Consider the following 144,179-nt stretch of genomic DNA (forward strand, 5'->3'; position numbering starts at 1 on the left):
TCTTTATAAATTTCATGTGGCTCCTGAGAATGTAATCTGCTGCTTATTAACAGCAGCAGTGTGGGCTTCTTTTCCTGTGTTCCTGGAAGCAAAATTTCTAGACCATGGCTCCTTATTGGAAAGAACTCACTCTCTCTTCCTTAACCCCTCCCCAGCCTCACTTGTTTGTCTGATAGCTCTTTGTTAGAGAGACTTCTCAAAAACATTGATAGGTAGTGAATATGGAAGGACATACATTAGTCTTATATGTTTAGATCATATCAGTTTCTGTTTGTATTTTCAGGTGAGTGAGGTTAGAAGGGACAGCCACACAATGGAATAATCCAGTAGAAGGCATTCAACATGAGCAGGGACAAAAACAAAACAAAAAAACAATAAAAAAACCAACAATACTTTTCTAGAATAGCTCACATTTGTAAACTAAATTCAGACCTGCACTACACTTTGCTTTCCAGAACAACATTCAGTACCTAAAGATCACAGAGTGAGAGCTAGAAGCAGACTTTGACATCATCTAGTCGCACCTCTTTCATTCTAAATATGAGCAAGTTGAGAACAAAGGCTTTTGTCCTGAGTAGGATATGAAAGAAGGTCACAGAAACATGGGTTCAAGTTGAATGCTCCAATATATCAATATTTCTACTACATCATGTCATCTAAAAGAGTTGATTCAGGTATCATTTCCTCCATTTTATAAATGAAGAAATGGAGATTCAGAAGATGATGATATATCTTATCCATTATAATGAAGATTGCAAAGATGAGAGCTATCAGTTGATTCTGGATTTTGTGGACTACATTTACAATACACTTTCACTATATCAGGAGGAAAATCCTGGGAATTAAAAATGTTTCACCTCTAGAAGAGAAGACATGGGGAATTGTAGTAGCAAATAACTACCTGTAACTATTTGAAGAGATGCAAGGTAACAAAAATTATTTACTTTGCTTTGTTTTTTTTTTTTCTATTTGACTCCATAAGGCAGAAGTAGGACAAAGCAAGGAAGTTACAAGTAAGGAATCATTGGGTCCAAAACCAGAAAGACTTTAAAAATACTAGTTCAGTAGTGGAATAAACTCCATGGAAAGTAAGACATTCCTTTCCTTTGGAGGTATTCAAGTTGACTCTGGACAATGAATATTTTTAAGAGTATTGATAAAGGGTTCCTTTATCAATATGGGGATTAAATGACTTCATTCCTTGTCTAGTAATGTGAGATCACCATTAGGAGTTGGTTATTTCACTGGAACTCTGTTTGACATAATGAGAAGTAGGAAATTCATTATCCTTTGTGATGCCTGATGTCCACTGGCAAGGATTTCACTTGTTTTCTTGGAATACTGCCAAATGTATGGTTCACAAAACATGTAATCTAATTCTGGGATTACTTTTGCCTGTTTGTGCAAAACCAGTACTTAAAGCCATGTCTTGGACATAGGAGATGTTTTAAAATATTTATTTATTTTTCCTGTTCTTCTCTTTTCTTTTTTCTCCTTTTCTCTTTTTCTCTTCTTTAATTTTCAATTTATATGAAGTTTCATAAGGCCTTTGAATAGTTTTGAGTGGTTGAAATAAATCTATCCTGACACATATCCATCAGATCTTCTATTATTTGTCAGGAATGCCCATCCCCTCTAAATTCTGTTGGTCGGTCTTGAGTAACTATGCTCAGGAAAGTAGGGAATGACATGCTTAATTTTGTGAAGGAGACATCCAATATCCATAGGGAACTAAAAACACAGGGAAAAATTATATAGGTTTAGTAAGCCTTATACTGTTTTACCAGAAAGAAAGAAAACTTAGCCTTCACAAGTACTCTCTCTGTCTCTCTCTCGGTCTGTCTCTGTCTCTCTGTCTCTGTCTCTGTCTCTGTCTGTCTCTCTCTCTCCTTACATGTGTGTATGTGTACATATATACATACATACTTTCTTGAATCAAAGAGTGAACAAAATGAGAAGTATGAAAGCATCAATATTATTACACCTGACCTATAATATATTTGTCCCGTCTCAATTAATTGGGATTTAGGATATCTAATTTTAAGGCTTAAGTTTGTCTTTGTTTTTGTTTTGTTTTGAATTTGTTTTGAATTTTGATAATCCTGGGGCCTAATGTTTCATATGTAAGGATGGAGTGATTTATTTACTCAACCTCACGTAACTTAATGGAAGTGATAATTAAATCATTGAACTTAAGTTCCAAAAGCCCTTTGAACTGGAATGATATTGCACAAGAATGGTGCTTGAACAGTGGAAACTTGATCATACCTCAAGAAATGTCTATAAATTCTCAAACAAGCTATAAAGAAATTGATTACAAGAATTTGGAGCACACCCCTGAGGATATACTATGTAGTTCATAGAGGCACAGATATCTACTTTGCCTAGTTCTCTTCCTGGTACTCAATTTGGCCAAAGGAGGACCTTCAAAGTTTTTCAGGGTTCAGATATATTAGAATTCATATTTTCCCATCAGTGTCCTAGTCATATCCCTAGATCAGTAGATAGCAAATTCTGAATCTAAAATAAAGGACAGATGGATACAAATTCACTGTGTTTAAAGGAAATAAATTGAAATATGGGAAAAAAGACTTCCAATAATTATGAGTTGTAAGTTGCCAGATTTCTATGCATGCTCTCTAAGCTTGAGATAACTTTACCCTTTTCTCTCCATAAAATTATGAGAAAGTTTGTCAAAGACTTTGGAAGGAATGTATTGTCCTCACTGCTCTACCTTAGTAAATGTCCCTTAATAAAAGATACTTAAAGCCAGATGAGTAGCTGATTCTCAGCTGACAATATTGAGATGTATGCATGCCAATGGGGGCTTGAGTCAGTGATATTATTTTTATGACTTAAAAGGACCAAAAGGATTTTAATGTGGAGATGCAACTGCTTAACCTGTAATCACTCAAAACTCCCTGGGAGGACTTGGAGGTTGGGAAAAGATATCCTAGATCATATGTGAGCTACACATCTATATAGGAAGAAGTTGATTTTCAAAAATATCTCATTTTTGCCACCTTTCTCTCAATAATTTTATCACCTCTATCTCTATTGTAGCATGCATAAACCCTAGGCATGACAAGTAGCACCCCTGATCTTGGAAAAACCAAATGTGAGATGTCTAAATAAATCTACCAATTTTACCATATACTCATTGGCCATAGAGAGTGATGTGATGTCATGAATATGTTGATTTCCTAATTCCATCATATTATTCTTTGGTATGATGACTCTAAGATTGTTCCACCCTCTGGCTCAAACATATACTACTACAATTCTTACTTTTTTTTGGAAAAAAATGTGGTCAATATATTTTTCATCAGAGATTCTTGCTGGATATTACATAAAAAAAAAAAAACCACTTGAAATTGATGCCCTGTTCTCCCGGATGTCATTATTCATGAGGGCATTGATTATATGTCAATTTGTTCCCTCATGCTAGCACTACTTTGCATGCTACAACATGGTACCTGGAACATGACTGCTTTCTACATATTTATTTCTCTATACTGTAGTTGAAATGAATTATTTTCTGACCTCCAAATATTTCTTTTACACTGCCATGCCCTTGTTAATATTGTTTTTTTCAATCTGAGCTGTTCTCACTCATATTTTCATCTATTAACAAAAGAAAATATCTAGCCTGCCTTCATCCATCAAACTTTCCCTAAAATTCTTGCAGTGGGTAACAATCTTCTCAGTCATTTAACACTCTGTTTTGCACACACCTGATGAATCTATCATGTAATTTTATGTAAAATAACAAGCCTTACTTGGAACTTTTGTTTTCTTTTTAACTTTTAAGTTTGTTTTTGAATTCCAAATGTTCTGTCTCTCTCTCTCTAGTTGCCCTTCCATTCATTAAGAAAGACCTACTTTGGTCTTAACCCCAAATAAAGTATAAGTTCTTTAAAGATAAAATCATTTTTTTCCTCATTTAGATCTTCCCAAGAAGGTAGAAATATGTCTTTAACACAAGGGGTAGTAATTCTACTTGTTACTCTTCCAGGTGATCATTGGATGTTTTTCATTTCTCTTCTGATCAACAATAACAGAAAAGCTTCCAACCCTGCCATCCCCAATTACCTCCTTTTCTAGGAACATTGCAATAACTGCTGCCCTCACGCAACTTGGGCTAGCTTTATTTTCCTTTAAAGTTATTTAATAAATCTGTCTTTGAGATTAAATTACCTAAAGGGACAAAAGGCTCAGGCTACGAACATCACTTCCTGGTACCCTTAGTAGAGCCATATACTCAGCCATCAGGAACCCTAGGAATGCTCTCTTTGTTTGTAAACCATGAGGAATGCCTTAGTCCCAAAACTCTACTTGGCAGAATAAACTTGGAGGTAATCTCAATCCACAACAAAGTGGAATATGATTTTATTTCTCTGACTAAAAAAATAACTTTGATTTTCAAAAGTTGGAATGATGTATAAGTACTCAATTTTGTTACACTATAAAACATAAACTTTAAACAGTCTGACAAGAGAGACTAAGTCTAGAACAAATGTTTAAGGGCAAGCACAAGGCAAAATATTATCACATATTTGAAAATATCTTACAATTAAAGAAATGCAAAATAAAACAAGAACTCTGTGACATAAACACATAATAAATGAAGAGTTTCTTCAGTGGAAGGTCCAAGGTAGCAGAGACACATGAGTGGCTCATGTAGCAAGGATGATGAGCAATGTAAAGTGTATTCATTAAAAGACTGAATGGTATGCCTCTACAAAAGACTAATTGCAAGGTTTCCAAATTTGATGTACTTCTCTAATTATCTAATTGTTCAGACAAAAGAGAAATGTTAACTTCAAAATATTCAATGAGAAATCAGGTAAGTTCATATGTTACAAGCCAGCTTTTTGATGAACATATGAAAATTTAAAGAATTTTCAGGTTAAACTAAGTATTAACCATGGGAATCAAATGTTATAAGGAGGAAATGAAGTATACATTGTTGGCAATATTTAAGAATTGATTTAATCATGTGGCAGGCATTCTGACAGCATATAATAAGATCTACATTGTTGATAGATTTATTTCAAAATGTCAGTTTTAACATATATTAGTCAAAGAAATAAGTTGCCCTCATGTATAAAGGCTTGGGGCAAGGGAAAAAGAGTTTATTTTCTCTTCTATACAATGGGAATAGTCATTTGTAGCACCAATGGAATATTCAGAATGCCTAAGGTGGTAACGAATATCTCAGTGCAATTCTGAATCATGAAATATAACAGACACTCCACATGGAAGACAAAACCAAAATATTTATTCAGATACCAGAAAGTCAAATCCATCATAGTAACAACAATGCAAAGAACAACATCATCTCCAAGCCTCACCCATTCTAGGCTTCCCACAAACCAGTTCCCTTAAACATATCCCAAACAGGCTTCCCTTAAACAAAATGCCCGTCTCATACTCATAGCCAGGTGCAGGCTTGTCTTCTGTTCTAACTGCACTCTCACTAATTTCCTTTGTGCTCTGCTCTAGCTCCATCTCTTTCTGTTCTACCTTTCCTGCTCCACCATTTCAGCAAACTCCTCCCACCACAGCCTCCATGTGACTCAGAATTCCATGTGACCCAAGGAGGTCACAAGGGTCTATTAATGAATGAGAAGATCTCTCCATTTAAATTACCATGACATCATTCCAGTCCAATCTAACTTGGGGACTGAAGAATTAATTAGACAACACATGAAATCCTTTTCAAATGTAAATGACTACTTCTATTCCCACCCTTTTTGCAAATACTGCAGAAACAATATCATGATGACAAGTTCAAGTACTTATTCCATATTTCTCTTTACCTCTTAGATAAATTCTCCTAATACACAATCCAGACTACAAATTTGCTTCTAGAGTTTATCCAAAAAAAAGAAAATAGTAGTCACACAAATATATATATATATAACTGATTTCAGGTAATCAAAAGTGAGTTTACAAAATTCTATGCAATTGGGGGGAGGAGCCAAGATGGCAGAGTAGAAAGATGCACATATGCTAGCTCCGAAACCCACAGCCCATAAAATACCTGTAAAGATGAACTCTCAACAAATTCTGGAGCAGTGGAAGCCACAGAACAATGGAGGGGAAGAGATTTCTGTTCCAGAGAGCCCTGAGAAACCAACACCAAAGATCTGTCATGCACCAGACCTGGAGCAGAGCCCAGTCCTGCCTTGGCTGTGCAGCGACAAGAGGAGAGGATCCGAGGAGGCTTCAGGGCAATCTTCAGCAGCCTCGCAGGTCCCTCCACCCACAGGCACCAAAGGTCAGTGAGAAAGCCTTTTTGGCTCTCTGGAGGGGAGCAGGGTGTCCTCATAACTTAGGCCCCCTCGGGAGGCAGGAGTGGACCAGGACTCCCAAAGCAAGCAGGAGCTCGGGTGCATTGTTGAAGGTCTCCACATAAACACCCTGAGGGAACTGAGGCCCGTGTGGAGACCCTGCCCCTGCCTGAGCACCTGAACTTAATCTCACATTGAATAGCAGCCCTGCCTCCACCCAAATCCCTAAGGCTGGGGAGCAGCATTTGAATCTCAGACCTGAAATGCTGGCTGGGTGGATCTGGAGGTGAGGTGGGTGTGGAGAGGACACTCAGAAGTCAAGTCCCTGGCTGGGAAAATGCCCAGAAAAGGGGGAAAAAAATAAGACCATAGCAGGTTACTTTCCTGGTGAACAGATATTTCCTCCCATCCTTTCTGATGAGGAAGAACAAGGCTTACCATCAGGGAAAGACACAGAAGTCAAGGGTTCTGTATCCCAAACATACAGAATAAATATTCAATGGGCTCAGGACATGGAAGAGCTCAAAAAGTATTTTGAAAATCAAGTTAGAGAGGTAGAGGAAAAACTGGGAAGAGAAATGAGAGAGATGCAAAAAAAGCATGAAAAGTAGATCAACACCTTGCTAAAGGAGACCCAAAAAAATGCTGAAGAAAATAACACCTTGAAAAATAGGCTAACTCAACTGGCAAAAGAGGTTCAATAAGGCAACGAGGAGAAGTATGCTTTCAAAAGCAGAATTAGCCAAATGGAAAAGGAGGTTCAAAAGCTCACTGAAGAAAACAGTTCTTTCAAAATTAGAATGGAACAGATAGAGGCTAATGACTTTATGAGAAACCAAGAAATCACAAAACAAAACCAAAAGAATGAAAAAAATGGAAGATAATGTGAAATATCTCATTGGAAAAACAACTGACCTGGAAAATAGATCCAGGAGAGACAATTTAAAAATTATGGGACTACCTGAAAGCCATGATCAAAAGAAGAGCCTAGACATCATCTTTCATGAAATTATCAAGAAAAACTGCCCTGAGATTCTAGAACCAGAGGGCAAAATAAGTACTCAAAGAATCCACCAATCACTGCCTGAAAGAGATCCAAAAAGAGAAACTTCTAGGAACATTGTGGCCAAATTCCAGAGTTCCCTGGTCAAGGAGAAATATCACAAGCAGCTAGAAAGAAACAATTCAAGTATTGTGGAAATACAATCAGCATAACACAAGATCTAGCAGCTTCTACATTAAAGGATCAAAGGGTGTGGAATATGATATTCCAGAAGTCAAAGGAACTAGGACTAAAACCAAGAATCACCTACCCAGCAAAACTGAGTATAATCCTTCAGGGGAAAAATGGTCTTTCAGTGAAATAGAGGACTTTCAAGCATTCTTGATGAAAAGACCAGAGCTGAAAAGAAAATTTGACTTTCAAATACAAGAATGAAGAGAAGCATGAAAAGGTAAACAGCAAAGAGAAGTCATAAGGGACTTACTAAAGTTGAACTGTTTACATTCCTGCATGGAAAGACAATATTTGTAACTCTTGAAATTTTTCAATATCTGAGTAGTTGGTGGGATCACACACACACACACACACACACACACAGACACACAGACACACATACACGCACACACAGGGACAAAGAGCACAGAGTGAACTGAATAGGATGGGATCATATCTTAAAAAAATGAAATTAAGCAGTGAGAGAGAAATATATTGGGAAGAGAAAGGGAAAAATGAAATGGGGCAAATTGTCTCTCATAAAAGAGGCAAGCAAAAGACTTTTTAGTGGAGGGCAAAAGAGGGGAGGTGTGAGAAAAACGTGAAATTTACTCTCATCAAATTCCACTAAAGGAAGGAATAAAATACACACTCATTTTGGTATGAAAACCTATCTTACAATACAGGAAAGTGGGGGAAAGGGGATAAGCGGGGTGGGGAGGATGATGGAAGGGAGGGCAATGGGAGGAGGGAGCAATTTGAATTCAACACTATTGGGGAGGGACAGGATCAAAAGAGAGAACAGAAGCAATGGGAGCAGGACAGGATGGAGGAAAATATAGTTAGTCTTACACAACACAACTATTATGGAAGTCATTTTCAAAACTACACAGATATGATTTATATTGAATTGCTTCCCTTCCCAAAGGGAATGGGTGGGGAGAGAGGGATGAAGAGAAGTTGGAACTCAAAGTTTTAAGAGCAACTTTCAAGTACTGTTCTCGCTACTAGGGAAGAAGAAATACAGGTAATGGGGTATAGAATGTTATCTGGCCCTACAGGACAAAAGGGAAGATAGGGATAAGGGAAGGGAGGGATGATAGAAGAGAGGGCAGATTGGTGATAGGGACAATCAGAATGCTCGCTGTTTTGGGGTAGAGGGAGGGCACAAATGGGGAGAAAATTTGGAACCCAAAATTTTGTGAAAATGAATGTTAAAAGTTAAATAAATAAATTTAAAAAAATTCTGTGCAATCAAGACTGAATAATGTCCGAATCTGCTATTTTTCTTTTTTAGCTAAAGATTCCTAAGATTATTTGTTCCAAGATTCTCTTGGTCTAGAACCTTCTGGGTTGCCAAAAATGAAAATTGTGCACCTTTTCCCTCAATTCTTCTGCTCCTTTGTTATATTAAAATTTCTCAAATCACCATCTCTATCCCATCCCTACCTGATAACTGCTGTTCAGGTTTCTGCTCCCTTGCTTTTTTGCATTCCCTGATTCTCTCTTAGTCAACCAGAAAGCCTCCTGTATAATGTTAGGTTTCTGATTATCTATCTACTTTCCTACTTAAAGATCTGAGTCACTATGTGTTCCTTTTTGCATAGGATCAGCAGAGCAAGAAAAATAGTATAATATAATATCATAAAATAATAATAATAAAAATAATATATTATAATATAACAGTATAATATAATAATAGTATAATATAATATCATAATATAAAAATAGTATAATAAATATAATATAATATAATATAATATAATATAATATAATATAATATAATATAATATAATATAATATAATATAATATAATATAATATAATATGATATGATATAATATGATATAATATAATATAATATCAATGTAGATCACCCAGAAAAAGGAATAATCTGGCCTGAGTCCCAGTTCTCCTTTAAAGTTCACAGAAAACCATCCTGCTTCCCCTTTTCTGGAACAAGTGATTGATTATTTCTCAATAACAGGAGTGATTAGCCAAATTTGGTTGAGATACCAGCTTGGAATGACAAGTCACATAGATATAAGGTAAGGCTGAAACCCAACAGGAAGGGGATTTACAACTGTTGATGCTGACTTCTGGTTTATATCAAAGTCCTGGTGTTGATGGTCTACTTTTGTGGTTTCTCTCTGTCTGTCTCTCTGTCTCTGTTGTGTGTGTGTGCTTGTGTGGGTGTGTGTGAGTGTGTATTCACACACATCTCTCTATGTGTCTGAGTTGTTCCATTGCCTGCTATTTTGCATGGAACAATGGTTTTTGATGAGTGTACTCTGACTGTCAAGTATACCACTTTTGAAAAGCTGCCTCAGGTATTCAACACTGTAATCCGTTTAGACCAAATCATAGCAAGAAACAAATATAATGGTATTAGAACAGCTTTTCTCCTTTTAATCTAGAAGACATTTTATTATATTTCAACAAACAAAATTTCCACATATTTTAAGGGCTGTTTTAAAAGTGAATGTGGGTTTTTGCTACAGAGATATCTCTTTTGTATTGTAAAACTTTTTTTGTCACTTTCAATATACTTTTTACTATCAGCTATGTCAACAAAACTCAATAACCAGCTTAGTTTTTATGTGGTTATACAAATGATCCAGAAACCTTAGAGATGACATGGGACAGAATAGAAAAATCGCTTGACTGGAAAACAGAAGACTAGATTTCAAGTCTGACTTTTTCCATTTACCATTCATGTTACATGGTTTAATATCCCTATAGTATTAGATAAGTTGATTTACCACTCTGAGCCTTAGAAGGTAATTGCAATAATATTACCCATCCTGCCTATCTCTTACCTGACAAATCTACTGTGAAGATCAAATACATTGACAGTATAATATGATAGGAACCTTCGAATTAAAGGACCTGAAGTTGAATTACAATAAGTATCACTTAATTACCTGAGTAATTTTATATAAGCCATGTCAACTCAGTTTCCTCATTGATTTAAATGTAGAGTGTTGGACAAGATAACATATAAAGTATTCTTCCACTTACATAGCAATGACATTATGGCTCTGATAATATATATCTGCACTTATTGAAGGTAAAGTACAATATCCATCAGCCAATCAACAAGCAAAAAAACCAAACCAAAACAAAACAAAACACCTCCTCCCCAAGTCCCCATGTTTTGAGAGCTCATAATCCCAGCCATCTTTTGACATTCTACTAGCTGTTCTGCTTGGCTTCATCTTCACCATTATCATCAATACCTCTCCCTAGCTTTTCAGATTCCTTTTGTGAATTATCTTCTCTCATTAGATTGTTAACTATTAGGTAGGGATTCTCTTTTTCTCATATGCATCCACACTGCTTAGCATAATGGCTGACAGATAATAGGACCTTAATAAATATTAGTTTATAATATTATATTATTTCAGAGATAACAGAGAGACACAACACCTTTTTGCAGATGTGAATGAAATAATTTGTGAATTTCTCTTTGGCACACATATGAAGAAAGGATTGGGAGTGAGAAACTTGAACCAGAAGGAGTTATTAGTAGTTTCCTGCATTAATCTAGAAGAGAGATGATGAAAAGAATTGAACATGAGTAAAGTGAAGAGATGAGAGAACTGCTGCAGAGATAGACTCAGCAAGATGGCAACTGATTAGCTATATAGGTGAAAGAGAGTAGAGGGTCAAAAATAATCTCTCCAAATTTTTTAACTTGGGGATAGGAATGATGCTGATGTCCTGAACAGAATATAAAACTTTTGAAGATGTATGGATTTGTAAAGAAATATATTTTATTTTTGTTTTAAATATATTTAATTTCAGATGGGATCAAGAGTATAAATAAATTGAGTTGCTTTGTTGAGATGGCCCCACTTTTCATTAGAGACAAGGATAGAATTGGGGAGGAGGTTAATGGGTTTTGAAATGTAGAGTGAGGCATAAGGGGGACCTCAGCATGAGATGAACTACATTTTCTAGGTCAACTGAATTTTTCTTTTGTGTGGGAAAAGAAAGAGATGGCATGAAAAGTTTGAGGTAAGAAAAAAACTTTTGCAACAGTTACTATTGGAAGTACAAAGGTTAGTTTGAACAGAATAATAACATTGTCTTGTAAGAGCAAGAGTTCAGTTGATATTTATATGAAATTTGTAGTGGATTCATTCAGCATGATTTTGTGGTTGTGGTATGTATGATTCAGCAACATATGAATAGGTGGAAGGCAAGGAAGGTGGTGATAGTGCAATCTTTGGATAGTTTTTAACAAAACCTGAGCTGTAATGCTATATGAATGGGATCTAATGATATTGTTTAAGGACCAGTTTTTAAAGCTTTTGGAAGTATGCAATTTATTATGAATAATACTACAAATAATGATAAGGTAGGTAATATGATTTATGTCATCTTAATTTTACAATTGAGGAATCTCATGCTCAAAATGTAGAAAATTTAACAAATCTAAAATAGGTAGGACTTAAACTGAAACATCCCTTGACTTCCTGAACTGGTCTATTTCCAGTCACTGTTTTCTTCTATGAAAAATTCAATACAAAAAAGCACCTAAAGAAAAAATACTTTGGGGCGGAGCCAAGATGGCGAAGTAGAAAGACGCACATACACATAGCTCCAAACCCACAAACCACAGAACGGCAGAGGGGACTAACCCAGGGCGAATTCTGCACCCAGAGACCACGGAATATTGGAGCGAGGGAGATTTCTGTTCCGGAGAGACCTGCAAACCTCTAGCGGGGGGACCTTCGCGCTGGGGACTGGGCGCTGGGGCGGAAAGAGGAGAGCAGCCCTGCCGGGGCAGCGACACCATGGGAAAGAGATCCGAGAGGGCTGCGGAACAGTCTCCAGCAGCCACGTGGGTCCCCACACCCACAGAGGGGCCAGCAAACCTCTCGCAATAGGTCCGTCACGCTGCAGACACGGTGCCCAGCCCCGACCTGCGGAGGCGACGGCTGCAGCTCCAAGAGACAATGTTCTGAGAGGGATCCGGTGGCGGGATCTTCAGCAGCTGCACAGGCCCCCCACCAACAAGTGACTGACGGGGGTAGGTGAGAGAGTCTCTTTGGTGGGTTGAGAGGGGAGTGAGGTGCCCCCATACCTTGGGCCCCCCCCGGGAGGTGGGGGATGAGAGGCGGCTGCAGACGGGGGCTCCCCAAATGGACGGGAGCCTGGATCCATTATGGAAGGTCTGTGCATAAACCCCCTGAGGGAATTGAGCCAGAGAGGTGGCCCTGCCCCTGACCTCAGCACCTGAACTAAATTTAACACTGGATAACAGCCCTGCCCCCACCAAAATTCCTAAGGCAGGAAGCAGCATTTGAATCTCAGTCCCCAAACACTGGCTGGGAGGACCAGGAGGCGAGGTGGGTGTGAGGAGAACATTCAGAGGTCAGGCCACTAGGTGGAGACAATGCCAAGAAAAGGGAAAAGAAATAAAACTATTGAAGGGTACTTTATCAGAGAAAAAAAACTTCCTCCCTTCCTTTCTGATGGGGAGGAACAATGCTTGCCATCAGGCAAAGACACAGAAATCGAGGATCCTGTGTCCCAGCCCACGCAATGGGCTCGGGCCATGGAAGAGCTCAAGAGGAATTTTGAAAATCAAGTTAGAGAGATGGAGGAAAGAATGGGAAGGGAAATGAGAGGGATAAGGGAGAAGCATGAAAAACAGATCAGCTCCCTGCTAAAGGAGAACCAAAAAAATCTTGAAGAAATTGGCACCTTGAGAACTAGCCTAACTCAGCTGGCAAGGGAGGTGCAAGGGGCCAATGAGGAGAAGAATGCTTTCAAAAGCAGAATTAACCAAATGGAAAAGGAGATTCAAAAGCTTACTGAAGAAAATAGATCTCTCAAATCTGGAATGGTACAGACGGAAGCTTTGGACTTTTCGAGAAAGACAGATATCTCAGAACATACCGCGCAGATTCGAAAAATGGAAGATAATGTGAAATATCTTATTGGAAAAACAACTGACCTGGAAAATAGAATCAGGAGAGACAATATAAAAATTCTGGGACTACCTGAAAACCATGATCAAAAGAAGAGCCTAGACATCATCCTCCACGAAATTATCAAGGAAAACTGCCCTGAGATTCTAGAACCAGAAGGCAAAATAAATATTCAAGGAATCCGCAGAACACCGCATGAAAGAGATCCAAAAAGAGAAATTCCTAGGAGCATTGTGGCCAAATTCCAGAATTCCCAGGTGAAAGAGAAAATATTGCAAGCAGCTAGAAAGAAACAATTCAAGTATTGTGGAAATACAATCAGGATAGTACAAGAACTGGCACCTTCTACATTGAGGGATAGAAGGGAATGGAATAGGATATTCCAGAAGTCAAAGGAACTAGGACTGAAGCCAAGAATCACCTACCCAGCAAAACTGAGTATAACATTTCAGGAGAAAAAATGGTCTTCAATGAAATAGAAGACTTTCAAATTTTCCTGATGAAAAGACCAGAGCTGGAAAGAAAATTTGACTTTCTAACACAAGAATGAAGAGAACCATAAAAAGGCGAAGAGCAAAGAGAAATCATAAGGGACTTACTAAAGTTGAACTGTTTACATTCCTACATGGAAAGACAATATTTATAACTCTTGAAACATTTCAGTATCTGAGCACTGGGTGGGAGTACATACACACACACATGCACACACGCACACATACATAGAGACAGAGTGCACAGAGTGAATTGAAGAGGATGGGATCATATACTAAAAAAAAAAAAATGAAATCAAGCAGTGAGAGAGAAATATTGGGAGGAGAAAGGGAGAAGTTATATGGGGCAAATTATCTCTCATAAAAGAGGCAAGCAAAAGACTTATTAGCGGTGGGATAAAGAGGGGAGGCAAGAGAAAAACATGAGATCTATTCTCATCACATTCCACTAAAGGAAAGAATATAATGCACACTCATTTAGATAGGAAAACCTATCTCATAATACAGGAGAGTGGGGGACAGGGGCACAAGCAGGAAGGGGGGGAGGATAGAGGGGAGGGCATGGGGAGGAGAATGCAACACAAGGTCGACACTCATGGGGACGGAAAGGACCATAAGAAAATAGAAGTAATGGGGGACAGGACAGGATGGAGGGAAATATAGTTAGTCTTATACAACACAATTAGTATGGAAATCATTTGCAAAACTAAACAGATATGGCCTATATTGAACTGCCTGTCTTCGAAGGGGAAGGGGTAGAGAGGGAGGGAGCTAAAGAAGTTGGAACTCAAAGTGTTAGGACCAAATGTAATGTTCTTACCACTGGGTAACAAGAAACACAGGTTAAGGGGTCAAGAAGGCTATCCGGCCCTACAAGACAAAAGAGAAGAAGGAGACAAGGGCAGGGAGGGAGGATAGAGGAGAGAGCAGATAGGTCACAGGGGCAATTAGGAAGCTTGGGTCTGGGGGGGGGGGAAGGGGAAAAAGGGGAGAAAATTTGTAACCCAAAATTGTGTGAAAATAAATGTTAAAAGTTTAATAAAAAAAAATACTTTGATATTAATGTAGTGTTAAAATTACCTGATTTTATCCCCATTGATGACTTTACCAGATAAGATCATAGACTTCAGACTAAATTCAAAAAGTCTTATGAACTGGTGTTTTGGAGAAGAAATATGTTCAGAGAGGCTGTGGAAACTTTTCTATACCTAAGGTGTTAGCTATGAATTTTGTGTAAATATAGTTAGAAACAAATTCATTTTAAAAGTTTAGGCAGAAAACATTATATCTAACTGAATGTCCTGAGAAGAAAGTTCTTGGAGAAGGGTAAGAAGAAAGCCCGGATTTTCAATCATTGTTAAGTATTCTCCACCTGACCTTTGATCAGAGGAGGACCTCATCCTTCTTAATGAAGGGTGTTACAGGTTGGATTTCCTATCCTCCTACTGATATCCTAGAATACCCTTACATCAGTTGATTGCTGTGTCTATATCAGTTGCCAAGGACAAATTAATATAGATTTACTACACTTATAGAAAACTTTCTGAGCATAATATGAATGAGAGAAAAAGACTTGTAGCAATAGGAGCTGTGTGTTTCCACTTTGCCACATGTGCTTTTTAGGACTGAGCTCACTTTCCACTGTCCTCTGTATATCCTTATAGGGGACTGTCATAGATTTCTGGAAGTGCTTTTTACACCAACTTAAGAAAGACTTAATTTAATAAACTTACTAAAGTTTCAATTAACTAAGATTCCTTTCTAAAATTGATTTAGGGCTGCAGGACTAAATGGATTCTTAAATTATAAACTGGGGGAGGAAGAAGAAGAAGCACAGTAAAGGGAGCTTGAGTCAAAGACATTACAAAATCACACTTAGAGCTATACCTAAAACCTTGAGTTGGGGTAAAAGTAGCCAAGTTCTGTAAAAATGAATTTTAAGGGTGGAAGTTGGGATAAGGACCATCACGGCTTGTAAGGGCTACATTTAGTCACAACCTCTATCTTATAGGTATGTGGATTACTTTTAGTAACACAGAACCCAGGGCCTCCATGCCTTCAGATTGTACAGTATTCTTCTCTATATGTTTCCTTAAGCCTTCAAAATAGGGTTGAGCCAATCGAATTTCTATTTGGTTTTTTTAGTTCTTTTCTGTTTCCATGTACCAAAAGTTATCTTCACAATATTCCTTATTCTTGCTCTTTGGATGACATCTTTCTTTTGATGTTTGCACATATCCTAAAGGATGGCTTTTATACAGACTGCCTGGTGAAAGTTGATCCTATTCTTTGCTTTGAAAGTTTAGCATGACATAGAGGGGCCTGAGACTTTCTCAGGATGTGCCAGCAGTAGGTAAGTTCTAGCACAACTCTCTAAATTGGAAAGATTTGAGTAGAGATCCAGAACTTGACTGTATCTGGCACATGGTAGAATCTTGACAAATATCTGTTCATTGATATTATGTCTTCCATCTGAGAACCAATTTATTTAAATACAGAGAAGTTCATGGTTACTGGGCTAGTTATTAGCTAATGAATTTGGGGGTCATGATGACTCATGAAAAAGATAAAGTGATATGGAATCAAACAATCTAGCACTGGAATGGACATTAAAGGTCCTCTCCTTTCTTTTTTTTTTTTTTTTTAGTTGAGATAACTAAGAATTAGATAAGTAACTGAAATAGTGAGAGTGAGAGAGTAGCGAAACCAATTTTTTTTTATATTAAAATCAGAGATCTCTTAAAAATTCCTGTGTTTCTGTATAAAGTATGTTGTATTCATCAGTGGTCATTTTGGGGCTTATACTACACATATGTCCTTGTTTTTAAAAGAAAAAAAAAGACAACTTACTGTTGCTTTAAATAACACTTTAACTAAAATGCAATTCTTTCAAAACAAAGCAGCAAAGGATGCTTTGCTTTTTCCCTTAGCTGCAGAGAATCATTGTGACACAAAGAGTAGGCTATGCTTCATATCATCTTGCAGATAAAATCAGATGAATCATTTGGGGAAATAAACACTACAGGCTGACTGGTTTGTCACGGAACTCTATCTTTGCCTGACGGGCTCAAATCTCAGCATGTCTGCATCCACACGAGGATGAATTAGCTTCTCTCACTTGGGAAATCCTCCATAGAGTCTTGGAAACCGATGGGATTTTTGAAAAGAAACAAAAAGAAGTGAAGGGCATTATTATCTTGACAGAGGTTAAGTTTTATCCATAAAATAATCTTAGGAAAGGAGAGCAAAGCCAGTCATCCCTAAGGCAAGGCTGATCTTAAATATCCTTGCTGCGTTAGCATCCATTCCCTTCCTCCTAGTTAAAACCACTGTTAGTCCAAGATTGTCCTAACCTTAGCAATTTGTCTTCCTTCTTTATGATCACATCCTTCACTTATTCATGGCCTGCCAACCAGCTTAATCAAAACTTTCTTAATCATCTCTCTGCTGCTCATACACACATTGTCCCTTTAACCTTTTTAATAGGCAGCTAACGCCTGGAGGGATTTGGGCTATCATGATGCTTATGACTAATAATCTCATTATGTTTTAGAAATTTATGGAGTTGTATACCTAATATTTGGGAATGATAACAGCTCCTAGAGATAAAAACTTATAGAGGACTTTTCTCCCTAATGAAAAAAATATACCACAAGTTAGGAAAGACAATTCAATTCAGTTTATTCAATTCTGTAAGAATTCATTGAGTGTCTATTATATGTTCTGCACAATGATATATGATTGGGATACAAAGACAAAAACAATGCCCTCAAGGAACTTATATTGTACTTGTGGTGCAGTCAAGATACAAATAGATAAGTTAATAAAAATATACGTAAAATAATGACAATGACTTCAGCAATAATGAAATTACTAGCATTGATAAAGTAGCTTAAAAACATCTCATTTTCATAAGAAGCTTAGAGGTAGATAGTATAATATTATGCTGCATTATATTATATTATATTACCCATTTCACAGACAAAGACCCTGTGGTAGACAGAGGTGAAGTCAACATACAGATGGTCAGGTAAGCTAATTTTACCAGTATGCCATTAAGCAGAAACACATACTCTCAATGAAATAGGAAAACGCCTAACTCGACAAGGTGAGGGAGAAAAGTCAAGAAGGGTCTTGTATAAGAAGTCACTCAACAATGAAAAGAAGTATTATAAAAAGTAAAAGCACAAAAGGATTTCAGCATGGAAGAATCAACCTTCTCACTCTGGAAATTTCTTTGCCCCCACTGGTCTGTTTCTCTCATTGACAAATTCCTTTTATGACCAGAATTTTCCAAATGTGGGACCACAATCCTAGCACTTCCTACTTGACACCCCCCAATAAAAGTGTGCTTTACAATTCTGTTTTACATGTTATTTGTTGTCTAACCCTTTTAGAATGTAAGTTCTTTGAAGGCTAGGATTTGTTTTTTGCTTCTCTTTATTTTTACAGCTTTTGGCACAGTGTGTGTCAGATAATAAGCATTCATTCAATGATCTCTGTCTCTTCATCTCTCTCTGTTTCTCAGTTTCTATTTCACCAAGTTCCTCTCCCTCACTCTCTCAATAGCTGGGGCAAAATCATAGCATCATGGAGACAGGAGATGAAATAAATGCCTTGTACAAAGTAAAATGGCAACTAGACAGATAGCTATTCTGAAGCATAAAGTGTGTAAGGATAGTGATGAGAAAGTGTGGTAAAACAGTTCAAAGTTAATTTGTAAAGGAAAAGAATCATAAATTTAAGACAGTTAAGTAGTACTGTGGATAGAATACCAGGGTAGGAGTCTGGAAGACTCATCTCTGTAAGTTCAAATCTGGTCTCAGAGAGTTGTGTGACCCTGGGCAAGTCACTTAACCTGGCTTGCCTTTGAGTTGGAGAAAGAAATAGGAAATCACTCCAGTACCCCTGATAAGAATACCCTATGGATAATGTCCTTGAGATCACATGGAGCCAGAAAATGCTGAAATATAATAACACCTGAACTTCTGAGTTTATTTTTCACTTAAGTGCCCTTCAATACCACTTTTGGTATTACCAATATTACAACCTGAACAGGGTCTAATTACAATATAGAAGCTGAGCTTGAAATAGCTACTATACTATACAAATAGTGGTAAGGAATAGAAGTGCTAGGTCTTTTTCTTTATCTTAGGTATGAGGATTTGAGAAACTGACTGAGCTTGGTATTGTTTGTGAAATCCAGTACTGATGAACTGGAATGTGAAAGAAATATTGGAGTTATGTTTTAGGACCTGAGTTTGAGTCCTCATTTCATTCCTTACCAGGTTAGTGATCATTCCTTTCTTGTTTAACATCTTTATCTGATAAATGACTATACCAATATCTCTTAGGATGTTTGTAAGGATTAAAGTATTTAATGACTCTAAAGTGTTAGAAGAATCATACAACAACCCTTATAAGGTTATATTATTATGCACAATTTAGACAAAAAAAAATCAATGCGAATTATATTTTTGCGCCTTGTCTAGGGTCAGACAGCTAATAAGTATTTTAGGCAGAATATGGAGTCCAACATTTTATCTACAGTGGCAACTAGCTGCCTGTTTTGATAGACAGTCTTTATGCACTGAGATTGTTTGTTTGTTTCTTTCTTATTTGCAAGGATAGAGATAAGTTCTTTGGTTGATAACATAGATTCTCTAGGAGGGTCAGAAAAATATTGGGCTTAAAGCAATTAACTTCAAATCTTCTGCAAAGAGAAAATCTCACCATCGACAGGCGACTACAAAAAAAAATCTTCAAAATGTACTCTGAATTTAAATCTGCTCCATCCTAAGGATGATTACTTTGGCAAGCACATGTCTTCCTAGTTGAAGCATTACATACAGTTTATTATCAAAGGGTTATTTCTAATGTACTTCTTCCAAGTAATCTGAAATGATCTTAGTATAAAAATGAGAGAAATTTTGCTATGAATGAGCCTATAAAAGATCATTTTGTTCTATTGAGTTAAAATCTTTTTCATAGTCAACGTTCAATAAACAAGAAGGCATTTTTATATTCTCTATAGCTGTCAGTCAACAATAGTAGTCAGCCAATAGTTAAGTATCATATTGGAAAGACAATTTGTACCTTCTTAATACCCACATCAAAGGTACTCTCAATTTGTGTCTAGCTAAACTTCATAAGCACATTTTAGTGATGGAAGTACTGGCTCATTGATGATTTCCTATTCACCTTTTGGAGGGAAACTCATAAAATCTGAGATTTTTCTGATCTTTGTTTTTTTTTTCTTCTTTCCTTAAGGTATTTGTAAACTATTTTTTTCAGTACCGTCATGATTTTATTTTGTCCAACATAGATTTTTGGTTGCCCCTATCATTGTTTTTCTTATCAAAATTTCTATGTCTTCAGCAAGCAACAGAGGGAATAGATACAAATATGATGCAAAGATACAAATATAATGGCTTCACTATTTTTGATGGAGAAACTAATTTGTTGCCCTATTTTTGCAAGTCATTTATCTTTTGTGTCTTAGTTTCTTGTTATATTCCTTTTTTTATCCTTGAAAAACTTGAAATTCCTTTGCTTAGGTGGATGAAAGAATAAATAAATGATTGAATGTATGAGTTAGAAAAATTCAATTGTTTACTCTTTTCAAAGCATTCTGTACTCTGGGGACACCAACAGAAAATCAAAACAGTCTCTGGGCTCAAATAATTCAAATTCTAATAAGAAAATACATACACACATGTGTATATATATTATATACACATATGTGCACATATGTGTATCTATACACATATGTATAGATACATATAAACATGCACATACACATGTGTGTATATATACAAGTGTCTATATGTACATTTTATATATAAATATGTATATATACTATATAGTATATATCAGGTTTGCAAGTGTGTGTATGTATGCATGTATGTTATTTTTTCCCAGTATCCCATTATTATTACCAGTGGAAAATGGCCCTTAGGTGCTATAACAAAGCAAATAGTATTAGATCTCCTTTAAGGTTATTTGCACTTATTTAATCATATAATTTCCTAATTTTGAACCATTTGACAGTGTCTGGGACTTTGGTCGAAAGATTTTTTTTTCTAATCTTGAAGCTTTAACATCTGCAAAAACAGTTGTCAGACCATCTCAAAATGAGTTGCTTATCAAGATGATAATGGCTGACCCTATACTGGAAGCCCTGCTGTTCTTGAATTCGTTGTATTCTTCATCGAGGTCTGAAAGTTTATAGTGGTCACAACTGTGGTTGTGATTTGACTTTCCTGGCATATATTGCCTCCAATCTCTCCATTATTGTGCTTTGCTACTTCACCTTGGATGGTTTAACTGCCCAGTGGGTGGCATATGTTAGACAGTTGATTTTGATAATTTGTTTCTTCTCCACAGGGATTTTTTACTTTAGTGATGGCTATGTGGTCTGGGCTAGGAGCAGGATTGATGTTTGAATGCTCCTTTGTCATGACTCTTATGATCATCTGCCTATTGGTTGTAATTAATCAGGAGTTTTTGCTGGAGGTGGTAGCAACTCTACTATGATTACTTCTCTCAGTGATAGTCATGGGAGCTGTTTGTTCATGAGTTCCTAGAATTCTAGTGTTTAGGATTTTGGGCTGTGTCCATACTGGTCTGAAAGTAGATGGCAATCGTGGTGCAGGTGGTGGAAAAGAAAGTACTCCAACATACACAGGGGAAGCTATCACAGGTTTTTTGATCTGCTTTTCTAAAAGGAAAGGAACTTTCAAAGGGTCAACAATCACCGTAATCAAGCACACGTATCATTCACTTAGTTCAGGGGGGAAAAGTCAGTACCCTGAACTTCAAGGAAAATGCAGAGGAATCAAAATCAACAGACATGACTTCCAACTGTCTGAAATAACCAGTACATACATCATAAATCAACAGACAGATCCAACTGTCTGACCATTACATACATACATAGTTACCAGAGTGAGAAGCACCAACATCTGTGTTTTCAAAGCCCAGGGGAGGCTCCTTACTGGCTGCCCAGAGTCTCCTCTGGCCAAAAAAACACTTCCAATCAGTAAACCCCAAAGTACAACCATACCCTCAGAGTATTTATAGATTTTTTTTAGTGTCAGAGGGCATCACAATCCTTGAGAACTAGTGCCTCATTAAGAAAAGGCCTGGGTCTTGTTACAAATCTTCCCTAATCAAACTCCCCTTAATGGGGAGACCCATAAATGGGTGGGGAAGATCTTTAATCACATTAAAATAATTAACAATACAAATACATATACTGTTTCTAGTTAAAGAAACACTTGTTTCTATACTTTATTCCTAGCAAAGACTTTTTGGTTGATAAAGACAAGATTCAATCAGAGGCACTTGATTGTACTAAAATGAAAAGAGAAAAAGATCCTACTTTGCTTACCATCACAGTTAGTTGTCCTTAACATGGTGTTTCCTGTCATTGCCTGAGAGTTCCCTCTTACTTCAATGATTTAACAAATATTTGAGGTGTGAGGGCCCTACAAAGTTCCTTGTATAGTTTCTCTACCATTTTATCCACTTTAAGAATTGTTAGTAAATAAAGTAAAATTATATTCCTGGTGGTCTTTTTGCAAAAAACTTTCTTCAGTGCTGAAATACATGATGATAAAATATCTCATAAAATATCACTTTTTGGTAGGTTAAAGGAAAAAGATAAAATTGCCTACTTCTTTATTTCTTTTTCCAGGGAAAAAGAAAAGCTGTGCTTTCATGTTTCCTACCTTTACAGCCTTTTTTATTCTTACTCCCTTCCATGTTCTCTTCTCTCCTCACTAATACTTAGATACAACACTCCATTTTCCCATTTTGTGCCTTTTCAAACATGTGGAATTTTTTCCCCACAGCTGGAATTTCCTTTTTCTTTTCACCTCTACCTTTTTTTTTTTTTTTGAGTAGTCTGGTTTACTTCAAGAATTGGCACAAATCAAAAGATCAGGATGTCTTTACAGTCCCAACCTTTTTAAGGGCTTCCTTCTAAGATTAGCTTCTACATATATTTTTGTTTACCTAGTGTTACATATTGTCTTCCAATTAGAATGTTAGCTCTTTGATGAAATAGACCATTGTTTTTACTATTCTTTGTATTGTTCCCATTTAGCATAAGGACTAGCAGAAAGAAAATAAATAATAAATGTTTGTTTGACTTAATGATTGGCAAAGTCATTCACTGTAACCATCCGCTTCTTCCCTCTTCTTCATTTCCTATCACAGACTTGCAAAACTTGGCAGTAGGTGGGGGTCAAAATAAAAATAGGCTAAATTTCTTCAGGCTACAAATAGATTAGATTAGAGGCACACTGATGATGGTTGGTTGCTGTGGGTCATATGACAATCAGGAGAGGGCACAATGACAGTCCTACATTTTCACATCCATGTGAAATACTTTAGCAGGGCCAAGCAACCTGGGGGCCTTGTGTTGTGCCGGCCTGTCCTATCATTTAGATACTTTTTGCCACTTTAGCATCCTTTACCCTTAACTCATTTGATGAATTATTTTTACCCCTTACCAAGGCTAATCCCACTACTTGTTTAAGGGATCCCATTCCATTCCATCTCCTCCTATAGATTGCCCCCTCTTTTATCTCCACTTTTTCCACTAATTTTTAATCTCTTTTTGTCTAGTGGCTAATTTCTTACTAGTTACGTGCACATCTCCTCCCTCCTGAAAAACCTGTCATTTTATTCTTCTAACCCCATTATCATCCCTTACTTGTTTTTGCCCATTATCACTAAAGTTCTCAAAAAGGTCATCTATGATAGGTGCATCCACTTTCCTTTCACTCTCTTTTTAACCTAGCTTCTGATCTTCTCATTCCAAAATTATTAATGATTCCTTAAATGCCAAATCCAAAGATGTTTTCTCAGTCCTCATTACCTTTGACCCATCTCCAGTCTTTGACATTGTTTTTTACCCACTCCTCCTTGATTTTCTCTTCTTTCTTAGTTTTTAAGATATCACCCTCTTCAACTTATTGCTATTTCTCTGTATCCTCTGCTGGATCCTCTTTCAGGTCGCTCCTTGTAATTGAAGGTGTCCCTTGGGGCCTTCTTCTCTTCCCCTTCTACTTTGATTCATATGTTGGCCTCACACTATAGAATGTATTTAATGGTCATCTCTATGTTGATGATTCTCAAATTTGCCTATCTTCCTTCAAAATCTCTATTGATTTCCAATCTCAAATTTTCATCTACCTTTAAGACGTTTCAAACTGGATAAGTAGTACTCAGTATGTCCAAAATGGAACTCAATATCTTTCCCTCCAAATCCTCCTCACATCAACTTTCCTTATTACTCTGGAGTGCAACATCATTCATCCAGTTTTTCAGACTAATAAAAACAAAGAATCAATCTGGATTCCTCAGTCCTGCACCCATCCTTGCCATATACAAGATGTTGGCAAGGCCTTTGTATTTTCCTTGGCAACATTTCTTGAATACTTGCCTTTATCTCCATCATTCTGCTATCACTTAATGGAAGGCCTTCATCACCTCATGCCTGGATTTTTGCAGTACCCTACTGGCAGGTCTACAGATCTCAAGTTTCTCCTTAAAGTGATTTTTCATAAATGCAGAAATCATCATATGACAAACATACACAGGGGGCAGAACAAAGATGGCAGAGTGGAAAGATGCACATATTCTAGTTTACCCACAGCACATAAAATACCTGTAAAGAAAGACTCACAACAAATTCTACAGCAGCAGAAGCCACAGAATGGTGGAGTGAAGGAGATTTCCAGCACAGGGTGTCCTGGAAGGACAACAGGAAAGGTCTGTGTCACCAGACACAGAGTGGAACAAAGGCTTGGCCTCAGGGCACTGGGAGGACCTCAGGGGAGGAATCCCCAGCAGAAGTGGTGGTTCTCAGATCCCTCAGCCCACAAGTGCAAAAGGCAGCTTCAAAGATCAGTGAGAGGGCTTTTTAAGCTGGGTGAGAAGGGCATGGGGTCCCCCCCCCACAACTCTGACCCCAGGCAACAGGAGCAGAGTCAGTAGCCAAAGCAGCAACAAACAGTGGCTGTGGCAGGCAGCAGCCCACGTCCAGGTTTGGAGCCCTTAATGTAAAGCTCATGGGAGAACTGAGCAGCTTCTCATAACCTCAAACCTAAATGCTGGTGTGGCAGAACTGGAGAAGGTTGTGGAGAGGGAATTCAACTGCTCACAGATTCTGGGCACAAAAGTTTCTGGTTGCTCCCAGATCAGTGTGCAGGCTTGGTTGTGCCACCTTGGAGGAACTGAGATCTTACAGGTCCCCAGAGTATACTCTACCCTTGACAAAGGACCCAAAAGTCAAGTAACTGGTTGGGAAAATGACCAAAAATGGGGAAAAAATAAGACTATAAAAGGTTACTTTCTTGGTGAAGAGGTATTCTCTCCCATTCTTTTGGATGAGGAAGAACAAGGCTTAACATCAGAGAAACACATAAAAGTCAAGTCTTCTGTACCTGAAACACCCAAATCAATATGCAATCATCTCAGACCATGGATGCACTCAAAAATAATTTTGAAAATGAAGTAAGAGAGGTGTAGGAAAAATTGGGAAGAGAAATGAGAGCAATGAGAGAAAATCATGAAAAGCAAGTCAACAGCTTGCTAAAGGAGATCCAAAAAATGCTGAAGAAAATAACACCTTAAAAATGGGCTAACTCAATTGGCAAAAGAAGTCGATAAAGCTAATGAGGAGAAGAATGCTTTAAAAAGCAGAATTAGCCAAATGGAAAATGAGGTTCAAAAGCTCACTGAAGAAAATAGTTCTTTAAAAATTAGAATGGAGCAGTTGGAAGCTAATGACTTTATAAGAAACCAAGAAATTACAAAACAAAACCAAAAGAATGAAAAAATGGAAGATAAAGTGAAATATCTCATTGAAAAAACAACTGATCTAGAAAATAGATCTAGGAGAGACAATTTAAAAGTTATGGGCTCACACAAAAGCTATGATCAAAAAAAGAGCCTAGACATCATCTCTGATGAAATTATCCAGGAAGACTGCTGTTATATTCTAGAACCAGAGGGCAAAATAAATATTGAAAGAATCCCCTGCTCAGCTCCTGAAAGAGACCTGAAAAGAGAAATTTCTAGGAACATTGTAGCCAAATTTCAGAGTTCCCAGGTCAAGGAGAAAATATTGCAAGCAGCCAGAAAGAAACAATTCGAGTATTGTGAAAATACAATCAGGATAGCACAAGGTCTAGCAATTTCTATATTAAGGGATTAAAGGGAAAGGAATATGGTATTCCAGAAGTCAAAGGGACTAGGATTAAAACCAAGAATCACCTACCCAGAAAAACTGAGTATAATACTTTAGAGGGACAAATTATCATTCAATGAAATAGAGGACTTCCAAGCATTCTTGATGAAAAGATCAGAGCTGAAAAGAAAATATGATTTTCAAACACATGACTCAAGATAAACATGGAAAGGTAAACAGGAAAGAAAAATCATAAGGGACTTGCAGTCCCACATGGAAAAATAATATTTATAACTCTTGAAACTTTTCTCAGTATCTGGGTAGTTGGTGGGCTTATACACACACACACACACACACACACAGATATATATATATATATATATATATATATATATATGTATATATTATATATATATATAATATATACATATATATATATATACAGAGAGAGAGAGAGAGAGAGAGAGAGAGAGAGAGAGAGAGAGAGGAAGGGAGAGAGGGAGATAAGAGACAGGAGACAGAGAGCACAGGGTGAGTTGAATAGGAAGGGATAATATCTAAAAAAATAAAATTAAGAGGAGACAGAGGAATATTTTGGGAGGAGAAAGGGAGAAAGAGAATGGAGAAAATTATCTTTCATAAAAGAGGCAAGAAAAAGTTTTGTCAATGGAGGGGAAAATGCAGGAGGTGAGAGGGAAAAAGTGAAGCTCATTCTCATCACATTTAGTTCAAGGAAGGAATAACATGCACACTCAATTTGCTATGAAAGCCTATCTTACACTACAGGAAAGCAGGGGAGAAAGGGATAAGCAGGGTGGGGGAGATGATGGAAGGGAGGGCTGCTGGGGATGGAAGCTCAATTCCAGGTGGACAGTCTCGGGTGGGTAAAGGTGGGAACTTCTAAATCTTAGAGTTCTCACGAGACCCCCCAGGAAACGACTGGGAATCGAGGTGAACCGAGCTATCTCGTGTATTTCCGCCTCTTCCCATGAGAAACGTGATGGGAGAGAGCTCTCCCCACCCTCGAGATTGTCCCGGATCTGGGCACACTATTGTTATCTAACAGCACGGTATTCAGATGCAAACTATGCTGCTGGAGAGTTTAAGTAGGATCAGGAAAGCCTGAAAGCTCTCTTGGGCGGAGGGGCCACGTGTGAGGACACAAGGCTCCACTTTTCCTCTCTCCTCTCTCCCCTCCCCCTCTCTCACCACTTACACTTCTACTTCCAATCTCTTATTGTAAGATCTTTGCCTCCTTGGGAGTTTCTTCGCTCCCTCCTAAGGAAGAATTACCCTGCCCTTGTAACTAGACCCTGAAATAAAGCTCAACCCTTGTTCGATTCTGGAATGTCCTTTCTCTCATACGAGCATCCGGTTTGGCCAACCGAAGACCTCCGATAGAGGTAAGGGAAGACTCGGGTAGCCCTCAGGCCTCTAGGCCTGGCAGAGGGCAAATGGGAGGAGGGAGCAATTAGAAGTAAATACTGCTGGGGAAGAACAAGGTCAAAAGAGAGAACAGAAGAAATCGGGCAGTGGAATAGGATGAAGGGAAATATAGTTAGTATTATGCGACATGACAGTTATGGAAGTCATTTGTAAAACTACACATATATAGCCTATATTGAATTGCTTCCCTTCTCAGTGGGGATGGGTGAGGAGGGAGGAAGGAAGAGCAGTTGGAACTCAAAGTTCTAGGAACAGATGTTGAGACTTGTTTCTGCATACACCTGGGAAATAAGAAATACAGGTAATGTGCTATATAAATTCATCTTGCCCTACAAGACAAAATAGATTATGGGGATAAGGAAAGGAAGGGATGTTAGAAGGGAGCATAGATTGGTGGTAGGGGTAATTAGAATGTTTGATATTTTGGGGTGGGGAGGGGAGAGATGGGGCAAAAATTTGGAACTCAATATTTTTTGTGGAAATGAATGCTGAAACTTAAAATACATAATTAAAACACACGCATGCATACATTCAATTAGTAAACTCTAGTGTTGCCTCTCGAATCAAATATGAAATGTTCTGTTTTGATAATTAAAGTGCTTCATAACACATTTTCTCCTACGTTTCCAATCTTCTTATACCTTACTCCCTGATATACACACTTTGATCTAGTGACCCTGGATTTCTGGTTGTTGTAGAAACAAGACTCTCCATCTCCAAGCTCCTGCATTTTTGTGGTTGATGGCCATGTCTGGAATTCTTAATCTTTCCTTCCCTCTTACCACTGACCTCTCTAATTTCCTTTAAGTACCAACTAAAATACTTCCTTCTACAGGAATCCATCCCAAACCACTCTTTATTCTTGTGCCTTCTCTATGTTAATTACCTACCATTTAGCCTACATTTAGCTTTCTCTGTTAATAATTGCTTGTATGATGTCTCCCCATTAGCTCCTTTAGATCAGGGTCTGTCATTTACCTTTTTTTGTATCCCCAGCACTTGGCACAATGCCTAGCACACATTAGACACTTAACAAATACTGATGGATAGATGTTACAATTTTCCTCTTTCTTTCAGCTTAATTTATACCAAGAATGTCAAATGTAATATGATTCAGTTCCTTTAGTACTCTGTCATTGGTCATTGCTTAAGGACTATTATTTTACCACATGCTCATTGCATAAGGCCCTCACATTTAGAGCACCAACATTCAAGTATAAGTTTGCTGACAGTTTAAAATTGCTATGATTTTTAGTGAACTCTGCCAACTTGTTGATACTATCATTGTAGAAATGGAAGAGCATAAGACTATTCCTCCTCTCCTCCCAGGTAAGGATATGTAACTACCAAAATTAAGCATTAATTATATAATAATGCATGTAGTAATGTAATGTAATAATGTAAATGCTGACTATGTTAATTTGTACATTAGAAAACAACTAAATAAATTCGGTATAAAATGACTGGAAAGATATATATGTGTGGGTGTAGATTGCCAAAGGCTTTGAATGCCAAAAGTAAGATTTTTCTATTGATTCTGGAGGTGATGGGGACTCCTTGAAGTTTATTGAATGGGGGCATGATAGGGGTGTCATGATTGGACCTGCAGTTTAGAAAACTCACTTTGGCAGCTAAATTAAATGTAAACTGAAGTAAAAAGAAACATGTGAAAAGCAGAACTAACAGGATATTGCAATAGTCCAGGCATGAGGAAATGAGGATCTGCACCAGAATGGTGGTAGTTTTAGAGCAGAGAAGGGGACATATTGGAAAGAAATTGCTATGGAAAAATTGATAAGTCTTGGCAAAATATAGGCTATGCCAGGTGATAGACAGTGAAGAGTCAAGGATAACTTCTAGGTTGTAAGCCTGGACAACTGGATGAAAATATCTAATCCATTTTTTCATGAGTTTTCTTAAAATATTTGAAAAAAAGCTACCTTATCAGTCCTTTAAATCCTACTTTCTCTAGGATAAGTGCAATTAGATTTTTTCAAATAATTGTTTCATCATCCTCTTCCCCATCTCCTCCTCTGGTTTTGTCCTATCTTCTATTTGCTTTTTTTAAAATAAAGTAGAGAGTATATAAATTTGGTTTCTGGTAAGGAACAGGGTTGCAAGATAAAGGTCATGTTCCCCTTTCTATCCTTTCAACTTTTCCTTTTGATTTTCATATAGCTCTATTTGTTCTGGTCATTTTCATAAAGGCCACTTAGAACCATTAGACTTAAAAGGAGTTGAAAGTTTTATTGTGGGGTTTTTTTTAAAGATAAGTATAATAATAGCCTTGACTGAGGAAATGTAACAACAAGAAATAAAGAAAAATAAATGACAGACTAATCTAAGCCTCAGGCTTCTTCTGGATTTGGTTGAATGTTTGTCTGTGTGCGACTGGCATAATCCCTAGGAAATGACTAAAAGAGGGAAGCCCTTATTCTGCAAAGGAAAAGTTGCATAATAGTTGTATTTCAATAGATGCTGTTAGAGAGCAGCAGCAGAGAGATACCCATCAAAGAAAAGTCAAGAAAAGCAATCAATGAATGAAGACGTTTAAGTACCTACTATGTGTCAGATACTGTGCTAAGCAACCAGGGCAGCAGTAGAGGTATTGACTAAAAAGAAGAGAGAAGTGGGAAAAGTACACCTAGATCTCAGGCACAATAGGGATGCACAGCTGGTATTAATATGGCATAGAATGCAAACCACAAAAACCGATGAGAGCTCTGCAGAGATAGCGGTACAATAAATGCCATGACTAGACCGATGCTGGGCTATAAAGCAGCAGCATTAGTGATGTGACTTGTGTCACTTGTGTTTTCTGTCCACAGAACCTTATGTTTTTCCCCTTTCATATGTAATCTAAGAATATGGAAATTTCCTTCTTGAAAATTTCCTGGACAATAGGTTTCTTTTGTTTTGACAAGGAATTTTTTTTTTTTGCCATGTTTCTTTGATTGTTTAATTATTGGTCATTGATGTTGTCAACTAATATTAAAAAGATCATACTGATGGGAACTCATGAACTCTCATTTCATGTCAAAGTTGAACTAAACCTACAATGTATCTTTAATTCAGAATACTGTTCAGTAGCCTAGATTTAAGGAGGGCACCAGGTGCTGTAATAAAATATGCAGAAGTGAACTTAATATTATAGATATCTTACTGGGGTCTATTTATGACATTATCAGCTTACTCTTTCTGAGACTTACCACTTTATCATTGCAACCTAAAATTATGGTGTAACTGTTATCTGCTTATGGTTTTCTGAGCTTTTGTGTTGCCTTCAATATTTCTTGTTTTACATAATTATTTTCCCAAAAAATAGCACTTCTTTAATTAGTATATTCTATTTTCTTCACATTTGTGCTTTTCAATCGTTTCATATAGTCTCTTCTGCTAATTACATTTTTATATTCACAAATGTACTTTCTAAAGTCTAACATCCTGCTCTTACTAGACCCTATGGAATTATTTTTTACTGCACTAAATATGAGGAGCCTTTTGAGATAGTAAGATTAACATTAAAAAAGAGAAGGGCAATCTCAGCACACCTTGGGACAAATTAATCTCTTGAATGTTGACTAAAATACAAAGAAAAAGAGTAAAAGAAGATGTTATAACGCTTTTAGTAAAAGATGAATAGCTAATTATAGGAAAGTTTTTCTTTCAATGCTTTATAAAAATTCAATATTCCAGGTATTTTTATCGTATTGTAAATTTGCTTGTGATAACTTTCTGGTTACATTCTCTCCATGCAAGATTGACTTCTTTAAGCTTTAAGGATATCAAAGGCATCATTTAGATTCTGGGGTTATAAATTTTACTTATTTCATTTTCTCCATGCTCCACTTCTTATGTGAACTATAGAACTTAGGTTTACAATTAGGACTATATGTTCTTTTCTCTTTGTAATTGTGAGAAATAGTGATGTAGTAGCATTAACAAGTATCTTTAATTGACTATATACGAGAAGGTAATGGAGGGTGAAAACTTAAGGAAGGATTATATTTTGCATATCTGCTTGAGTGGAAGAATAATTGCACCAACCATAGAAAAAGAGAAAAGTAAGAGGAGGTTCATGGGGAGAGGGATAATAAGTGTTTTCAGACATGGTGAGGCTCGGATGTTCCTTGGGCATTGAAATGAAAATGAAATTGGTGATTCAGTAACTGGAACTAGATATCTACATTTGAGAAACATTTACATAGGGATAAAACTTGAACCAATGGGAACCAGTGATATAATAAGCAAAAAAGAAAGGTCATTGAATAAAAGTGTAGTATCAGGGAGAAGGAGGATTCTTTACAGCTGATATCCAGATAAATAGGAAAAGAACCAGGAGAGAACAGGGTCAAGAAAATATCTAAGAGTAGCAGTGTAGCCTTTGAGTAACACATCCAAATACTTCTGATGTTTCTAGAGGACTAAGAGAAGGTCCTTAGATAAAGTCATCACTTATGAGCTTAGACAGACTACTTTCAATCAATAGATGGGTGTGACATAGCCAGATGATGTTCAGAAATTAGAGGTATGTAAAAAAGTTGAGAAAGAGAAAGGTAGGTACAGAGAGATAGACAGGCAGAGAGAGAGAAATAGAGACAGAGAGTAAAGAAGAGTAATGAAGAAATAGATAAAGAGAGTAAGATACAAAGAAAGAGAAATAGGAAGAGAGAATACAGGGAGAATGTCAAGCTTTTTTTAATTTTGTTTTTAATATGGGAAAGATTTTATGCATGTTTGTACAATCTAAACAGTGAATCAGTGAATAAAAGAAGGGGGAAAAATTGAAGGGTTAAACTCAGAATTAAATGAGATCAAGGACAGAAATAAAATGTTCTTTTTAGCAAAGAAATGGGGACCACCTCTTCTTTTATTTTTATTTTTATTTTTTTTATTTAACTTTTAACATTTATTTTCACACAATTTTGGGTTACAAATTTTCTCCTCTTTTATCTCCTCCACCCCTTCCCCGGAACCAAGCTTTCTAATTGCCCCTGTGACCTATCTGCCCTCTCCTCTATCCTCCCTCCCTGCCCTTGTCTCAGTCTTCTCTTTTGTCCTGTAGGGCCAGATAGCTTTCTTGACCCCTTAATCTGTATTTCTTGTTACCCAGTGGTAAGAACATTACATTTGGTCCTAACACTTTGAGTTCCAACTTCTTTAGCTCCCTCCCTCTCCACCCCTTCCCCTTGGAAGACAGGCAATTCAATATAGGCCATATCTGTTTAGTTTTGCAAATGATTTCCATACTAGTTGTGTTGTATAGGACTAACTATATTTCCCTCCATCCTATCCTGTCCCCCATTACTTCTATTTTCTTATGGTCCTTTCCCTCCCTATGAGTGTCGACCTCGTATTGTATTCTCCTCCCCATGCCCTCCCCTCTATCCTCCCCCCCACCCTGCTTGTGCCCCTGTCCCCCACTCTCCTGTATTATGAGATAGGTTTTCCTATCAAAATGAGTGTGCATTATATTCTTTCCTTTAGTGGAATATGATGAGAGTAGACCTCATGTTTTTCTCTTGCCTCCCCTCTTTATCCCACGGCTAATAAGTCTTTTGCTTGCCTCTTTTATGAGAGATAATTTGCCCCATATAACTTCTCCCTTTCTCCTCCCAATATTTCTCTCTCACTGCTTCATTTCATTTTTTAAAGATATGATCTCAACCTATTCAGTTCACTCTGTGCTCTGTGTGTGTGTGTGTGTGTGTGAGTGTGTGTGTGTGTGTGTACTCCCACCCCGTACCCAGACACTGAAATGTTTCAAGAGTTACAAATATTGTCTTTCCATGTAGGAATGTAAACAGTTCAACTTTAGTAAGTCCCTTATGACTTCTCTTTGCTGTTCACCTTTTCATGGTTCTCTTCATTCTTGTGTTAGAAAGTCAAATTTTCTTTCCAGCTCTGGTCTTTTCATCAGGAAAATTTGAAAGTCCTCTATTTCATTGAAAGACCATTTTTTCTCCTGAAGTATTATACTCAGTTTTGCTGGGCAGGTGATTCTTGGCTTCAGTCCTAGTTCCTTTGACTTCTGGAATATCCTATTCCATTCTCTTCTATCCCTCAATGTAGAGGGTGCCAGATCTTGTGCTATCCTGATTGTATTTCCACAATACTTGAATTGTTTCTTTCTAGCTGCTTGCAATATTTTCTCTTTCACCTGGGAATTCTGGAATTTGGCCACAGTGTTCCTAGGAGTTTCTCTTTTTTGGATCTCTTTCATGCGGTGTTCTGCGGATTCCTTGAATATTTATTTTGCCTTCTGGTTCTAGAATCTCAGGGCAGTTTTCCTTAATAATTTCATGGAAGATGATGTCTAGGCTCTTCTTTTGATCATGGTTTTCAGGTAGTCCCAGAATTTTTACATTATCTCTCCTGATTGTATTTTCCAGGTCAGTTGTTTTTCCAATAAGATATTTCACATTATTTTCCATTTTTCGAATCTGCGCGGTATGTTCTGAGATATCTGTCTTTCTCATAAAGTCCTTGGCGTCCATCTGTACCATTCCAGTTTTGAAAGATCTATTTTCTTCAGTGAGCTTTTGAATCTCCTTTTCCATTTGGTTAATTCTGCTTTTGAAAGCATTCTTCTCCTCATTGGCCCCTTGCACCTCCCTTGCCAGCTGAGTTAAGCTAGTTCTCAAGGTGCCAATTTCTTCAAGATTTTTTTGGTTCTCCTTTAGCAGGGAGCTGATCTGCTTTTCATGCTTCTCCCTCATCCCTCTCATTTCCCTTCCCAGTCTTTCCTCCAGCTCTCTGACTTGATTTTCAAAATTCCTCTTGAGCTCTTCCATGGCCCGAGCCCATTGGGTGGGCTGGGACACAGAATCCTCGAATTCTGTGTCTTTGCCTGATGGCAAGCATTGTTCCTCCCCATCAGAAAGGAAGGGAGGTAGTGTCTTTTCTCCAGGAAAATACCCTTCAATAGTTTTATTTCTTTTGCCTTTTCTGGGCATTCTCCCCAACCAGTGACCTGACCTCTGAATGTTCTCCTCACACACACCTCGCCTCCTGGTCCTCCCAGCCAGAGTTTGGAGACTGAGATACAAATGCTGCTTCTCGCCTTAGGGTTTTTGGCTGCGGCAGGGCTGCTATTCAGTGTGAGAATTAAGTTCAGGTGGTCAGGGGCCAGGCTGCCTCTCTGGCTCAGTTCCCTCAGGGGGTTTATGCACAGACCTTCCACAATGGATCCAGGCTCCCGCCCATTTGGGGAGCCCCTGTCTGTAGCCGCCTCTCAGCTTCTATCTCCTGGGGGGGCCCGAGCCATGGGGGCACCCCACTCCCCTCTCAACCCGCCAAAGAGACTCTCTCACCTACCCCCGTCAGTCACCTGTTTGGGGGGGGACTTGTGCCGCCACTGGAGATCCCGTCTCTGGAGCCTTCTCAGATCTGTGCCTCTCGGAACCGCGGCCGCGGCAGGTCCGGCCTGGGCTCTGCGTCTGCAGCGCGATGGATCTTTTGCGAGAGGTTTGCAGGTCCCTCTGTGGGTGGGGGGACCCGCGTGGCCACTGGAGATCCCGTCCCCGTAGCCCTCTCGGATCTTTTCCTCATGATGTCGTGGCCACGGCAGGGCTGCCCTCTCCTCCCCGTCCTGGCGCCCAGTCCATGGCGCGAAGGACCCCCCGCGAGAGGTTTGCAGGTCTCTCCGGAACAGAAATCTCCCTCGCTCCAATATTCCGTGGTCTCTGGGTGCCGAATTCGCCCTGGGTTGGTCCCCTCTAGCCGTTCTGTGGTTTGTGGGTTCTGAGCTATGTGTATGCACGTCTTTCTACTTCACCATCTTGGCTCCGCCCCCCCCACCTCTTCTTTTAACAGTAAAACGAAAAAGGAAGTAGAAATGTGGGTAGTATTTTGATGGCGATTTGGACAACTCAGATCTAGAGAATAGAAGGAGTTTATGTTGGATTATTTCAATTATGAATATTTTTCTTTATTAAAGTATGAAGTAAGGTGTGCTGTTGAGTGGAAGAGGAACAAGTATGAGGTGGATGACTCTAAGAGAGAAAGGGAGATTCAGAAAAAAAGCTATGAAGAATTGAGTAGATGAGGGAAGATTGGAATGAAGTAGTGAGAAGCCAAGGGAGATTTGACAAAATGAATTTTTATTGTACTCAGTCACCATGGTAGTGAGATTTACTCTATTGATATTCAGCAGTAATGAAGAAAAAACAGAGAAGGTAGATGGTAAGTCATCTAGGCTCACAGTTTGGAAAGAGATTTGGAGGGGGATATTTCTCCCCATGCAGTCAGACAGTGGTGATTGGAGTTGTGACTTTTTTTGTTTCGTTACTCATAAAAATTCTATATGTCACATTCTCCCACTGAAATTCAATTTTCTAATCTGTGAAACAATAATAATACTAGTATTACCTACCTCTAAGAGTTAATGTGAGAGACAAATAAGAAAATAGAAATAAAAACGTGTATCTATATAAATAACTATAAGGATGTGAGTGAAATTCTTGTTGTGATGATTGAACATTATTCTTTCTTTTTAGAATTTACCATGGGTTCCTTCTCAGTATATTTTAACACAAAGTTTAACCAAGTGGATTGGAGAGAAATAATGCATTCTTCCAAGACAACTGCTCAATATTATCAAGTGACAAATGCAAGTGTATGTCTTAGCATAAGGAAAGCTCAGATAAAATGAAGCAAAAGAAAACTCAGATGAAGGACCCTGTAATAATTAAGAAGTTATCCATGATTCTAAAAGAAGGGACTTAAGAACATCAGTTATTAGCAGAAGATAGTATTTTAGCAAAGAAAATATTAGAGACAGAGGGATTATTAGCTCTTCTACTTTCACAGTTTGAACAACACAAGTCTCTTACACATGACAGCCCTTTAAATATTTGAAGGCAGTGATCATAAGCCCCACCAAATTCCATTTTCCTAAGCCTCAGAATTTCTAATTCATTCAAATAGTTTTCCTGTAATAAATTTTCTCACCACAGAACAGATCTCTTACTCAACAGTTTTCACTAAAATGTGATGCCAAGGACTGAAAACTACATGACAGAAGTAGTCTGGCCAAGCACTCAGAGAGGAGTGTGACTTTCTCTTTCATCATTTTGGACATTTTACACTATGCTTGTACTTATAGAGCATCTCTCATTTGTACATTGTGGTATACAGCAGAAAACATTCACTCTGGAGTCTCAAGACATTGGTGCCAATGATCAATTGGCCAATGAGTTTTCTCCTTTCTATGTGATGTTAGGAACATCAAACACATTACTTCACCTTTCTCAATTGCTTTTCTTTCATTATAAAAGAGTGATAAAATAAGAATTAATTTATATATGGCCTTTTTTGGTTTACAATATGGTATTTTTTGTACAATAACACTGTGAAGTAGATAGATAGATAGAGATATATAGGTATAGATAGAAGATAGAGATAGATACAGAGATATGTATGTGATATAATGTATATATGTGTGCATACGCATATGTACATATATACATGCATATATGCCACAGATCATATCAGTATATTTGTATGTATTGCAACGATATTGTAAGGTAGATAGTATACATGTAGGTATATATAGGCATATGTGAACTGTGCATATGTGTATGAATTGGGTACATAGTATACATATATAGCCTATTTGACAAAAAGATTTGTGTGTCAAGGCAAAGAAAGAGGGTGAAGAGTCAAACCTGATAGAGAGAATAATGCTTGTAATGTTTAAAGCTCTCATACCTTCTTCCCTCTCACCTCAGAGATCACTCTGCTCTGCCACAAGGATACAGGGAAATACTTATATTAATTTATGTGTGGACATAAGATATTTTACTGTGATTTTTTAAAATACTCTATGTGGAAAGGTTAAAGTATACTGAGGTATTTGGCTTATTTCTCCCTCCCACCACCTGTTTAAAATCATTTGTCTTCTTGAGAAAAGGAAAGAGTTAAAAAGACTGTGTTAAACTAATGGAGTGAACACAAGGCAGATGTGGAGGTTAACACCCTGTCTTAAATGGCTGATCTTAACTCTCTGGCTTTTGTTCTCCTCTGTCAACTTACTGTTCATTTACATAAGAAACAAAGTTACAGAAAAAAACAAAATTCTTGATTGCTTGCTAATTCAGTACTCTGGTTCCAGATAATGGTATAACAATACATTCTTGACCACTCAGAGTTGATTATGTAGTTGCCAGCTAAGACTTTTTGGCTATGTGTGATTTGTTAGGGTAGGTAGCAGAAGTATTATCACTAGTGTTATAAGCCAACTAAGGATATCAAAAGATTAAATGCAGGGCAGAGCCAAGATGGCAGAGTAAAAAGATGCATATACACTAGCTCTTCTCCCACACCCCATAAAACACCTGTAAAGAAAGACTCTCAACAAATTCTAGAGCAGCAGAAGCCACAGATCTCCAGCACAGGGTGACCTGAAAGGCCAATGGGAAAGGTGTATTGCACCACATGTGGAGCAGAGCCCAGCCCAGCCTTGGCCACCACACAGAACCAGGAGGAGGACCCAAGCAGGCCTGTGGGGCATAATCCCCAGGCAAAGTAGCTGTGGTTTTCAGATTCCCTCAGCCCACAGGCACCAAAGGTCAGTGAGAAGGTTTTTTTCTTCTGGCCTAGAAGAGAGCAGCGTCTTCCCATAGCCTTGGCCTCAGGCTGCAGCAGAGGTCACATGGGGAAGTAGCAGCTCCCACAGCAGCACACATCCATTGTTGGATCCTAAAACCCCTGGGGGAATTGAACAACTTATTTGAATCTCAGCCCCCCAGTGCTGGCTTGGTGGAACTGGAGGCCAGGTGGTTGTGGAGAGGAAACTCTACTACTCACAGATTCTGGGCACAAAAGTTTCTTGTTGCTCCCAGACCAGTGCACACACTTGACTGGGCCACCTTGGAGGAACTGAGATGTTACAGGTCCCCAGAGTATACTCTACTCTTGACAAAGGACCCAAAAGTCAAGTAACTGGTTGGGAAAATGCCCCAAAAAAGGGGAAAAAATAAGACTATAAAAGGTTACTTTCTTGGTGAAGAGGTATTCTCTCCCATCCTTTTGGATGAGGAAGAACAAGGCTTAACATCAGAGAAAGACATAAAAGTCAAGGCTTCTGTATCCCAGACATGTAAAATAAATATTTAGTGGTCTCAGGCCATGGAAGAGTTCAAAAAGAATTTTAGAAATCAATTAAGAGAGGTAGAGGAAAAATGGGGAAGAGAATGAGAGAGATGCAAGAAAATCATGAAAAGCCAGTCAACAACTTGCTAAAGGAGACTCAAAAAATGTTGAAGAAACTAAGACCTTTAAAAATAGGCTAACTCAGTTGGCAAAAGAGACTAAAAAAGCCAATGAGGAGAAGAATGCTTTAAAAAGCAGAATTAACTAAATGTAAAAAGAGGTTCAAAAACTAACTGAAGAAAATACTTCTTTAAAAATTAGAATGGAAGAGATGGAGGCTAATGGTTTCATGAGAAATCAAGAAATCACAAAATGAAACCCAACAAATGAAAAATGGAAGACAGTGTGAGATATCTCATTGTATAAACAACTGATCTGGAAAATAGATCCAGGAGAGACAGTTTAAAAATTATGGGACTACCTGAATGCCATGACCAAAATAAGAGCTTAGACATCATCTTTCATGAAATTATCAAGGAAAACTGCCCTGATATTCTACAACCAGAGGGCAAAATAAATATCAAAACAATCCACTGATCACCACCTGAAAGAGATCCAAAAAGAGAAACTCCTAGGAATGTTGTAGCTAAATTTCAGAGCTAACAGGTCAAGGAGAAAATATTGCAAGCAGCTTGAAACAAACAATTTGAGTATTCTGGAAATACAATCAGAATAGCACAAGATCTAGCAGCTTCTACATTAAGGAACAGAAGGGCATTGAATAAGATATTCCAGAAGTCAAAGGAACTAGGACTAAAACCAAGAATCACCTACCCAGCAAAACTGAGTATAATACTTTAGGGGAAAAAAATGGTCTTTCAATGAAATAGAGGTCTTTCAAGCATTTTTGATGAAATAACCAGAGCTGAAAAGAAAATTTGACTTTCAAACACAAGAATCAAGAGAAGTATGAAAAGGTAAAAAGGAAAGAGAAATCATAAAGGACTTACTAAAGTTGAACTGTTTACTTTCCTACATAGAAAGACAATATTTGTAACTCTTGAAACTTTTTTCAAGTTTGGGGGAAAAGGGGGTAGGTGAGAGGGAAAACATGAAGCTCACTATCATCACATTTGCCTCAAGGAAGGAACGAAATACACACTCATTTTGGTATGAAAGCCTATCTTAACAGGGAAGTGGGGGGAAAAGAGGATAAGCAGGGTGGGGGCAAAGATATAAGGGAGGACAATGGGAGGAGGGAGCAATTAGAAGTTAACTCCCTTGGTGAGGGGCAAGATCCAAGGAGAGAATAAAAGTAATTGGGGGGCAGGATAGGACAGAGACAAATATAGTTATTTTTGCACAACATGACTGCTAGGGAAGTCATTTGCAAAACTACACATATATAGCCTATATTGAATTGCTTGCCTTCCCAATGGAAATGGGTGGGGAGGGAGGAAGGAGGAGAAGTTGCAACTCAAAGTTTTAGGAATAACTCTTGAGTGTTGTTCTTGCATACAAGCATACCACTGGGAAATAAGAAATACAGGTAATGTGCTATAGAAGTTTGTCTTGCCCTACAGGACAAAAGAGAAGATGGGGATAAGGGAAAGGAGGGATATTAGAAGGGAGGTCAGATTGCTGGTAGGGATAATTAGTGTGCTTGGTATTCTGGGGTGTGGGAAAGGGGAGATGAGGAGAAAATTTGGAATTCAAAATTTTGTGGAAATAAATGTTGAAAACAAATCAATAAATAAATTTTAAAAAAAATTTTAAAAAAGGCTGAATTCCTCCCTTAAGTCTGATCTGAAATAAGACCAGGTAAAGCTAGTGCTTACATGTTGGTCTTCCCACTGCAAGATTAATCAGTTTTCATTCCACTATTCTTCTCCACTCATCTACATCTTCAGGCAGAGAGACTTAGACAAGAAGTCCTAACTTTTAGGTTTGCTAAGCTTTTCTTCCTCACTTTAGTAAGAAAGGCTGAGGGACCATTAGTACCCTTGAGGTTTGATGGTAGACAATAGCTCTAACATATAGGCAGGTAGGTGGGACAGTAGATAGAGAATGAGGCCTACGGCCAGGAAGACTTGAATTCAAATTTGACCATGGATACTAGCTATAACACTTTAGATAAATCATTTCTTTGTTTTCATAGCAAAATGCTAAAATATTGTCAACAGAGATGTAGTTGGAAAAGGAAATAACTATGGGGAATAGTTGAACTAGATTGGTTGCTGTCTTTCGTTTGCAAAGATAAAAATGATATCACCATAATAAAGTAAAATTTCAATGTGTATGACTGTGGCTTATCAGACCAATAAGAGCTACGAATGCTCTGTCACAGATTGGGCACAGGTAGTCTGTGAGAACATTTGAGGTGGTTCCTCCAAATCTGCACATCCTACATGCTACATTTCCTTTATGCTGTTTTGACTTGGCTTTGCTCAAAGAGCATAGAACCCTTTCTGATATGCCAGTGTCTCACATGTCCCAAAATCAAATTCAAAGCTCTTGAGAGAGACCTTGAGAGTGTCCTTGTATCACTTATTTTGACCACCTTGTGATCACTTGCCCATGTTGAGTTCTCCATAAAAGAGTCTTTTTGGCAAGTATACATTTTGCATTCCAAAAATGTGGCTAGGTGATCAGAGTTGTACTCTCTGAAGTATGGTACTCTGAGCAAGTACCTCAGTGTTTGGTACCTTATCCTGCCAGGTGATCTTCAGAATACTCCTAAAACAGTTCAAATGAAAGAGATTTAGTGTCTTGGCATGGCACTGGTAGTCTGTCCATGTTTCAGAGGTATACAACAGTGAAGTCAGCACAACAGCTCTGTAAACCTTTAGTTTGGTAGTCAGTCTAATACCTCTTCTCCCTGAAACTTTTCTTTGGAGCCTCCCAAACACTGAACTAGCTCTGGCAATGGATGTATCAACCTCATTGTCAATGTGTACATTCCTGGAAAGTACACTAGCGAGGTAAGAGAACTTATCCACAGCATTCAAAAGATCTCCATTTGTTATAAGTGATAGTTCTACCTATGGAGGGTGTGGTGGTGGCTGATGAAGTACCTGTGTAGTCTTGGTGTTAATTATTAGGACAAAGTTAGAACAGGCAGCAGAAAACTGATCCATACTTTGTTGCATCTCAACTTCAGAGGCTGCATTGAGTGCACAATCATCTGCAAACAGAAAATCATGCACCAGCACTCCCTCCACTTTGGTTTTGGCTTTATAGTCTTTTCAAATTGAAGAACTTACCCTCAGCACAGCACTTGACCTTGATTCCATGTTCATCTTCATTGAAAGCATTTGACAACATGGCTGAAAACATGGTACGAAGCATGGGAGCAAACAAATAGCCCTATTTCACTCTATTAATGACTGGGAAGGCATGAAAGCATCGTCCACTATCCAGAACCCAGGCAAACATATCATCCAAAAATTGACGTAAAATACTGATGAACTTCTCTGGGCAACCAAATTTTGACATAATTTTTGGTAAGCCTTCACAACTAACGGTGTGAAAGACCTTGGTCACATCAACAAACGTTGTGTACAGACCTCTGTTTGGCTCCTAGCATTTCTTCTGGAGTTATCGGGCAGCAAACACCATATCGATTATTTCTCAGCCCTTTCTGAAGTCACACTCACTCTCAGGTATGTGACCATCTTCCAGGTGAAGGGTCAGCCTATTAAGGACTCCAGCAAGAATCTTGCCAGCAATGACTAAGAGAGACACCCCTGCGATTGTCGTAGGAAAATCTATTCCCTTTATCTTTATAGAGATGGAGAATGGAAGCATCCTTGAACACCTGGGGGATAACCTCCTCCTGCTATATAACCTGGAAAATTTCAGTCAGCTTTTCTATGAGCAATGGTCCCCCTACTTTGTGAATCTGAGCTGGAAGAGAATCAGCACCAGATATTTTGTCACATGAATGGAGCCTAAAGGCACTCAAAACCTCTTCCTCAGTTGGAAGTTCATCTAAGGAGGGATTGACTTCAACCAGAGCTAAACAGTCAATGGCCTCAGTATCGATTCATGATGGTCTGTTGAAAACACTGTGGAAGTGTTCAGCCCATGTCTCTAGCATCATACCCCTATCTCTCTGGCTCCAGCAGTACTGAGTAGTTGTGATGCACCATAGGTTTTTGGTCCATTAATAGCTTTCAGGGAATCATAAAAGCAGATAAAGAGGGTAAAAACAGCTGGTGCTTATATTCCCCATGGCTATCCCCTTCTTACCCCAGAGATCACCCTTCTCTTCCTCAGGGGAAGGAAGTGAAAGATATAATGGATACTGTCACTGTCAGGAATGACAGGCAGAGATTGGAGAAAGAGGTAACTGCAGAGGTAGTAGAAGATTCTGATATGTCCTCACCTATGAACATCTCTGATGTAAGTCACTGTTCTGGTGGTAGAAGTATTTATGGCAGAACTAGGGGAGGAAAGCCTAATGAGTCATAAGAAGATTCTCAAAGACAAATGGTAGCAGAAGCTCTGCAAAAACCCTAGTTCAACTGTGTGAATCAGTTATGGATAATAATGGACATAAATGTGGGGATAATAGCAACTATCTTCCAAGGTTGTTGTGAGCATTAGATAGATAATATTTGTAAAGCATTTAATCTGGTACCTCATATACAATAGTCACTATATAAATGCTAGCTATTGCTATTAATACCCTATCCAAGTAACCAATCCACAATCTATTCAACTAAAGCATTATATATGTGTGTGTGTATGTGTTGTGCATGTGTATCTGTATATACACACACATATACACATATATACAGACATACACATATACACACATACTCTATTTTACTTGCTATTGTGATGTGCAAACCAATTGCAGTATAATGGTGTTTATATTTATCACCTTATACAATAACCTTCACAACTTTTAAAAATATCTTTAAACATGCTTAAATGCAACATATCTTCCTTTCACCTTAATCGCTTCTTTTACATTATTTGGCACTGAGTTCCTAAGACTTAGAGACATTTTCTTTTATATCTCCTGAAACCACACATAAAATGGTTTTGAAGCATACTTTTGAGAAATTATTGGTTTTTCCAAGTCTAGACATGATTGTAATCCACAACGTAGTTCATTAAATGGAGTCTGAATGAAGGAAATTCTGAACCATGTTTATCTCCATCGCTTGGATAAATGTCTTAATTTTTTTTTTTTTTTGTGGGACATGAAGCAAGGTCATATTGGGATATTCACTTTGTATGGAGGAATTTCTGCAATTCTTGAAAGATTTTTTCTTCTCATTTTATCAATATGTTTATTCGAGTTCATAATTTCCTTATAAAGAGGAGGATTTCAAAAACTGCTGGAAATAAAAGACCATAATACATGTATTTGGGGATAGGTGGAAAGATGTTCTACAGTCTGATGAAAAGACCCACGTTTAGTAGGTTCACCCATACTTCTGACAATTTTTGGTTGTCTTGCATAAAAAAGTGATTTTAATCAATGAAAACATACCTTTCAATACCCCAATATTTAAATTATCTTGGTGATGGCAAAGATGTCTTCCTCAAAACAATGACAAGTAGATGTTCATTTGAAAAAGATAAGTTGGTCTCAACCATCTTCTTTTAATTACAAGATGACTATCCCATATTGCAGTGGAATCAATCAATGTCAAAAGCTAATAGAAGTTTTCTCTGAAAGTTTTTCCTAAACTTTTGAGGATTAAGCTAATTTTCAACAAATATAGTTGATATGCTCATCATATTATTTTAAATATTTGAAGACTGTTTTGGGGGGGCTTGGTTGTTTCAATGTCATCTAGTCCTATTACACTTTGGTTGTGAGTGATCTCTGCAAAGGTTGAATTCCCCACCTTTGAAGTCACAGTAATATTGTTAACACTTATGTGAGTTCTTTAAAACTTCAGCTTTTATATTTTTCCTTTGAGTAATTTCATTTCTGTATTTAAGTTTTTTTTTACTTTTAATTCCATATCTTTCTCTTTTTCCCTCACCTCTTCCTCACCTATTAAAAGGACAAGACACAAAAGCCATTGCAAATATAGTCATGAAAAACAAGTCCCACATTAGCCATGTTAAGTAACATTCGTTTTTCAATATAAATAATTAGGAACACAATAACATACGGGAAGGAAACATATTGTGTATGAAATGAAATCTAGCACTCAAGTGACAGAAAATTGACTAAACATGGGGGAATTTTCAGTAGAATTATGCAACATTAGTGTCACAAAATGACACAATATTAAGCTTCTCACAAGTAATTCACATACCAAGGTAGATATTAGACACAAAAGTCTAACAATAAAGGCCTGCCTCTCAGGGACTGGTGAGGTTAAAAAACAGTACCTTCCCCACATATTCAATCCAAACAAAATTTAACTCTAAGGGAACTTGGACATGTACATTCTTTTTGGCTTTTTGTTACCCCTCCCTAACTTATTCTTCTAGAAAAAATGTACTAAACAATAGGTTTCAACTCATGTGTAAACTCTTCACAAAGTGGGATAAAGAAACATAAATTATGTGTCGGACATGTATTTGTTTCCTATATGCAAGAGAAATGCTTAACATGAAAGAGTTTCGCAGCTCAGATTAACAAAAAAAAAAATACTTCAAACAGGATTCAGTAAAAAAAAAAAAATGCTATTATAATCAGCCTACAATAACAGAAATGAAACAAGCAGTAGTTTTAACTATTTTGTCAGGTGGTTGAGACATGAAAGTTTTCAGAACTGTTGAATTTCCTGCATTTCATCTCACTTCTGTACTGTCCAAATAATTCTGTTAAGCCAAGGCAAGAACTGAACAAACCCTCTTGATTATGCTGTCTTCTGCACTGAAGATATTATCTGCTACCAGTTATTTCTGACTGAGCATTATATGTTCTCCCACCTATTGATATCATCAGGTTAGCTTCAAGTCTGGATACCTACTTCTTAGGAATAATGTCTAGTGATCTCTAAAGAGGCAAAGAAACGTCAAGTAGAAGAGGCATCTTTGGTTCCAGTCTCAAATTCACCTACCTGTGTCTCCCTATTCTAGCTGACACATGGAAATGGTTACCATTTAACTAACATGGAATGAAGGGAAACCAGCCCATGTTTCCATCTCTCTGATGAAAATCTAGAAATGGACATAAACATTGCAGTTAACAAGATAAAATAACTGTTGAGGATGGGTTACCTCCTTTTTAAAAAGCCACTGAGGTATTATCAATTACTTCTACTCATGAGCAAAAACGTGAATTTCAACATTCTCAAAGTACCCTTCAGCACATGAATAACTGGAAAATACCTTTGTTATATCCAGAGTTTCCGGGTATTGAGATAGAACACATGACCAACTGGAATCAAGCAAGAAGATCTAAGAATGTTCTATGTAATGCCTAATTTCACAAGAACTAAAAATTAAAAAGGTAACCCTGCCTTCAATTTATACTCTTCTGGAGTTTGAGTGATTTATGGCAAGTATGCAGGTGCATTGACTGAAGCAGAATTGGAATTCAGACAAAGAGCATTCTTTAAAATGGTCGAATAAAGGACTTTGGCAACAGCGGTGTTTGGGGGAGAATGAAGTGGCAACGGCTGAGAGATTTCTGTTTGCTGTATTAAAATGTTATGTATCATTTAAAAAATCCCCAAGGAACTATCTCCTTGTTTTGAATGGTACATGAATGGAAGTAATGCTAGTTGATCGTATTTGATTGCAAGAAATCAATAACATAATTGTGTTTTATTAAAAAATAAAAATAAAATGGTGGAAGAGGGAGAATTTAAAGTAAAAGTAACATCTGAGATAAATCTTCAAGGAAGAAAAGAGAACTTTGAAAACTAAAGGTTAGGTTTGATTCCACTGCCTTTTGTGTTAATAGAGAAAAGCAGGGTATATTGTATGTTGAGTTCAAGGAAACATGTCAATTCCAGTTTAACTAAGATTTAAAATCAGGAAGACAAGCGATGTGCAATAAGACTTGAAAAGTAGGTTTAAAGAAACTATGGGTGTATTGATCAGTTAAACTAGAATAAAACAGAAATGGAAGAAACTCTTTGGTCTTACTGGAGGCTGTAGCAGAGAAAGTAATGGACTTAGACTCAGGGTACCTGTAGATGATGAGTTCTTCCTGGGGTCACTATCTCACTACATAATATTGGGTAAATATTTCTCCTTTTCTAGAACTCAATTTCTTTATTTGTAGGTTTGGGGTTTGGTTATTAGATGATTTCTTAGGTCCCTGTCAGAATTAACTTTTTATGCCTTAATATTCACTTATTAAACTACTTACATGGTTCATTCTACATTCATAACTACCACCAGAGTGCTTGCTCTCTCTCTCTCTCTCTCTCTCTCTCTCTCTCTCTCTCTCTCTCTCTCTCTCTCTCTCTCTCTCTCTCTCTCTCTCTCACACACACACACACACACACACACACAACTACATACACACATCTTATTTGGAATTCATAAATTATGCATGAGCCTCCTGACCTCCTCTGCTCATCAGAGACAACTGCTCATCTACAAACCATAGAGGAAGAATGTTAATGCAGTCTGCAATGGCAGAGATTAAAAAGAACAAAATTATGACATTTAAATATAATATTAAAAAGCCAATATTTTGTTCAGTAAAAAAACTAAAGTCAACAAAGATGAAAATCCATATCATCTACATACATAAATTTACTCATTTGTGTATATATTTTGCTACATATTATTAACACACATATGCATTTATATATGGCATGATTTTGTTATAGATAAATTATGTGATTATACATGGTGTATATATGTGATTATATTGGTCATATAATAAAATATTCAATCAGCTCCTTCTTTGGTGGTTTATGCTATGTTTTTCTGTATACATGTGAGGAGCATACTTCAAGAGAACAGATGTGACAAAATTATTTATTACGTGCAGAAAGCAGAAGCCTAGGGAGCGAACTGGGGTAGTTACACTGTGAAGGAAAATTGTAAGTGATAAAACTGAGCCCCCAATTTTGTAAGTGGAATATGTTTGTCTGATACTCTTGTTATCTCCACTTTTCAGACTACACCATCATGGAAGAGAAACACACACACATGAACACACACATACACAAACACACACACACATGAATTCTCTTGCACATGTGCACACATAGGTAGAGTTGTTGACCAAGCAGAGGGAAGATGTTTTTCTAGCAGATGTAGATATAGTAAAGTGTTTTTTTTTTTTATTAGTTACATTTTGTGTACCTAACTTGATTGAATGAGTCTTATTAACAGGTACCTATAAAATAAAATAGGTAAATGGATTAAAACTTGCTCAATTTATTAAGTTTTTCTTTTGAGCAGTGCACATGCCCTTCATTTACTCTTTGTCCCAGAGCTAGCCCTGTTTCCACATGGCATTTTATGGTAATATGACGGGGTTTCTCAGACATGCTCAATGGAATCCTCAATGTTAGAAACAAATAGGGGGCTTAAAAGGTTATCTGTTTTAACTCCTTGTCTTTATTCAGGTAAAACAACATTACTATGATTTTATAGATGAGAAAGTTGAGATCCAAAGAAATGAAACAACTTGAGCAAGGACATATAATCATTAAATTACAGAGGAATAATGATAACTAATATTTCTATGACATCTTAATATTTGTAGAGCACTTGATCAGAATTGTTTTATTTGAGCATCAGCATAGCACTCTGAAGTACTGAAAAAAGTTAAGACTGCACAGTAGAGAACAAAAGAAAACTTACAAGTATTCAAAGAAAAGATGGACAGCTCTCATATGCTTTCTTGAAGTGGAAATTTATTGTTATTATTCTGAATCCTCTCTCACATTTTGCTGTGCAGATGGCTTTTTTCTTTATTTCTTTTATATTTAACTTTTAATATTTTAATATATTATTTTCCTTTTCTTACTATGTATTTAAGTTTTAGTATTTAAGTCTAAAATTTAAAAAATAAAAATGTATTAGTATGTAAATGTTCCATTTAGAGAAGTACAAGAAAATTAAGGATGTAATCACACATACTGTGAAATGGAAACCATATGAAGGCAAGTTGATTTTACAGAGGGAGAGAGAGAGAGAGAGAGAGCAATTATGTTACAGAATCTCAAAAGTTACAAGAATACAAATATAAGGATGACATGGAATCCCTACCTTAAAAGAACTTGTGTTTTGTAGACATAAGAAAATACATAAAGTAGAGAATAAATAATACCTATTTACTTTTGTACAGATCCGGATTTTAAAGACTTATCTCCTTATAACCAAAGCACAAGAAAATACGCATCCGAATTCACCTAATCTACATTCATACATACCTTAATTGGTGCAAAAAAGAACCTAATTGTTTGGTCAATTCATCTCTTGGGAACAATGTTAGAAGAGAGTCACTTTTGTGCTATAAAACCTAGATGAATGCTCCATCATTGTTTTCACTTTCTAGACTGTAATTGAGGATAAGGACCAAAGAATTTGTTTATTGCAAAAACATTGAACTGAGTCTTCTTATTTGAGTTTGTTTCTAACATCATTAGAGGGACTAGAGATTGATCCTAAATTATCTCAAAGAAAACTTTGATGAACTAGAATTTATGAGTCAAAGTTTGCATTAGTATTTCTTACTGTGTCTTATTGACTTAGTAGATGGTAAGTTACAAGAAGGAATGAATTATATCATGTATAAACTTTGCTTAAACCCTTGAAACCTAATGTCATGTAATATATAAGTAGGCATTTAATACGTGCTTTATAAATGATTGAATGACAGTTGGTTATTGAGAAAGCAAATAAGCGAATATAATAATTTCTTATCCTACTTAGCTAAGAAATAAAAAACTAGTGAGTAGATTTGAAATGTGGATAAAAGAGGTAGCTATCTGTTGTAAAACAAATAGGAAGTAGGTATATACATATGTATGTGTGTGAGTGTATATCTTTATAAAGGCAAGAATTTTGGATGCAAGAAAATTTTGTCCAAATCATGTAGAGATTTCTATCACTCTATCTACTTCCTCCAGGATTTAGACACGTGATTGCTGAACCTTCACTCTTTCTAGACAGAATATCCCCCATTCCACCCCATCTCAAGTTTATGTTCCCTGGCTATGCCATATCCTATGCTCTGGACTCTTCTTCTACCTCTATCCCCGCAGCTCTTTATCCACAACCTCTTTCCACCTCCAACCCTAGGAGATATAATCAGATCAATGTTAATATTCCTGAAAAGGATATGTCAAGAATTCACCTTTTATGAGACATATACCATGCTAAGTCCTGGGGATAAAAGAAGGAATAACAAAAAAAAAACAAAAACAAAAAAAAACAACTCTTTCTGTTAGAGCATATCACAGTTTCCATCAAACAGCAAGTTGTCAATAAACATTTTTTTATCATTCATTCATACAAATTGTTCGTATTACAGTTAAGGTTCGAAGGTTCCAGGTTAATTCCAAACCTTTAGGGTACATATTATATACAAGCATAATGAAGCTCTAATTTATTGCAGTGCAGCCAATATACACCAATGAAATGAAGATTTTAAAATAAGATATAAATTTCAGTGGCTTTGTAGTCAGGTAACCAAGACTGAAATGACACCTCTGATGCTTACTCTTTATACTACTTTGATCAAATCACTTAATCCCCTAGATCTCAGCTTCCTCAATTATAAAATAGATGAGAGACTGTTGACTAGATGACTTGTAAAGTTACTTCTAACTTGTGATATGTGAACCTCTTGGAACCTGCTAATAGAAGGGGCCTACTCTGAAAGAGATAGGAATGAGATTGAGTGGAAGGTCTCTGCAATCACAAATGTATCTAGATGGATAGTTTGTCACTTATAGGCAAAGAAAGTCACCTAGGGAGCTAAAAAAGTGAGTTGTTTGTAATTAAACAACTATAATATGTCCGTGACAAGACTTAAAGCTACATGTTACTGACTCCAAGTTCTTACTATTTTGATATAGGGATTTATTTCAGTGATATCACAGGTGAGGAATATATAAAAATATCCCAAAGTTGAAGAATTAACCTTCGATCCAAAAGACCTATTTTTGAGCCCAAACTCAGTAGCTTTTCAGTCTTGTCATCATGAGAACATCACTGAATTGTTCTGTATCTCAGTTTCCTTAACTGTAAAATGAGGAAGTGGCTAAGGACTGTTCTGGTTCTAAATATTTTGCATCTGTAGGTTTTAATTCATTTGTTTTTATTTGTTGATTTTGTTCTTAAAACAAAGAAATATGTTGTATATGTATTAAAACATAAGCAGTCCCACTCTAATTGGTACACAATTCAGGAATGTTGAACTCTCAAAACACCTGACCAAACTGGCTGCATTGTGGGGAAAGCCCCATTTTACGTAAAGGCATTTATTGATTTCCTATTATTTTTCAGGTTGCTATGTGATACAGGGCTTGTAATTTCACCTGTCATACACTTTCCCTATCTTGCTAAAACAAAGAAAAAAGCCCACTTTCCATGAGTACTGCCTCATCAGGCTACTGTACAGGAAACATCAACCCAAATTTGATTGGCTAGTCAAGGGATTTCCGAGAAGGAGATTGCCATGTTTTCCTGAAAAGTGTGGTATAATTTGGGTTTCTTCTGGAGAGAGAGAGAGATAGAGAGAGAGAGAGAGAGAGAGAGAGAGAGAGAGAGAGAGAGAGAGAGAGAGAGAGAGAGAGAGAAATAGTCAAATAGTCCCACTGACTGCTTGGAAAGCAGAAAGAAATTTAGAAGAGATGTGTGTGGTGTGTGTGTGTGTGTGTGTGTGTGTGTGTGTGTGTGTGTAACTGTGTTTAAATGGAGGAAAAGGGCAGGTCTGTGTGTCTAAGTAAGAGCAGGATAAGGGAGAGCTGGAAAGAGAAATGTGTCTCTGTGTGTCTCTGTGTGTCTGTGTGTGTGTTGAAGCTGTATGAATACTAGGGATAACTTGTGTTTGTGTGACAAAGCATGTATAGGGAGATTAAGACAAAAAGTGTGCGTAGAAGGAAATAGGGAGTTGGGAGATGTGATTCTGTATGGATAGTAAGTTGAAAGTAGAGAAAATACCTCTGTTGTTATTTTTACCAGCTTTTAAAACCTCAACTAAAAATACCAATGGTTGCAAGAGCCAAGATCTGCCCACCCCCTCTTCCCCAAGGAATAGGTATTGTGAACATCTCAGGCCACTGGAGGGCACTGTGACATTGCATTTTAGTCAATGACCTTTCTGCCATATAGTGCAGTGAGTATAATCTAGTCTTTCAAAATCCAGGTTGAACACTCAGATACTCTGGGGTGATGTCTCTACATGTCTAAGGGTAGAGCCATGTGGATGTATAAATCAGTTAGTGCCCTACAGAGGTAGCTGCAGTATCTGTGATTGCTTTTCACAATTGGCAAGGTTTGGGATGCTTCAGAAATTCCTTAGCTAGCAAGCAGCTCAGGCTGGACTCAGATATTATGATTTTCCAATTGCAGTGCTAATGGATCGTTTTTTTTTGGCTTTCCCACTCATTAAAATGAGTGTCAGGATGATGGATTAATTTAAGGGTATTTTCTGTCCTTGGACTAATCTTTGTGGAAGGAATGACAATGCCTCTTGTATTCTGTGAAGTGCTATAGCACTTTAATTTGGCAAGACAAAATGAAATAAATGGAAGGGACTTTGCATCAAGATGAAATGGCTGCCAGGATTCTGAATACTTTCAGTGTACAGTGGGAACCAACGGGCAGATCACTATGGAATTGCAAAGGTAATGTTAGAAATAGGTTTAAAATTTACAAGAGAAGAGATATCTACTATGCACTCATACCCTATTTCACTTCAATCAAGATGTCAGGGAAGCCATTTTAGGCATGGAAGGTGGCTTGAAGCAAATAGAGGTAAGAGAAGATGAAAAAAGAGACAGCATGCACACTGCTTCAGTTGGGATGCAGAGAATTTATCATCCAGAATTTGCAATACGTGAATCAACAACTGTTGGATTTTGCCAAGAGAAGGGAGGGAAACTATTAGAAATAATTTTTGTCTTACTGTCAGTATATTCCAGTCTCTGATACAATCTTTTTGAGACACAGAAATGACTTAGTTTGGAGTCAAAGAATGTGAGTTTGAAATTGAGTTTTGCTACTTGTTTTCAGTGATCCAAGGAAAGTCACTGCCCCACTATGGTCTTTAGCTTCCTGCTTTGCATGAAATATGTAAAGCTGTATGTATTTGTAAAGAAGTATGTAAAAATATATTTTTGCTAATGTATATTCTATCTTCAAAATTTATGATTTTATAGACAAATTATAAAGTAGTATGAAAAATTAAAAAAGCTACCTTCTACCTTCCCACTCTTCTTGTTCTTTATGCCTATTCTCCTGTCTCAGTACTTTGACCTGAGATCACTCTTGCTATGTTATAGACAGCACATTCCATCCCCCTACTGTGTGTCTTTTCATTGACTATCCCATGCCTACCATAATCTCCTTCTCACCTTTCTCTCCAGACTTCTCTCAAAACACCACTCAAATTCTAACTTCTGAAAGAGTACCTCTTTTGCCTTCTCCCCCACATCCACCAATGTTATCTTCTCAATGAGCTTACTGTTAAAGAGATCTTGTGCTCATATAACTGTTTAGAGGTTTTCTCACCATGTGAGCTCATTGAGGAGAGGGATTGTTCTTTTGCCTTTTTTTCTGCACAGCAGTTAGCACAGTTCCTGGCCAAGAGTAAGTACTTAATAATTCCCTGTTGACTGACTATATAGTTAAGGACTATAACTACAAGGAATACTTGTAAGAAACACATCACAATCACACTATATTGTTATTCTCCATGTTCAAAATTTTGCACAACCTAACATCTTATACTATATATTCATCGGAATACATAGAATGGGAAATATACATGAAGAAAAACAAAGGTAAAAGGACTGGAATCCAGAATGTTCTGACTCAATTGTCTAAAGACTTTTGTTTCTTTTTCTGACCACTTCTTCCATTAGCTGTAAAAGAATAAATATGTTTTATAATGATGACTTGTCTCCCAGCATCAGAAAAAGAACCCTGCTTCTCTTGGTCAATATATTTGTACTTTAAATAGTTCCAGAAAATATAAGACAGTTCCAGGGCTATTGGTCACAGTTACTGTGCCACCAGAGCTCAAATACATTTCCTTCGCTCTTGTGTAAATACTTACCTTATCATGGCAAGTATTTTGTAACTATAATATTTACAAAGACATCGGTATCATTCACTACTCTTATTAGGAGTCAATATCTCTCAACAACCCTGTCTGGGACTGTAGGGCCAATGTAATACCTACAGCAGCTGCTATGGATATGCAGGTGGAGTTCCTGGGTAAATTTGCAAGTATAAACTGTCTTCCTCAAAGACGGAACTAAGATATTTATTCAGATACTAGAAAGTCAATACCACTATAGTAGCAACAAAGTTTGTACACATTACCAATAGAGGGAGGACCACCACCCCCTAACCATCTCAGTCATCCTTCCCCACAAACAAGCTTCCTTAGCAAAATGCCCCCTCTCACCCAGGCTAGTTGCTCTGCTCTGCTTGCTACCTCTCTGTCAACTCCACCTTACTCTCTCTTCCTGCTCCAACAGTTCAGCAAGCTCCTCTCATCACGGGCTTCCTGTGACTCAAGCTGTGGGCTAGCCCAAAGCTCAAAGCAGGTCACATGGGCTTATTAAGGGGCAAGGAAGATCTTCAAATTACCTTAACATTACAGGGACTAGGATAAAGTTTTAGGGTAAGTAGAGCCTTAGAAATCACTAAGATTTTCTCCTAATGATGAACAACACCCAAATCATCCCTCAGAAGATTTGGCATGCTTGAATTAGAGCCCATTTTTTTTTTCTGACTCTACATCCAATGTCTTTTCAGCTGAGTTACACTGACAGATAACAATCATGGAGGCCTATAGTAGAAGGAAACTGCACTCTAAAAAATAAATAAAACCAATACTTTTCACCACCAGCATTCTATATTCTTAGTTTTAGTATTCCACCTTATAAGTTTCATATGAGCGCTAGGATTCTATTTTCTATAATCCCACTCAACTCTAACAATCTATAATTTAATGATCATAAGTAATAAGTAACTGTCTTTAAAGCACTGATTTCAGAACATTTCCAGGCCCTATAAAACCTTAAGGAAGAGATTTCGAGTATCTTGGCTAATATTAAAGAACAGAACTTATATGGTCAATTTTAGAAGAAAGGCTGAGAATCGCAGAGGTGATAGGAGTAAGAGAGAAAGCTTTAATATCTTTGGGCACAGTCCTGGGCTTTCCCTACCTGTCCTTTTTAAAAAATCTACAGGTCAAATGAAGTAGTCAGTGATCTCCACAATCAATCAGTAATTTGATGTCTGACCCTCTAGGAGTGCCATAGTGCTGTGCATAACATAATGATTTTTCAACATAAACTTTAGGAAGACTTGGGGGGTATGTTATATATAATCACAGATATTTGTTGCTTAAGATGTGATGATGCTTTTCTAATGAGGAATATATACAATAATATAGGCAGTAGAAAAATATACACACGTGTGTATATACATAAAGACATATATGTCTCTCTGTCTGTCTCTCATTCTTTCTTCTCTCTGTTTCTGTCTGTCTGTCTGTCTCTATCTTTCTTCTCTCTCTCCCTCCTGGACTTATTATTAAAAGGCCAAGCCAGGATAGCAGGTTTCAACACTTGTGCAACCCTAAGCAAAATCACTTCTCCTTTCCAGGCTCAATATTTAACTGACTGGAGTGCTATGAGGAAGACAGAGAAATATAGAGGTGTGCATAGATATATTTCTATATTATGTGTGTATATAAATACATATATATTTATGTATATATGTGTGTACATATATACATATACATGAATTTATATACATATGTATACATATACATATGTATGCATATACATATACATATGTATATATTATATATACATTAGTACATCAGTATGGTAGATAACCTTGATGCCATATTCATCCTTATAGAAAGCATTTCTCAATACGGCTGAAAACATCATGCTAAAAAGCATGGGAGCAAGCAAACAATCCTGTTTCATTCCACTGGTGACTAGGAAGAAACAAGAGAACTGTCCGTGATCAAGAACCTGGGCAAATATGCTATCATGAAATTTACATACAATATTGATGAACTTCTCTGGGCAACCAAATTTTAACATAATTTTCCATAAGCCTTCACAACTTACAGTGTCAAAGATCTTGGTCAGATCTACAAATGTTGTATACAGACCTCTGTTCTGTTCCTGGCATTTCTTCTGGAGTAGTTGGGGAGTAACACCATATCAACTGTTCCTCATCCCTCTCTGAAGCCACACTGGCTCTCAGGTATATGCCCATCTTCCAGGTGAAGGATCAGTCTATTAAGGAAAATTCTAGCAAGAATTTTGACAGCAATGACTAAGCCAGAAATCCTCTGTGATTGTCACAGGACAATCTATTTCCTTTACCCTTATAGAGATGGACAATGGAGGCATCCTTGAACTTCTGGGGATAACCTTCTCTTGACATGTAACCTGGAAAATTTCAGTCAGCTTTTCTATGAGAAATGGTCCCCCTACCTTGTAAATCTCAGCCAGAATACAATCAACACCAGGTGCTTTGCCATATGAAAGGAGCCTAATGTCCCTCAAAACATCTTCTTCAGTTGGAAGTTCAGCTAAAGATTGACTTCAACCTGATGTAAATGGTCAATGGCCTCAGTATTGATTGATTATGTTCTGTTGAGGACACTATGGAAAGTGTTCAGCCCATCTTTCTAGGATCATGTCCTTGTCACTAATCAATGTGGCTCCATCAGCACTGAGTAGTTGTAATGCACCATAGGTTTGGGGGCCACAAATAGGTTTCAGGGAATCATAAAAGTGCTTTGGATTGTTATTATCAGCATAAAATTGAATTTCATCTGCCTTCTTACTGAGCCAGGAATCCTGCATCTCTCAAGCTTTGCTTGTACTTTGTTTTTGATGGAATTAAATGCTGCGTTCTTAGAGGTGGATGAACTATCCTGCTGGTAAATCCTGTGGAGTTCTCATTTTTCATTTAGCAGCTTCTGAATTTCCCCATCGTTTTGATCAAATCAGTCTTGCTGTTTACCAGTGGTGTGACCCAGATGAACAAATGCAGTGCTGTACACAAACTCTCTGAAAGATGCCCACTCCTTTTCTCCTCCACTGTTGCCAACTGTGTGTTGGCTCAACTTTCCCTCCAAGTCAGCAACAAACTGTTTAGGCTCAGTGAACAGCTCTAATTTGTTAACGTTAATTCTTCCTGTAGTCATTTTACCTTGGAGGCAGCACTTTTGTTGAGTGCAAATATTTAGCTTGGAAAGGATAAGTCTATGACCAGTCCAGCATTTTGCACCACGCATTGCCTTTGTCACTCACACCTCTTATCTGTCTCTTCTCCTTACAATCACAGTCTATTAGATGTCAATGGTTGTTGCGGGGGTTGCATCCATGAAATATTTTTGTGTTTAGGTATGGAAGACAGAGAAGGTCATGCTATGCACAAGTCTTCAGTAGTAAATGACCCTTGTTGTTGTTTCCAAGTCCATTCCTCCCTGGGACTCTCTGCCAAGTATGGTAGTCTGAGCCTACTCCAGCTTTAAAGCCATCCAAAATTATAAGCCTGTCCTCTTTTGGCATATTGACAACAAGGGTCTCTAGATCTTCATAAAATTTTTCTATGACTTCATCAGGGTTTGCCATGGTGGGAGCTTCAGCACTGAGGATGGTGGCATGGTGTTTTCCTGTGAGTGGCAATTGCATTATCATGAGCCTGTCATTCACTCCTTTTGACAGGCATATCAGCTTGTTGATTGGATTCGTCTTGATTACTAAATTCATGCCAGCTTCCCAGTGCTCCTCTTCACTGCACCCACTCCAGATAAAGGTATATCCAGCTCCAACTTCAACAAACTGTCCTTCATTTGCCAACCTTGTTTCAGTCAGGGCTCCTATTTGGATGCAATACCTGTTGAGTTCTTGTACAACAAGAGTAGTTCTTCTTTCAGGTCTAATGAATTTTGTGTTGTCCGTTAGTGTAAACATGTTCCATGTGCCAATGGTGAGTAGAATCATCTTTGCAGATGTTTTCATACGTTTTGCACATTTTTTGTATTTTGATCACATAGTGAGATTCCCCGACTGCCACAGTAATCGGATCAGGGTTGGGTAAGCTGATAATGTTTAGGACACCTTTTCTAGCCCCCTTCCTCACACCATGAGGTAAGCACTGTGATCCTTAGGTTGTTCAGACACCCAGGGGGCTTCTGAGTCCCTCTGCTGCTTCCAGTGAGAAATGACCCTATTACTTGGGCCACCTGTATGCAGGGCTGTGACTACAGCTCCCAGTGGTTCTGCACCTGCTGCTTCATCACTTGCCTGTCACTGCAGGACTTTGAGGCATAATTTCAAAAGACTACAAGTCAAGACCAAAGTTGAACGAGTGTTGGTGCATGATTTTCTGTTTGCAGATGATTGTGCACTCAGTGCAGCCTCTGAAGCTGAGATGCAACAACATATGGATCAATTCTCTGCTGCCTGTGCTAATTTTGGCCTAATAATTAACACCAAGAAAACACAGGTGCTCCATCAGTCACCACCATACCATCCATACGTGGAACCATCACTTTTGAATGCTATGGATAAGTTCACTTACCTTGGTTGTGAACTTTCCAGGGATGTACACCTTGACAATGAGATTGATGCATGCATTGTTAGATCTAGCTCAGTGTTTGGGAGGCTCCAAAGAAAAGTTTCAGAGAGAAAAAATATTAGCCTGACTACCAAACTGAAGGTCTAGAGAGTCTTTGTGCTGACCTCATTGTTGCATGCTTGTGATACAAGAATAGTCTACCAGTACATACAAAGTAACTGAATCACTTACATTTGAACTGTCTTAGGAAGATTCTGAGGATCATCTGTCAGAATAAGGTACCAGACACTGAAGTCTTTGCTCGAGCTGAACTGTCAAACTTTCAAACTGTGCTTCATAGAGCACAACTCCAATGGACTGGCCATGTTGTTCGAATGCAAAATGTACGCTTGCCAAAAAGACTATCTTATGGAAATCTCACATGGGGCAAGTGATCACAGGATGCTCAGAAGAAGAGGTACAAGGACACTCTCAAGGTCTCTCTAAAGAACTTTGGATTTGACTGTGTGACATGGGAGACACTGGCACAGGACCATCAGCATGGAGTGCCCACATCAGAAAAAGTACTGCACTTGATGAGTAAAACAGCATTTAGATAGCACAGAGGAAACATAGGATGCTCAGATTTTTAGTAACCACCCCAAATACTCACGTGGTCTCTCCGTGGTATAGCATTCCGAACTCATATTGGTCTGATCAACCACAGTCAGACTGAAACCTCATTTTATCCTGGTTATTTCATTTTGGTCCTTTTCGAGAACAAAGGACAACAACCACTCCAACCAACAAAAATATGTTAGATTTGTAATATATAAATGTTAGAAATAGATATTTTTTCTATTATTGACATAATTGTGCTTATCTCATGTTGTCTAGTTTTAATTAATATTGTCTCTAAACTACTATTTTTAGTTGCTTTATAACACTATAATTCATTGATTTTCTTCTACACCTTTGCTAGTCTGGTTCAAGATTTCCCAGAGTCCACCAGAGTCTTCTGTTTGAAAAGTTATGGACCATCTACCTTCCAGGAAGTACCAATATTAGACTCAGGCAAGTAGCCCCTATATCTCAAGGATTTAGACACAAAGAATATATATGAAGACAAAAATGAAGTATTCAGCAAATGTTGCATTATTTGTATGAGATATATTATATGGCATATGGGAATATCTGAATACACCTAAATTAAGTCATCTAACTATCTTCAATTTTGTGGTGTGAAGATTCGTGTGCTATATGAATGGAAGTATGGAACAGCTGATGGTGCAATAATGCTACGGGGGGGGGGGGGCTTTCTTTCTTGGAGTTGAGATTGTTCATTGAATCATCTGTGCATGTGGTAAACCAAGCTGCAGTTATGTATTTCCACTGTCAAGTTCCTTCAGTATAAATGAGTAAAGGCTCTACCCCTGTACTCCCTTTTCCCCAACCATGTAAGCACAGATCCTCAAGGTTGATGTGGAAAGAAGGAAACTCTAACCTGTCACTGTACTAAACCCTCAAGCCATGCTGAACCATACTGAGCCCTCTTACCCTGTACACATGATCCCATCTTCCCTGGGGAACAGTGACAACCTAGCAAATGGAGAAACCAACCAGTGAATAGAATATGAGCCTAGGATGCAACCCACCGGCTGCATGATTTTCCTGGCTGTCCCCCCTGCCCCCAAGGCTCTGTGTTGTCCTGAGGCTGAGTTGGTGAAAAGCTTTCCCCCTCTCCTATGATGCTATGAAAATGTCCTTCTTGGGGATTTCACAACATCCTCTGCATGGCTAAGAAAATGAATGATGACCAAGGCATTGTGGATCTTCTCTATGATAAGATGAAGTAAGAACATGCAGGAATGGCCCTTTCACTTCTTACTCTTCCTCTGAACATCTTTCCCTCCTACTCATGAGCACTATATATTTGAATATTTGGATGATACCAAAAATACACTAGAGATCTATAATAATGTCAAAAACAACAACAGCCATAATAAAAATAACAAGAGTTAAGTTTAATACAGTCTTTAAGTTTGCAAATCTCTTTACATATATATTGTCTTCAAATTCTCAAAACGACCCTGAGAGATAAGTGATATTCTATTTTACAGACAAGGACACTGAGGATGAGAAAAACTAAGTGATTTGCCCTGTTCATTCTGTCAGTAAGCAGGCATTTGTTGAAGCCAGCTCCAATCACCTTTGTAAAACCTGATTGTCAAATTTCAATATCTTCAAATGTAACAATTTGGGTCTCGTTTTATTACGTTGTTGAATGCATAGACTCAGTAAAATGAGAGACATCATTAATACTATCCTCTAAATGGAAAAGTATGTCCTGATACATTTTTTAGAGTCTCAGTCCATAAACACTGGACAACATACCCATTAGTCAATGTACGAGGTAGGTTTAGCACTTATGTCTTCCTGATTCCAAATCCAATTCTCTCTTTACTGAACCACCTAGATTAAAAATTTCAATCACATTTTTGGAACCTCAAAAAGGATAGATTTGGAAACACTTCCTTTCTCTGTTGCTTAAGGGTGAGATGAGGAGGAAAATGCTATGTGTGTGTGTGTGTGTATGTATGTATGTATGTGCACATGTGTATCACCAAGGCAATATTCCCACACTTTTGGTGACTGTGAACATGCCAGCATAGTTCTCAATCATCAAGTGTAAAGGATTCCTCTTATAGAAGGCAGAAGAAAAACATTTATTTAAACACCAAAAAGCAAACTCTGGGATGGTGACCAAGAAGCTAATAAACATGTTCACAACAGGGGGCAAAGCCATTCTCAATCCTCCACTCCCTCAGCCAGGGCCTTCTCACTATCAACTGTCACAATGTGTCAGTTGACCTGTGTCAATTGGCCTGCATACTATCCCCTCTGGCCTGACCCCACTCACTTACTTCCTCCCAGTTCTGCTCCACCATTCCTGTTCTACTTCTTCAGCAAGCTCCTCCTAGCACATGTGATTTGAACTTCCAGGTGATTTAAGCAGATCAAATGGGACTTTTAGTTAATGAGAAGGATCTTTCCATTTACATTACTATTATAGTCTGGGAGGGGAACTAAAAGTAGTGAGTACTGCCTTCCAAAAAAGCAAGCTTGGAGGGATGGAGCCAAGATGGCAGAGTAGAAAGATGCACATACTCTAGCTCTTCCTCCACAGCCCATAAAATGCATGTAAAGAAAGATTCTCAAAGATTCTAGAGAAATAGAAGCCACAAAACAATGGAGTGAAGGAGATTTCCAACCTAGGGGGACATGGAAGGCTGATGAGACAGGTCAGTCACACAGGACATGAAGTTTAGCCCAGCTCACCCATGGCCACATGGCACTGGGAGGACCAAGACCAGAGCAGGCTTTAGGGGCAGAATCCCTGGCAGCAGTGTCAGTTCACAGATCCTTTAACCTACAGGCAATGAAGGTCAGTGAGAGGGCTTTTTCAATCAGAGCAAGAAGAGAGCAGGACCTCCCCCCCCCCAAAACCCCAGCCTCAGACAGTGGCTGCAGTAGGAGCTAGGGTCCGTTGTTAAAGCTTCTCAGCTTAAAGCCAGAGGGGGACTGAGCAGCTGATCTGAACCTAAGCCCTGAGCACAGTCCTGGGGCATGGCAGAGCTGGAGGCCCCTGAGGAATAAGCTCCTCTCCCTTGATTGTGCCACCTTAAAGGAACTGAGAACTTGCAGCTACCCAGAGGATGCCCTACTCTTGACAAAGGACCCAAAAGTCAAGTAACTGGATGGGAAAATGTCCAAAAGAGGGAAAAAAGTAAAATTATAGAAGGTTACTTTCCTGGTGAACAGGTATTCTTTCCCATCCTTTCAGATGAGAAACAACAATGTTTACCATTAGGGGAAGACATAAAAGTCAAGGCTTCTGCATCCAAAATCTCCAAAATAAATATGCAATGGTCTCAGGCCATGGAAGAGTTCAAAAAGAATTTTCAAAATCAAGCAAAAGAGGTACAGGAAAAATTGAGAAAAGAAATGAGAGCAATGCAAAAAAAAAATCATGAAAAGTGAGATCAAAAGCTTGCTAAAGGAGACTGAAAAAATGCTGAAGAAAATAACACATTTAAAAATAGGCCAACTCGATTGGCAAAAGAAGTCCAAAAAGCCACTGAGAAGAAGAATGTGTTAAAAAGCAGAATTAGCCAAATGGCAAAGGAGGTTCAAAAGCTTACTGAAGGAAATAGTCCTTTAAAAATGAGAATGGAACAGATGGAAGCCAATGACTTTATGAGAAACCACGAAATTATGAAACAAGACCAAAAGAATGAAATAATGGAAGATAATGTGAAATATCTCATTCAACTGACCTGGAAAATAGATCTGGGAGAGACAATTTAAAAATTATGGAACTACTTGAAAGCCATGATCAAAAAAAAGAGCCTAGACATCCTCTTTTATGAAATTATCAAGGAAAACTGCCCTGATAGTCTAGAATCACAGGACAAAATAAATATTGAAAGAATCCACCAATCACCTCATGAAAGAGATCAGAAAATAGAAACTCCTAGGAATATTGTAGCCAAATTCCAGAGTTCCCAAGTCAAGGAGAAAATATTGCAAGCAGCTAGAAAGAAACAATTAGAGTATTGTGGAAATAAAATCAGCGTAGCAGAAGATCTAGCAGCTTCTACATTAAGGGATAGAAGGGCTTGGAATATAATATATCAGAAGTGAAAGGAACTGGGATTAAAAGCAAGAATCACCTACCCAGCAAAACTGAGTGTAATATTTCAGGGGGAAAAGTGGCTATTCAATGAAATAGAGGACTTCCAAGCATTCTTGATGAAAAAACAAGAGCTGAAAAGAGAATTTGACTTTCAAACATAAGAATCAAGAGAAGCATGAAAAGGTAAACAGGAAAGAGAAATCACAAGGGACTTACTAAAATGGAACTTTTTACATTCCTACATGAAAAGACAATATTTGTAACTCTTGAAACTTTTCTCGGTATCAGTGTAGTTGGAGGAATCACACACACACACACACACACACACACACACTTATGAAGAGAGAGAGCGGGAGAGAGAGAAGGGGGAGGGAGAGAGACAGAGAGACAGAAAGACAGAGAGAAAAGGGTGAGTTGAATAGGAAGGGATCATATCTAAAAACATAAAAATTAAGGGGTGAGAGAGGAATATATGTATATTGGGAGGAGAAAGGGAGAGATGGAATGGGACAAATTATCTCTTATAGAAGAGGCAAGAAAAAGTTTTTCCAATGGAGGAGAAAAGGGAGGAGGTTAGACGGAAAAAGTGAAGCTTAAACTCATCACATTTGGCTCAAGGAAGGAATAACATGCACACTCAATTTGGTATGAAAATCTATCTTACACTCTAGGAAAGTAGGGAAGAAGGGAATAATAAGGGTGGGGGGATGATGGAAGGCAGGGCAAATGGGAGTAGGGAGCAATTAAAAGTAAACTCTCTTGGGGAGGGACAAGGTCAAAAGAGAGAATAGAAGAAATGAGGGGCAAGAAAAGTTGGAGGGAAATAGTTAGTCTTACACAACATGACTATTATGGAAGTCATTTGCAAACCTACACATATATAAGCTTCTATTGAATTGATTGCCTTCTTAGTGGGGATGCGTGGGGAGGGAGGGAGGAAGAGAAGTTGGAACTCAAAATTTTAGGAACAAATGTTGAGAATTGTTTTTGCTTACAACTGGGAAATAAGAAATACAGTTAATGGGGTACAGAAAGTATCTTGCCCTACAGCGCAAGATAGAAGATGGAGATAAGGGAATGGGGCAGAGTTACAAGGGTAGGCATGTTAGTGGAAGAGGCAGTCAGAATGCAAGGCGTTTTGGGGTGGGGGAAGGGAGAGATGGGGAGAAAATTTGAAACTCAAAATTTTGTGGAAATGAATGCTGAAAGCTTAAAATAAATGCATAAATAAAACAAAAAAAACAGAAACAAAAACAAAAAAAAAAGCAAGTTAAAGGTAAGCAGATATTTGAGAGGCAGCTCGATTTAGAATAGTCCAACCCCTGAAACATGCCAACTGTCTCACCCTTCACACACTGGAAGAATCCTCTGCCCCTGGAGCCTTTCTTTCTGATTGAATACTTCCTCCTACAACATCCATTTAAGGACAGTGCCCAGAACAATTATGTTCATTTCAATGCAGGCTGTGTTCCAAACTTCCTCTGCCATGCTCTTTGCTCCAAATATCTTTGCCTCTTCCACCTTCTCTTTGTCACCTTCATTTAATGTGTTGCCTTTGCCCATAAGGAAATAATCTTCTTGAGGGCAAGGACTGTTTTTCTACCTCATTGTTTTTCTGGTACTTAGCTCAAATCCTGGCACATAGTATGCCCTTAATAAATGCTTATTGACCAATTGACCATGGCTACATAACTTAAGCTGTCAGTGATATGAGCCATTATTTTCCAAACTCTTTTGGCAGTGCACTCCTATCAGCTATTTTTTAAAATTGATTTGTAAATAATGTGTATGGACTATTATATAATGTATTACTGTGAAAAATAGAAAATAGATTTTAAAAGTACATATGAAATGTTTTATATATTAGTAGCATAATTTTTTTTTCTCTTAGTAAGGTATTAATTTATAGTGAAAAGTGTGAATAAATATGCTTATTGTTTTCAAAACATAATGCTGTGTGTATCTTGGCAGATAGAGAAAACTCATAAGTAATAATTGTTATAGAAATTAATTTTTCTGTTAATTTGATTTAGGTAGTTAGCCAAGTATGATAATTTTAACTCCTATTTGAAAGATACACATGACAACAATCAATAATAGGTCATAAAATAATAGATCATTTCAGTGAACATTTTTATGTTTACTAGAGTAATCACTTGTAAGACATGAATTAAGTCATGAGTTTATTGGTTATAGGGAGAGCTATCACAAAGAAATTTTCTCTACCAATACAGAGCGGCATCTGCAATGCAATTTAAAGTCTTAAAGAGTTACCCACATTGATGATAACTTTTGACTTGCTTAGGATGACCTAAGCTTCATAAGTCAGAGAAAAGATTTGAAATCCAGGAATTCCTAGATCCATTCCAAACTATATTTCTATATCATACCACCTCTCACAGGTATACTATTTTTTCAAATGATTTATTTGGAAGAGTTAATTTATTCCATTCTTTCTTTGAAATTGTCTATTGTTACTATTATATTTTGGTTACATGAAAAGTTGTGTGCAATTATGTTCCAGTCAGCAATTATATTCTACAAGTAGAAGTCCAAATCATGTACTTTTTTTTCCCCTGTACATTTCTATAATCAACTAAACCTAAAATGTGCTTTCTTTCCATCTCTTGATCTGAGGTATGAAAGGTGATAAAAATCAAGAAGTAGAGGTAAGAAGGGAGAGAATGCAGAATGACATCATTCATGAGGAATAGCAAGTGCAGATGAACTATTTTATTCTTGAGAAAAATTAATATATATATATATACATATATACAAACACATATATTTGCACACACATACACACATACACATATATACATACATATGCATATATATATACATATACGCATACATATATATATATATATATATATATATATATATATATATATATATATATATATATATATACACACACACATATGAAATCATCCTGGAAAGATAAGTTGAAATCAAATTTTGCTGGGCTTTAAGACTCAAATAGAAGACTTTGAATTTGATCCTAAAGGTAAGGAAAAATCACTGTTGCATCTTGAGGGAAAAAAAAAATAACTCATGGTTGAGTATGCACTTTAGGAATACCTATTTGTTTTTGTTGTTAATCCTTCATTCTTGAAGAGGACCAATGACTTCATGAGGTTGATTTCTTGATCTGCACACAAATTGGATTTAAGTGAGGCAGAGTTGCACAAAGTCATCAGTCTCACTCTCTCCTCTAGAGTTATGAAAGTCCAGTTACAATAAAGAAGTCAAGAAGTTTGGCAATGGCCCAGCAATATCAATGTAGCAGCTATGTGGAGGATAAATTAGAGAAAAGTTGAGTTTGGAGACCAGTTAATAGGCTATTATAGTAATCCTGGCAACTGGTTGACTTAGACTAGGGAAAGAATTGTAACATGAGTGGTTGTTTTGGCTATAATAGTCATTCAGACTTAGTAATTTTAACTCTGTTCACTTCAGTGTTTTAAATCACATTATTGTAATTTAACAATATTTTCATACATTGTTCTGAAAAAGTAGATCTTATAGGTTTATTATTCTATATCACCAACTAAAAATCAATATTCCTCACATGGGCTCATAAAATTATATTATATTTTAATCAAAATGTTTATATATACATGTGCCACATACCACAGAGGCAGACTCACATCCAACACACTTGGTGAGGTACCCACAAGGCTGCTCAGACTATTTAGGCAAGCAAATAGTTAGAAACTACAATCTTTCTTTCAAAATGGAGGATCACTAGGCCTTACCATCTGCCTCAGTGATGAATATTGAAGATCCATGGATATTTCTATCTTCCATGCCACTAAATTCTCTTACATGCATTTTATTTTTCATTTAGAATGTGAGTTCTTATACAGCAGAGTAGTTCCAAATTTTCAATTTCTATTCCAAGCATGTGGCTGAGTGCTTTGTATATAGTTAATGCTTGATGAACATTTTCCTAGGCCATCTCTTCATATAGTATTATCCCACACATGTTATAATGATACAATATAAAGATATCTGCAATCATATTCCATGAATGATATTTCCTGGCCATGGAACCATATGCAAATTTCTTCCCTTATCTGGCTTTCAGTTTCTTTATTTCTAAAATGATCATTATATTGGCATTATCTACTTCATGCAGTTGTGAGAAAAACACTTTATAAAAGCTAAAGTTCTTCATAAATACAAGATATTATTATGATACTTTCCCTGTTGATGATTCAAAAAATGCATTTCTAGTAAAGTTAAAATTAGCTTGGGTCTGAGAGTACTAGAAAGTCAAATTTTTAGAAGACAGGATGGTTTCTTTGACTAAAACCTTTTGAGGCTGGTGAACCTCAAGGCACGCAGACCTGTCTTCTTCCTGTACTAGTACATCCCCTGCATTATTGTCAGAATATTGTTAACATGATAACACTTTGTGTTAAGGAGAAAGATAATGGAAGATTATGTGCAACATTGCCTACTAAAGCAGAAGCATTGGAGAGTAACATATTTTTAAAGAACTATAGTAAAGGACCCAACTATAAAAAGTCATCCCATGGCATTTAAAAATAGAAAGAGGAGAGCAACAAGCAGAAGAAAAATAAGGAAGATCTGAAATGATATTTATATACAATACGGAGAGAGAGCTATAGATCTCTCTCTAAATACCTATCTGCCTCTCTATGTTTAGATCAACTATAGGTCAAAATCTATCTATCTATCTATCTATCTATCTATCTATCTATCTATCTATCTATCTATCTATCTTCTATCTATACCTATACCTATCTATATGTTGAACAACTATAGATCTAAATCTGCAGTGTGTGGGGTATTCAAGGAAGACTAGCTCTTCTAGTGTGAGGGTTTGCTGAATTTTTTTAACGTTTTCAACTTTGGGTGATCACCTGGCACACTTTTGGCTCTAAGAAGCTATAGTACATGCAGTAAATAATCTTAGCAGAAGGGCAGGACCAGTTTCATGGTAACTTACAGGACTCAAACCTGTCAATGACTTAGAGGGATGTCTACTCCAAGTACTTTAAGACCTCCCCTGGTGAAATGGGCAGATGAGAACAATTTATTACAACAGTCATGAAAGAAGCTGAAGAAGACATTGCGAAGTGCTTAGAGTTTGGTGAGACATTGAAGATGCCAAAACTATCCGCTGCTTCCTGAGCCTTCATTGATCATCTTCACTTTTGTCTTACGGATTTCCATGACTCTGAAAGAGACAATAAGGCTAATGAATTTGACTAACTCTGCATCATTTAATCAATTTTCTGCAGTAGAAGAAATGTTACTCATACCATTTTGTATTTCACTATTCACTATTTAATTATTTTATTAATTTATTCCTACTAAAAGTCCTATGTTGATAAGCAAGCGATGAAGCAACAGGTGCAGATACATTGTGAATTGTAGTCACAACCCTGAATACAGGCAGGCCATGGCACAGGATCTGAGTTACACTGGACTGAAGTAGCAGTGGGATTCCACAGTCTCCTATGTATTTAAACAGCCTTTTTAAAAGACCATACTGTGCACATCTTGGTGTGAGGAAGGAGTTAGAAAAGGAGCCCTAAATATCATCTGCTTCATTCAATCCTAATTTGCTTATCATGGCAGGTGGGGATTCTACCCTGTGGTCAAAACACAAACACATGTGCACACACACACACACAAACTTATGCAACAATAATTCCATTCACCAATGATACATGGAATGTGTATATGCTTATGTACAACATGAAACCCAGTAGACCTGAAAGATGAATAGTTTGTGAGAAAGCTCAGTAGCTATTACATCCAAATAGCATTCTTAAATGAAACAAAGCTGCCAAATGAAGGCTAGCTTGACAAAGTAATAGCTGGATACATTTTTTTTTTTTCTGGAGTGGTCACCAAGATGAAGAATTCCATGGAGCTGGTGCAAGTTTTGCAATCAAATCTGTTCTAGTCAATAACCTTGCATGCTTCACAAAAGAAGAATATGACAGAATCATGATAATAATATTGACATTTGCAGAACTGACATTTGCACCATCAGTGTGTTTGCTCCCACCATGAAAAACACTGATGAGGTCAAAGAAAAAATTTATGAAGTTTTAGACACCCTCGTCATCAATGTGTTGAAAGAGAATGAGCTTTTAATTAGACGCAGAGTATCAGACATGGCAGGCAGTTCTTGGGAGGAGTGAAATTGTAAAGAGCAACGACATTGGTCACTTACTACTGAACACTTGTGTGCCTCATAACTTTCACATAACCAATGCCATCTTTTATTTACCTAAATGCCATAAAATCTCATGCATGTACTCTTGCAAAAACTGTTGATGTTAATAGACTATGCTACTGTAAGGATGAAAGACAGACAGGATATGAAAGTGGAAAAGGCAATATGTGGCACAGAGTGACTGATTGTGGACTTATCCTCTCCAAGCTAAACATTCACATTTAAAAAAAAAAAACTGAAGCCCCAAGACAAATACCAGAAGATTTAACATCAATAGATTAGAGCACTTCTCTGTGTAGGGATAGTTACTGGAGGGAAAGCTGAGTCAGCACATGTTTAGAATCAAAGGGGCAGAAAGGGACTTGGTGCCATTCAGCCACTTGGTGAACAGCACCACATTTACTCGTCAGGGACAGAACACTCATCAAGACTGTTTTGATAAAAATAGTGGGGAAGTTCAGAAGCTACTAAAAGAAAAAAAATGAGAACCCCATAGGGTTTACCAGCAGTATTTATCTCTAAGAAGTCAATGTTTAATGCCATAAAAAGTAAAGTGCAAGAAAAGCTTAGAGAGATACATAATTCTTGACTCAGTAAGAAGACAGATGAAATTCTCTTTTATATGGATAGGAAAGCTCCGAAGTGCTTCTATTATACGTTAAAGTCATAATTGACCTAAGCTAAACCTCCAATATTCAGTGCTGATGGAACCACATTGATGGGCTGAATACTTCCTTGGTATTCTCAAGAGAACATTACTAATTAATGTTGAAGTCATTGACCTTATACTTCTGGTTAAAGTCCATTCCTCTCTAGCTAAACTCCCAACCAAATAAGAGGTTTTGAATGCCATCAGGTTCTTCTTGTGGTTGAAAAGCACCTAATGCTGACACTATTCTATCCGATAATTACAAGGCAGGCATTCCACTGTTCATACAAAAGGTGATATAGATCTTCTTGATTATTTAGCAAGAAGAGTTTGTACCCCAGGAGTTCAAAGATGTTTCCATTGTCCATCTCAATGAAGGAAAAGGAAATAGGTTGTCCTATGACAATCACAGTGGGGTCGCTCTCTTAGTTATGGCCAAAAAGATTCTTTACAGAGTCATTCTTAATAGACTGATCCTTTACCTGGAAGATGGTCATGTACCTAAGAGCCACTGTGGCTTTAGAAAGAGCCAAGGAATAGTTTATATGGTGTTTGCTCTTGTAATGGCAATTTAAGTGGGAAGATCTTTCCCATTTATTAATAAGCCCATGTGACCTGCTGAAATCACATGGAAGCGTAAGTACATATGATGGGAAGAACTCGCTGAATGGGTGAAATGGAAAGGGTGAAGCAGAACTGAGAGGAAGTTATTAAGAGTAGGTAGGATGGAGGGAGATAGAAGAAACAAGCAAGAAGGCACAGCTAGGCTCTGAGTATTTGTTTGCGGGAAGGCCCCAGGAAGGAAGGGAGGCTTGGGAATGGTTTTGTTCCATGCAATGCTAATGTGTATTCACTTCTTGGATACTATGATGGATTAACTTTTTGGTTTGGGGATTTGACTTTCTGCTGTCTGAATAAATATTTTTTCTTCTGTCTCCTATATGGAGAGTCTATTATATTTTGCAACTGCAAACTACACCAGCATATTAACAGTGGCCCTTTGTGCTGTGAATATTGCCTAGGCAATACATTTGGCATCACAAACGTGATCACAGGTTATAAAATCTCTATTTGAAGCCAGAAAGAATTTAGAGGAAAAAATGGACATTCCAGAATGGGAGGATTTGCTATATTGCTCCATAGCAAGGGAATGGGCTAAAAATACTGGGCTCTGTGAAAAATGGGAAGTAAAGTTAGAAGAGAGGGAACCTAGATACTTGGAAAGTTATTTGAAAGGAATACCAATAAGAGTAGGAAAAGAGCTGTCAGGGGTATGCAGTAGAAGATGGATTTATTAATAGATTATTGCATTATGTGTGAAAGTGGAGATGAGCTGCTGAAGGAAAAAATTCAGATGGAAAAAGAGCTATTTTGCATGGGAATTCTTAGTGTTCAGGCACTCCTTTAAAAGAGCAAGCTGGGGGATCTTAGGTGGAAGAAAAAACCTGTTCATTTAGTTTTGAAGATGCAGAAAAGAAATGTGTATACAACCTTTGTATAGACATAGTCTAGTTGCCATGATAACAACTTCCAGAAGAGAACATGGGCAGAAAATTTAAGTCAGAGTTGGATAATGAATATTATAGATGGAGACTTCTAAAGTCAAAGTTCACCCCATATTAAGGGAAAAACAAGAGAACCAAGTAGGGAACCCAGTTTTTAGGAAGATATTTGAGGATTTTACACAGTAGGAAGTCACAGATATTTTGACTTTTTTGTCACCCAAAGGACAGTCAAATCGTCAATATCTTGGATGACAAGAATCAATGGTGAAGGAACTGGAGGAGTATCCATAGATGAGATGGACTGCTTGAAATTTATAGGTATCAGTCAGAATCCCTTTGTAAGGAATCCTTCAGAGATTATAATACGCAAGGAGATAACAATAAGACTAATGTGTTAGCTTTGACTGCAGAAGAATGCAGTAAGCAGGATCCCACTGATTCTATGTAGTTTAGTGGAGATAGACTCTGGTATTCTTATACAGGGACTGTATAAGAAAATGAAAGGAGGAGGTAATGAAGATTGCTATAATGATCAGAAACACACATGTATGCTGTTATATCCCCTTAGCAGTTTCCCACAGGAATATAATAGGGAAAACAACTACTCTTGCTTAGAAGCACATAGTTTTGAATTTAAGAGCTGGGGAAATAGGGCACACTTTTCAGAGGTGCTGGACAAGATTTCATAATTAAGTGACTTAGGGGACTGAGGAAAAAGATGAATTTCCCCAAGAAAGAATAATAAATAGTCGGTAGATTCAAAGTCAGAATAGATTCACAAGGAAAGAATTGTTTATTGCTCTGCTGAGAGCAAGGGTAAATTCTGGAAGCATAGATGGCATTCCAACTAATGAATCATACAGAATGTACTGAGAATAGGGACTTGATACTAGACGGAATAGAAAAGTGCCCCTACAGATCCTCTTGAAACATTGTGTCTAAGTTCATCACACCATCAAGTAGAATAGGAACTTGGTGGAGCCCTACCTCAGATTAAAGAAATGCACAAATGGGATTACAGACCCCATATCAATTGGACCATAAATTGGAAAAATGGATCAAATACTGTAATTAGAGCATTACTAGATACTGGGGAAGAGGCCTCCATTATATATGGAAATCCTGATAAGTTTAAACATGAAACACCTATCATCATCACAGGACCAACAAGAGGCTAAAATATCAGCCAGACAAGTAAAACTAATGATGAAAATTGGACAATTACCTAAGAAAGAACATACCATGTCAATTGTACCCATTCTTAAATGCATCATTGGAATAGCTATATTGAGAGGTATGACTTTAAATTTATCTGAAAGGAGATACCAATTTGCACTAAGGAAGCTAGGAATTATACAGTTTTAGTGGAGAAAATGGAAATTGACCCAATCACTTTACCTGAACCTTCTAAAGTAATTACTTTAAAACAGTATCATGTCCCAGGTGGGCAAGATTAAATGAATATGATGAAGGAATATGTTGAGGCAGGAGTGTTAATCCCTACAACCACTCAATGGAATAATTCTGTCTGACCAGTGTGAAAGTCAAATGAGGCATGGAGGATGAGAGTGGATTATAGACAACTGAAAAAGGTGATTCCTCCATCAAATGCTATTGTTCTACATACCATTACTTTAATGGAAAGGATCCAGAAATATGATGGAACTTGATAGGCAGGTATTGCTTTAGCCAACACTTTACTTCCCAATAGATTCTGTACAATGGCATTAATTTGCTTTCACTTGGTAAGACTGACAATATACTTGACAATATACTTGCCACAAGGATATCTGAATAGCCCCACTATTTGTAATAGGATTGTGGTTGAATATTTAGATGAATTAGACCTACCTGGTGTACAGCTTACGCACTACATAGATGATATTATGATACGCGGAAAAAATGTAAAAGAAGTTGAGAAGAGTTTGGTGTTTTTAATTGTGCATATGAAAAGCAAATTGGTTGGAAATGGTTGGAAACCCTGCAAAGATTCAAGGACCAGCTCAAACCACAAAATTTGGGGGTATGCAATGGAATCAGTGACTGTGAGAGATTTTCCCACAAGCCTGACAAAAGATTCAGTATTTTCTCCTCCTCACCATTAAGAAAGAAGCCCAAAAGTTTATGTGATTATTTGGATATTGGTAGCATCATGTACCACAACTAGGACAAATTTTGAAATCCTTATATAAAATTACTAGGGAAAAAAAGAATTTGATTGGGGACTTGAGCAGAGTAAAAAATTTGAAGAAGCAAAGGCCATTTCACAATCGGTCCTAGATTTATGCACTATGCAAAGTGGCCCCATGGAATTACAAGTGACTGTACAGGATGTGGAGATTATAATCTCATTTACCCTTTGAAAATATTTTTTCTACCTCCACAGATGGTTGGAGAGGATCTCTTCCAAAATCACATTTCAGCCTTAGGGGGAGGGGTACTTAGGTCTCTAAATTGGTGAAAGGACAGAACATACTCTGTTAAATATCTTCATTAGCATATATTACCAAATGGAAATTCAAGATGACCAATTATTCTGCATATATAGAAGGGACTGTTCTTCTGGTATAGAAGTATTTGAACTTCATAGTTTATATAAAAGAAGATCAGGAATTTAAAATCAACAAGGGCAAAGATTTCCCTATTTACAACAAAACAAACAAACAAACAAACAAAAACCTGCTCTTCTGTATTTCAATTCAAATGAACTAAGATATTGACTCTGATATTCCCAGGTCAACTTGATCCACAACTGACTTACAGGAAACAAAATAATGTAGAATTAGTGCTCAAAAATATTTTTGAAGGGCAAAGTCAAGATGGCAGAGTAGAAGGAGGAAACTGCTCTAGCTCTCCCCTCAAAGCTCATAAAATATCTGTAAGAAATTACTAAACAAATTCTAGAGCAGCCACAAAAAAAGGAGTGAAACAGATTTCCAGTCCAAGACATCCTGGAAGCCCAACAGGAAATGCTTATAGCACTGGGCTTGAAGAAGGGCGCAGCTCAGGATGGGATACTTGACAAGGACAGAACTGAAGCAGGCTTCAGGGCACAGAATCATGGGTAACATCTTTGGCTCCCAGGTTTCTCAACTCACAAATGCTAAAGGAGGCTTCAGAGGTCAGTAATAAATCTTTGTCACTTGGGTGAGCTGGGAGCACAGTCTGGCCCCAGACTTGGCCCCAGGGTCAAGGGAGAAAATGGAATAAATGGAGGACAGGATAGGATAGAGGGAAATGTGGTTAGTCTTTTGCAATATAACTATTATGGAAGTCCTTTGAATTGTTACACATCTATGACCTATATTGAATTGCTTGTTTTCACAATGAAGGTTGGTGGGGATGGAGGAAGGGAGAGAATATAGAACTCAAAGCTTTAATAAAGAATATTAAAAATTGTTTAAGCATGCAACTGAAAGTTAAGATATGCAGGCAATGGAGCATAGAAATATGTTTTGCCCTACAGGAAAATAGAGGGGAAGGAGGATGGCAGAAAGGTGAGTATTGAACGTAGGACAGATTGGAGAAAAGGGTAGAAGGGGTGCATGCTGTCCTGGGGTTGGGGGGTTGAGGGGAGATGAAGGGAAAATTTTGAATTGAAATTCTTGTGGAAGTAAATGTTGAGAACTGAAAATAAATAAATTTTATAAAATTAAAAAAAAAGGTTTTGAAGGTAGACTGTTAGAGGAAAGAATATAAATAATTAAAGCTGGGACCCATTTGTTCAAGGGTGGAGTGATGGGGTGCGTGTGCTCAAGTCCCACTCTGAGATATTGTTTTATGTACTCATTTTATGTGATCCTTCTTATATTGTTGCAATATTATATTGACATCAGTTGCCCCACTGACCTATGTATAAATATGAAAGATCTTGGGGTTGCATGCAATGTTAACTTAAATGGGGAGATCTTTCCCATTCATTAATAGGCCCATGTGATCTGCCTGAGCCACATGGAAGTCTGAGTCACATCGAGCCGTGGAGGGAGGAATTTTCTGAGTGAGTGGAATAACTAGGGTAGAACAGGAAGAGGCAGAGGTAGAGCAGAGCTGAGAGGAAATTAGTGAGAGAACTGTCAGAATTGAAGGATGCAGGCAAGCCTGCAGCTGGCTGTGAGTGTGAGAAGGGCATTTTGTTTAAGGGAAGCCTGTTTGTGATTTGTTTCAGGGAAGTCTGCTTGTGATTTGTTTAAGGGAGCTAGTTTGTAGGAAGTTTAGCAGGCTTGGAGATGGTGTTGTTCTCTGCCTTATTATTGTGTATAGATGCTTGTTACTATTATGGATTTGGCTTTCTGATGTCTGAATAAATGTTTTGATTCTGTTTTCCATGTAGAGAGTCTGTTGTATTTTGTAATTCACAATTGCACCATGATATTCACAGTGAATATATCATTGGTGCAACAACATGTAGGCATACACACACACACACACACACACACATACACAAAAGCTTCACAAGAAAAAGCTATTGTAGGCATGCCTTAGAAAACAATCTGTCTATGAATATTCTGGCAGACTGAAAGTCCTGCCAGAGTTAACCATTTGGAGACACCTATAAGTATAAGTTTTCTTAAAATATACTAAAAGGAAAGCTATCTCATGTTATCTGAACAGGAGAGCCAATAATTAGATTATTCAGAATTTGTCAAATTAATTCTAAAATACCGTACTGTGTACTCAGCCTTGTATTACAAAAAATAAATTGATAAAATAAAGGATATATGGGGATTTGATGTGCATAGTGAATGATATTGAGATCAGTTAAAAGAAGTAGAAATCATTAACCTGGTAAAGAAAAGACTTAGGGCAAGTGTATCTTCTGGTATCTAAAGAGGTTTCATGTGGATAAAGGGTTAAATGACTTTTTTTAGCCCTTAAGGGCAGAACTAGGGTCAGTGGATAGAAACTGTAGACTGGAAGTTTTCATAATGAAGCAAGGCGGGAGAAAGGGAGAAAAAAATAATTAATTAATCAATCGATTAATTAATTAAATAGCCCATCTTTTGGTCATTGTACTCTGCTTTATTAAATATCATCAAGTAAAATGACCTAGATGAACAAATATTCAATATATTATGGAGGAGATTATTATTCAGATTTGGTTTATCTTCAGTGATTTCTTCCCATATTGAAATTCTTTAAAATAAATATAAAATATATCTTTGGAAAGGATCCTTATATTAGAGAGAAATATGAAATCATTCATTTAGGTTTTTTCTTCTCATATCTTACAAATGAAGATTCATCCTATTTCATCTAAGCAACCAAAGGTCTCAATTGTGACAGTTAATGTAAATGAAGTAGAATGTGTCATGGGAAAGAATGGCTTATTTAAATATTAATAAATAACAAAGATCTTTTACTACCACCTCACATAAATGTAAAATAATGATAACTTTGATAAGTCTATAACACAGTCCTATATATCATAAAACACAGAGGAGGAAAAAGCATAAAGGACTCAGAACACAGTCTCTGAATGTCATTAATGAATGATGAGGGAAGAGAAGACAAAAGACAAATCTTCAAAACAGGGAAATTTTGATGTCTTAGATAAGTCACTACTGTTCTTGTAAGGGTTTTTTCCCAAAAGCTTATAAAGAATAATAAATAGGAAAGTCAAAATGATTATTTCAGAAAATACAAGGAAAAGGAAGTAAATAACAACTGAAGGAGATATAGTGCTGGTTGAGAAAGGAAAGGAAAATAAATATTTCATGGCAAATCATGCAGATGAGTTATATATAAAGGAATTGATTCAATGCCCATCTGGATATATTTCCTCTGATACCTTACCCAAAAAAAGCACAATGGCTTAGTGAAAGAAGAAAAAAGGACCAGAGGATATCATGAAAGACCATGGGAATAAGGAGAACTTCTTGCTTAAGTCTTAATGTACTTAGTAATTTGATACTTTCAGTTTATTCCTGAAACTTATAGAGAAGGAAGGGAATCCTGAGATGCTGAGGTTAAGGAAGTCAAAAAGCAGCCTGATATGGTGAAATTTTCTTAGTTAAGTGGGAATGCTTAGGAATCCATATGGAGGGAGCAAGATGAATCCTGCACCGTGATAAGCTCTATTAACTTTGTATTGAAATAATAGGGGTGACATTGTGTTAAAATAATAATAATAATAATAATAATAATAATAATAATAATAATAATAATAAGAGGTGCAGGTTCAGACACCTTCTAATTGATTGGGGGCCTCTGTTCACATGTAGGATACTTTGAAGGAGAATCATGAAGACATATAAGTGTAGTATTGAGACACTGGGAAGGATGTGCAGACATTTTCAACTGATTCCACATGGTTACAAGAGATTTTTATCCATTGACTGTGTAGGTCTGACCTGTTAGATACTTATACAGGTGGTTAGCTCTAGCACTGTGTTTGCTTCATTTTTGTGTAGAAGAGCACAATGACTCTCTCCATGAACGACAATGCAGTAAGGGAAAGGATCCAAGAGAGCTTGAGTCCATTAGCTTTTTATCTGTTCTTTTCTGTTCTAAACATAAGGAGTAAAATCTCTGACTTTGGAAAGGAGGAAGAGACACAGGAATCTGGGATTTGTGATCCAGGCAAGGTATTGCAGCCAGACCAGGACTGATCAGCTCAGGAAGGAGTAATTATCTGGAGTGATATTTCAGAACTAAACTCAACAAAATGTTTCACCTGGCAGTCATGCCACATATGGAAATGAATGAGATGTTACCAATGTGCTTACCTTAGTAGAAACTGAATTAAGTTTTGAGCATGTTCCCCTAGACCCTAAAATAGTATGGGACATTGTAAGCCTAGAAGTATTTGAAGAAAATGCTTTATATTGTTCTATGTCTTTAAATTAAATAGTACTTTATAAAAGCTATTCAATGTTAAATGACTATATAGGAATTTGATGCTAGTCATTGTCTCCTAACAAATGGGTGGCAGTAAGCAGGAGGAGTAGAGTCAAGGGTAATAAAGAAAAAAATACTTTTCAAACTGTTTAGGATTATTTGAAAATCTGAGGGGATAGAAATAGCAGCAGCCTGGCTTTGGAAAAATGGTCAGAACACAATATAACACTAAAATAAGATAAAGTACTCACATATTTTCCCTCTACTATTTAGATGCACAAAATAGATCATTTCTCTAAGCCCAATTCTAAGTTTCAGACTCATCTGCTCTTTCTCCCACTGCAGGATACATCTGTGTAGGTTTCTAGTCCTTTGTTTTGGGGGTTTGAGCATGGTTCTATCACATGATCTCACTGTGACGTTTAACTTGATATCCTCCTTCAAACGAACACCTGTTTAATTTAATTTTCCACTTTGGTCTCTTCCTTGGTAGAGGATGAGGGCTCAGTCTGACCATTAATCCTCACTTTTTATTTGTTTATTTTTTGGCAAAGCAATTGAGTTTAAGTGACTTAAGTTGCCCAGGATCACACGACTAGTAAATGTCAAGCATCTGAGACTGGATTTGAATGCAGGTCCTCCTGGCTCCAGGGCCAGTGTCCTGTCCATTGTGCCATATAGTTACTCCCTAAACCTCATATTTAACAGAGATAGAGGTACAATTGTATGTTAAATTATTAATACAGCAAAGGGAGGATGTTTACAAGCAATGGTGGTAAATTTATCTCATTCATGAATATTTTCATTCATTTACATTTTCCTCTAATACAGCATAATGATATAGAAATGACTCTTGACTCTCTAAGGTATAGAACATGTCATTGATCCTAATATCCAAGAAAGGCATCTATTAATGGTCTATCTGAAAGATGAACATCTGCTCTCTAATGGTGCATTAGGGGTGCTAATTTTTTTCTTTGAAATTTCTTCTCCAAATCAATTACAATTTTCGTCATCTCTATACCTAGCATGTAATAAGCAATGGACAGTTTATAATTGAAGGGAGAATTCAATGGGGAGACAGTATGAAATCAACCATCTACAAAGAAGATATGCAGTAAGAGAGCGGAATAAGTGGCAAAAAGGAAATTATAGAGATCTTTTTTGCTAGCACTGGGGAAGTGAATGATATCAAACATTTGAAGAACAATTAGTTCCAATATTTTATAAATGATTTGGGAAGATAGGCCAAGAAGGAGTACTACCAAATTCTTTTTATGCAAATATGGCCCTGATACCTAAATCAGGAAGAGTCAAAACAGGAAAAGAAAGTTATAGGTCAGTTTCCCTAATGAATATGAAAGCAAAATATTAAAATACAATATTATCAATGTGATTACAACAACCTGTTCTGTGGGTAATTCGCTATGACAAGGTAGTATTTATACTAGGCATGCAGGGCCAATTCAATATTAGGAAAACTATGACCATAATTGACCATGTCAACAATAAAACTGACAGACATCATCTCAACAGATGTAGAAAAAGAATTTCACAAAATGAAACCCCCATTCCCATTAAAAACACTAGAGAGCATAGGAATGAATGGAGTCTTACTCAGAATGATACCTACCATCTATCTAAAACCATCAGCAAACATTATATGTAATACAGATAAACTAGAAACACTTCCAATAAGATGGGGGGGGAGGGGGAAGTGAAACAAGGATGTCCATTCTCACCTCTGTTATTCAATACTGTACTAGAAAGGTTAGTTTTAAGAGTAAGACAAGAAAAAGAAATTGAAAGATTTAGAATAAGCAAAAAGAAACAAAGTCATTGATCTTTATCAATGATATTATGCTATACTTAGAGAATCCTAGAGAATCAAATAAAAGAATACTTGAAACAATAAATAAATTTAGCAAAGTTGCAGGATATAAAATAATCCCACATAAATCATTGGCATTTCTATATATTTCTAACAAAACCCAACAGCAATAGATAGAAAGAAAAAGTGCATTTAATGTTACTGTAGACAGTACAAAGCAATTAAGAGTCTACTTGCCAAAACAAACCCAGGAACTATATGGATAAAATTACAAAATAGTTTTCACACAAATAGAGTGTGAGCTAAATAATTGTAAAAATATCAGTTGCTCATTGGTAAGCTGAGTTGATATAATAAAAATAAGAACCATTACCCAGTTGATAAAAGATCAAAACATATGATCAGTTTTCTGATAAAGTAATTAAAACTCTCCATAAACATATAAAAATACTCTAAGTTGATTAGAGATATGCAAATTGCAACAATTCTGAGGTACTGCCTCATACCTATCAAATTGAATATGCATAGGACAGACAAGGTAAATGACAAATGATGGAGGGGATGTGGGAAAAATTGAAACTTTAGTGCACTGTTGTTCGCATTTTGAATTGATCCAACCATTCTCTAGAGCAATTGGGAACTATGCCCAAAGGGTTATAAAACCTTTCATGCCATTTGAGCTAGCAACACTACTATTAGGTCTCTATCCTAAAGGAGCTTTAAAAAAGGAACGGGACCTATATGTACAAAAATATTTACAGTATCTCTTTCTTGGAGACAAAGAATTAGAAACTGAAGGAGAGGCCCATCGATTGGGGCATTATTGAACAAACTGTGGTATGTGATTACAATGGAATGTTATTATACTATAGGAAATGATGAGCAAGATGCTCTCAGAAACCTGAAATGACTTATATGAGCTGAGACAAAGTGAAATGTACTATGTAAAAAGTAACAGTAATACTGTAGGATGATCAGCTGTGAAAGACTTAGCTATTATCAGTAATACAATAATGCAAGACAGCTGTGAGGGATTTTTGATGAAAAATGTTATTCATTCACAGACAAAGAAAAGATGATGTCTCAATGTAGACTGAAGCATGCTTTTTTTAACTTTTTTTCTTGAGTATTTTTTGTCCATGTTTTCTTTCATAAAATGACTATTTTGGAAGTGTTTTGTATGACTACTTACATATTACCTATATTGGGTTGTTTGCCTTCTCAATGGAGAAGGGAGTGGAAAGGGAGGAAAGGAGAGAATTTGGAAGACGAGTCTTAAAAGTCAATGTTAAAAAATGTACATGCTACTGGGGAAAAGTAAAATAGTAAAGAAAAGAAGAAGATATGCTAGATAAATTGGAGATAATAGCAATTCAGGAGCTTGATTTTCTCTATATGAGGAAGAGGGAGGAAGACGAATTCAGACCTGTCTCTTTTAGGCTAGCATCAAAAGCTTAAGCTTCATCAATGCTCAATATAATTTCAGAAATCCTACAATAAATATCAGCCTTTAATATCAACCAAAAGATGGTCTGTCAAAAGAAAGACATCTGAGGTAACCTCCTTTCCTTCCAACAAACTAAAATAGTATCAAATATGTTCAATTTGCAAACATTTCAAACTGGAGAAACACAAGAAAGGCAAGTAAATACATTCATTAAGAAAAAGACAAGGAAATGAAATAAATTGTTTAATGTTTAAATGTAATAAAAAACAGAAAAGAAAAGAAACTGGGGAGGGAATAGAAGAAAGAAAAAGAGGCATCATTGGAATACGAAATCTGAAAAACTAAATATTTAAGAGGGATTATAGGATCATGAGAAGGGAAGGAAAAAGAAGGAAATGGACTAAGTCCTAGACGGCAGTGTTATATAGTGGAAAAGATACTGTGTCTGGAGTTAGGGAACTAGGATTTGAATTTTGACTCTTTCATATTCTAGTAGCATGACCTAGACAAAATTACTTGCTCTTCCTAGGTATCACCTTCTTCGTTTGTTTAATAAAAAGATGTTGGGGTACATGATAGCTAGAGAGCCTCCAAGGTCACTTCTAGCTCTATATTCATAATTGTATGATCTAATATCTCTTTAGGAGGTAGGAACTTAACACACTTGAATCAAACTAAGGAAAACATTTAACTTCTCCGTCCAAAAGACAGAAATCTATCCATTTCCAGTCTCATGATAAAAGACTTTTCTCTCCAGAAGGGGTGCCTCTTTTCCTTCTTTGTTCCCTCTAATATACAAGATACTTTGGAAGAAAGAAAAGTAAGCCAAATATGTAGAATCTACACATACTTAAATTATTTTTGAAACTCCCCATGTCTACTATTTTAAGTAACTATCTGACTTTGGAAGATAAAATTCCTTTTAACTTGCATACATTCCTGATTCCTGATCCCTATCCCTTCACAATCATTTTTAGTAACTATTCTTTCAACCCAGGGCCATAGTTTGTATGAATCTCATGTCTCATTTTGTTGTTGCTGTCTTTTTTCAATAACATAAAGGACATTAGGTTGCCCATGCAAATGAAAAAGACAGAATACCAAGAAATCAGATGGATTTGATGAAACCGGGGCAAGGCACTGCTCCCCCTCTATCTTAGCTTTATTTATTTTTTTCTTCATGTTCCTGATTCTATGATTTACTTGTTCCCCAGGCCTTTGGGCATCCTCCCTTTTTGTCCAGGTACCATCACAAACTTAAAGACAGATATGTATTAAATCTATATATGTCTGTCTGTCTGTCCATCAGTCTGTCTATCTTTCCATTTATCTTTATGCATATTTTTGTCTGTAGACTATCATTTCTATCTATATATTTGCATAATCATATTCATTAAAGTCATTGAATTCATTATTCTAATTTCTATCCTTATCTTTATCACTTTTCCACATGTGATGCTATAAATGAAACATTAAAATATTCCTGATTGTAAAAGTGTCCTTTAGACAAATGATTAGATCCACAGTTCCTCTGCCAATAGTTACATCTTTGAATATGTTCTCCTACAATAAGTGCTATATAGGGTCACACTACATACATATATTATTTCCAGAATTGGATTTCTAATTCCCCAAGTTCAATAAATGGTGGAATTCCCATACATTCTTGCTTATGATCCTTTCCCCATTCATAATTCAAGAGAACTTAAAAGAAAACAATAAATAAAGTAAAAATAAATGCTTAATTCCATAGTGTAACAAATTAATCTAAGAAGAAAAATAATTCTTTTATTATCTTTTCATGACCAACTGAGTATCAGTCTCCTAGTAAACCAGTCTTATTTACTCTGGGGCTGCTTATCACCAGAGGGTTGGCCACTAACTATTAGTATTATTATTGCTATTAGTCACAAAAGCTCATGAAAACAAGGAGGGCATGTAATGGGGGGAGAGAACTTGAGGGGAAGTTGAGCTAAGATGGCAGAGTAAATTCAAGAAATTACATGAAACCCTACCAAATACCTATAAATAATGACTCCAAAAAATTCTAGAATAGCAGAACCCATACAAAACAAATACAATTATTTTCCAGCCTAAGATAAATAGAAAGTTCAATAGGAAAGGTCATTTAGACCAATGTGAGAGAGGATCACTGTCTAGCACAAGCATGACTCCAGCACAAGCATGACACCAGAAAATTAGGAGTGAACCCTGGGGTGACTGAATCAATGGTAATAATGGCAGTTTATGAACCATTCACCTCATAAATGCCAAAGACAACATAGAAGGTCAGCAGGGAAGATAATACACACCTTGGGGAGAGTGGAGTATAGCCCAACATAAGCCATGCCAGCACAGACAGAACACCAGCAAATCAAGAGCAGGCTTTGAGAGTTACTGAATCAGCAGCAGCAGCTGTTGCTTCTGTGGCTCTCAGGCCACAGAGAGTAAGGGGGTCAAACACCTGGTTGGAATGAGACTACAGCAATCCCTTTGCTTGCACTGAAGCAGGATGATGTTGCTTTGCACACCCTTGGACCCAATTCACAGTCCTGAGCATCAGTCCCAGGACAAGAAGGAGCACTAGCATACCAAATCTTGCAACCATGGTAGAAGAGGATCCTCATCATAGTTCCAGGGCAGAAAATAGTGGTTGTGTTCACTAATAGACCAGAGCACAGGCCAGGAGAGTGGTAAACACCTATCTTTGCATCATACTGCCTTGGAAGAACTGAAAATTTAGAGATTCCGAGAAGTATCTCTGAAAATAGAACACAAAATTCCTGATGAGTGGGACAGTGAACCCTCCACTCTGTAAGTAGAGCATTACTGTAACAAATAGTTAAAAGTCCACTAATAGGCTGGGAAATTGAGAAAACAACAGAAAGAAAAAAAAAACAACTCTGACCACAGAATGTTACTGACAATGAAGATTAAAACACACTACCAGAAGAAGACAACAAAATTAAAGTTCTTACATTGAAAGTGTCCAAGAAAAATATGAATTAGTCTCAGGTCATGGAAGAGCTCACAAAGGATTTTGAAAATCAAGTAAGAGAGGTAGAGGAAAAATTAAGAAGAAAAGTGAGAGAAATACCCAGAAAATAATATCTTAGAAAACACAGTAGGTCAAATGGTGAAGAGGTACAAGAAGTCAATAAGGAGAATTTCTTAAAAATCACAATTGTTTAAATGAGAAAAGAGGGACAAAAATTCACTGAAAAAAATACTTCTTAAAAATGAAATTGAGGGGGAGGATCCTGCTGGGGGTATAAGCTCAGTTTTCACGTGGACAGTCTCGGGCAGGTAAAAGTGAGGACTTCTAAACCTCAGAGTTCTCACGAGGTCCCCCAGGGAACAGCTGGGGATTGAGGCATGAAACATGGGCTATCTGGTGCATTTCCACCTCTTCTCAGTGGGAAACTTGCTGGGGAGAGAATCCCACACTTGAGGCTGGCCAGTGGTCTGAGCACACCTGTTGTTAATTAGCTAGGGGTTGAGAGCATGCACGGTATTCACGTGCAAACTATGTGGCTTAAGTAGGGACAGGAAAGCCTGAAGGCCCTCTTCTGGCTGCCGGGTCCCCTTCAGGCACTCTTTGTGCTGAGGGGCCCTTGGAGGGAAGAGGATCCCTCCCCTCTTCCACTCCCATCCTCTTGCTGTATGATCCTTGCCCCTTGGGAGGAGGAGGATTCCTCTCTCCTGAGGAAGAATTCACCCTGCATATGGATATGTAACTAAGACCCTGAATAAAGCCTAACCCTTGTTCAACTCTGGAAAGTCTCTTCTCTCAACACGTTTATCCGGCTTATCACCGAAGACCTACGAGAGGTAAGAAGGCTCGGGTAGCTCATCGGCCTCTAGGCCGAACAGGATCCAAGATGTCAGAGTAGAAAGATACACATATGCTAGCTCCTAACCCACAGCCCATAAAATTCCTGTAAAGAAGAACTCCCAACAAATTCTGGAGCAGCAGAAGCCACAGAACAATGGAGTGGAGGAGATTTCTTTTCCAGAGAGACTTGAAAAACTGACCTGAAAGGTCTGTCCTGCACCAGACATGCAGCAGAGCCCAGCCCTGCTTTGGCCACAGGTCACTGAGAGGAGCAGATCCCAGCAGGCTTTAGGGGCAGAATCTCCAGCAGAAGCACAGGTCCCACCCACAGGTGACAAAGGTCAGCGAGAGGGCCTTTCCAGCACAGCTCGCCTAGAGGGGAGTGGGGTGTCTCCATAAACAAAGCCCCCTGAGGAGGCAGAAGCAGAGGCAGCAGTGGAGGCAGCAGGGGAAAGGGGATCCCAAAGCAGGCAGGAGCTCAGATCCATTGTTGAAGGTCTCCTCAAAAACTCGCTAAGGGAACTGAGCCCTGAGTGGCAGCCCTGCGCCCACCCAAGCACCTGAACTTAATCTCACACTGAATAGCAACCTGCCCCTGCCAAAAGCCCTGAGGCTGGGAAGCAACATTTGAATCTCAGACACCAAGCTCTGCCTGGGCAGATATGGAGGTGAGGTGGGGGTGGACAGGACACTCAGAAGTCAAGTCACTTGCTAGGAAAATTGTTGGGATTGGAAGCTCAGTTCCGTGTGGACAGTCTCGGGCGGGTAAAGGTGGGAGCTTCTAAATCTTAGAGCTCTCACGAGACCCTCCCAGGAAACGGCAGGGGATCGAGGTGAACCGAGCTATCTCGAGTAATTCCGCCTCTTCCCATGAGAAACGTGATGGGGGAGAGATCTCCCCGCCCTCGAGATGGTCCCGGATCTGGGCACACCTAGTTACCTAACAGCACGGTATTGAGATGCAAACTATGCGGCTGAAGGTTAAGTAGGATTGAGGAAGCCTGAAAGCTCTCTTAGCACGTGAGGAGCCAAGAGGACAGTAGGCTCCGCTTCTCTTCTTTCCTCTCTCCCCTCCCCCTCTCTCCCCGCTTGTGCTTCTACTTCCAATCCCTTAAGATCTTAGTCTCCTTAGGAAATCTCCCCCTCTTCCTCCTAAGGAAGATCTCCCTGCACTTGTAACTAGACCCTGAAATAAAGCTCAACCCTTGTTTGACTTTGCAACATCCTTTCTCTCATATGAGCATCCGGTTTTGGCCAACCGAAGACCTCGGAGGTGAGGTAAGAAGACTCGGGTAGCCCACACAGGCCTCTAGGCCTGGCAGAAAATGCCCAGAAAAAGGGTAAAAAAAAATAAGACCACAGAAGGTTACTTTATTGGTGAACAGATATTTTGTCCCTTCCTTTCAGATGAGGAAGAACAATGCTTACCAACAGGGAAAGACACAGAAGTCAAGTCTTCTGTATCCCAAATATCCAAAACAAATATTCAATGGGCTCAGGCCATGGAAGAGCTCAAAAAGGATTTTGAAAATCAAGCTAGAGAGGTGGAGGAAAAACTGGGAAGAGAAAAGAGAGAGATGCAAGAAAAGCATGAAAAGCAGGTCAACACCTTACTAAAGGAGACCCCCAAAAATGCTGAAGAAAACAACACCTTGAAAAATAGGCTAACTCAACTGGCAAAAGACGGTGAAAAAGACAATGAGGAGAAAAATGCTTTCAAAGGCAGAATTAGCCAAATGGAAAAGGAGGTTCAAAAGGTCACTGAAGAAAATGGTTCTTTCAAAATTAGAATGGAGCAGATGGAAGCTAATAACATTATGAGAAACCAAGAAATCACAAAACAAAACCAAAAGAATGAAAAAATTGAAGATAATGTTAAATATCTCATTGGGAAAACAACTTACCTGGAAAATAGATCCAGGAGAGACAATTTAAAAATTATGGGACTTCCTGAAAGCCATGATCAAAAAAACACCGTCTTTCATGAAATTATCAAGGAAAACTGCCATGATATTCTAGAACCAGAGGGCAAAATAAGTATTCAAGGAATTGACTGATCACCACCTGAAAGAGATCCAAAAAGAGAAACTCCTAGGAACATTGTGGCCACATTCCAGAGTTCCCTGGTCAAGGAGAAAATATTGCAAGCAGCTAGAAAGAAACAATTCAAGTATTGTGGAAATACAATCAGGTTAACATAAGATCTAGCAGCTTCTACATTAAGGGATCAAAGGGTGTGGAATAGGATATTCCAGAAGTCAAAGGAACTAGGACTAAAACCAAGAATCACCTACCCAGCAAAACTCAGTATAATACTTCAGGGGAAAAAATGGTCTTTCAATGAAATCAAGGACTTTCAAGCTTTGTTGATGAAAAGACCAGAGCTGAAAAGAAAATTTGACTTTCAAACACAAGAATGAAGAGAAGTATGAAAAGGTAAATGGCAAAGAGAAGTCATAAGGGACTTACTAAAGTTGAACTGTTTACATTCCTAAATGGAAAGACAATATTTGTAACTCTTGAAATTTTCAGTATCTGGGTAGTTGGTGGGATTACTCACACACACACACACACACACACACATACACACACATACATGCACACACAGAGACAGAGAGCACAGAGTGAATTGAATAGGATGGGATCATATCTTTAAAAAATGAAATTAAGCTGTGAGAGAAAAATATATTGGGAGGAGAAAGGGAGAAATGGAAGGGGGCAAATTATCTCTCATAAAAGAGGCAAGCAAAAGACTTTTTAGGGGTGGGAAAAGGAGAGGAGGTGAGAGAAAAATATGACATTTACTCTCATCACGTTCGACTAAAGGAAGGAATAAAATGCACACTCATTTTGGTGTGAAAACCTCTCTTTCAATACAGGAAAGTGGGGGAGAAGGGGATAAGCAGGGTGGGGGGGATGATGGAAGGGAGGGCAAGGGGAGGAGGGAGCAATCTGAAGTCAACACTCTTGGGGAGGGACAGGATCAAAAGAGAGAATAGAAGAAATGGAGGGCAGGATAGGATGGAGGGAAATATAGTTAGTCTTACACAACACGACTATTATGGAAGTCATTTTCAAAACTACACAGATTTGGCCTATATTGAATTACTTGCCTTCCAAAGGGAAGGGGTGGGGAGGGAGGGAGGAAGAGAAGTTGGAAGTCAAAGTTTTAGGAACAACTTTTGAGTACTGTTCTTGCCACTAGGAAAGAAGAAATAGAGATAAAGGGATATAGAGATTTATTTGGCCCTACAGGACAAAAGAGAAGATGGGGACAAGGGAAGGGAGGGATGATAGAAGAAAGGGCAGATTGGTGATAGGGGCAATCAGAAAGCTTGGTGTTTTGGGGTGGGGGAGGGGACAAATGGGGAGAAAACTTGGAACCCAAAATTTCGTGAAAATGAATGTTAAAAGTTAAATAAATAAAATTTTTAAAAAGTGAAAAGAAATGAAGTTGGCCAAATCGAAAAGAAAGTACAAAAGTTCACTTAAGAAAATAATTCCTTAAAAATTAGAATTGAGCAAATATAAGCTAATGACTTTATGAGAAATCAAGAAACAATAAAATAAAAGCAAAAGAAAGAGGTAAATGGACAAAATGTCAAATATTTTATTAGAAAAACAAATGACCTGGAAAATAGATCTAAGAGAGACAATTTGAAAATATTGAACTGCCTGAAAACTATCTTTCAAGAAACTATTAAGAAAAACTGCTCTTACATAGTACATGGAGAGCATAAAATAGAAATTGAAATAGTCCATAGATCACCTCCTGGAAAAGACCCTAAAATGTAAACTATGTTAAAATCAGATTCGGGATTTACCATTTCAAGGGGAACATATTGCAACCAGAAAGAAAGAATTCAGACATCATGTATAGTGTCAAGATAACAAAAAATTCAACAACTTCTCCATTAAAGGATCAGGGTTCCTGGATTGTCATATTCTGAAGTGCAAAGAAGTTGAATAGGATTACAACCAAGAATCACATATTCAGAAAAACTGAGTTTAATCTTTCAAGGGGAAAAATGGATATTTTACAAATTATAGAATTCTTAGTGTAAAGACAAGCGTTGAATAGAAAAGCTGACTTTCAAACACAGGACTCAAGAGAAGCATAAAATGACAAACAAGAAAGGGAAATCACAAGGGACTTAATGGGATTGAACTGTTTACATTGCTGTATGAGACTATGATATTTGCATCTCCTAGGAACTTTTTTATTATACAGGCAGATAAAAGAGTGATATATAGACAGAGGATACACATGTGAGTTGAAAATGAATGGTTGATGTCTAAAAAATAAAAATGAATACAATAAAATTAAAGGGTGAGAGAAAATGTACTTGGAGAAAGGGAGAGGTAGAAAGGGATACATTATTGCACATAAAAGAAGCAAGAGAAAGCTTTTACAGTGGAGGGAAAGAAAGGAAAGGTGAGGGTTGTGGTGAATGAATCTTATTCATTAGAATGGTTCAAAGAGGGAATAACATACACACTTAATTGAGGATAAAAATCTATCTTACCCTACAGGAAAATAGAAAGGAGAAAGGAGAAGAGAAGGAAGGGTGATAGGAGGATAGATGGGGAGAGGTCATATTCAGAAGCAAAATCCTGTCAAATAGTGACAAGGTGAAAGGAGAGAGTGAATACAATAAACAGGGTGGAGGGATAGGATGGAGGGAAATATGATTAGTAATGGTAACTGTAAAAATATATATTGAAGCAAGTTCCTAATAAAAGTCTCACTTCTCAAATATATAGAGAGCCAAATATATGAAAATAATGTCCATTTCCTGACTGATAAATGATGAAAAAATGTGAACAGTTTTCAAAGGAAGTAATCAAATCTATCTATAGGCATAATAAAAATGTGCTCTAACTCACTATTGTTTGGAGAAATGAAAATTGAAACAAATGTGAGTTACTCCCTCATACCTATTAGATTGGCTAATAGGACAGAAAAGAAAAGAAAGAATGGTGGAGAGGATTTGGGGAAAATGAGACATTAATTTACAGCTGGTGGAGTTGTGAACTGATTCAGCTATTCTGTAAAGCAATTTGAAACTATGCCCAAAGGGCTATGAAACCATACATTCTCTTTAACCTGGTAATACCACTGCTAGATCTGTATCCCAAAAGAGAATTTTTTTAAAACAGGCAAAATTACCTATAGGCACAAATTTTTATAGAATTCTTTTCTGGGGATGAAAAACTGGAAATTGAGGGAATGCCCATCAACTGGGAAATGGCTGATCAAATTGTGCTGTATAATTGGGATGGAATATTATCATGCTGATATGATGAGAAGGATACTCCAAAAGATACCTGGAAAGACCTACAATGTTCTATATTGTGTACAATATGCACAAAGTAACAGCAATATTGCAAGATGATAGGCTATGAATGACTTAGCTATTGTCAGCAGTGCAGTGATCCAAGATATCTCCCAAGGACTTATGACAAATGCCATCCATCCTCAGAGAAAGAACTGATGGTATCTGAATATAGATTGAAGCACATGTTATTGTTTTTTTTTTAACTTTCTTTACTTTTATTAAGGGTTTTTTTTGTCCATCTTTTCTTCTGCATGAGTATGCATGACTATATACGTATAACCTGTATATATATATATGTATATATATATATATATATATATATATATATATATGTAAAAATATATGTGTGTGCGTGTGTGTGTGTGTGTGTGTGTGTGTGTATGTTATTGTTTAACTTTTCAGTGAAGGGTGGCAGGGAGGAAGCGAGAGAATCTGGAATTCAAAATTTTAGAAATGAATGTTTAAACTTATTTTTATATGTAACTGGGGACAAACACAATCCTTAAAGAAAAAAATAGCACTCGATTTTAAGTCAGAGGATGTGAGTTCAAATCTTGATCCTGTCACTTGCTATTTCCATAATCTATAAACTCTGTGGGTCTCATTTACCTCACCTATAAAATAAAAGGTTTTCACTGGATATCTTTTAAAGACACTTCTAGTACTCTGTTATCCTATTATAACTATCTACATGTAGATTTTAATAGCTAATAGTATAACTTAGGAAGAATTGGATGGTTAAAGTTTTAATAAGTTCTCTCACAACAATCCTGTAAGAGTTGCTAAAGTTATTTCCATTTTATAGACAAGGAAACTAAAAAAAAAGTGTAAATAATTTACCCAGAGCCACAGAGTTATTGTTTGGGGCAGGATTAAATTCATAACTTTTTTACTCCAAGTGCAACACTCTATCTACTATATAGCCAAAATTTTGATTATATATATATATGAACAGAGGACCTGTTTGGATGAAATCAGGGCTGTTTTGAAGAATTTTAAAAGTGAGCGTTTTTTTTTTTATAAACATCGCCATAAAAATATAAACTCCCTCAAGAAAGAATCATGACTTCCTAAATATTTTGGATAATTAATAAGATATCACCCATTGAATTGGCATCCTGAGAACTGAAACTAGTACATGGAAACTCAGTGAGGTTAAGTCATAGTCAGAAGTCACAAGAAATACATCATTGAGACAAAACTTGAAAATAAGTTTTGTTCTCTCCAACTGAAAGAATTTCTCAGTTCTTTCTCTGGAGGTAGATAGCACTTTTCATCATACATCTTTCAGAATTATGTTGCATCACTCTATTGCTGAGAATAGGCAAGTACATCATACAATATTACTGTTACTGGGTACAATATTCTACTGGTTCACCTCATTTTACTTTGCATCAGTTCATGGAAATCTTCCCACTTACAGTACAGTTAAACATTAATGAGTCCTTTATGACTTCTCTTTTCTGCTTACCTTTTCATTTTTCTCTTGATTCTTGTATTGGAAAGTCAAATTTTAAATTCAGCTCTGGTCTTTTCAACAAGAATGTTTGGAAGTCCTCTATTTCATTGAAATTTCATTTTTCCCTGAAGTATTGTACTCAGTTTTGTTGGGTAGGTGGTTCTTGATTTTAATCCTATATCCTTTGCCCTCTGGAATATCATATTCCAAGACCTCTTAACCCTTAGGGTGGAAGGTGCTAAATCCTGTGTTATCTTGATCATGTTTTCACAATATTTGCATTGTTTCTTTCTGGTTGCTTGTAGTATTTTCTCCTTGGCCTGGGAACTCTGGAATTTGGCTACAATGTGGCTAGGAGTTTTCCTTTTAGGATCTCTTTCAGGAGGCTATTGGTCAATTTTTTTCCATTTCTGTTTGACCCCCTATTTCTAGAATATCAGGGCAATTTTCTTTCTTTCTGAGGCCTGTTTCAGTTCCATCTCTACTGGCATGGCCTGTGCTGTTCTGCGTTCCACTCTGAGTTCAGTGCAATAGACCCTTCCTCTTGGCTTGGCAGATTGCCTTGGACTGAAAATCCATTTCACTCTGTCATTTTGTGGCTTCTACTGCTCTAGAATTTGTTTAGAGCCATTTTTACAGGTATTTTGAGGGGTTTTTGGGGAGAACTCAGGTAGGTCCCTGCATCTCTTCCTCCATCTAAACTCTGCCCCCTTTGTCTATTTATTTCTTTAACTCATTTAACTTCTTCTTTAAGAATCTGGATATTTTATCATTTGGTACATAAATGTTTAGTATTGCTATCACTTCATTTTCTACAATAACTTTTAACATTATGTGTTTTCCTTCCTTATCTCTATTAATCATATCTATTCTTGCTTTTGCTTTATGTCAGATCATGATTTTTGCCCCCATTTTCTTTTTTTACCTGAGGTACCCTTTTCCACCATGGAACCATTACCAGAGTTCCCATTTGCTTGTTACTGCAAGCTCTAGCATGTTATTTCTCCTCCTATCCCTAATACGACAATTCAGGTTCATGCACGAGGAATGAAACAGTCTTGCACCTCTGGCCAACAAAATGACCTCTGTAATCTCTTCACAAGATGTCTGACCCCTTTACCATCTCTGAGTTGAGAGTTCCAGAAACCTTTGACAATAAGTTGACTGCCTACAAGGCCTCCTGCTTGCTTGCTAGGCAGGCCTTCTCTTGTGCTACTCAGGCAGGCCATGTACTGCATTGCTGAGGCAGTCTCGTTTCTGTCCTATGAAGGATTCTCTGCTGCAGTGCACTTCATTTTCACCCTGGTGCAATAGACTTTTCTTGCCCAACTTCAAAATTTTCTTGGGTTGAAAAATTGTTCCACATAAATGTGTGTGAATTTTTTTTTTGAGTTATGCAGTTCTGGAACTCATGATAAGACATTTTTCAGAATTGTTTGGAATGGAATTTGGTAGAACTCGGACAATTTCTTCCTTTTTTGCCATCTTGTTTCTGCCTCTATCCATACTAATTGTAAGACTCAGGTAATGATGTCTTTCCACATTCATCTAGCGGAACATACATTTTTTTTAACATGTTGCTATTTGACTTTTAAACTAGTCTGAAAGAAGAAAAAAGTACTCTATTAATGTTTGTGAAATCAAATTGAAAGTAATTCTTCATTAATTGAGTTAAAGAATGTCAGAGTTAGAGTGGTCTTTAGAATATTCCATGTTAGCAAGCAGATTTTATAGCTAGTATTTAATCATAGAGGGTAAAATGCCAGTTTTTTTGGAATTAGAATTAATTTCCAGATATATAATATTTCTTAGCAGAGTGGCAGGTGGATAGTAGGTGCTTCATACATGACTTTAACAATTATACAGAACAGAGGATGACAGAGCTTAAGAAACCTTCATAATGCTTTTTTTAAAAGTAGAACCGGAGAACTAAACAATACCAACTTAGAATGGATGAGTAGAGCTGGAAGATAACTTTTTTATAAATTTACTTATTTAACTTTTAACATTCATTTTCACAAAATTTTGGGTTCCAAATTTTCTCCCCATTTGTCCCCTCCCCCACCCCGAAACACCAAGCATTCTGATTGCCCCTATCACCAATATGCCCTTTCTTCTGTCATCCCTCCCTTCCCTTGTCCCCATTGTCTCTTTTGTCCTGTAGGGTCAGATAACTTTCTGTACCCCATTACCTGTATTTCTTATTTCCTAGTAGCAAAAGCAGTACTCGACAGTTGTTCCTATAACTTTGAGTTCCAACTTCTCTTCATCCCTCCCTCCCTACCCATTCTCTTTGGGAAGGAAAGTAATTCAATATAGGCCATATCTGTGTAGTTTTGCAAATGACTTCCATGATAGTTGTGTTGTGTAAGATTAACTATACTCCCCTCCATCCTATCCTGCCCTCCATTGCTTCTGTTCTCTCTTTTGATCCTGTCCCTCCCCAAGAGTGTTGACTTCAGATTGTTCCCTCCTCCCATTGCCCTCCCTTCCATCATCCCCCACACTCTGCTTATTCCCTTCTCCCCCACTTTCCTGTACTGTAAGATAGGTTTTCACACAAAAATGAGTGTGTATTTTGTCCCTTCCTTTAGTCGAATGTGATGAGAGTAAACTTCATGTTTTTCTCTCACCTCCCCTCTTTTTCCCTCTACTAAAAAGTCTTTTGCTTGCCTCTTTTATGAGAGATAATTTGCGCCATTACATTTCTCCCTTTCTCCTCCCAATATGTTTCTCTCTCACCACTTAATTTCATTTTTTTAAAGATATGATCCCAACCTATTCAATTCACTCTGTGCTATCTGTCTCTCTGTGTGTATGTAATCCCACCAACTACCCAGATACTGAAAAATTTCAAGAGTTACAAGTATTGTCTTTCCATTTAGGAATGTAAACAGTTCAATGTTTATAAGTCCCTTGTGACTTCTTTTTGCTGTTTCCCTTTTCATGCTTCTCTTCATTCTTGTGTTTGAAAATCAAATTTTCTTTTCAGCTCTGGTCTTTTCATCAAGAATGCTTGAAAGTCCTCTATTTCATTGAAAGACCAATTTTTCCCCTGAAGTATTATACTCAGTTTTGCTGGGTAGGTGATTCTTGGTTTTAGTCCTAGTTCCTTTGACTTCTGGAATATCCTATTCCACACCCTTTGATCCCTTAATGTAGAAGCTGCTAGATCTTGTGTTATCCTGATTGTATTTACACAACACTTGAATTGTTTCTTTCTAGCTGCTTGCAATATTTTCTCCTTGACCAGGGAACTCTGGAATTTGGCCACAATGTTCCTAGGAGTTTCTCTTTTTGGATCTCTTTCAGGCAGTGATTTGTGGATTCCCTGAATACTTTTTTTGCCCTCTGGTTTAGAATCTCAGGGCAGTTTTCCTTGATAATTTCATGAAAGAGGATGTCTAGGCTCTTTTTTATGATCGTGGCTTTCAGGTAGTCCCATAATTTTTAAATTGTCTCTCCTGGATCTATTTTCCAGGTCAGTTCTTTTTCCAATGAGATATTTCACATTATCTTCCATTTTTTCATTCTTTTGGTTTTGTTTTGTGATTTCTTGGTTTCTTATAAAGTCATTAGCCTCCATCTTTTCCATTCTAATTTTGAAAGAACTATTTTCTTCACTGAGCTTTTGAACTTCCTTTTCCATTTGACTAATTCTGCTTTTGAAAGCATTCTTCTCCTCATTGACTCTTTGACCCTCTATTGTCATTGAGTTAGCCTATTTTTAAAGGTGCTCTTTTCTTCAGCATATTTTTGGGTCTCCTTTAGCAAGGTGTTGACCTGCTTTTTATGATTTTCTTGCATCTCTCTCATTTCTCTTCCCAGTTTTTCCTCCACCGTTCTAACTTGATTTTCAAAATCCTGTTTGAGCTCCTTCATGGCCTGAGCCTAGTGAATATTTATTCTGGATGTTTGGGATTCAGAAGCCTTGACTTCTGTGTCTTTCCCTGATGGTAAGCATTGTTCTTCTTCATCTGAAAGGAAGGGAGGAGATACCTCTTCACCAATAAAGTAGCCTTCTATGGTCTTATTTTTTTTCCCTTTTCTGGGCATTTTCCCAGCATGTGACTTGACTTCTGAGTGTCCTGTCCACCCCCACCTCGCCTCCACATCTGCCCAGCCAGAGCTTGGGGTCTGAGATTAAAATGTTGCTTCCCAGCCTCAGGGTTTTTTGGCAGGGGCAGGGGTGCTATTCAGTGTGAGATTAAGTTCAGGTGCTCAGGTGGGATCAGGGTCACCTCACGGGACTCATTTCCCTTGGGGAGTTTATGTGGAGACCTTCAACAGTGGATCCAAGCTCCTGCCTGCTTTAGGAGTCCTTGTCTGCTGCTGACTTCCCTGCTGCCTTCCGAGGGGGCCTGAGCCATGGAGACACCCTGCTCCCCTCCCAGCGTACCAAAAAGACTCTCTCACTAACCCCTGGTGCCTGTGGGTGGAGGGACCTGCAAGGCTGCTGGAGTTTCTGTCCCTGAAGCCTGCTTGGATCTGCTCCTCTTGGTGCCGTGCGGCCAAGGCAAGGCTTGGCTCTGTTCTGGGTCCCATGCATGATGGACCTTTTGCATCGGGTTTTCAGGGCTCTCTGGAACAGAAATCTCCTCCACTTCATTGTTCTGTGGCTTCTTTCTACTCTGCCATCTTGGCTCCTTTCCTGGAAGATAACTTAAAGTCATTTGTAGTGGATATCACTTAGGGAATTCTGTGCCAGGAAGTTTAAACAACTTTTTTTCTACTTTGACAGATAATCAGTAGCAGTAGAATGCATGTCTCTTGACTTCCAGTTTAATGAACTCTGCCTTTTACCTTGAAAAATTTATTTGTGTCTTTTAAACTTAAATCACATTGGATGATCACGCTGTTCAAAGCAATTACATTTCATTTCAGCATGGATGAGAAATACTGAATGATAGAAATGAAAACTGGAAAAAAAGAAATTCTTTAGACCTTGTTAGGTTTATGTTCATATGAACCAATAATTCCCTGAACCATTATAAAATGATCAAGAGAAATAATTGTCATTTTAAATTTATTTTTCTATTTGCCGGTTTTGGTTGAGTTTAAATGGGAAACAGCATCTAAAATGTATTTAATATGCTTTGTTACAGTGTCATTTTATTTGTTTTTGAAAGATATTTTCAGGTTCAATTGTAAACTATACTACATCAGGAATTAGAAATCGTTGTAAGATGTTCTGCATTAGATTGTTCATTGAGTTGCTCAGAAGAGCCTTGCCCATCTAAGCACTAAAGAGCTGCTAGGTAATTCACATACAAACATACACACACACGCACATACACACATATATAGAGATATAATACACATATACACACATACAGATGGATATATATATATATATTCTTATAAGCATATGCATGACATATGGAAAGGAATTTTGAATATTTTCACTTATTAATTTGCCTGAGACACAATTCTGTTTTCTACTGGCATAATGGAAACATTCTATGTATTTTAAATTTTTTATGAATAAAAGTGAATATTTTGCCCCTAAATGTAGAATAAAAAAGACCAGTTTCGTGGGTTGTATAATTTGTATTTACCAAAACAAAACAGAAACGTAAGGTTATGTGGTTTTTTAATTCATAAAGTAAAGGCTGAGACCCTTTGTGTTCTTAATTGTTTTTGTCATCATCCATGTTAACCAATATTTTCATTATCTTTAACTCTCCTTTATCTTCATTACTTAATCATTTTGATTGTGTTTTGTGGATTGGCACCCTACGTTTTTCATAGCTTCTAGAAAATGACATGAAAATATATATTATACATATATATATATATGTAGATATATATATATATATATATCTATAGATATATATAGATATATATAGATATATACATATATATCCTCTCTCTTCAGTTCCAGTACCACATACCCAGTGCCTAAAATTGTAAATTGAGTATTTTCTAGGCATGACAAATTTAAGCTCATTATATTCATAGCAGAACTTATCTCTCCCCACCCAGAACCACTCCCATTATAAACTTTCCAAGTTGTTTTTCTTTGCCTATCAATATCCTTTTCTTATCTCAGGTTGGAAGGGTTATTACTGATGCTTCTTTCCCAAATTTGGCAAGGCCTATTTGTTGAATTTTAATAACACCTTTTGTATCTGCCTCATTCTACTAACTCACTGAGGCAAAATCCCAATTCAGTCCCTCAACAGCTCTCACCTGAGTTACTACAATAGCTTCTTCAGTGAACTGTCTACTTCAATTATCTCCTTATCCTTTATTCAAATCATCCTTCAAATAGAAGGTAACGTTGGATTTCTAAACCACATGTCTGAATATGTCAGTGTCTTGATCACTTAACTACCTTGGCTTCCTGCTCCCTCTTGGGACAAAGAGAAGCTCCTCTGTTTGGCATTCAAAACTCTTCACAATGTGACTCCAGCCTACTCTTAAAGCCTTATACATTCATCTCTTTCAAAAATTTAGGATGTCAACTAAATTGGTATTCTGGCTATTCTATTCATTACATATTATATCCTATATGTGCTTTGCCTAGGTTGTCCCATGCAATCTATCACCACTTCCACTTAGAAAAAGAGTAGTTATCCTAAAGCTCAATTTGAATACCAACTGGAGTATAAAACATACCATTATTGCCCCCACCCCCCTAGCTAATGATGTCACTCCCTTCCACATACTACTTTTTATTCATTTTAGGTAAGTTTTATATAAACTTCTATAAATCATGCATAGTTCAATAGGATATAAGCTCTTTCATGTCAAGTGCTATTTAATTTTTATCATTGCCCCTAGCATTATGCCCGGTACATAGTAGACAACTTAATAAAGGCACATTATTTATTTAGTTAGCTATCCTACGTCCCAAGATAAAACAGATTAAGACTAATTTTCTGTTAGAAAATTCATGAAAAAGTAAGAAAGACCATTGTACAACCCTTAGATAGCTCTAGAAATAATTGACATCTGTAACTATAGTATTGGATAGTAAATTTCAGATCCAATCACCAAAGTGACACAATGACAGAGACATACTGATCAGACACTTCAGTTTTTTTAGGTTTATCCTGGAACATTCCTTCTGCTAAATGTAAACAAATTTACAAACTACTGCAAAGGGAATTCCTTGTTTATCAAATTCAGAAATGGTTTTGGAAATTATAAGGTTCAGATGAGTATTTTACACCATATTCCAAAATCAATTCCAAATAGATAAAAGATCTAAGTATTTGAAAAATCACATTTAAAATATATAGAGGGAAGAAAGAGGAAAATATAGAGGAAAAAACCATAACAAGATATGTGATAGAAAAAAATAATGAAATCAGTCTACACATTGAATTTTGAAAACAGGTCTCTTCAGGCTTAAGAGTTTAAGTGCCAGCTGACTGGTTTCTACCCATTCTGTCTCTCAAAGGTGCTCAATCAGTAGGCAGAAGGAATCTATGACTTTGCAGGAAGCTTTTGGGGTGTGTGGAGCAAAGCAATCTAGTTATAATCCATATAAGACTGTTAAAAAGAATGACCATCCAACACTTGGAGCTAAGTAATAAATACTGAAGATGAGGAAGCTGAATTGTTTCAGAAAGAAGTAGCTCCTATTTGTCTAAAGAATGATGTAGTGGATTCACTGAGACTGACAGGGAATAGATCATCTAAAGGGACAAAGAAAGAAGAAACATTTGTAGTTGATAACTAAGTAATGATTGAAAGGCAGATTTTTTTCGTCCTAAAATTTCTTCTGTGTTCTTGAAGAGATATAGTCTGGATGAGACAACAGTTAGGTGGATTCAGTTGTGCTCTGGTCATTCTCCTACCAGCAGAACTTGGAACCATGATTCTGGGATCCTTGATCCTTGTATGTGAACTACATTTTGCCTGAATATCATTTCTCTCTATTTCCAAGCTTTCCTTCTTGTACTCTCACACTCTTCCTCTTCCTCCAAGAAAGGACTTAAGCTTTACCCCTACACACCTGGGTTCTGATAGATAAACTTTCTCCTTACTTTGCTGTGACTTGGTCATCATGCCATTTCCTAGGCTTTTGAACAACATGTAGCCCTATAATCAGGGCAGCTCACCCCAATCTTAGCTAATGCACTTTGCAGATTAGGCTTTTTTGGTTTGGCCTCATAGGAGCAATGAAGGATAATACTGAAACAACAAAGGTTAGGCTGGTGGAAGGAAACAATACAAAGCAAACAAACAAAGATTTCTGACAACTATTGCTACTGTATAAGTATGGAAATGAAATAGACTGAATGAAAAGATACTGAGTGCCATGGAAAATATGACTCATTTGGTGTATTGTAATGATGTGTATTTGTGTGTGTATGTGTGCATGTGTATGTCAGTTACATGCCATATATACACATATGCGTATGTATATACACACATATACATGTGTGTATGTCCACTCTGAATTGTTTTTTAATGTATTGAAATATAAGGCAAACATTTTTAACATTTACAAGAGTACAAAATGGGAGTGGGCTGATTCAGCAGGTTCCTCAAAGTTGGCCTTCGGATTTAGATTCTTTTAGGGGGAATTCCAATTAAGGGATAAATTGGACTAGATAATCTCTTAGTCTCCTTCCACTTAAAATATTCTATAATTTTTAATACTAAATGGAACCATATATGATATGAATTTTCAGTCTGTTCTGGATTAAGGGTTTCTGGCTCTGGACTTTTTTTATTTCTCAAAAATTCTTTAAAAAATGCAGCACTTACAACTTAATGTTTGCTTTTATTCCCGTTCATGTGTCTTTTAATGTCTGGTGGCATTTGTGGTGATCATTTCATTTTCTAGAAGATGACCCTAATAATAATGGGGGTCAGCATTCATTGTGAATGGAAAATTAATTTAGTTTGCATTTATATGCCAGTAAATAAATGCTTTGTCGGGGACAAAAGCAGGGATCTCACCTTTCTGAGTTTTGCAGCATGGTATAGTGAAGGAATCACTGCAGAGATAGATATTCCATTTACTAATGTGGTGCAAGTCACTTTAACTCAGTGACTGATTCTTCATTTAAAATATGTCCAGTATTCATCATCATATATTTTGAATAGGTAAGACTGAAGTGGTTATGTGGATTTGTGAAAATATGCAGAACTATTCTGTGGCTATTTTATATAAGGCACCTCCTCTAGATAGCACAATCTGTGTACTAATTGTTTAGGTTATAAAAATACAGAAGAGACAGTTCTGGGTCTAAAAAAGGGAATATGTCATAGAAACAAGGTACTGGATTTTAAATTAAAACAACTTGGCTTGAAACTTTTATTTTTTTTAATCCATGACTTGATATTTGAGATAATAACATTGTCTCCATGTCTCAGTTTTCTCAACTGAAAAATGGGTAAATACATGTATCTCTGAATTAGTGGAAGAAAATATATTTCAAACTATAAAGCACTAGGAAATGTGATTTGTTTTTTTGACATATTCATTGTTTTATTGTTGTTATTTCTGCCATTTAATGGGGAAGTTTTCCTCTCTATTCATTTGTCTCCTCATCTCCTTTCCTCCTCTTGGAACAGAGGCACCCTCATTAAGCTTCATTATTAGAAAAATGTTCCTGGCAGACATGATTCATTTTACTCAGAACTCCTTGTTATGCTGCAAAATAACATGTTGGCTATATTTAACATTTTGTTTATACAACTAGAACCCACGCTTTCTAAATTTTTCATGTAACGTTTTGATCAAAGCATATTTTAAGATTTGGTCTGTTTTGGCTGTTATTACTGCCATTTAACCTAGATAGACTGACAAATGAATTCAGGTGGCATCTCTTTTGTGAAGGCTTCTGTAATTGATCTCTCACCTGCCAGTTGTGTTAGTATTTTTGCTCAATTTTACTTGCAATATCTTTTCTGTATGCATTCACCCCAATGACCACATATAATTAAAATGTAATTCCTTTGAGAGCAAAGTCTATTTTATTTGTCCCTATTATAAAAAAAAAAAATTAACAGGTCAATTACTTAGTGAAAGTTTATTGGATTGAACTGAACTGAGTTAAATTTTAATAGACTGACCAGCCCAGAGAGAAATCACTGTGGGTTGAGAATTTGTAAATGAGTGGGAACACTCAATGGAAGGCTGATCACTTAATGAGAATTACATGTCTTTTGTATTAGGAGTGAGAGGCTATAAGCTGTAATATTACTGTGACCTGAAATGACATTGGGAAGGTAGACACATTTGTAATAGGAAAGGGTAGATAATTCAGCTAAATGTGTGAGAATCTTCTATGTAATTGAACCAAAGATATAATGAAAACTCCAGAAAAAAAAAAACAGATATTGTGGTCTGGAGGAGGTATGCTTTGAGAAAATTGTTAAAGATGTAGCCTTGGGATTTATCTTTCCTTCTATGCCAGTTATGTCATATTATAGAACTGATGAACTAGAAAAGGAGGAAAAATCATCTACTGGAAGCTTATGAGAAGTTCCAGGAGAGAAAAAATGAAGAAAAGAACTTCAATTTTTATAGCTAGTATTTATTTTAAAAAATAGAACTTCACAAAGTATTTTATATACATATATAATATATTAGGTAGGTCTCTATCTGTGTATTTATATACATATACATACACACACAAACACGTGCAAAAGTATACTTTTTGCACACGTTTGTGTGTGTGTGATGTATTTAGTTAAAATGGTATCTGAAACTGGATTTCACATTGAATCTTCCTGACTTCAGCTCACTCTCTTCTTTGCCAACTAAGTGTATGTCTATTAAGTAATGAAAGTAAGAGGAATGGCTCTAAATGCCACTATTGTTGGAGTACCAATAAAGAAAGTGGACTGCTAAGCAAAGTCATAATGAAAGTGATCATGCCAAGAATGAGTGAATGCTGATGTCTATCAGAAATGAGGAGAGATAGGAGAGGGAGTATTGGTATGGAGAATCAACTTTTAGAGTCCTCCTCCTACATTCTTACACTTGCAGTAAAATATTGAAGTAGTCTGAGATGATAATAGGCCAATGTGGAGAAGATTCCTCAGTGATAGGTATTGCTATTTTCTATGAATAATGATAAGAGTTCTTATGATTTTCATTAATTTCTAACAGTCCAAGTAATCAGCTATATGTAACCATATGCTTATGAGGCAAGTTGGAGACTATGCCCTAGAGCTACAATGTGTCAAATTCTGTGTTTCCCAATTATGTGGATGGAGACAATTAGGCAGATTAAAAAAAAATTACTGTTTTTGTTGTTTTGTTTAATTTCACTTCAATATCCTTAATTCCTAATTTCTGGTAGGCTTTTTCCCTTCCCAGTTTGGTCCTGAGTACTTAACTATAATTTAAATGTGCTTAAATTAAAAAGATAACCATATTGGGAAATATATGCATATATATCATATATCATCTTTCTTCACACAGATTGGACCTTGTTAGTATAAAATGAAATCATGCTGTATTTAATTTAATATTTTATTCTTATGTGTACATTCCTATTCAAATATGTGTGTAGCCATTTTCCCCAAAGTGAAACTAGTCTCCCTTTAAGTCAAAATTTTTAAAAATAGAGACCTAAAATAGAATCTATTTTTGCAACCAATTACTAATTTCACCTGCTGAGTAACCATTTTGCAACTTCAAGGAATTTTTACTTTTCTTTAGAAAAAAATATAATGTCAGACCTTGGAATTATAATTGCAAACTTGGTTTTCCAAATTGCTTTCTTAGGAACTGCTGCCTGGTTAAGTTGATCGTTTTGCAATATTGTTATTATTATTATGACTGTCAGAAAGGATAATAATACCTTGTTTTGTACAGTGCTTTACAATTTATAAAGCACATAATGTTTGTTTCTTTATTTGTTTCACATAACATGACTGAGAATTAGGTAGGGCAAACATTCCTATACACATTTTTCTCCCAAAGTGTATGTCACCTTGGTGGAGGTCACATGATTAATACATGTCAAAGCAAATATTCAAACCGAAGATACTGTTCTTCCCATTTCCTCACTAGGTCAGAATTTAGGTGGTTAGACTTCAGTATTTCAGTCTTCGCATGCCGATGGAAATGGAGGCATTTCTAAAATGTTTATCACCCAGTAGCCAATGTTTTGGTGATGAAGCTCTCTCAATCTAGAAGAAACTGGTCGTGATATAGATCATTATAATTTTGGTAAAAATTAGAGAGAGAAATAATGATTAAATGATTAGGGTCACTATCTAATTCAGAATGAGGACAATTGTCAGTAATTGGGAATTATTGATGGAACTACATTGCATTATAGAATAAAGAATTTCATTAGAACTGAATTTCAGGATTTCCATATATATTTCCTTTCACTGAATAAGACCCACACTTTTTCTGATTCAAAATTTCATTCATTTAATCTATATGCTATGGTAAATAGCACCTGAACTCACTTAATCTACTTTGTTCCAGGTACTGTGAAGAAGTGTGAAATGAATTGAGGCATTTCAGAAATACCTTTAGAAAAGGTAAGATTTCCTAAAAAAATTTGAAATTGAATGTGTTGAAAGTACCCACTTGTAAATGGAAGTTCCAGGACCATTTAGTTTTGCAAAAAATGTGTGGAAAGGAACAGATATCCTCAGGAAACCAAGTTTAGCAGATAGATTGTGCTTGTATTGGGGCTGGAAAAATATGCTTGAGACCCTAAAGCTAACCCTCCAAAACTCAAGAGTCCTTTGGATACAATGCAATTAATAAAGATGCCAACTAGTTTAAGCCTTTATGCAAAACTTTGTGAGAAAGACAGTATATCAAAACTCCTTTTTTAAAGCAATCCATGCTTTATTAAATGATTCTATCACAAAAACCCTGTTGAACCCCACTTTGCAAATCATATTACTGTTTTTCAAATAAATTGCCAAAGTCTGGAAAATATAAGTGACTAAGCTTACATAAGTTATATGCACCAAGAAGAGGGTTTGAATTCAGGACTTGCGAATTGAATAGTGAATGAAATAGTATTTATTAATTGATTATTATATAACAAATGGTAAAAATACAAATTAAAAATGAAGACATCTGACATCTACTGCTATTAAAGATCTTGCATGTCTCCCTTCCATCGCTGCCTCCATTAAAAAAAATAAAAATAACACTTATGTAACTATTAAGAATAGTCAAGCAACAGTTGTTCCCATCAATTGGAGAATGTCTGAAGAAATTATGATATATGAATACAATGAAGTACTATTATTGCAAAATAAATGAAAAAAATACTTCCATTCTAATGGATTGGACAACTAATTTGGGAAGTTGTGACAAGGGAAGAGTGTTCACATTTGGAAAGTTAGGTAAATAAACTAATAACACCTTTGAGATGACAATGGCACTGTTCTTTCATGGAGAACAATATGAAAAGAACATGAAGGACAATAACTCGTATGACAGTAAAGTGGATGGTGAGATGATGGCTTGAGAGTAACAATAATCTTTACTTGATCTGGCTTAAGTATAGTGGGTCATGTGAACAACTTGGTAGTCAGGAAAGCAGAAGGTTCCCTGGGTTAGATTCTGGGACCTCTAAGGGTTAATCCTCCAAAAGTCAATCTCATTTTCTCCTAGTTAGGTGGTGTTTACCTTTGAGAAGAAAAAACTTAGAAAGGACATGATAGCTGCAATCATATTTTTGAAATGCTGTCATGTACAAGAAAGATTATATTTGTTTTTTTTTTTTTTTTTTTTTTTTGCCTCCAGAGGATAGAACTAAAAGTAATGAATGACAGGTCCAAAGAGTTGAATTCAGACTTTAAGATGGAAGTCATAAAATCTTCCTAAAATTTAGAATCCTGTAAAAGTATTATGATCTGTTTCAAGAAAGGGTGGGTTTTACCTCCCTTGGAGTCTTAAAGATTTCAGGTGAGATAGTATTTTACTGGTTATATTTAAGGTGAATTTTTGAAAAGTATGGTTTGTCCTAAAGAATCAAGTAAAAAACTATTTGAAATAATAGACAACTTTGGCAAAGTTGCAGGCTACAAAATAAACTCAGCTAAATCATCTAGATTTCTATATATTACTAACAAAGTTCAACAGCAAGGGATAGAAAGAGAAATCCCATTTAAAACTACAGTAGACCCTATAAAATATCTGGGAGTCTACCTGCTGGAACAAACCCAGGGACTATATGAACGGAATTACAAAAACACTTTTGTCACAAATAAAGTCAGATCTAAGTAAGTGGAAAAAAAGCATCAGTTGCTCATAGGTATGCTAAGCTAATATAATTAAAATGACAAATATACCTAAATTAATTTACTTATTCAGTGCCACACCAATCAAACCACCAGATAATTATTTTCTTGAGCTAGAAAAAATATCAAAATTCATCTGGAAGAAGAAAAGGTCTAGAATATGAAAGCAACTAATGAAAAGAAATACTAGGGAAGGTAGCCTAGCCCCACCACATCTCAAATTGTATTAAAAACTAGCAATGATCAAAACTACTTGGTCCTGGCTAAGCAATAGAGGGATAGACCAGTGGAATATGTTAGGTACTCGCAACACAGTAGTCAATGAATAAACCCAAGGACCCCAGCATCTGGGATAAGAACTCACTGTTTGACAAAACTTGCTGGGAAAACTGCATAAGAGTGTGGTGGAAACTGTGCATAGACCAATGCCTGACACTGAATATAAGAATAAAGACCAAATGGATACATGATCTAGGTATAAAAACTGATACTATAAACAAATTAGGGGAGCAAAGAATAGTGTATTTGTCAGATTATGGATAATGGAGAAATTTTTGACCAAACAAGAGATAAAGAAAATTATGAAGTGCAAAATGGATAATTTTGATTACATTAAATTGAAAAAAAAAACTGCACAAACAAAACTGATGCAGTCAAGATTCGTAGGGAAGCAGAAAACTGGGAAAGAATTTTTGCAACTAGCGTCTGTGATAAAGACCTCATTTCTAATATATATAGAGAATTGAGTCAAATGTACAAGAATACAAGTCATTCCCCAATTGATAAATGGTCAAAGGATGTGGACAGACAGTTTTCAGAGGAAGAAATCAAATGTATCTATAGACATATGAAAAAATGCTCTACATCACTATTGATTAGAGAAATCCAAATCAAAATAACTCTGAAATACTACATAACACCTATCAGATGGGTTAATATGATAAAATAGGAAGATGATAAATGTTGGAGAAGATGTGGGAGAGTTGGAATACTAATTCATTGTTTGTGGAGCTGTGAGCTGATCCAACCATTCTGGAGAGCAATTTGGAAGTATATACAAAGGACTACAAACATGGGCCTGTCCTTTGACCCAGGAATATTTTTTCTGGGACTCTATCCAAAAGAGATTATAGAAATGGGAAAGGGTTCCACAAGTACAAAAATATTTATAGCAGCTCTCTTTGTGGTGTCCAAAAACTGGAAATCAAGAGGGTGCCTATCAAGTGGGGAATGGTTGAACAAGTTGTGGTATATGAATGTAATGCAATACTATTGTGCCATAAGAAATGATAATCAGGAAGACTTCAGAGAGGCCTGGAAGGACTTATGTGAACTGATGTTGAGTGAAAGGAGCAGAACCAGGAGAACTTTATACACAGCGACAACCACAGTGTGTGAGAAATTTTTCTGGTAGACTTAGTCCTTCACAGAAATGCAAGGACATAAAAAATACCCAATGGACTCTTGAGGCAAAATGCCTTCCACATCCAGAGAAAGAACTATGGAATTGGATTGCAGAATGAAGCAGACCATTTTCTCTTGTGTTCTGTTTTGTTTTGTTTTGTTTTGTTTCATGGTTTCTTCCATTCATTTTAATTCTCCTATGCAACATGACTAAAGTGAAAATGTATTTATTAGGAATGTATATGTAAAACCTATATAAGATTGTGTGCCACTTTGGTGAGGGAATGTGGAGGGAAATGGGAAGGAGGGAGAGGGAGGTGAAAAAATCTAAGATATATGGAATGATTGTTGCACACTGAAAAAAATAAAATAATTTAAAAGAAAAAAAAGAAAAGCTCAATTTGGATTAAATTACTCCTAATATAGATTTGAATTCTGAAATTCTATGATATGCTATAATATTTTAAAGATAAAACATATTGAAATATTGTAAAAGCTACAGTATTTGTGGGGATGGTAACAGTGGCTTCTGAATCTTCATTGCCAGAGTTCTACATCAAAATGCTAAAGTAGGATGTGGATGAAACTGAGAAAGATAAGCTAATTTACATTAATTCTGTGTGTTCAGAATTTATTGAAAAGCCATATGATTACTAGACTTTTGCCCATTGGGAAGCAAGTATTAAACATAATAGTACCAAAATTCACCACCAAATAATGAAACCCAATATATCCTAAAAGATGGAAAATAATTACTGATATGCATATGCATACCATTTTCCAAATCAGGTATCTGTTTATAGTTGCATCTTTTGCTTTAGAGTAAAAGCAAAAAAATGGAATTATTAGGAAAAAATAAATATAAAAAGCAGCTTAAAACATGTAATTATTAAAATAATTTGAACATGATCTACTAAAATAAGCTGGTCATAAAGAGACAGGCACATATATGTGTACATGTATAATACACATGTGTATCATATGCACATGTGCTTTCTTTATGTGTATTGTGTACATATTATATATTTATGATGTGTTATTGTATCCACATATATTATGTAAATACTATCATATAAATATATTACATGAATGCGTGTAAGTATATGTGTGTATATGTATATAAGCTGATAGTTCATAGATAAGTGTGTATATATGCCATTCCTACAGAGGTAATATCAGAAATGTAAACCGATCACAAAAAAAAAAAATTGTCAAACACATTTCCTAATTTGACTCATCGAAGAAAAGAGACATTAAAGCAAATATATAAAGCATCCTGAATATTAACAATTTTGTGGGGAAGATCATTATGGTCACTTCACATGTCTTCTGAATTGGAAAATATATATGAATTTGTCAAAAGTTGAGGGTTAGTCATAATTGAGCCAAATTACTCTAAGCGCATGTTGACATGAAGCTGAGGGGAAAAAAAGAGTAAAAACTTGATATATGGAAATAATTTGTCAGAATTTTTATGGAAAAAAACAAACTATTTTTATCATCCATAACAGGGAACTCATGTCTAAGTCCAGGATATTTCTCAGAGGAAGTAGAAATGACATTAAAGAAGAAGACAAGAAGAATAGTTGTCCTGCTTGGGACAGGAATGGCGAGAATGAAGAGATCAAATATCAAGAAAAGATATGTGTATCAGAGATGATAGAATTTAAAAGAATTGAAGAGTTAATAATTATGGTACCAGAAAGAAATATTTAGAATGATAGATTGACCAATTCATAGTTTGATTGATAGATGTATAGATATATAAAGACATGTATCTTTAGATAGATGTTCCTATGTATAGATAGTTTTCCTATCTTAAAAAGTGGTCTGAAGGGTATCAAAAATTATCATCCAAGTCTGTTGTCCAGAGAAGAATTTGTGTTTTTTTGGAAAACTTGTAGCCTGGTTCTTCAATGTGTAAGTGTTGCTAGACATTGAGCAGTTAGTTTTCATAATTATCTGGACTGATGACTGAATAGTTGTATGAAATTCAATAATGAAGATATCATGTGAAAAATTAGAGCATTTTGCTCATGTAGGTATTTATTCTACTTTTCTGATTAGGTAGCTGATGTCCATTAATTAGGTAGGTGACTTAGTCAAAGTCACATTGATAGGACACATTAGAGTCTAGAACATAACCCAGTTTCTTTTTTGTCCTTAACTCTAAGTTCTTTTCATTTTCAACTATTTTGTGCTGTCTCTCTAAGGAAAAGAACTATTTTGATAGCTTTCAGGAGACATTGGGAGCATTTTTTTCCACCTGACAAGACATGAAGATCATTTTTTTAACATGTACTTTTGATTTTGAAGAATAAATTGCATTGCTGATAAGCTTACATCTCCTCTGTGGAAAAGATCAAGGAGGTGAAACTAAAGACAACTGGAATACAAATTCTTCAATAAAAACAGCTTTAAAAAAAACAAGCTTGCACAGACAGTACTAAAGCTGAGTTTAGCAATGGCACGTTGAGGACAATAAGGATAGTGATAAAGATCAAAATGGTTTCTTAGAAAAAAATGACATATCTAGGTCAATTCTCCTATACCTTCATTACTTTCAGCTATTTCTTCAACTTCCAAACTCACAACACAAGTGAGATGAGTTTTTGCCTACTGTAATCCTTTTTCTGTGTTTGCTATGGGGTTGAATAAATGTTAATTCTCATTATCAAGAAAACCTTGAAATGCATTCAAAATCTGACTCATTTACCAGTCTCCTCTTAAAAATAATGCTTGAACACTAGAAGGAAGAGTACATTGATCAATTCTCTGAGTCTGAAGAATTCACTTAGTTGAGCTTCTAGGGATTATGGCTATTCTTGGAGTGAAATTACCAAATTTTCAACTCCATGGTACCACGAAAAGGCATCCACGTAGGACTCTACTGATGAAGGTCCTTTATTTGCAAAATGCAAATAGCAATACTTAGACAATTTTTCTACACACTTGTCTTAAAGACAACATTTTTAATATCAGATTTTAAATTTCTTGAGAACAGTGATATCTTATATAAATATTGTACCACTCCCAGTACTCTTTGTACACAATAGGCATTTTAAAAATACTCACTATGTTTGCTGTTCCATCTGGCTGTCTTCATGGAGTAGATGGCACTCTGAAACTATCTGCCTTCAAGCATCTTGGAGAATATAATTGACATGAATTATTATATCTGTAATATGAATTACATCAATTTAACAATTCGTAATGGGCCTGTAGCTTTATTTAGAGAAGAGGCTCTCAAATCAAGGTTCATGGAACTCCAATGGGTCCTTGGACAGGTTTCAGGAGCATCAGTGAACATGGATGTAAATCTATCTATTTACCTTACCTTATATTGTCTACATATCTATCTTTTTATATGTGTATATAAGTATTTACATACATATATAAAAGTATATGCACATACACATGACTTACAGGTTTTCAATGTCTAGAATGAAGTGAGGAGTCACTTTCCTGAAGAGTCTTATCATGGTATCCAACCAAACCATCCTTAGTAAAGTATGATCTGAGAGAAAGAATATTCTGATTTATCCTTGAGCCTAGCTTAGAAGTCTGGCTCAAGAAATAACTAAAAAAACAATAAGAATTTTTCCTACTATTCTTGAAAAAACATCAATCTTTTTGTTTTATAATTTCTTGGTTTATCATGTCATTAGCTTCCATCTGCTCCATTCTAACTTTTAAATAACTATTTTTCTCAGTGAGTTTTTAATTTCCTTTCACATTTGGCTAATTCTGTTTTTAAATCATTCCTCTCCTCATTGGATTTTTGGACCTCTTTTGCCATTTGGATCAGTTCATTTTTAAAGGTGTTATTTTCTTTAGCATTTTTGAGCTTTTAGCAAGCTATTGAACAACTTTCCATGGTTCTCTTGCATCTCTTTCATTTTTCTTCCCAGTTTTTCCTCCACCTCTCTTACTTGATTTTCAAAATCCTTTTTGAGCTCTTCCATGGCCTGAGATCACTGTACATGGTTTTGGAGGTTTTGGATGTAGAAACCTTGACTGTGATGTCTTCCTCTGATGGCATGCTTTATTCTTCCTCATCCAAAAGGATGAATGAAAGTACCTTTCCACCAGTAAATTAAACTTCCATATTCTTATTGTTTTCCCTGTTGGAGACATTTTCCTAGCCAGTTACTTGACTTTTGAGTCCTCTGTCAAATGAGGATATACGCTAGTGGCCTGTAAGTTCTCAGTTCCTCCAAGGAAACACAATCAAGGAAGAGGAGTTGACTGTTCTCCTGGTCTGTGCTCTGGTCTAGAATTAACCATGAGCACTTTTTCTGCCCAGGGTCTGTAAGTAGGATTCTTTCTCCGGAGTCTCCACCAGCTCCACCATACTGGTGCACCTCACCCCAGGACCACCACTCAGAACTGATATCCAGATCAACTACTTAATTCCCCCATGGTTTTTAGGCCTTAGGCTCCAAGATTGGACACTGCTGGAGGGAAAGTCAAGATGGAGGGGTAGAAGGACAGACCTGTGAAAGCTCTCCCCTCATAGCCAATGAAATACCTATAAAAATGAGTCTAAACAAGTTCGAGAGCAGCAGAAATCACAGAAAGCAGAATGAAAGAGATTTCCAATCCAAGACAGCCTGGAAGGCTGACAGGAAAGGTATATCACACCTGTCTTGGAGCAGAGCACAGCCCATGGAGCTCAGGCCAGCCCTGATCTCATGGCACTGCAGGGACAGGATCAAAGCAGGCCTCATGAGGCAGAATCCCAGGGAGGAGCTGCAGTTCCCAGATTACTCAACCAACAAACCCCAAAGACAGCTGCACAGGTCGGTGAGAAAGCTCTTTCAGTTGGGTAAGAAGGGAATACAGTGAGCCCTGGTTGCAGGCAGTAACAGTGTCCCCTCAACCTAAAGAACTTGGAGGAACTGAACAGATGATCTAAGTCTCAGGACTGAGTGACAGCCCTGGGATGAGGAGGAGTGCTGGTGTGGTGGAACTGGTGGATGTTGTAGACAGGGAATCCTACTTGTAGATCCTGGGCAGAAGAGTGCTTATGGTTGCTCCCAGAATAGAGCACAGGTCAGGAGAGGAGTAAACTCCTCTTCTTTGATTGTGTCACCTTGGAGGAACTGAGAACTTATAGGTCCCTAGAGTATACCTTCCCCTTGACAAAGGAATCAAAGTCAAGTAAGTGGCTGGGAAGATGCCAAAAATGGGGGAAAAATAAGACTATGGAAGGTAATATTCTGGGTGAACAGGTATTTTCTTCCATTCTTTCAGATGAGGAAGACCAAGGCATGCTATCAGAGGAAGACATCAAAGTCAAGACTTTTGCATTCAGAACCTCCAAAATAAGTATGCAATGATCTCAGGCCATGGAACAGCTCAAAAATGAAACTGAAAATCAAGTAAGAGAAGCAGAGGAAAAATTGGGAAGAGAAATAAGAGCAATGCAAGAAAACTATGAAAAGCGAGTCAACAGCTTGCTAAAGGAGACCCCCCCCCCCAAAATGCTGAAGAAAATAATACCTTTAAAATAGACTAACACAAATGGTCAAAGAGGTCCAAACACCAATGAAGAAAAGAATGCTTTAGAAAAGCAAAATTAGGGAGCAGAGCCAAGATGACAGAGTAGAAAGATGCACATATTATAGCTCTTCCCCCACAGTCCATAAAATACCTGTAAAGAAAGACTCTCGACAAATTCTAGAGCAGCAGAAGCCACAGAACAACAGAATGGAGAAGATTTCCAGCCCAGGGTGACATGGAAGGCCAAAGGGAAATGTATGTTGCACTGGACATAGAGAAGATCCTATCTGAGCCATGGCCATGTGCCATGGCTCTGGGAGGAGGATGCAAGCAGGCCTTGGGGGCAGAATACCCAGTCCCAGTAGCAGCAGTTTGCAGATTCCTCAAGCCACAGGCACCAAAGGTCAGTGACAGGGTTTTTTCTGCTGGCCAAGAAAGGAGAAGGGCCTTCCCATAGCTCTGGCTTCAGATGGCGGCTACAGAGGTGGCATCAGGCAGGCAGCAGCAGCTTCCAGAGCAGCCCCTACAGCAGCCCGCATCCATTGTTGGATGGCAAAACACCTGGGGGCACTGAGCAGCTGACTCTTGCCTCAGCCCCATGTAGAGGCCCTGCCCCCATCTAATACTCCTGGGAGATCTGAGCAGCCGATATTTATCTCACACTGAATGGTGGCCCTGCCCCAGCAACTTATCTGAATGTCAGCCCTCAGTGCTGTCTTGACAGAACTGGAGGTGAAGTGGTTGTGAAGAAGAAATTATATTACTCAGATTCTGGGAACAAAAACTTCTACTTGCTTCCAGATCAGTGTACACGCTTGATTGTACCTCCTTGGAGGAACTGAGATCTTACAGATCCCCAGAGTATACCTCACTCTTGAAACAGGACCCAAAAGTCAAGTAACTTGTTGGAAAAATGCCCAAAAAAGGGGGAAAAATAAGACTATAGAAGGTTACATTCTTGTGAACAGATATCTTCTCCCATCCTTTTTGATGAGGAAGAACAATGTTTACCATCAGGGAAAGAAATAAATGTCAAGGCTTCTGTATCCCAAACATCCAAAATAAATATTCAATGGTCTCAGGCCATGGAAGAGTTCAAAAAGAATTTTGAAAATCAAGTAAGAGAGGTGGAGGAACAGTTGGGAAGAGAAGTGAGAGAAATGTAAGAAAATCACCAAAAGTCAGCCAGCAACTTGCTAAAGGACACCCAAAAAAGTCCTGAAGAAGATAACACCTTGAAAAATAGACTAATTCAATTGGCAAAAGAGGGTCAAAAAGCCAATGAGGGGAAGAATGCTTTAAAAAGCAGAATTAGCCAAATGGGAAAGGAGGTTCAAAAGCTCACTGAAGAAAATAGTTCTTTCAAAATTGGAATGGAACAGATGGAAGCTAGTGACTTTATGAGAAACCAAGAAATCATAAAACAAAACCAAAAGAATGAAAAAATGAAAGATAATGTGAAATATCTCATTGAAAAAAACAACTGACCTGGAAAATAGATGCAGGAGAGGCAATTTAAAAATTATTGGACTACCTGAAAGCCATGATCAAAAAAAGAGCCTAGACATCATCTTTCATGGAATTGTCAGGGAAAGCTGTCCTGATATTCTAGAACCAGGGGGAAAAATAAATGTTGAAAGAATCCACAGATCACCTCCTGAAAGAGATCAAAAAGACAAATTCTTTGGAATATTGTAGCCATATTCCAGAGTTACCCGGTGAAGGAGAAAATATTGCAAGCAGCTAGAAAGAAACAATTTGAGTACTGTGGAAATACAACCAAGATAACACAAGATCTACCAGCTACAACATTAAGGAATATAAGGGCATGGAATGTGATATTCCAGAAGTCAAAGGAGCTAGGATTAAAACCAAGAATCACCTACCCAGCAAAACTGAGTAGAACACTTCAGGGAAAAAATGGTCTTTCAACGAAATAGAGGACTTTCAAGCATTCTTGATGAAAAGACCAGAGCTGACAAGAAAATTTGACTTTCAAACATATGAATCAAAAGGAGAATGAAAAGATAAAGAGGAAAGAGAAATCATAAGGGACTCACTAAAGTTGCACTGTTTACATTCCTACATGGAAAGACAATATTTGTAGCTCTTGAAACTGTTTTTCTGTATTTGGGTAGTTGGTGGGATTACACAGAAACACACACACACACGGGGAGGGAGGGAGAGAGAGAGAGAGAGAGAGACAGAGAGAGAGAGAGAGAGAGAGAGAGAGAGAGAGAGAGAGAGAGAGAGAGAGAGAGAGAGAGAGAGAGAGAAAGAGAGACAGAGACAGAGACAGAGAGACAGAGAGAGACAGAGACAGAGAGACAGAGAGACAGAGAGAGACAGAAAGTGACAGAGAGACAGAGAGTGACAGAGAGACAGAGACAGAGACACAGAGAGCACAAGGTGAGTTGAATAGGATGAGATCATATCTAAAAAAATGAAATTAAGGGTTGAGAGAGGAATATATTGGGAGCAGAAAGGGAGTAATGGAATGGGGCAAATTATCTCTCATAAAAGAGGCAAGTGAAAGAATTTTCAGTGGAAGGAAAAAGGGGGGAGGTGAGAGAGGAAATATGAAGCTTACTCTCATCACATTCGACTTAGGGAAGGAATAAAATGCACACTCATTTTGGAATGAAAACCTATCTTACAATACAGGAAAATGGGGAAGAAGAGGATTAGTAATGTGGGGGGATGATGGAAGGGAGGGCAATGGGAGGAGGAAGCAATTAAAAGTCAACACTTTTGGGGAGGGAAAAAGTCAAAAGGGAGACTAGAAGAAATGGAGGGCAGGATAGGATGGAGGGAAATATAGTTAGTCTTACAAAACATGGCTATTATGGAAATCGTTTGCAAAACTACACAGATATGGCCTATATCAAATTGCTTGCCTTTCCGGTGGAGATGAGTGGGGAGGGAGGGAGGAAGAGAAGTTGAAACTCAAAGTTTTAGGAACAAATGTTGAGTATTGTTCTTGCATACAACTAGAAAACAAGAAATACAAGCAATGGGGTATAGAAATTTATCTTGCTCTACAAGACAAGAGAGAAGATGGGGATAAGGAAAGGGGAGGGGATGTTAGAAGGGAGGGCAGATTGGTGATAGGGGTAATTAGAATGCCTGGCATTTGGGGGCGGGAGGAGAGGAGAAATAGGCAGAAAATATGGAACTCAAAATTTTGTGGAAATGAATGTTGGAAAAAACTTGAATAAATAAATTAGTAATAAAAATTGAAAAGCAAAATTAGCCAAATGGAAAAGAACTTTCAAAAAGTCATTAAAGAAAATAATTCTTTAAAAATTAGAATAGAGCAGATGAAAGCTAATGACTTTAGCAGAAACCAAGAAATTATAACACAATACCAAAATAATAAAAAAATAGAGGACAATGTGAAATATCTCATTGGAAAAAATGACTAACCTAGAAAATAGATCCAGGAGAGACAATTAAAAAATTTTTGGACTACCTGAAAGCCATGATCAAAAAAAAGAGCCTAGACATTATCTTTAATTGTCAAGGAAAACTGCTCTGATATTCTAAAACTAGAGGGTAAAATAAATATCGAAAGAATTCACCAATCACCTGCTAAAGGGGATCTGAGAAGAAAATCTCCTAGGAATATTGTAGACAAATTCCAGTGTTCCCAAGTCAAGGAGAAAATATTGCAAGCAGCTAGAAAGAAACAATTCGAGTACTGTGGAAATACAATCAGGATAACAGAAGATCTATCAGTTTCCACATTAAGAGTTTGAGGGACTTGGGATATGATATTCCAGAAGTCAAAGCAACTAGAATTAAAACCAAGAATCATCTACCCAGCAAAACTGAGTATAATACTTCAGGGGAAAAATGGTAATTCAATAAAATAGAGGATTTTCAAACATTCTTGATGAAAAGACCAGAGGTGAATAGACAATCTGACTTTTAAATGCAAAGATGAAGAGAAGCATGAAAAGGCAAACAAGAAAGATAAATCATAAGGGACTTACTAAAGTTGAACTGTTCATATTCCTGCATGGAAAGATAATATTTGTAACCCTTGAAATTTTTCTTAGTATTTGGGTAGTTGGAAGGAATACACACACAAACACACACACACACACACACACACACACACGCATATATATATATATATATATGTAAAGAGAGAGAGAGAGAAGAGAGAGAGAGAGAGAGAGAGAGAGAGAGAGAGAGAGAGAGAGAGAGAGAGAGAACAGGGTGAGTTGAATAGGAAGGGATGACATCTAAATAAAATTAAGGGGTAAAAGAGGAATATATTGGGAGTACAGAGAGAGACATGGAATGAGGTAAATTATTTTTCATAAAAGAAGCAAGAAAAAGCTTTTTTCAGTGGAGGGGAAAAGTGGGGAGGTGAGAAGGAAAAAGTGAAGCTTACTCTCATCACATTTGGCCTAAGGAGATAATAACATGCACACTCAGTTTGGTACGACAATCTATCTTATACTACAGGAAAGTAGCTAAGAAAGGGATAAATGGGGTTTGGGGGATGATAGAAGGGAGGGCAAATGTGAGGAGGTTGTAATTAGAAATAAACACTTATCAAGAGGGACAATATCAAAAGAGAGAGTAGAATAAATGGGGGGCAGGGTAGGATGGAGGGAAATATAGTCATTTATAACATGACTATGATGGAATTGTTTTGCAAAACTACACATATGTAGCCTATATTGAATTGTTTGCCTTCTCAGTAGGAGTGGGTGGGAAGGGAGGAAGGGAGAGAAGTTGAAACTCAAAGTTTTAAGAACAAATGTTGAAAATTATTTTTGCAGGCAACTGGGAATTAAAAAATACATATAATGGGGTATAGAAATCTATTTTGCCCTAAAAGAAAAGAAAGAAGAAGGGGAAAAGGGAAGGGAGAGGTGCGATAAAAGGAAGAGCAGATTGGGGGTAGGGGTAACCAGAATGAATGGTGTTTTGGAGTGGGGGGAGAGGAGAGATAGGGAGAAAATTTGTGGCTCAAAATCTTTTGGAAATGGATGTTGAAAACTAAAAATAAATAAATACATTAAAATTTAAATTAAAAAAAATGGACCCTGCTGCTGCCATGGGGCTCGGGCTCACTCAGGTGAAAGACCTTTCTCATTGACTTTTGAATCTGTTTTTAGCATTTGTGCGTTGAGAAATATGGAAACTGCAGCTGCTATCGGTGATTCCCTGAAGCTTGTTCCAGTCCTTTCCAGGCCAAGGTTGAGCTGCGCTCTGCTCCAAGCCCAGCGTGATAAACCTTTCCTGTCGACCTTCCAGGCAGTCTTGGGCTGGAAATCTTTTTCACTCTGTCATTTTCCGGCTTCTGTTGCTTTAGAATTTGTCTAGAATCATTTTTACAGGTATTTCATGGGTTATGGGGGGAGAGCTAGGCCTTGTCATCCTTCTACTCTGCCATCTTAGCTCTGCCTCTCTCACTCTATCTTCTAAGATCCATTTTAACTTTAAATTTATATGATTTGAAGTATTCCACTCAGTGCACTGAACACAGTAGGCACTAGAGAAATAGTGGCTCCATTTGTAGTCTAAAGTAACATAGCTTATTAGTAGCAAAACCAGGGCTAAAATCCAGGATTCCTACTTCCCAGGCTGCTTCTCTTTTGTCTGCTGTTTTATATCCTCTTATATTCTCTCATAGTGCTTTACACTATGTTCTATGAATAGTCAGTGCTCTCTTGGGAAATGTTGACTGACTGCTGAAGTAAGGCTTAAATTTTCCCTTTGGCTACAGAAATAAACATGTCTGCTGCATCTAAACAGTGATAGCATATGCAGTACATAGCTTTGAATTACCTAACATAAAATCACTTTTCTTTTTCAGAGGAACTCTGTTGCTAAGAGTTAAGAAACTTTATGAGTTGCCTTTCTCTTTAGATAATGAAACAACAGTATGATTTGATTTACATCTGATTTGTATATTAATATTCCTAATCTCTATGCTTTCAGTGTGCATTGGGCTAACTTTTAATAAGTACACAAAAAGATCTCAATGTATAAAACCTTAATGAAACAGCCTCTATCTGCCAGGGTTTGAAACAGTCTTATTATACTTGAGATTATCTTAGTTAATGGATCTGGAAATATGCCTGATTGATCACTAATTACACATGAATGGCCCATTTAGATTAGCACTGATGTTTCTTGGACAAAAGGAATAGGAAAACAAGGTTGGTTTCTTACTATAAGCCAGCTAGCTACTCCTCCCTTGGCTGTCTGCAATGTTATTTGCATTTTAATTATAGTGGTGGCTTTTTGCCACAAGTTATACAGCCTTATCTTCTGTCTGCCCATTGAATAAATATATATGATTTTATCCTTGCATCAGTATTATATTATATAAATATGTGCATATATTTAGGCATAAATACATGTATATATGTTGTACAAATATTTCATAATTATAAATGTACATATATTATTTATGTAAACGTGTCTGTGTATATATACACAAAGAGTGGTTTAATGTTGATGTAATTATACATATATGTGTGTGTGCATGTGTGTTTAGTTTGTGCATGTGTATAATACATATACATATTGATATGTGCCCAATGTACCACATATATCTACATTAAAATATATATTTACATTTATGTACATAAATATATACATACATTTATAATAGCAAAGTAACTGCATGTGTATAGACTTATGCATACATAATAAAACACATAACCATAATATATTACATATATATATGCATACACACATATGTGTGTTGTGTATTTATAATGCAAAGCTAAAAGTAATACAAATTTATTAACTGACAAGGTACCGCAATGTCCACACTCACCAGTTTTAAAGGATTTCAGTCCAGAGAAACAAATAAAATATGTGCTTATGCAATGCAACATTACATATATACACATACAAATATGTATATTTGGATATCTAAACCTTTTTCTTAAGATATATATGCCTATGTATTTATGAATACATCTGCATTTGTGTATGCATGTATGTATATATTTGTCTTTCCTGTAACCCATCATCTTTTCTTTCAAAAATTGGGAAAAGTGAAGAAATGGATGACACACCATTTTTTTACAAAAATCTAAACATAACTAAAGAATTATGCTGCATTTTAATGACCAGAACTAAAATAAAATTTGGAAATCAATAAAGATTGAGCTTAAAGAAAAGGAACACATAGGAGAGGCAGAGAGAAAACCTTTTAATGACTGAAGTAACATTTTGACATCTCAGCTCAACTTCTCAACTTACAGTGAGAGGCCAAGAATTCCACCCAAGGAATACAATTCTAATTTGGATTTGATTATGTCCATTCTACAAGTGCCCAGCTGAATTTCCTTCTGAGCGTACCTTCAGGGTGTAGAATTGGTCTTTTAGCATGTCTTCCCTTGAATGGCCCAAAGAAAACACCAAGCAAGTGATCATTACACATACAAATTGTATTTACTTTCCATGCTGACATATTTAGCTAGAAAGTGTACTTTTAGATTATTCCCACTGATCTATTCAATTTTTATTGTTCAGTCAATTTTTCAGTCATGTCTAACTCTTCATAGTCACATTTGGGCATTTCTTGGCAAAGATGTTGGAAGGGTTTGCCATTTCCTTCTAAAGCTCATTTTATATATGTGAAAACTGAAGAAAATCAGGTTGAATGACTTCACTAGGGTCACACAGTTAGTAAATGTCTGAAGCTAGATTTGAAATCAGGAAAATGAGTCTTCCTTACTCCTAGATGTACACTCTATTCATTTCACCACCTACTTGTCCTGTAGTCTATTTAGAAAGATGCAAAATGAGATTATGCTTCATAAGTAACTTTGATCAAATAAAGCAGAAGGCATTTAAAAAGTCACACTGTGATTCTGACATTTTTATTGTTATTTATGTATTCATTCATTTGTTCATTCATTCAGTCATTCCTTACAAGAACAGGAGATATTTGGTCCAGTAGGTACAGGCTGTCTCTTTGGTTATTACATATGGATTATTGAAAATCACTTCTGTAACTAATGACTACCAATTTTAGAGGCTCACAAATCAAGAAAGACTCATTTCCGTATTGCTTTTCTCCCTGTTTATCTTTCATTAATAGAAATGTCCAGGCAGGGTGGCATAGCTTGATTTGGGGGAATAATTCATGCTTCCTTGTTGCATGACTTTTGCTGATACCAAAAGCTGAGTTTTTGTCTTGGGGAAAAAAGAAAAAAAAAAAAACACTGTGCAATTTAATGTCAAGGAATATTCATTGGGTCAAGGTGATGAATATGGAATAGAGGAAGTCACACATTTGGACATGGTGCTCTAAGCTTTCACTGCGATTGGTTCTGGACACCCAAGACAAATGGAAAGAAATCAATTCTTTTGAATTGTCATTGCAGAGAACCATCTCAAAGACAATAATGTTCTTAGAATGGCAGAAACCTTAATAAGGGAATTAGATAATGTTGGCTTTTCATTTATTTACAGAGGTTTGTGCGTTGCACGTATGTAATAAGTTGTTATAGAACGAATTATTTCATCCCTTAAACTAGTTCATCAAGTCCTTGAAATCATAGGCTATATCGTTGTTCACATTGCTGTGCAGTGTTGACACCAATGCTTTGTCCAAAGTGTTAAAAAAGGAAAGGTTGCTTAAATTGAATAAGCTCTAGAAAGAAAGAGAATGGAAAAAAAAAGGGATAAAAGTGGATAGAGTGCAAGGGCAGTAGAAGGTGACGACCTGTATACAAGGGCTCAATAAAGTGACAATTAGAAACTTTGATATATGGAAATAATTTTTCTTCTTTGTTTGGCTTCTATTTTCCTGCTAATGATAGAGATGAGATTCATTTCTAAAGGGAATCTAGAAATACAAGCTAACTATTCTACCAAACTCCCTTACATTACTTGAAAATAGTTGTCATAAACAAGGGTCCTTTTGTGTAAGCTAAATGTGCCAATTCCTGCAATCAGTTCACATATAATAAGGGGTCTTTTCATCATCATAGTCATGGTCTATTGAAATATCTCTGGTTTGGTCAATATACTTCATAAAATAAAAGGACCTTAACAGAGCACTGTTCCACATTTTAGGATTGGAAAAGGCACAGTTCTAGACACAATTCTTGTCTTGTGAAATTTAATGTGCTGTTTTTTTCATTACTTTCAAGTCATATTAGCCTGTAGACATAAAATGAACTTGAATTTCCTCAGATGAATTGGGAACTGAAATTTTAAAACTGAATTGATAAAATGTCTTGCCATACCTCTTCTATCTTTGATTTCTTATTTTGATTTTTGGACCCAAGTTAACATTTACGATTTCTACTATTTCCAGTTGCAGTTCAAAGTTCTAGCCAGTCAATATCTGCTAGAATCTGGTATCTGCCAAGCAGGGTATTGTTAAGTCATTCTCAATTTTTTTTTAACTCCAAATTTGGTAACTTGAATATCTCTGCCTTTATACAACTCATTGATTTAAACACGATAATAATAAGCTAAACGGAACAAGACCAAGAGCAGATCCCTATGGTACAGCATTAACTGCTTTAATCATTTTGGGATAGCAGATTTAGATCTAAAAGGATCCTGAGAGAACAAGTAGTTCAGTCTTTTATTTTACAGGTGAGAAATTGTAGCTAGATTGTTTACATGACTTTCCCAAGGTCACACAGAATCAGAATTCTATCCAGTATTCTGTAAGGATCCCAGAGGGTCCCAGGGGGTGCAAGTCAGAGGCAAAGCCTGTTCCTGTGGGAACGGTGCTGATGCACACCCTAGCAGAAGCTCTGTGTGACCCTGGAAACTGATGTTCTGTACAGTAAAGTTACAAGTGAGACTGGGAATCCAGGAACTAGCTGCAGGAACAAGATAAGCTTCCTTCCTTACTGCGGGTGTAAGGATGTGGAATAGTCATGAGATGGTGAAGTAATGGGATGAGCTCAGCATGTATGTGATTGGTGGATACAGCCTTTATAAACCTTAACCTTCAACTGAATAAAGAGTTGTTGTTGCTTGGATCATCTTGTCTCTGGTCTCCTTCTTTCAAGGCCCACAGATTAGAGGCCCGTGGGTCAGGGGGATCCAGGGGGCTCGGGCCCTGACCCCGAGCAATTGGCGCCCAAACAGGGACTGGAAGAGAAACCAAGGTCCCCCTGCAAGGCGTGGGCTCGGAGTCTCACGAGAGTGATGCCACCTGCATGCCCCAGTCAGTGCCCCGGTGGTTCTGCGGAGCTTGGGAGAGATGTGCACTTGGCTGACCAGGACGAGGAGGAGAAAGTTACAGACTGTGAGTAATCCTGCTTATAGATAAAATAGGTAGAGAGCTTAGTCCAGAAAGATTATATCCAAAGCTACAGAAAAACTAACAGAGTAGAAAGAGGGAGATTATATACAGCAGTAATGAGCAAAGAAACACAATAACTTGGAGACTGAGCTTTCAAAGCTGGGAAAAGGTTAAAGCAGTTAGAGACGAAAGGACTATGTCAGTGAAAAAGGAAGGTACAGAGCCTCCCGTGGGACATGAGGAATTAGTGGATCAAGGGGAACCTCTAGTGATGAGTGCGAGGAATCGCACTCAATGTGAAAGTAAGTGCTACGGCACCCTCTGGTGGCCCTGAGTCATGTGTACAACACATAGCTAGAGCACTGGGAAAACAAGGAGATTTTAAGACTGTGGATGAATTGGGTCTTTTGCACTATCCAGTATTGGAAACACCCGGGGAAACTGGGGCCCCTGCTCAGTGAAGTCATGGCCCTGTACCCGCTTATGACATCAAAGAATTGAAAAAGGTTATAACTGAGTATGAATTGAAGTCACTCTATGTAAAACTTAGATTTAAAGACTTGGCTCACCACATTCTCACACCAAACTACTGGAGAATTGTATTTCAGGCACTAGTAGAGCCCGGTGACTATGTTATATTTCTGAGCTTGCTCACCGAAGAATGCAGAAAAAAGACTATACAGCATGATCCCGATAATGCTCAAAATACCCAAAGATATTTCAACATGTTAGTTGGAGGGGGCGACTTTATTACAGATGCCTCACAGAGTGTGTACCCTGTAGAAGCATATCAAAGATTGGCTGCCTGCGTAGAAACTGCTTATGACAAAATCCCCGTAAAAGGGGACAGAAAACAATCCTTGACTGACATAAAGCAAAGAACTGATGAGCCTTTTACAGATTTCTGTGCTAGGATGCAAAACGCAGTCACCAAAGTGATGGGCGAAGTGGAAGGCACAATAATGGTTATCAAAGACACATTGAGAAATGGGTGCAATGCAGATTGTAGAATGGCTATGACAGGATTGCCCAGACCTGAAGTGGAAGAGAAGAATTGGCGTCTGAACAAGGACCTGAACCCTGGACCTTCATATACTTTTTCCTCTTACTGTACCACCATGCAACTTGACATTAAACCATAAACAATTCCTGTTTCCTTCTGGCCATTTTAATTTTAAAACTACCCAACTTTAACATTTTCTTATTTAAACATCTTTTTGTCGTGAATTACAGCATAAGAGATTGCCCAGTGTTTCACAATAATCAAAATAAACTATAGCTTACAAATAGCTATATGTGTATATACACATGCTGTATAATTCAAAGAAGCAGTGATGCTGTCACAAAAGGAAATTAAGTGAGTCTGGTTGGCATGATCTATTCTTAACCTTTTCATCTTTGTGAACTACTTTCTTTTTCTACATGTTTACTCATTTTCTTTTTAATGTTCTATAATGGTTTAGCCATAGTGACTTCTTCCATATTTCTCTGAGGAGGACGCTCCACCTCTTGACTCCATACCTTTGCATTGAATTTTCTCCATTCCTGAAATGTTCTCTCTCCCTTCTGTATTTTAGAATCCTTGGCTTCCTTCAAGAATTAACTCAGGTAAGTAGTTGCTTCTTCACAAGTCATTTTTGATCCCTGCAGCTAATAATCTTTTTCTCATACAAGATGCCTTCCATCTACTCCATATAGCTGTATATAACCATAACCATGTTTCTGTATATTTTCACCCATATTAGAATGTAAATGCTTTGAGAGTGGGAACTAGTTTTTGCCTTTTGTTTTTCATCCTCAGCACAACCACAGATCCTGGCATATAATGAATTATTAATAAATACTTGTTAATTAATTGACTGCTTGATTTGAATAAGAATTGGTAGATTATATATTCTCCTACTTAAAAAAAATACGATATTTGTGTTTTGCTGGCATTGTGATGCTGCTCTCCATTTTCACTGTCCTCTTATGAACACTCAAAATGACCTAGCATTTCTATTTGTGAATCTTTAATGAGGAATTTTGGGGTTGAGCTCATCTGGGTCTATGACTTGTACACAACACCACCAATAAAATGATCTCTTCATGTAATCCTATCTACCTTGTGTCTCAGTTCTTATTGAGCATTTTCATCCTTTTTCTTCAAATACAGGGATCATTCTCTTTTGCTGGGAAAAGCAAAGCAAAATAAAACTTGAGGAGTTCCATACACTTGCTTTCATCAACTGTTAACACTGTTTCAACATCTCAAAGAGTACAGCAGAATTAGACCTTTTCTGAACTTCCTCCAGCCCCATGCAACAACACCAACAGCAACAACAACAAAACAAGCAATGGAAAAAAAAAAAAAAGATTCATTCTTTTTGGCTGTAGCTTTTTTCATGAGTCTCAGGTAATTTTTAGTTTAGTACCACTCTCGCTATTTTCTTCCCTTTAAATGGTATTATGTCAGCATTTCATATTAGTCCTCAGTAATTTCTTTATTCATATTTTCTATATATGATTTCTAAATTCTAAATTCATCAATAAATCCCATTATCTATATTAGTCACTTCAAATAACTTCCATTTTCATTTCTCATCAGAAATACTTCCTTGTGTCTTCAGAATTTCATTCTTGAAAATTCACCGTCTCTCTCTCTCTCTCTCTCTCTCTCTCTCTCTCTCTCTCTCTCTCTCTCTCTCTCTCTCTCTCTCTCTTTCTCTGTCTCTCTCTCTCCTGCAATGACTGCAATGACTTCCTTTTTATTATTTTGAACATAGATCCCCATATATTGAACACGTGAATCAACTTTTATACATTTGCCTATTTTGCCAAGTATATTTTCCAGGATACAAGTTCTAATCTGCTCAGATTTCCTATCCTTCCCTCACATAAATTAAATAATGGTGTCACTACTTTCCCCCGCAGTCTGCAGTCATTCTAGAACACCCATCTTTTGCATTCTAGTAATCACTTCCAAAATATATGTGTTCCTCAGTCTTGGAGACATAAAATTATTATTAAGGTAAGGCACAAAATTAGTAGCAGTTGTGATTTGACAGGCAAATCAGCTCCATATATCTAGATCATTTACATCACCTATCATTGAATCTATTCTTTGTTTCAGACTGCTGTTGTTTACTCCTTTTCTCAACTTTACATTTGCTATTTCTACAAAAGAGACTGATAGATAAATAAAAAAATATAAAAATAGATAAATAGGTACACATATAGATAGATATACATATTACATATGTATAGATATAGAGAGATGTAGATAGATAGATAGAGATACACACATGTGTGTGTTCTGATGCTAAAACTGCTTCTCTTTGTAGCTTAATTAATCATTATCCAGTGTTGTCATGTATAACTTCTTACCTTTGATTTGCTTCCTGAATTGCCTTGCATTGGTATATCTTCTTAAAGTACAAGGAAATACCCCCTAACCTTGACATGTACTATTACTCTTGAATAAGCTGTACCTATTCAAAGCCATTTTCCAGTCATGTTTCTGATCCCACCATGCCTCAATCACAGTTCTTAGATCAAATATACTGTGACCTTAGGATCTTTTAATTGACCTTTCATAGTGTAAGCTCAAAGCCCATTAGTATGGGATTCTCTTCTTATTCCTTGAGCTCAATGCTCTTCCCTAAATGAGGGGTAAAGCAAAGTTCAAGAGAGTAGGAGAACTAAAGAATTCTTGAGTTTTTTTCAAGTTTATCTTTCATGTCTTCCTAGAGTCTATTCCTTCAGCACTCTAAAGTGGCATTGGTCACATCCATATTTCCTCTTGAAGCTAGGAGGCAGAAGTACCCACAGTGATAGCAGGGCTCAAAATGACTTGAAACTTATAGAGAAGGCAAAGACAACTCAAGAAGGTTTGAACTCTCCTACTTTTAATAACATTTGTTCAATTGTTTCAATTATGTCTGACCTTTTGTATCCCCATTTGGGGTTTTGTTAGCAAGCATACTTTTGTGGTTTGCAACTTCCTTTTCTAGCTCATTTTATATATGACAAAACTGAGGCAAACAAGGCGAAGTGATTTGACCAAGTCACACAGCTAGTAAGGGTTTGAGGTCAAATTAGAACTCAGGTCTTCCTAATTGTATGCTGCATGCTCTATCCAGAGCACCAACTAGCTGCCCCTTACTAACTCTCTTCCACCTTTTACACAGGGCAGTATGCTAATCGCCACCAGAATGGAGTCTCATACCAACAGGCTTTGGTGGTGGGATTGCATTTGTATCCATACTTTGTGGTATTGTAGATAGACATACAAGGCCATAAGTTTTTTTTTTTTCTCCTCCTGTCAACATTCATCCATCTAAACCATTATATTTTGTCCTGCATTATAGCTTCTATCTCATAGCCAACTTGTACAACAACAACAAGTTTATAATTTAAACTTCTTTCTATTGAACTGTAAGACTTCAGGAAATGACATGCCAATTCCATCCCTGACCATGAGCATGTCATTTCTTGATTTTAAGCTTTGTATCTAAATCTTAACATTTTTCTTCTTTTCTTCCTTTCATCATGACTACATGATATCTTAGCTGACAACACTATTGGAACCAAATTATCACCTTACAGCACAAGAAGCTAGTTCTTTTTTAAATGGTATAGTTCCATATTCTTCTTCATAAAGAATTTCTTATCCCTTACTTTCTTCAATTAGGCTTTGGTGATGCTTTGTTTTTTTTTTTTTCTCTTGGTTTGACAATTGTCTAAATTCATAGTTCTTGTCATAGTTCAGGATTTTTTTCCTTTTCTATATATCCTTTCTTGTTTTTTGTTTGTTTTTACAAAACCTTCTTCCCTTCCTTTTAAAAGAATCTTTTTATTCTCTCTGATGACCTGAAGACTGGGAAATCATTCTTCAAGTTCCCATTCTTTTTTGGAAATGCAACTGAGGACATCGAGCATAGACCACACTTACTTGACCATGAAATAAGTGTAAACATGGTGAGGTTTATGAATCTTATTGAAAAATTCTTCTCAGCCTTCCAAATTTACAGGAATCAAGATCTTTATTTTACTTACTGGTAACTCATCCAGTCAAATCTTCCAGTATATTTTTTTATGAAAATATTTTGAATTATAACTAATAATTTCTCTTTATGTAAAACTTTACGTTTCACTAAGTTCTTTATCCACATACACACAAATACAGATATCCATATATCTGGATTTTTAGATCTCTCTCAGATCCCTCAAAATAGGCACACATGTGCATAGTGTACATATATGCACATATATGTATACACACATATTCACACATGTGTATGTTCATCTAATTATCTGATTTAAGTTTCATAATAATCCTTTGACAAAGATGCTATAGGTATTATTATCCCCATTTTTCAGACTGAGGCTCAGAGAGGTTATATGTTTTGTCTCTGGTTATATCATAGTAGTTATCTCAATTAGGTTTTTCACTTTGGGACCCTGACTGTAGTGGAGTATTCTACCTCTTCTCCATTGTATGTTTTTTTTTTTTATTTCATTCATTTTTCTTTCTTTGATAGTTCAATTATAGCCATACTTTACTCCCATTTCTTCTGACTAACTCTATTTTTCTAATCTTTTTTCTTATACTGTCTGATTCTTTCCCATTTCTTTTCATGTTTCTATTTAAAACTTTCAACTTCCTTTGACTTTCACCTACCCTCTCAACTCAAGTCCTTTTGCAGTTCACATCTCCCCCCACCCTTGCCCTTCTTCAGTTTTACTGGTAAGTCTGTCAATACATGCCTACTGTGTTAAGAGCTGGGTACTCAACACAAAATTGAAAAGACAGTCTCTGGCTTCAAAGGGCTTACAGTGGAATAATGGAGTAAAGAAAGAAGCAAAAAGGAAGCCAAAAATGGAAAGAAATAATTAAATACAGGATTGAGATGGAGTCTAGTCCAAAGGTATATGTACCATTGGTGGGAACTTGTGAGATGACTGTCCTGAGAGCCCTCTTTGAATGGAGGCATTGGGAGTTCCTTACTTTACTCTCTAGTCCTCCAATCAAAGGGCCAGAGGGTACTGATGATGTTTCCTGGTGATGAGGTTTCCTGGGGCCATGGTGGAATCCAGTCTCTTTTTAATTTTTTTTTAAACAAATTCTGCTCTTTCTAAATCTACTTATTCACTGTTCCTTCTCCTTTTCTTTTTAATCTCTTAATTAAAATCAGATAATATTCATATGTGTTCAGTTAGTCAAGAAAGAAACTATATTGCTGCTAATGGTCACATTGGGATAATAAGGAAGTCATACTGTAGCTATGACAACTAGGAAAATAGTCATTTATTAAAATTATATATATATATATATATATATATATATATATATATATATATATATATATATATATATATATATATATATATACATCATGTAACTTTATATTAGAATGAACAACTACTCTTACAGCTCTAATTAGTACCTATTTAGAACTGGAAATAGATTTGACCAAAAATGAAATAAAATATAGGTTCAATATAGAATGAATAAATATTAAACCAAGATTTAGATCTGTTGAGGGATTTATATATAAATAGGAAGAACAAGGATTAATGCTACAAAAAGGGACCAAAATAAACACTGGTGCAGGTGAGATTAAAACTTGGAGTGATTATTCTATAAATATTTTTACAGTATCAGAAAGTGAATGAAATAAGTTGTGAGCAAGTCATATATCTTGGAAATAATTAAGTGGTATGCAAATTCTAGTCTCTGTCACATTCTGCCACTTCTCCCAAAAGCTTAGTTTCATTGACATTCAGGTTCCTCCTCTATAACATTACTGAGTTGAATATAGTGACCTCAAAGTTCTCATCCCACTCTGAACCTACTGTTCATAATAGCTCACTAGATATATGATAATGGGAAAGTCAAATCAGCTCTCTGATTCTGTCCTTCATCTATAAAATAGCAATAATAACTGTACTTTTGTACATAACCTCATGGCCTGGAGAAGCTTGGTATTGACCTTGTATATACATAATAAAGACAGGAATTTGAAACAAACATTGAGATCCAACTTAATGAGTAATTTCTTGGAGACTACAATTAGTATTCTTATTCTTTTTCCTTTTTTTTCCTCTTGATCATTTGCATAGAACACTAAAAATAATCTCAGGCTGCGAACACTGAGAATAGGGGTGGAATGGTGTTAAGACTCAAGTGATCTTTATCACTTATTAGAAATATAGCCCCTAAAAAGTTTTGAAGTGGCATATTTTGTCAATTTGATATTCAGTGCAAGTTAAAAAGATGGAAAAACTATTACAGTCAAGATACTGAAAACTGGCAAAATCTTCTAAGGGAAGGAAAACAGCTAAAACTTTTCTGGAGTCTGATACAGGATGCATGTTCATCCTTCTTTACTAAAAGAACTAAAGAATAAATTCCCTTGGGCTTTAAACTAAAAGAGTAATCATAGTTCTAAATCTGAGCAGAATCTCATCCTCTTTCTCTTAAAGGGAACAAGTATCACTTCAGACGAAGACTCTTGGTGAAGACAGAGGTTGGGGGTGAAGAAAAGTCCACCACCTCCTTCACTAAGTCACACTTGTCAGTAGCCAGAATTGAACAATGTACCAGAGGAGCACCATCAAGAAGGAGTTTGGGAAGTCTAGGAGATAAGCATCACTCGGCAGCCTATAGATCATGCCTATATGACTGCTCAAGACAGAATATCATGACAGACTATCAGCAAGCAGAAGGATAAAACAAAAAATGGTGTTTTCAGTCTTATAATGTTTGAGAAGTGAGTTTTTCTTACATATGTATGCCCTGAGTCTGCTAAATATGTTTGCTAAACATGTACAATTATGCATATAGGAGTAAAAGTTTTTTACAGGTGTGTTCTTTGACACATGATCATTACATGTGTTCACTCTTCTTGATAGCATGGGCATGTATATGTGTATGTATGTATGTGCATGTTTATGTGTACATGTGTGTACATACATTTTACATATGTGCATGTGATTTGCACATAGAGATTGATATATGAAAGAATGATAGAAAACGAGAGAGAGAGAGAGAGAGAGAGAGAGAGAGAGAGGGAGGGAGGGAGGGAGAGAGGGAGAGAATGAGAACAGATAGGAAGAGTGTGTGGAGTATGGGGAAAATGATCCGGGTTCGACCTTCTACTATACTATTTCAACCAATTGCTTTTGCTTTGAATAAACTGTCCTGTGATTGGTTAGGAAAAGTGTGCACATTGGTGTTGCTATGAGTTATGATTCTGAGCTTTTGTGGAACTACAGATTATCTTAAATCTGGGTTAATTTGTATCTGAAGAACCAAATGCAAGTATGAAGGGAGTGATAATCCTAGGTCTTTCACGTGTATTACTTTCCGCAGTATTTATCATTATAATTATCATTGTTTCTTGGACCCTTGCCTTCAATTCCTCTCCTGGTCTCAGATGGTCCCTCCCTGGATGACAGAAGAAAGTAGTTCCACCTCTTTTTGATGATTCTTTGCCATGAGCAAGGACTGGATTCACAAAGTACAGAAATATTGGTGGTCTTTTGGATACTTTGGAAACCCATAATCAAAAGACCATATCTGAAAAAGCTATTGATTGGACATTGGCTAAAGTTACATGACTTGTAGGTGTTGCGGCTAGTGAATTTGCTTTCTCTTTTCCAAACCTTTTTTGTAAATGGCTCATTATTCTTTCTGGACTGCTCTTTGGTGTTATGAGCCACTGTCAATTTTTAGAATGTGTTAGTAACAACCCTGCCTAAAGGGAAAAAGTGTTTTCCTGACAATGATAATAATCGTAATGCTATCTAAAGTTAGGAAAAATATCTGGCTTAGCAATAACTATCCAGTGTACTCCTTCCCCTTCCTTTCCATTACATCAAAATTAGTTATTGGGAGAAAAAAGAAGTAAGTCTTGATTGTTCTTTATTCATCTATTTTTATTTTCTTCTCTGTCATTCTACATAACTCTCTCTTTTTGTCTCTGTCTCTGTCTGTCTGTCTCTCTCTTTCTCTCTCTCTTCCTCTTCTGAATTATCTGCAATCTCTCAACATTACTCGTTTTTACATTTCTCACATCAGTGTCAATAAAAGGAGTGCTCAATCTGCAACTTCAACCATTCAGACAAATTACTGCATACAAGTTTTAACATTTTATCAAACAAGTCATTCACAAACTTTGAATCAGGGCTTAATATTTCCATTATGGCTAATTTGAACAAAATCTTTTTGCTTTGCCTTTGTGTGTCACCTAGCACAAAACAATTTTAGCCTACCAGTGGGTACAAGAATGCTCAGTGCTTTAATGAAAAGGGTTACTTGCAAGGACACTAATTCCTTATTTATTCTTCTTGTTCTGGTGATCTCACTCAAAGTGAGAATGTGAGAAGACGCTAGTCTGAAAGGGTCAGGGTCTCCTATTGCATCCTGGGCCATTTCCAGTTGTGCTGATGAATATCAGGCCACTGGACTCAGATGGTGAAGGAGAAGAAAGTGAAGTTGGTAAGTCTGCACAGCCCTCCATCACCCAAATCAAAAGCAACTGCAAGTCATGTCATCGTCTTGATACCATGGTCCTCTTCAAGAACGAAGGACAAATGTAACAACAACACTCTTGTTCTTGTTCTTGTTCTTATAGTTTATCTGGTTCTTTTTCATGATCTGATTATTCTTTAAACTCAAAACACTGGCTTTCATTTAATGGCTAATAATTGCCCTTAAGCAATGCCTCTGTGGTTCTTCATTGAAGTTTTGATGGCTTCGAATTATAGCATAATTTTCCTTAAGAGTTTTCACCTGTCTGATTGATACATTTTGATGGTAAATTGGGCCATATTTTGTCCATATTCTTACCTAGCCCTAGGTAGTTAATGGGGGTTCCCTCAGGAAAACAGACTTGAAAAATACCTTAATTTAGGAAGACCAAATTTGCCCTCTGCATTTGGGCCATCATCAGTCATCTTGACTTTTACCTTACCACTGGACTTCAATGATTCTGGAGGAGAGAGTAAGGCAAATAACTGAAGCAGCTTTGCTTCATTTAAATCTAATTCAATCACAAGTCAGGCCATTACCCTCATGATGTTTTTGGTCCTCTTGGAGAATGAAGGATAACAGTTCATTAATGAAGGAAGACCACACATAAAAGGAAATTGAAAAGAAGGAGGGAAAGGTAGGGATGAAAGATTCCTGCAATGAGCTCACTTTAGAGAAAAAAAGCTTTCAGAGTTCATCTTGGAAAAGAATGAGGAGAAAAGTTTGGAATTCTTCCTGAAGAGTCTAGTGTGACGATTTAAACATTTTGATTAAAGAGTGAATGAACAAAACTCATATGAGATAGGTCTACAATACAATAGAGTGAGAACTGGTGGGAAACTCATTACATAAATGTCTCATACTCCAGACCACTGTCTTTTTCCATATGGCATAGCTAGGATTTATAACATAACCTCATACTGAGAACTGGTATTATCTATTTCAAATAGAAACCATTTTGATATCAAAAAAGCATCAAAGGACATATAACAAAAATCCATAAAACATTATTTCTATTTCACTCCACCATCTCTTGAAAATCCACCTATCAATATTTGGTAATTATAGTTATGAATTCTGCAATTCTGGTCAAAAACTCAAGATATACTCCCATCTCATCAAAGTTAGAGTAGTTTGATAAGGCTTACCAAAAATGAGTACTTGATAACCTGGCAGTAGTGGCATTTGCCACTCAATAGGTGAACTTCCTGCTTGCTATCCTCTGCTAATATGGCCCACATGAAGGCTAAGGCCTTGAGTACCATAAAAGCAAGTGATTCCTCAGTTTAGTGTTGGCAAAAAATGTGAAAAGCTCCAATGACTTGCCAAAATTCTGTGCCATCATCCATGAAGACTGTCATTGACAGCAATGGGAAAACGTTAATTACTAAAAACATTTAATTCAATATTTCAATTTAATTAACATTTATTAAGCACATACTTTGTACCAGCCACTGTGTCAAGTGCTTGGTCTACAAATAAGAAAAAGTAAAGACTTTCTTTACCCTCAAGGAGCTTACAGTGAAAATGGGGGAATATAATATGCACATACACACACATGACTGGAAGAGAGGTGAGGGCACATGGGCAACAGAGGATGCCCAGGTCTGGAGAAATCATGGTCTCTGAAATTCAAACAAAGCAGAGCTGCAGATATAAAATAGAGAGTAAGCAAAACACCTTGGAAGAATGGAACATTGGTGACAGGACATCTTTGCTATAGTGGCCACTTGGATAAAATATTGTTTGAAGTACTTTCAAGTTCTGCTGCTCTAGAATTTGCTGAAAGTTCTTCTTTACAGGTATTTTATGGGCTGTGGGGTAAGAGCTAAGCATATGTGTATCTTTCTACTCTTCCTTCCTGGCTCCTCCCCTATAAAGAGAGTTTCTTAACAGATATCGCTTTACAAAGTTTATTAAATTGCATTTTTCAGGAGCCATATATAGCAAGCACATACTTAGTTCTCACATGTGCTCACACTTAACTTTGACTATATGATTTGATTCTTAGTAAAACCCTATGCGGTAAATGCTATTATTATCCCAATTTTATAGATATAAAAATGAATCTGAAAGGAGCTAAGTGATATGCTTGCCATCACAAAGCTAGAATGTGTCTGAGGAAGGATTTGAATTTAAATCTTCCTGACATGCTGGGAAAGAGAGACTGTTCTCTCTTATTTGCAATGTTAAGTCTTGCAAGTCACTTACCTCCTGGAACTTCAGCTTTCTTATTTGTAAAATGGGGATAATGACTAGCATCTCCCTCACAGAACTGATGTAAGGATAAAATGAAAGCATATACTAAAAGTGATTTTCAAATCCCAAAACACTAAATCAATGTAATTTGTTGCTGTTGTGGTTGTTATCAATTAACTAACGGGAGTGGCATTAGCTTGTGTCATAAAAAAGCAAGAAATATCAGTCAGGGTGAAATCACAACTCCAAATTTTTTTAAAGCAGAGAGAAGTGGGGGAAAGGTCATGGAAATTATCCTAAAATAAAAAAAATCACCCTAGAGGAGCAGATCCGAGCAGGCTTCAGGGCCAGAATCTCCAGAAGCAGCTCAGATCCCTCAACCCACAGGTGCCAAAGGTCAGTGAAAGGGTCCTTTCAGCTGGCTGAGAGGGGAGCTGGGTGTCCCCATAACTCAAGCCACCTCAGGAGACAGCAGTAGAGGCAACAGCAGACAGGGGCTCCCAAAGTACGCAGTAGCCTGCATTCTTGTTGAAGGTCTCCTCTTAAACCCCCTGAGGAAACTGAGCCCTGTGTGGTTGCCCTGTCCCCACTTGAGCAGCTGATCTTAATCTCACACTGAATAGCAGTCCTGCCCCCTCCAAAAACCCCTAAGGTTTGGGAGCAGCTCATTTGAATCTCAGCCCCCAAGCACTGACTGGGCAGAACTGGTGGTGAGGTTGTTGTGGAGAGGAAACTCAGAAGTCAAGTAACTGGCTTGGAAAATGCCCCAAAAAAGGGAAAAAAAATAAGACCATAGAAAGTTACTTTCTTGGAGAACAGGTGTTTCCCCCTATCCTTTTGGATGAGGAAGAACAAGGCATACTGTCAGAGGAAGTCAAGGCCTCTGCCGCCAAAGTGAACTTAAACTAGGCTCAGGCAACAGAACACCTTAAATAACAAGTTAGCACCTTACCAAAGGAGAACCAAAAAAATTCTGAGGAAAATAACAGCTTTAAAAAGAGGTTAACTCAACTAGAAAAAGAGGTTCAAAAAGCCAATGAGGAGAATTACCAAATGGAGGAGAAGGTTCAAAAGCTCACTGAACAAAATAATTCATTGAAAGAGAGAATTGAGCTCAGGGAAACAAGTGACTATGAGTTAAACTAAGCCGTAAGTAAACAAAACCAAAAATTTGAAAAATTAGAAGATAGTGTGAAACAACTCATTGGAGAAACAACTGGCCTGGAAAATAGATCCAGAAGAAATAATTTAAAAACTATTGGACTACCTGAAAGCCATGATCACTACAAGAGCCTAGACGTTATCTTCCATGAAATTATCAAGGAAAACTGCCCTGTTGTTATAGAATCAGAGGGCAAAATGGATATTGAAAGAATTCACTGATCACCTCCTGAAAGAAACCCTAACAGAGAAATTCCTAGGAATATTGTAGCCAAATTTCAGAGTCCCCAGATCAAGGAGCAAATACTGCAAGCAGCTAGAAAGAAACAATTTGAGAACTGTGGAAATACAATGAGGATAACACAGGATCTGGCAGCTTCAACACTAAGGGATCGAAGGGTTTGGAATGGGATATTTCAGAAGTCAAAGGAACTGGGATTGAAACCAAGAATCACCTACCCAACAAATACTTCAAGGGAAAAAATGATCATTCAGTGATATAGACAAATTTGAAGATTTCATGTTGAGGAAAAGACTAGATCTGTATTTAAAAATTTGACTTCCTAAGACAAGAATCAAGAGAAGCATGAAATGGTAAACAGAAAAGAAAAATCATAAAAGACTCTCTAAAGCTGAACTGTTTACATTACTACATGGAAAGAAAATATTTTTAACTCTTGAATCTTTTTTCAGTATTTGGGTAGTTGGAGAGATTTTACATACACACACACACACACACACATACACACAGATAGATAGAGAGTACAGGGTATGTTATATCAGAAGAGATGATGTCCTCACACACACATAAAAAATAAAATAAAATAAGGGGTGAAGGAGGAAAATTCCAGGAAGAGAAAGGGAGTAATGGAATGGGGCTGGCTATAACTCAAAAAAGAGATAAGAAAAATCTTATTCAATGGAGGAGATAAGGGAGAAGGGGAGAGGGGGAAAAATAAAGCTACTCTCCTCACATGTGGCTGAAGGAGGGAATAACATGCTCACTAAATTTGATATGAAAATTTACATACACCACAGGAAAGTAGGAGAGGAGGCGACAAGTGGAGCAAAGGGAATGTTAGAAAGGAGGGCAAATGGGAGAAGGGAGTCACTAGAAATAAACACTTTTGAGAAGAGACAAAGTCAATTGTAGGGGGGAATATTAAGGGGGAATATGGTAGGTCAGTGGGCAATATAATTAGTATTACACAACATGATTACTATGGAAGTCTTTTGCAAAACAAAGCATATTTACTCTGTATTGAATTGCTTGCCTTCTCAGTAGAGCTGGGGAGGGGGAGGGGAAGGAGAGAAGTTGGAATTCAAAGTATTAGAAAGGAATGTTGAGAATTTTTATTGCATATAATTGGGAAATAACAACAACAGGGATAGGGGTATGGAAATTTATCTTGCCCTGAAAGCAAAGAGAGAAGATGGGGATAGGACAGTGGTGGAGTGTGACTCAGGGGAGGTACATTGAGGGAAGGAGTAATCAGAATGGAAGGTATTAGGAAGCGGGGGGAGGGGAGTGATGGGGAGAAAAATTGGACATGTTACAAAGTGAGATAAAAGCAATTAGTATTAAAACAATAGACTGAATTAATTACTGAGAATAAATCGATGACATCTTTAGTTTGGAGAAAAGAATTTCAGTCTAAATTTCCTAGAGGAAGGTAATCTCGGGTAAAATTTGGCATTGATGGAAAATCAAGGTTTTAATGGTAAATTTCATTTTATGATTACCATTTAATCAGGAACTAGAACAAGTATAGAAAGGCATGTAAGCCACTTAAGACTTGCCTCAAAAGATGTTCCTTAACCAAAGTGAAACTATAATAGTATTTGAAACCTGGTTATTGGAACTTGCCATTTTTAGATGCTATGGGACTATTAAGTGACTGTTTTTCTGACTCTAACTCCAGGTACGGGTAGCAAGAAAGGTGATCTGAGCCTCCAATACATGATGCCAGTAAGCTAATGAGATGCTGGTATGAACTGCAAAAGGTGATCTCAAGGGAAGGGTGGGAGAGTGACTGTTCACCATGGGCTGAGGTGGGATTCTCCTGACTCAATTTCCCCAATGACACCTGGCAGACTTTAAGCCTGACCAAATGTAAGTAGATAATCTAATTCTGCCTGGAACTGACATGGCTTTGGGGTGATATTGTATCCCTGCAATGTCCTTACTATTGGTGGTAATTTCCTATAGTCAAAAGGTTTGTAAGCTTAATACCAGATCTATTCAATTATAGATTATTGGTATGGAAACAGTTGAGTCTAAAATTAAGCTGTTAGGCGTAGGACTTTAGACCAACAACAAGTTAGGGTCCTTTAATTCTTAGTAATACTGTGGAGACAATTAGGTCAAGAGCTTGTGAAAGTTAGCAACATAAATATTATTTGTGTCTCAGTTGGCTAATGTTAAAAATAAAAATTTCTTTTGTGGTCCAGATTGTAAATGCTTTAAAAAAGTATCACCTGATCAAAAGTTGGAATTGCTTTATTTGTTATAAACTTTGTTAAAAATAAATAATAAAAAAAGAAGAAGAAAGCTCTCTTTATGTGCATTGTCTCACTGGATGCTCTATAAATAAGGCAGTGAAAGATGTCAGGAATATTTCAGATGCTACAAAGGGGATTCTCATTCAGGAATGGATAGAACTAGATGACCTCTAAGTTCCCGTGGAAAAATATGAGATTCTGTGATCTGTTATATTATACATATCACCCAGTCAAACAAACTGAAAATTAAGCAAAAAAAGAGTTAATTGAGTTGCTAAAAGTTATAAGGATATTGAATGTCAAGAAACCCAATTCGAATTCAGGTCTTCTGACTTCCAAGTCAAGTGCTTTTGCCTCTGTTCTCCAATATTCTGAGTCTTAAGCCTTTTATTCTACTAAATAGAATTCCAAAGTGGTCTTCCCATTCTAGACTAAAAGTCAATGAATATTTTTTTCTTCCTTTCCTACTATGACATCACAGAAATATCACTACATATTGAGTTACATCACCCATTTTTGAAATTCTAACTTTAAAGATTTCTCCCCCATACTTCAGTTGCCTCTACAGCCTAGAAATTCCCCAGTTCTCAAAGGAGAATAGTATTAAAAAACAAAAATAATAACAAAACACTTAGCACAGTATCTGGCACCCAGCAGGCTCTTGATAAATGGATATTCCCTTCCTGACTTGGAACTTCCCTAATCTCCAGCCCTCTTCTCCACTGTGACTTTCACTCTAGGCATGGGCTGGATCAGCCATCTTTCATTACTGTCTGGGTTGTAGCTCTGTGACTCTTTAGAATTTTCCCCCATATCAATTCAGGGATACCCTTTCACTCTAGATTTTTTTCATCCCCATTAAATGAGGAATCTCCTCCATTAGAATATAAACTCTTTAATGACAAAGACTGGCTTTCTTGTAGTTTATATTTGTGTCTCAGAAGTTAGCACACTGTCTGCCCCATAGTAATTGCTGAATAAATACTTTTTTGCTCATCTTCTTGCCTAGTAGAGTAATTTTATTTTTCTGATTTCCAATTTCCCTCCTTTTTCTCAAATAGAAATAATAATTGCAGAGCTACCTCTTCCATAGATTTGTTACTAAAATTATTCAATTTAAAGTTAGCAAAATACCATATAAAGCTTAAAGAGGTATAGAGTTGAATTCAAAGCTTTTCTACTGGGCCCTTGGAGCTTAGTACTCCCCCCTCTTCCAACAAAGGAAAGGACAACCCCAAACAAGAGTTTCAAGTCTTGCCGGGAATCTACAGGGAATCTACACAGTAGAACTCTGTTAAAATGTGGAGTTGTCATACATCACAAAACTCTCAAAGAAATGTTGTTTGTATAAGATATGTCTGGAGATTTAAGTTCTAGATTGGCCTCCATTCCCAAGTTGCACTGCTGGAGAAATGTTTCTTCCTTTCCTTTGTATAATGATTCCTTATTCTCCTAATGATAGTGAATAGATGTCTCAAATTACTTAAATTTTAAAAAAATCCCCTACTATTGGGCACAGAGAAAGGATCCTTCCATTATTCATTCTTCAGTAAATCTTTATAATGGTGCTAAATAAATATAAAGTAGCATCTGTTGAGCAATTGAAAATTTGCCTCTTCATATAGATCATCTGTATTACAAACAGAATGTGTTATTTAAAATATTAGTATGTGAACCTTCATTTCTAAATAGATGGTATAAAAAAGATTTTATATTTAACATTTTCATTGATCAGTCTAAGCATAGCCATCTCCCTCAGTTTCTTTAACTATTAAGTGTGGATCATGATAGCACATTCCCTACTGGGTTTTTGTGAGAGCCAAATGATATAATATTTTTGAAGCATCCTGCATAGTCTCTGGAGCACAGTAGTTTCTTAATAAATATTCTTTTCTTTTTCCATTAAAGAACATATTTTACTTTGAAAGGACCTTGGTACTTTTTGCTACAAGAGTTGGGTTTGGATCCCATCTCTACTATCTGGCTATTTTGGGTCAAGTCAAACAACAATAATATCAATAACATTTCAGTGATCTGAATTCCACCAGTATTAGTTGGAGGGAGAAAGTAAATCTTCTAATTCCTTAGCCTATGTATCTTAATGAGCTGTTGTACTTTGGTTTATTGAGTTAAACCTGATTCTTTGTGACTGCATTTATGGTTTTCTTAGCAAAGATACTGAAATGGCATGCCACTTCCTTCTCCAACGAATCCATTTTGTCAGGCAATCAGAGTTCAAGTAACTTGCTCAGGATCATACAACTAGAAAACCCCTGGGGCTAGACATGAACTCAGGCATTCCTGACTCCAAGTCCAGTGCTTTAAAACCTATTAATGAGTTACTGCTACTAAAATAACTATTACAGTAATATTTTTTTTGATGATGAGTTTAACAATAATTCACATTCATGTATTTCTTCACAAATTTAAATTCCTAACAATTTAATTAGGCATTAGGTGGGTAGTAACATCATTCTCTTTTATCAATGAAGAAACTGAACCTTAAGAAGTTGAGTGGCCTACCTTTGGCTACTTGTCCACTGGGCTAATAGGTGGTGGTCCCCTGACTATAAGACCAGTACAATGGCCAAACTACCATATAATTTTGTACTTCAACTTACTCATCCATAAAGTGAGTATAACTATCCTTGTACTATTATCCTCATGGGGAATGTTCTGAGGATCATATAAAGTAATGGGTATGAAAGCACTCCATAATTTAAAATTCGTGTCTAAATCAAGCAAAGATCCATCACTTCGTATCTGTCAAATACTTACTATGTGTCAATCACAGTTCTAAACTCTAGGGGAAAGAAGTTCAAATTGCATTTGAATGGAGGAGAAAGCGTTTATAAATCCATGTATAAAAGATAAATACAGGGTAGATCAGAAAGTCTTTAGATATTGTATGCTATAGACCCTTTTGCCATTCTAGTGAAGCTTGTGAATTTTGAATAATGATTCTTTCTTATACTCATAACTAAATTAAATTCTAAATTTCATTTAGAGGTTGCTTTGGGGTCTGTGGACCCCAGGTTTAGAATGTCTGTATTAGATGAAAGGTTACTATAGGAAAAAGAGAATGAATTGTCATACAGAGCAGGAAAGAGATTCTGGAGAATATGATACTTAAACTAGGTCTTGAAGGAAGTCAATCAGAAAAGTTGGTACATCTTATGTAGTGTTACCTGGGAGTCCTGAGAGCATAAGAGATGTTCCCAAGGTCACAATCCAGTCAACCAATGTTGACTGGACCAGTCAACATCATCCAGTGAACCAATGTCTTTATGAATCTAGGACTGACTAAATGACCTGCAAGGTTACTTTACCCTTATGACCTTAGAGATATTAAATCTCAGTGCTCCACTTCTTCATTAGATAGCAGCACAAAACAGAATTTTCAGCCTTGCTTGAGATATGCATTTTTTTCTTCTGTTTCCTCCATTTATGCTTTTCTAAGTAATCAAAGATGTACCACCACCACACCATAGGGTCCCAGTAAAACATGGAATTGTCACACTTAACAAAACTTTCAAAGAAATGTTCATATAAAATGTGTCTAGAGATTCGCATTTTAGATTGGCCTCCATGCCAGAGCTATACCACTTGAGGAATAATTCCTCCTTTCTGCCATTTAATGAATGAAGCTTTATAGTCTTAATGATGATGATTAGATTTGAGAGTGATTAGATGTATTTTGAATATTTATGTGTGGGTATGCATGTATATGTATTATATATATATATATATAAACATATAGATATAGGAGGTATGTGTGAATTTATATATATATATGTGTGTGTGTATACATATACATATAAATATATAAATGCATGCATGCACACATTTATTTGTTTCCTTTTCAATATTCACTTTTATAAGATTTTAAGTTCTAAAGGTTCTCCTTCCCTTTCCTCCCCCTTCCCCAAGACAGTATGTAGTCTGATACAGGCTATACATGCACAATTATATTAACCATATTCCCACATTAGTCATGTTATAAAGAAGAATCAGAACAAAAGGTAAAATCCATAAGAAAAAAGAGAGAGAAAATAGTATACTGCATTCTACATTCAGACTTCATGGTTTTTTCTCTAGATGTGGATAGCATTTTCCATTATGAGTCTTTTGGTGTTGTCTTAGATCCTCACATTGCTCAGAAGAGCTAAATCTATCAAAGTCAGTTATCACACAACGTTCCTGTTAGTATGTATAATGTTCTCCTGGTGCTGCTCACTTCACTCAGATCAGTTCATACAAGTATTTTCAGGTTTTTTCAGGTGTCTACCTGCTCATTCTTTCTTATGTAACAATATTATTCAATTACATTCATATACTACAACATTTTCATCTATTCCCCAACTGACAGACATAGCCTAAATTTCCATTTCTTGGCCACCACAAAAAAAATCTGCTATAAATATTTTTGTACATGTGAGTCCTTTTCCACTTTTTATGATAACTTTGGGATATAGACCTAGAAGTGGTGTTGCTGGATCAAAAGTTATGCATTTTGGGCATAGTTCCAAATTATTCTATGAAAATGGATGAATCATTTCACAACTCCAGCAACACTGCATTAATATTCCAATTTTCCACATCATCTCCAACATTTTTTATTTTCTTGTTTTGTCATGATGGTCAATCTGATAAGTGTGATGTGGTACCTCTTAATTTGCATTTGTCTAATCAGGCTGCTTGGTCAACTCACAGGTTGTACTTGTTTTTCATTTTGGAAGAGGAACATGACATCAAGAAAATGATGACATGACTTGCAACCGAGTTTGATTTGAGTGAAGAACTGTGCAAGATCACCAGCCTCACTTTCTCTTCCTGAGTTATTTGGGTCCAGTGGCCAGGTACTCATCAAGATGATTGGAGATGTTCCAAGGTGCAATGGGAGAATATGGCCCTTTTAGGCTAAGAGCTTTTCAGGTACTCACTTAGAGTGAGGTAATACCCATTAAGTGAATAGGTCTCTTTAAGAAATGAGTCAAGGGATGGCCCCTTTAATTAGAATGATAGATTTGTTTCATCTTTGCCTATTCTAATTCCCTCTAAGTATACCTCTTCTAAATGTCATAATAAAGATACAGTTCTCCTGAGTTACAAGTATCATCTTCCCTTGTAGGGATGTAAACATTTTAACCTTATTGAATGACATATTTGTTTGTTTGTGTGCTTGTTTTCCTTCCCTGTTTAACTTTTTTTGCTTCTATTGAGTTTTATATTTAAAGGTCAAGTCTTCTGTTAAGCTCTGTT

Source organism: Notamacropus eugenii, chromosome 1 (genome assembly GCF_028372415.1).
Source record: "Notamacropus eugenii isolate mMacEug1 chromosome 1, mMacEug1.pri_v2, whole genome shotgun sequence".
Lineage (NCBI taxonomy): Eukaryota > Metazoa > Chordata > Mammalia > Diprotodontia > Macropodidae > Notamacropus > Notamacropus eugenii.